Source organism: Neolamprologus brichardi, chromosome 9, assembly GCF_056152115.1.
Source record: "Neolamprologus brichardi isolate AB-2024 chromosome 9, ASM5615211v1, whole genome shotgun sequence".
Classification (NCBI taxonomy): domain Eukaryota; kingdom Metazoa; phylum Chordata; class Actinopteri; order Cichliformes; family Cichlidae; genus Neolamprologus; species Neolamprologus brichardi.
In genome coordinates, this window is record NC_142112.1 from 31,906,726 (window position 1) to 32,050,904 (window position 144,179).

At 39.6% G+C, this 144,179-nt stretch overlaps 1 protein-coding gene across 1 annotated transcript; it reads right to left on the reverse strand.

Moving 5' to 3' along the window:
• Positions 1-1,466: 1,466 nt before the first annotated feature.
• LOC102798269 (cadherin-12-like) lies at positions 1,467-107,981 on the reverse strand. Its single transcript, XM_087846306.1, has 12 exons — positions 107,455-107,981; positions 73,211-73,621; positions 54,451-54,745; positions 50,120-50,239; positions 46,714-46,881; positions 44,131-44,318; positions 26,669-26,922; positions 19,023-19,159; positions 15,549-15,670; positions 8,982-9,099; positions 5,167-5,418; positions 1,467-2,178 (listed from the first exon to the last, which is right to left on the reverse strand). Exons 2-12 carry the CDS (start codon positions 73,454-73,456, stop codon positions 1,667-1,669), a joined length of 2,412 nt encoding a protein of 803 aa, XP_087702432.1. The 5' UTR covers positions 73,457-73,621; positions 107,455-107,981; the 3' UTR covers positions 1,467-1,666.
• Positions 107,982-144,179: the final 36,198 nt, after the last annotated feature.

The window sequence follows — 144,179 nt, forward strand, 5'->3', positions numbered from 1 at the left end:
ACAGGTCTAAAGAATGTAGCATCATAGGCAGTGTAGTCCGTGCTGCAGGGAGAATGGACTGCCATACACGTTATGTGTCTGTGAGCGAGGGAGGGAGAAAAAGGAAAAGTACAGCTGTCATCGAGCAAAAACGGGAGCTGGAAGCATGTAAATATGATAATAACCACTGCAGCCAAGAAGAGTGCCTGACGAGCCCAGCTGTAAGTAAACTATTAAGACTCGACTGTACGCTTTGTTCGTGTTTTCCTCCAAAAAAAGTTCAGTTGGAGCAACCTTTCAACGCCTATCTCTGTCTCTGGCTAGCAAAGTTGACCCAGACAACAAAGTAAAGCTAATTTTCGGCTACGAGCCCGACACGAACCGACTTATTAGCCAGAGGTCCCTTTACTACGGTTCGGAGCCGCGGACCTTCAGTAACAGTAATAAATCACAGCAATAGTACATTCATGTAGTTGTAAACAGCATGATAATATATTAAGTAATCCAAAGTATTCAGAATACGTTACTCTCATTGAGTAACGTAACGGAATACGTTACAGAATACATTTTGGGGCATGTATTCTGTAATCTGTAATGGAATACATTTTAAAAGTAACCTTCCCAACACTGCTATTTATACATAATGACATTTGATGGCTAAGTTAGTTAGCACCTCACAGTATGAATATGCTGGTGCTTAGTGCTGTAACATCACCCACTGATAGCTAGAACCTACTATTTACACATGTATAATATATACAGCTTTACAATTACACCTAATGTACCTACCAAGAGTGCTCTGGTCCATTCATACAACTTCTAAGTTCACCATAAATCAGTGAACTGTCATAAGTAATAAATAGATGGAGAGGGATTCTATCCAAGTGTGGTTTATTTAACAAAACAGTGCTTACATGACTCAACTGCAGTATTTAGCCCTAATTTCTCTCTCTCTTTTTTTTTTTTTACAACTCTAGTACAAGTCTATTCACAGGACCCACCTAATAGAAACATACATTTTCAAGTGGGCCTCGATTAATTACAAAATCCTCAAGTGTCTCCAAAAATAAAAATACAGATTGATGACTGAGAGATAAATAGATAAATACACAAAAATCGAATCAAACTCAATCAGCCAATAAATAAATAGAACAATAAATAACATTCAAAACATCTTTGGCCAAACTTGGGCCACCTCATTGTCCCCACAGAGTTACATTGGTGTTGGTAGATGCTTCTGCCAGTCGGAGCACAGTGCTGACTGAATTTATCTATGGGGCTCAAAAGAACATCACTGGACATGTGGCATGAAATAGCAAGTGAAAGAACAATTATATTGAGGCACTTTAAAGGATGTTGTTGGAAACGGCAACATTTCCGTGTCTATGCGTGATCCCCGAGAGGAAATAAAATGTAAGACAAGAAACAATATTCAGCCGAAAGGAAATTGAATGACTGCTTAGCTCATCTACTTATGTTATCATATGTTCTTTCTTTTTATTTTTTTGTATTTTTTGAGACAATTTGGGGACTGAGCATGGTGAAGCACCAATGAAATAGAAAACAGCTGAAAAAAAAATCCCCAAAACATTAATAATGGATAACATGGGAAGAAAGTAATGGTGAAACATTTGAGCCAACAAAAAGAATATTGTTACATATTTGCTTTTTGAGTCTGTGAACAACATCAATGTGCGTTCTCTGTGGTTGCTGAGTTCGACTGAGTTTCTGACTGTTCCCCGAAAATCCCCGCCAGTGTCTTAAAGCGGGGCCCCCAGTCAGTGAGGTAATCATAGTCCTCCTCGAGGTCTATTGCGAGGGACTCGATGGAGCTTAGCGACTCAGCTACAGAGCCATCTCCTTCGTAAGCGTATGTCGCTAAGGAGTCGTACGGCGGGGCTGAGTTGTCCGTGTCATGCTCTTTCAGACGCTGGTTGATGAAGTCTCGGATGTCTGCGCTGTCCTGAGAGACAGGCGGCCTGGTACCTCTTTTCATCTCAGGCTTGACATCCCTGCGGTACAGGTTGTCTTTGACAACCTTGGGATTACGAAGCGTCCCCATGTCGAACGCGTGCGTGTCCTCTTCTCCCCCTCCTTCATCATCGTAGTGAATCACATTATCCCGGATGTCCTCTTTGGATGACATAAGGGTTTCCTTCTTCTTCTGCCGTCTCAATCCCACGTAGAGGACTACAATAACTAGGAGAACAAATCGAAATGTTTCCATGTTAGATTTCCCAAAAAAATCAGATTATTTGTGAAAAAAGTTGGAGCCTCTTAGAGGTATAGTTTTAACTATTTACAGCTCAAAATATGTGTTGATCAGAGGTATGAATTTGGATTACACAACAGTAAATGTCATTTTAAACAGAAACCCCTATAGTAAAAAAAAATATGATTTTGGCATGTCTTAATTTTTACTTGGCTCTACATGAGAACAGATACTGCAGCTGAGATCGGCTGTGTGGCAGAGTACCATGCAGAGAAACTGTGGCAACTTAAATATTAAACCCTATACAAAATTTACTCGACTGGATGGACAGAAGGCTATCACCTGAGTCTCCTCCCTTCACCGAGACCAGCTGGTCTTGTGCTTAATCCTACTGAAAATATTTAATAGGATCAAGATTTATACACAGCGTGGCCCAGAGTGTTCTTTTTTTTGAGTATTGTGTTTTTAAAAAATAATATAAAATGCTATTAACATGCGTACACACGAAACAAAGATGATGAGCATGCTAGCAAAGAGGATTAGTGTAGAAATGTGCTCGGCAAAGTGCAGGTAGTATGACTCTAGATGTTTAATCTCATTCCAACATAAGCCATACGTTTTGCCATGCTGTGCCATACCCACGATCAAAAGCAAGTGGTAATATAGAGCACGGGAACAACAGTTATAAGGGTAAAAAAGAAACCCAGGATCCCTGTTATCATTGTCATTTGTTGTCTAGACATCTGACCTGCAAATCAATGCCTTCTTTTGCCTTGCCATCTCAAAAAATAAGATATACTCACTGCAATACATGCTTAGAAAAAAATAGCACAGAGCTGTAAACATTGTTGGAAGTGAAATTGAACCGCTGACAATATACCCAAAGCAACATTTTATTGTTTTTTCACACGAACCATCAGAGATTGCTCGAGGTGCTGCATATTTTAGACACCATAGTACCGCTGTGTTATTTTCAGCACGGTAAATTTCCTACTCTCTCTTCACTCCTGTCAGAGCAATCTGTCTCTCTGTGTCTGTGTCCCCTTCTCAGCCTAGTCATTGAAAGCTGCAGTAAAATGTGTCTTTTTTGCCTCCTCTGGGCTTTTAATATACAGTTGCATCTAAGAGTAAAAGCAATGGGCAGGAAAAAGTGAAATCATTCAAATGAAATATTCCAATAAATACATTCAGACTGAAAAAAGCCCTGACTAGATCGCCTCTTTTCAACCTCTCTGTAGCTCACTTTCTCTCTCCCTTCTTCTACTCTCAAGTCATTTTTATCTTCCTTTAAGTGGTGTGCCAGCTCCCCCCAGTGGCTCATTTGTAGACTTTCACAACAGACGGTTATTACAGGCTTTGTCATTAGATGCAGCCGATCCACAAATCGGTTTGGGAGACATAGCAATGCAGATGAACGCCTGGCTTGTTTAATTTCGACTCCTCGTTTTTTTTTTTTCCCCTCGCAGGACAACTGGGTCATCCTTACAAATGCTGCACAGAAACTAAGTGGCTCTATGGAAATGTTCTCAGTGGGAGTGCTGATTTTCTCTGCCTCTTCCCTTCTCAGGGACAGCATGACAGTTTGGCATCAGCCTTAGCCTTGGGGGTGGGTCGACTTGGAGCTTTGAAGACATTCTTCTCAAATGTAGCGAACACACCGACACAGCTCTACAGCACAGTGCCACAATGTGCTTTTATGTTCAATCACATATAAAACAGTGGAAGTCGGGCTGATATTTCACATGAATACATTCATGAGGGTAATGAAACAGGATTAATGATTAGGCATAGGTGGAATTTAACAGTGGATTCTTCGTGCGCCGTAAATTAGAAGGAGATCGAGAAAAGTAAATACAGCTAAATTCAAAGGGCACGGACTTCCAGTTTAAAGCGAGGTCTTCTTTAACAACCGACCATCCCACGCTTATAATTCAGAAAATGATGCCATAAACCTACATTTACTTCCTCCCAGCTATGCAGATGAGCTCGGGCATTAATAGCAGAGAATTAGGAAGGAGTTTTACAACCATGACCTTGTGGGAAATGTAAAAGCTGTAGCTTCTCAAACAGCCACAGGGCAGCAAGATTGGATTTAGTTTATAGAGCCAAGCGACCCTCCCTCTAGTCTTTAACATCTCATTGAATGACAATATTCACATGGGTTTGATAATTAACTGCAGACACTCCTGGAGAAATGCCAGCCCAACTCTGACGGTCAGCTCAGCATGTTTGGAACCAGGTATTGCCAGACACAAGGGGAAGTATATCTGGAGCACATGCATCAATATTCTTTGATGCACATGTGTCTAGTCTCACAGGGTTTTCTAAAGCATTACAGTTTTATTTGGTTAAATTCAGATCAGAATTTGGCTACTAAAATCGCAGGAATTAAAAAATAAATTCTCAACTTTTCAGAGCCTGCACTAAAGGAATAGTTGTAGAGTGGAAATGTCAATAGTTTGATATTTCATAAAATGTCAGCCCCTGCTTCTTTTTTTTTTCTCCCCTCAGAAGTTAGAGAAGATCAATATTTCTCCAAGTCCTGGCGTCATTATGAGATTGTCAGGCAAACAGTGAAGACTCCGGACTGTCACTGAAAACAGCCAAGAAAGAGTCCAACCCAGGAAAATTGGACGCAATGGTTTTTCATACAGCTTAAACATATGCACACTGCGTGCCCTTGAGCCTCTACAATGATAGGAAGCCATCAGCCTTTGGACGGAGCAGTTTTGCTGGACTGCCTCCAGCTGTTATGAAAAATGATGTTATATTTCCAAAAATGTCAAACTAGTTCACATTTTAATAGAGTTTATAGTACAAAGTATAAATATAGAGCAGACTAGGACCTATCCTCCTGAAATCCCATGAAATATTTTCCACAAAGAAAATGACTACTAACTATAACTGCCATAAATATAGTCATATTTCACACAGTTTGGAGTTTTCAAAGTTTGAGAATAAAATCCGAATCTCACCGAGCAGGATGATGATACATAGAAGTATAGCAATCAGCGCTCCTGTGCTTAGACCCACAGGAAGAAAGATGGCCTCTGCACTGCAAGTTAACAGTGAACCGTCCGATTCACAGCCGCACACACGGATGGTCAATGTGCCCGTGCTGCTTTTAGGTGGGTAGCCATTATCTTCCATAACCACAGGGAGGAAATAGATCTCCTGCAAACGCCTTCGAAAGCCGCTCCGCTTTGTCACGATTCCAGCTGTGTTATCTAAAAAAGACAAGAGCTTTTTTAAAAATGTCATCAAATACACAAAAGAGCTTCAAACACAGTCATTGATTCTTTGACAACATATGTAGTCTTGGATTTAAGAGATCTTATTTTTTTATATATATTTTTTTAATGGAAAGGCCTGAAGTAGTGCAGCAACTGCTTATTCCTTGATCTGTGCAGGCTTGAAAGTTCTGACCAAAGTAAAAGAAAATATTCCTCCAAGTATAACCTCACATCAGTCAGACAATCCTCTGAGCTGAATTACAACTCTCAACGTCCAAGTTTGAGAGATGAAATTTTGCCATGTCTGATAACTCTTTATGTGTGATATCAAATCCTCTCAATTTGCTTCTCTGACTGAGACGAGAAACTTCAATAATTTGCTTCGAGCCACACCCGGAACAGTATTCCTCGAAACACCACAAAGGGTTTTCTATCTAACTGCAGAGAGTTTGTAATTATGTATGTATGTTTTATTTATGATGTTATCTTGTTTTACAGGTAGTAGATATTTTTCTATCATAAATAATTTGGGTCCAGGCTGACTGGAAGCATTTGCAGATCTCTGTCAACACAACTAGGATTTGGGAGAAACCAGGAATGTTAAATATTAACTTTTACGTGTTCGCTGAAGTTGACTTGCTGGCTGCACCAGTGGGGGGGAGGACCCATGGTTTTCACGATACTCTCTCACATCTTCATGTAATAACGTCACATGTGTACAGCTGAGACAAGAACTCAGCTGTACATGTTTTTGTCGAACTAAACTTAAAGCAAAATAGATTAAATTATGATTTAAAATAGGGATGCAACGATACCGATACTGGTATCGGGTATCGGGGCCGATACTGTAAAATGTGTGTGTACTCATACTCGTAAAAGTTAACCGATACCATGAACCGATACTAACTTATTTCATTAATCAGAGGGTGGCTTGTCATTTCTGTTGTAGTTTTTTGGATTGGCCACTAGGGGGACATCCTAGTTAAAGCTAAACAGGCACAGGGTTAGGCGAGTGAGACTGGCGGCTCCAGATAAAAAAGAGAAACTGGAGGCTGCTGTAGCTAGGCTAAACAAAATGTCAGCAGTGTGGACCGGAACAGCCAACTTTAACTCAGGTTTTGGAAAAGCGATGAAAAATGTCAAGAGAAAATCCACGGGCAGTTAAAATAACAGAGGCTCTGACTCATTTTATCACTCTGGATGACCAGCCAATGCCGGTCGTGGAAAACATAGGATTGCACCGTCTTCTCAGCATACTCGAGCTGCGATATGAAATTCCCAACTGCCCATACATCGGGGAGATAATGGTGCCAAAACTTTCTGAAGAGGTAAAGACAAGCAGTGTGTGCGATGTCAGTCCTTGGTTTAACGGCACAGTGGACTGATGATCCACGGGCAGATGAGGAGTTTGTTTGTCAATGCCAAATACTTTTGTTATTTTGTTTGTTTGTTTACAATATGGACACTCTGCAATAATTTAAAAAAGTTTATTTTATTCTCAAACCTAATTTGTATTTATTTTATTCCAAACAGAAGTGTTTATTTATTATTCTGAAAGCTCGAGACAATAGGTATTTTGTTAAATTACAATGTGGACACTCTGCAATAATTTAACAGAAGTGCTTATTTTTCACTTGAAATTTTTTTGTGGTCATTTTTATTAAGATTTAATTTATTATCGGCAGAGAATAAAATAAAACCTGTCTTCCAATTCATTGCATTTGTGTGTGTGTGTGTGTGTGTGTGTGTGTGTGTGTGTGTGTGTGTGTGTGTGTGTGTGTGTGTGTGTGTGGTAGAAGTAACGGTTTTTGTACTTTGTATCGGTAAGTACTCAGATCCAAGTATCGGTATCGTATCGGTTTGAAAAAATTGGTATCGTTGCATCCCTAATTTAAAATATTGTTCTGCTAGTTTTGCATGTATTATCAAATACTCTAAGTATATAATATACAGGCTGACTATACAGTAGCAGTTCAGACAAGTCTCACCATTGACGTGTCTGATTACTACTGAAATGTGATCGCTTTCTTTAAATCATCTGTAACAGTGTTGGTAGCATTTAAATAGAGACGTTGCTACTATGTTGTTAAATGTTACTATTATTTATGAATGAGTACACTTGGAGAAAAGTGCGCATTAGTGAGTGTGCATTAAGAAATGTATTTTCTCAGACAACTGGGAAATTCCTTTAATTTTTTATCTATTTAACTAAATAAATAAATATTGATTTACTTTGTAATGTCAAATCTGATGTATCAGTTGACTTTGTAACCATTTTTTGGAAACTATTGGAACAAAGATTCCGAGAATGAAACTATAAAAAGAAACCACTGCAAGCCAAGCTGTTTTTGAGCTATGTGCAAAATTGTAAACTTCATTTTGATAGTGGCACCTCTGTGTGCAGCACAAGTTTTGTGGTATGAATATTCTTGGCAACAGGGAGCCTGTCGTGAAATGTTTTTATGGTTCTGACTTCATGAACCTTTTGCAGCATGGATAAATAAAGACATAAAAAGAAGATTGAATAAAATAATCTGAATAATTGCAGTGGGGTTACTGCTGCTTTGCTGATTACACTCCTGAAAACACGCAAAGGGAACAACTTGGGATGACAGCCAAAGGTGTAAGAAATTCAACTTGAATAGAGGTCGACAGTGTATACGAGGGAGAGGGAACATGTCAGGTTAAACCTGCCTGCTTCTGTCTGCTACAGCTAGACTGTCTGACCCCTGTCAAGCCAGGTTTGTTCCAGTGACGAAGCCTAGCACTTTCTCTTGACAGGAGGTCAGGCGTTTTAGCACACCTTGCATGTTGCGCACAAGCACGATTTTGTTTGTGCACTCTCTCCCCCTGTCTCACCCAACCTGTCCGCAGAGCCTGTGGTGTTTGCATTTCCTGTCCCTACCTATCAGATCTCACTTTGTATCTGGAGAGTGTGCTTCTGAGGCTTCTGGCAGTCAGGAAGCTGCAAGACACTGTGTCCAAAAGGTAAAACTGGATCAGAGGTTCGGACCAGTGCTTGTCAAGGATGGTGAATGCATTCGTTTCCCTGGCCTCATCCTGCCATGTCCCACTTTTCACTTTTCATTACCCGTCTTTCTGGTTAGACTTCAAAGGCCTCAACCGGTGCAGACTGCAGAGCTTCGCATGTGATATGTGGCCTTATCATAATACAGTGTCTGACTGGATGTTTTTGGGTTATTTTTAGCACTGAGACATGCCACTCAAACCTTTCAATGAAAAGATGATCTTTTCTCTGTGCTTTTGGGTTTTGTTTGCAGACAGGTTATTTGCAGGCAGCGACTGAAGAGTAATATGTCACTTGAATGCACAACCCAAGGTGATTTCTATGTCACTACCCCAGTATATTTCAGTATCATCATTACTTTCACTGTCACTTTAAAGTGTTTCAAGTGCAATTTCAATTTATCTCTGAAAAAGGTCATCTGCTTTCTAAGATTATTACCTGTTTGTCAGTATTTCATAAACTGTTCAAGCAGGAGACACGTTTCAAACTGTATTCATTGGTCAGGTTTGTCAAAACGGAGAATACGTACTTCCAAAGTCTCGGATGGTAAAATTCCTGTTTTTCAGATCTTCTTTTGGCGATCTGAAGGAGAACTGTTGTCCAGCGCTTGGTAAGTCCTGGTCTTTTGCACTGAAAGATTGTATCACCTGCAAAAAATAAAAATAAAAAAATGAATGCCACAGGTTGACAATAAAACTATTCAAATCAACTTTTTTTCCTTTGCCATTTATGTGTATTAAACATTGGGGTTTTTTAAGAGGCTTGCTCTTCTCCTGCCTGTTGGTTAGTGGAAGACTGGCAAACCACACACAGAAAATAGACTGAATTTGAACAGCACTTCAGCAAACTGGATCACTTACATGTGAAATAGAGTTTACTAATAGAACACCATGACAGCCACTATCCCCTCTGCACTTTCCTGTTAGACGTAGACTGCTGATTCAGCCACCTCTGTAGCAGGCGGCTGACTGCTTTCTACTTTCTTTTGTTCCCCAAACATTTCAGAGATATGTCTGGAAATGGCTATGCTGCCAATCAAGCTGTGCAATCAAGCTGCTCTTCACTTACTGGATTTAACCTGCGGGAGACCCAGTGCCCTGGTGCTGGCTCCCCCACCTGCAGGAGCCACGACTCAGCCCCACTGCCCTGCTACATCACCCTGGCTGTGTTGTGTCTGAGGTTTTCCCTTCTCAGTATTTAAATGAAATTCCCTCCAGGGGAGTAAACTTGACACTAGGTGTGATGAGCACTCTGTTGAGGTCCTCGCTGCAGATGTACAGTTTGCACTATTGAACCCCTTCAACCAAATTAGCTTTTTTATGAATAAATGAAGCTACAAACAGACCCATCTTTTTTCAATAAATATAGGCAATTTTGTCTAATGGCCATCAAAAGACTGGGAAATCGTGTTTTGCATTGTATTCTAAAGGAAAATGACTTAAACTATATCACATAAAACCTTCAACTTTGAATGCTGTAGGTGTACTGTGATTGGTCCAGAAATACGGGCAGGTTGTCTAATGAACTGCAAGAAGAGAACCCAAATGCAAACTCCAAAACAGACTACATAACAAAAGATGGGCCTTTTATTGTGGCTGATTCAAAGTCCACCAGAAAAATGTAAAACTGAATCCAAAGTAGGCAGAGAACACAGTGTAAGTTTAAACAGACACTGCAAGAAAGAGTGAAGGGAAGCCATGAAAGTCATGGGCTGTGTCCCAATTCAGGGTCTGCACACTTGAAGTAGGCATTTTAAGTGTGATTACGTCACCGCCACGCGACGACGGCTGTCCCAATTCGAAGTGTACTTCAAATGCATACTCCAAATGCGCCGTCAATTTCCCCAAATATCAAGCGTTGTCTGGTGCACGCTTCGTGGTCCCATATATCCCACAATTCATAGCGCGGCGGTGGGTGTGGAAAATTTTGCCGCAAAATACGGCAGAAGGGAGTGGCCAAGAGTGAACTGTCAAAAGTAAGTACTGAATACGATCTCACTTATTTATGTGTGAATGTTTAATAACGAAGAACATTAAAACATTGCCGACATGTGGCCAACAGCAAAGTTATGTGACATTAGTGATGTTTGTGCTTTCAGCGTTAACACATATATATATATATATATATATATAATCTGACAATACTATAATATTGGCCATATTATACTTACATTACCACAGTGAGATGACTTTAGTCTCATGAACAACATCAGCTAATTGTTATTTGACTGTTCAGTACAGAAATGAAGCCCAACAATCATGTTTTACAGTCCTGTGGTCTCAGCCTCAGATACTCAACTAATCAAAGTGATGTCATGAGAAAAATGAATGACCAACAAAACATTTTTTTCTCCTTCATTTATGTCACACAATGCTGTATGAGACGTTTCTCGCGGTTAGTATCATGGTTGCTAGGCAACCTGAACAGCGAGACGAAGGCTAGACCGTCCCATTTCATAATCCTCTCACTTCCGCACTTCTTGTACTTATAGTTCGCACCGTACGTAGTACGCGTAGTGCGGATACTTCAAGCTTGCAGAGTCTGAATTGGGACACAGCCATGGTCATGGAAGTGAAGACAGCTGGGGCAATCAAGACACAGGTGTAGACAATCAAGAAAATGAGACAGGGGAGGAAGTAAAACTAAGCACAGCCACAGCCAAAGTAAAACAAGAACTAAATCCACAGATAACTGCTACACTGAACAAAAGCAACATTAAGGAAAATGAGCGCGAATAGAAGACAACAGAAACATTAACTGGAGCATGAATACAATATGAACGAACACCTAAAAATGCTGATGTGCAAAAAGTTCAGTTATGCAAGAGCGAAAAACAAAAGCAAACTGAGAACGCAGACTCAACAAAACCATAGACATATACACGCACGCTTTGAGCTCCCTACTCTCTGCAGAGAGGTCAGGTGGAAAAACAGGGAAAGCTAAGCCTATATGCGACAGAGGAAATATAAAAAATCTGCTGCTGGACATCCAACACAAAGCACAGTAATGTGGTACATGTAGAGAGAAAATTAAGAAGTTGAAACAGGATTACAAGAAAATATCAAACGTAAAAGGTGACTTTGCATTACCAACCATTGGCCAGGTATTACATCATTCCAGATTTCACTATTAGAGATGCAAGAGCAAATGGGGGGGAGGCTAGGAAGGTATGTCGTTCCCAGGAGACCTCCCTTGTGGATACTTATCCCCAAGTAAAGGATGAAAGAGGCTACGGTCTTTTAGCATCAATTGAATTTTTAAATGAATAAAACCTTAGTAAAATAGCCTGAATTAAATGTTGGCAAGTGTACCTCCATCAGCTTTGGCTACACAAAATCTCGCTCTTACTCAAAATGTGTTTTAGTGCACCATTATCCCTCTTCTTTACCTCTCAAGGACAACAGTATGTGCTACAGTAAATCCATGTCATGCAGTATTAACTGACAATTAGCTTCACTGCTGAAACATCAGTACCACGTATCACCAATTTAAAACAGCATTTATTATATTTTTCACAAACAGAAAATTAATTATAATCTGTCAAGTGCAAATCCACCTTACCTCGCTCTCAAAAATGCTTCCCCTCTCCTCTTGATCACAAGTGGAGCTGTTGCTGCAGTAACCGCTTATTACCGGGCTCTATTATATATATTTTAATGGTTTTAAGTGTATCCTGCTTCTGCACTTTTGCACACAGCGACATGAGGGTGTCAACTAAATGCTGTAAATGCAAATGTAATTGTTCCAGCGAATCAGTGTGATTCATTAGGTCACTGTTTTAATATAGCATTATCAAAAACAAAGCAAATATAACAGAAGAAACTGTAGCACCGCTAATATGTAGGAAGTCATTTCTTTTATATTCCCTTTATGGTTGCTTTTCTCATTTCACACTTGACCAGTTGACTCTGAGTACAGTAAATTATGGGATGTGGAAACGACCTGCTGTCTAACTTTGCCACAACCCTGATCTTCTTTATATGCAAAACTCAATTGAAGGTTTCAGGCCACTCGCCTCCCTGCTTTTTCCACACTCTTACATAAAAACAATCAGTTACTTTTCCTGCTTGCTTGGTTTCATCCAAGTTACCAATCATTTTGAATTGGATGTTGTGCAGCAGCATGAGACACTCTGAAACAAGCTGTTTTTACATGTTTTTAGCGGTGTGAGTGCAGACAAGGGGAACATATGACGGATTTTACAAGAGAGGCTCTGCGGTTCTTTTTTTTAAAAAATCTTCCAGCTGTGCTGTGCAAAACACCTGGAGGGATCATGCTGTGGAAGAAAAAGCATGTTCCGGATTTGAGGAAAAAGAAGCTCCAGAGAAATAGAAGTGCCAATTCAGGGTCACTGGAGCCTTTCCCAACTGTCATAGGGCGAGAGGCAAGGTACGCCGCGGACAGGTCGCCAATCTATCACAGGGCTGACAGAGAGACGAGGATAACCATTCGGAACTATGTTCGAATTAAAATCACAAATTAACCTAACATGCATGTGTTTGGACTGTGTCGGGAAGTTAGAGGACGCAGAGGGAACCCATTCAAACATGGCGAGAACATGCAAAGTCCACACAGAAAGGCTCCGAGGTGGATTCAAACTCAGTGAAGCAGTAATACTATACACCACGATACCATGCCACCCACGGAGATGTGATGTCGTGTTTTATATACAGGACACTTCTTGCATGATGTGACCAGTTCACCTGAATATATGAAAGCCTTGATATTACTTTAACTTGTTTACTTTCTTTACCTCCCTAATACATTTGCACATGTATAACAGGTCTATATAGAAAAATAATAAATAAATAAATAAAAATCTTAATCTTGTTAAATAAAGGAATTACAAAAGAAAGAAAACCCCAAAACACACCGAGCAAAATAAAAAGCTGATTCTATCGGTTCATCTGAAGCAGAATCAAAGCAGTCATATAATTGAACATAATGACCTCCTAATCCTTAAAGCTAGGGGCACAACCTCAGGAAAGAGAAACTATGCTCAGGGCACCAGATAGCCACTCATATCTGCACATTTATACACTCTCCTTAAACCTCCCATAAGGCACCCGCAAGTCCACGGCTGCTAGCCTGAAAATCTTTAAAGGACGCATTGTACACCTCATTATTTAGAATGTGGATCAAAATATTCCGATGTGTGTCTCTTAATGAATCATTTGATCATTCACAACTGGCCCAATGGATTATTAGACTTCACTGATCTTTAGTTACTGCCTAGGATTCATTCAGTGTATGAATGAACTATGAATATGTGTATGTGTATATATATATATATATATATATATATATATATATATATATATATATATATATTATATATATTTAATAGCAGGAAATTAACTATGCATATAATTCTTTTCTTTCGCTCCTTTTCCCCGTATTTTCCAAGTAACCTATATTTCACAACATCGTAATAAAACTGGAAATTCTGTTTCTGCTGATGCCACCCCAATATTTTTAGTGCCCCCCATATGGTTAGGCCTATAAAAAATTGTGGAGACGCCCCTGCAACAGATCCGTTGGGTAAAGAATAATTTATTGTCCACTGTCAATATTTTATTATTCTCTTTTTACTTTTTATTAAACACAGGTCATTTTAATCCCACTTTATAATCTGTTATACTGTGCTATTTATATTACTGTTCCATTTTTCTTTCATTTATAGTTTTTGTAAATTATATCAATTTATTAGTCATTTTAAAAATGTATACATTGTTTATTTTTGCATTTTAATTTAACTCTTTTGTTTTTGTAATATTGCCAAAATGGTTACAGTGTATCTTACTGAATTATATACCACTGGAGAAGTTTGTTGTATGTTGTGTTTAACTTGGATTTTAGCCGTTGTCATAAAGGACTTTCCCAACTTTGGGGGCAAATAAAGTATACATTGTGTTTTCTTCGTACAATATTCATGTGAAATCTTTTTAGATTAAAAAAAAAAAGTTTGCTGCCCACACAAGGCCTTACACATCATTGAACACGCTATGTGTATCTGTGCTCACATTATGCTGTGAAGTGTAAATTGCATATTGGTCTAGAACCGCCTTCCGATTAGGTGTGATTAGATGAATGACATGCTCACAGGTACATGCTTTAAACTCTAAAGACAAAAACTTTAAGACAAACTTTTTCCATGAGGAGATAAATGATAAAACATCCTTCTACTATCAAATACTGTTCATCATCCTGCACAGTGAAGCCATGAGCGAAACGCGCTTTTGAGTGGAGGTTAACTTCAAATGAGAAACCATTCACGTTAAATTTAGGAGAAAAATAACAATTGTGTGTTTTAAATCAGTCTGGCAAGCAAGAAACATGACAAATCCACATGCCAAGGAAGACACTGATCTCTTCAAATGAAGGGCATGGGCGTTTTGATTGCAACAGACCTGACAACCGGCAAAACATCCTTAATGTGATGAGATGTCTACGGTGATTTGATAGACTGCCAAAGACGCTGTTCCCTCACAACGCTAACTGCATATAGATGCTAGTTAATGGGCTAATTTACAGGCACAGGTGGTTTACAATCCACACAGGCAAATTCTCCGCTGCATCTCAAATATATTATCCGAAATGTGCTCGAGGTTGTTGATATGCAAAGCGCCGCTTTGCTTTATGAACTGAATCCAACTCTATGACTCAGTCAGTTCGAGATGTTGATTCATACTCCGTACTACTCTGTAAGTGTTCTCGGAAAAATCCCCTGAAATAAAAGCTTTTATTCAAGTGACCTTGAGTAAGATGCAGTAGCTGGTTAGATATCAATGTGAGAGCGAAATGTGTAGCGTTCCAAAAAGCAAAAACTTCCTCTAAAAAGTCTGAAATTATTTCTGCCAAAGTTGAAACAGGGACACTTTGTCACTATTCATAAAGAAGTATCCTTCATACTCAATTTGACATGTTTAGATAATTGTCAGTAAATGCTGTAAAACCATATCTACCTCTATAGGGGAACACATATTCCAACAAGCAGCTGTTATCTCGCTATAAATTAACACAATTTAATGAGTTCTGCCTAATTCCTTCAGCACCTGTCAGACAAAAGCAGGGATGTGAGCAGCTGTAAACATACCTGTCCTGCTTTAGCATTTTCACACACAAAGGTCTCATAAGGACTGGCGAGCTCAGGGGGGAACTCGTTGATGTCCAGCACTTGGACAGTGATGGCTACTCGACTGGTCAGAACTGGACTGTCTGCAGAGAGAAGCAACAAATAATTACATGAATACAGAAACAGAGACATTTTGGGTGTTTTGTTCACAGCACTGACATCATGTGGATAAATTAAGTACTACCATCTTATTACAAGCCAGAGCTTGAAGGTTTATCACTGTTGCAGTAGCACGGTCAAGTAGAGGCTTTCATGCTTGAGTCTCCTTGAACAGATGTTATAGCTGCTTAGCCACTGCAAGTGTTTAAATTCTGGAAAACGTCTTATGTGCGTGGAACACAGTGATGCATAAATGCTGTTTTATGATGCTTTTGACGGACGCTGAGAAGGAAAATAAAATAAATACATGCACTAAATTCATCCCATGTGTTGCTTCTAAAGCACACCTCATATTATTGTATACGGCCCTTTCGAGAGGACATTTTTTATTACAAGCCTTTTTTAAAGGTTTTGTTATAGGTTTGAACCATAAGATGTGCATCCCATTCTAATTAGAGTGTGAAAGCCCCTTCGAGTGGGAATAGCTTGAATCCACAGTTGTTTGTTAGAGTGTTTCCTCACAGAGGGGATACAATGGGGAAATGTTCTCTTTGTGTGAGAGCCCAGTTAAGGTAAACTTTATGGATTTGTTGTGGGAATAGGCTTTGGTGCACATTGGGAGGCTTAGCGTGTTCTCGTTTGTATGAGTGCCAGTGCATAGGTTGGTAGGTTTGTATGTTGCTGGGTGGTTGAGAAAAAAAAGTGCAAGGGCGGGGGGATTGGAGAAGCAGCCACGGCTCAGTTAGCAACCTGTCTCTGACCTTGATGGAAAAAGCAATCTTCCCACCGAGGTAAAAATGACACTGATCATGGGATTTGCTGCTTTGCACTGACTGAACTAACACTGATGCTCAGTTGGCAAAAAGAGGCACCATCGCTCGCTTGTGATCGAGAACTCTGTTTATAAAAGTGGGGACAACTTAAAATATTTCCATATCAATAAATTCTATATTTCTATACAGTCTCAGTGGTTCGAGCTAGTTAAGTTTACAATTTTCCCTCTCATCTAATTTTAAAAACTCATCTCCATAACTGTTGTTATTATGAGTGATATATCATTCAGCCCACTAGATGGAGCAATGGTACAGTGGTTATATTTGAATCTGACTTGCAGCAGCAATTTAGCCCAAACATATGCTCCATTTATTTACTGATTTCTGTATAGTTGTACAATGCTTGAGTGATTTGCCCTGAAGTTACCAGTTTATACTGTTTCTCTAATGCACATTTTGTGTTTTGATTTCTCATTTTAATTTAAAAAAAATACTTTATTATTGCAAGCAATCAACCACAGATCTATAAAATGCACTGCAGAACACTAATAAAAAGAAATCATTCTGAGTATCTGTCTGCTAAAAGTGTAACTGCAGATAACACAAGTAACAAAACTGTGTTGACTGTCATTTTTTTTAAAAAAAGAAAAAAAAAGAAGAAAGATAGTAAGTGTGCTTCCTAATTGCCCCATGTCATGGTTATTACAGCATTGAATATATCTCTCCCTTGCCTTAAAATTACCAATGAGTTTAAATGCCAAAACACAACCAGTTAATCTAGCCCTGGCTCTTATTTAGCACGCCTTCTGTTCAGCTCAGTGTCTCAGGGGAACAGCACGCACTGCTCTCATTTTGCTGCATGACTGCAGTGTCTACAGACGACCAGACGGATCGCCAAGGTCTCCGAACTAAAGAGTCTCCAGCTCAGGTGTTGTGACCAGGTGTTTATCGCCGACGAACGAAAGCACAAATGCCATCCAGCAACTCTGTCGATACTGCTGGATGCTTACCGCCAAGTGATTGTAACGGGAATAAAAGGTGTGGGCTGATAAATGTTAAAAAGCATTAGAGGCAAGAACACGCGGTAGATACCGAGGCAGGTCAAATACAGAGGTCTGCAATAATTTACTGTTTATTGAAAACTGCTGTGCAATGCTAAATAGGGCTGCTACAGACTGTAGATAAGTTAGAACAATTATTTTTTTCTATGTGTGTGCGTGACCTCTCCTCAACAACTGGATTTTTTTGTATGGGCACTGAAGGCATCTTTGCTTTAGTATTTATTGTTGTTATCCATGGTTTAAGACCTGAATAACAGACAGCAAACAGGCCAGCGATGACAATAGTATCCAGAACAGTGGAGCCATAACAGCCATCCAATACCCAGAACACAAAGTACTGCCAAATCTAACTCAAGGTCAAACACAGATTTGAACTCGAGCTGGGACACAAACTCTGGGGTGCTGGTTTTATCTCTGTTCTTGCTGCACCAGTCCAACTATTATTTTTAAACACTGGCTCTGGAAGTCTTGTTTATTTCTTTTTTTTGTTATTGTCAGTGAGTAACATTGTCTGTGGATGAACATTGGTCCTCTGAGAGGGGTGGGCAGAGGTCTGGATCAGAGCCCGACTTGTAGCGAGGTGATAAGAAAGGAGTGAGGCGCAGGTGGGTGAGGATAAAATGAGCAGAACTACTCCCTGCTTCCTGCATCTAGTATGACACACACTGAACATGCAACTGCCTATTAAAACTTCCATCTCGCTTCTCTTCCTCTTCATCTGTGCTGTTTCCTCTCAGTCTACCTCATCCTGCAATTTCTTGGCACTTATGCACAAAAGCCACACAAAGAACGGCGCACACACATTGAAAACAAAATTAGCATGTCACTTCCATGACCTTGAGGGGAAGTGACTAATATCAGTTTCCAAGGCGACAATGACTCAAGTTTTAACAGCCCATATTTCACAGTCTGTCCTAATGAATATACAGCATGTGTAATTTTGATTGAGCACCAGCCTGCCTCTGGGATAATGACTTTGACGGTTCTTAGCAGATTTGATGACTTGATGACGATGGATTTGCTTATTTATCCAGAAATTTGCTCCACTTCCTTCATAAAAACATAATTAGCTTGATGACATGTCTTAAAGCCACAGCTCCACATTAGTTCCGTCCTTTTCCGAGCTTGGCTCGCAACATGCTGCGATGCCGCTGCGTCGGCGGACTGTTAAACTGTGGAAGGTTCACGTTTTATTGCGGCGTAAGTAAAAGTTGACTCTGGCAAGACAAGCTCTCTTCCAATGCCAGTGTCATCAAACGTGCTAAAAGAGGCAGTTAAAAATGAAAACAGAGTTAAGGCAAGTATGCTAGAGGAGACAATGTCCTGAAGACACATTCCTCTGGGAGAGCTATCATAGTTTATAGATACCTATAAACCTTTCCAGCAAAATGGGATTGAGTATTGACTTGAGTAAAAGCGCATTAAATCCTTCACGCAGATTAAGGTGGGGGAAGGACAATGACACCTGCGTGAATCATAACTGATCTCATTGTCATACTTACTGAGTTTTGTTGCTACGATGGAGATATTGTGTTGGGCGATGTTTTCTCTGTCGAGAAGTTCGTTCGTGGAAATCGTTCCCTCCACTGGATCAATGTCAAAGTAGCTGTCCAAGTCGGTCTTCCAGTCAATGGAATATCTGAAAGAAAACGTTAGTTTAAAGACATCCATTTTCAGCACAAACGAGCAAATTAAACCATAGCGATTTTCCTTCTAGCTTCATGTATATGAGTTAGGTGTAATGTAATGTTGGCGTAGCCTTCATTACTCATTCTGAATGGTCATTTCCAGGAAATGTGCTGAGGATTGCATATACATTCCAATCTGGTAATGGGGCACACGTACTTTGGCCATGCTGAGCTAACGGTTTTCTTGGGAACATAAATGAATTTTGGGCACAGTTGAAACCGTATCAATCTCTCATGCTCAATGAACAACAAAGGCATAAAGTGTTGGTTCGATGTCTGAGAACAGAAGGCATGATGTCCTCTCTGTGAAATGCATCTTTGGTCTTACTGAGTTGCTCTGAATGCAAACTATGAAACACAAAAGAGATCTGAGAGCAGACCGCATGGCAGTGACAGCGCCATTCATCACTCCATGCTATTTGATCTTAAAAGGCTATTTTTCATTAATAATTTTGTGATCGTCAATGGCGTTCCAGCAGGAATAAATAGCTTGTCTTTTTTCATTCTCATTCACAATTAGGTCAGTTGAGATGTAATGGGAATCTGGTGCCTTACTCGTGGTCATTTCCACAGGGCTGATGGTTAATTTTTCATGGGAGTGAGTCTGCATTCACTACATACAGAAAAGGCTGTCTTTGCCACTATTCTGGTAAAAAACATTTTCGTTCCATGCCAAACTATTTGATCTTAAAAAGCTCTTTCTCATGAATATTTACAATGCTTGTTTTCCACACTACAGAGCCTCAAACTGGACTTGACTCAGTCATTAAGAGAAACAGGCCTGGCTCACATTTACACCCTCAAGTCTTTTACTGTAATCAGGTTGATAACAACACCACTTGAGTAATATTTTCTATGAGCTTGGGTTCCATTAAATTTTCAGTTTAGTTTTGGGTCAGTCGACATTTTCCCTTTAACTCTGCATTGCATGCAGCCTTGAAGCGAACATGATCGTGTCAAAATAGTTTAGTGTGAGTCTCTTTGATAAATATTACAGCCAAACTCCCATCAAAAGTTTAAAAGATCAGTAGGTGTAATTTTTCCTCTGGGCAAAACATTTATTTTTTTGTTTTTTGTGGGGAGAGGGTATCATTGTTGTCAACCTGCTGGTCAAGCACGTTTTGCTTTCACCGTGGCCCATGCGGTTGGTATTACAAGATATCGCATGTTCATTAACAAACACCGCTGGTATTCAGTTCAACGACACAATACGTATCAACACATCAGTCACAGTTTCTAAAAGTGCATTACAAAGATGAAAAAAAACATTCATTCTGTATTCATGTGGGACAAAAAGCATGAAAAAAATAGTTTGACTTGTAATTGTCCTAATCTCTGAGTTATCTTTCAATAGAATAGAGCTCATCAACAGCTAGGAATAAGAAATCACAGCTATAAAGAGTCTATTTAAGATCAACTCAGTGCAGACAGCTGTAGATATGAAAATTAATTATGGCGTTATCTCCTTCTTTGAATAGCGATGATGTTAATTCACTTCAGTGCACATTGCACACAGTGCACAAGGTGATTTAAGGGAAAAAGGAAGGCATGTTTCAGTTTATTTTCTACAGTCGTTGGTTTTTAGACTTTATGGTTTTACTGTGGTAGCATTTTAAAGTCCATGACCAATGTGGCTCTTCAAAGTCTTGTGATCTGTGTTACTGCCTTTTTTAGGCAGAGGCCTTTCCATCTTTAAGTTTTGAAAACTAACACAAGCTGTAGGAAGCTCTATAGAATCAGCCAACAATGCACTATTCATGATGCCCTTTTTGTCCCTGCAGCTAGAGATAGCTTGACACTATACTGCTAAATAGTGATATTGGTCGAGTCTAAATGTCTAAAAGCATTATTCCCTATGCATGATGAGTCACTGGGTCCGTTGTTTTGAAGTGAAGAATGCATGGCTCTCTAAAGGCACACAAATGAACAATGTCAGCTGTGGTATTGATGAATATTTAAAGTGCTGGAGACAAAGTGGAGATCCACAGAATAGAGGGCATTAGTTTTTTGTTGTACAAATCTTTGCTTCTTCTCTTCTTTTGTTTTCCCTGGGATGAAATATTCATAATAAAACAACTACTGTCCATGCAACATGTTTTTTTTCCCCCATTTTTTGCGTAACACTCTGGTAATTCATCTCCAAAATCCATTACTATAAAGCAATCCACCTGAATAAGAGCAGCTAATATGTTTTAAAAAGCGAAAGGGTTCTCATACATTTTTAAGAATGCACTCTTTTGTCTTTGCAAAGGACAGTCTATTGTTATCCACCGCTGAGGTTTAATGGTAGAAAATGGGGCAGCATGAGTAAGTGTGCGTTCTATGTATGTGTGTGCGTGCAGTGGCGGGTGCATATCGAGGCAGAGAGATTGAGAAAGAAAAGGAACGTCTTGCCTTGATTATAAATCAGAAGATGAGTGAGGCATGTCAGATCTATAAAACTGAGCAGTAATGTTAAAATGTCTCACCTGATAATTACCCAGGAGAGAGCAGCAGCGTCTTATAAAGGACCCTTCAGCTTTCATAAACTAGGTGGTTGATTTCAGAGTTCAACAAAAAACTATTAAAGAGGGAATTAAAACCTGAGTAATTAATTCTAATAATATAAATTAGCAAAGGGAATGAATTTCCATTTGTTTTTAGTACCCTTGTAAGGTTACATGGATATATTATGCTATGGTTTACACTTTTCTTTAATCTAACACATTCTTAGATCTGTTACTTCTGAGCAGTATTTAATGCAAACATGTCATCTGCATTGTCCAAACCGGAGGTCTTTTTTTTGTATAACCAAGATAGTACGTGGGACAAAATATAGGTAAAAAAAAGTTTATTTTACAGGTTGATTCATCAAATTATGTTATGACAGCTAGACAAAGAACCTCTTTAAATATTTAATTTATCTACAATCTCTGTCCTCAGGTCCAGCGTGTTACTCCACAAAACCAAATTAATACTATTACATAGTTACATTTTATATTTTATTTTCTATCAATTGAACGACAGTCACCTGAAGGTGTTGTATACTGTGAGGTAAAGATCCAACGTCAATACATATCCAATGCAGATTTACTACAAGCTACAACACTGAAGTGATGATACTGTTTGCATTCATGTAGAATCCACAAGCATGTATGTGAACCTTGTTTTACTGAAAACGTGTTTTGTTCAAAATGTCTTGAAAACACTTTATCAGCAATACTAAACTGATACAACAAAAGGGATTAGATTTGAGAAGGTAAAACGTAATTCACTGTACAATCTGGGTTTTGATTGCATGATACAGTAAGTATTTCCTTCACTGTTAAAAAAAAAGATACATGCAATCTTAAATGTTTATATAGAAGTCTATGGGAAAACAACCTGCATCCGACAAAAATAAAGCAAAAGAAAAGAAACAAACAAAACAAAAAAAGATATGAAATCTGTTTTGTAAAATCAATTTTGTAAATTCTGCAGATTTTTAAGGTCCACTCTTTGTCACCTGCAGTTTTAAAAGTGATTGGTGAAAATGTTCATCCTGTTCCTTCTTAACTGGACTTAAACAGTATGAAAGGTGTCCAGTAACAAGTCCAGTGTCTTAGTTGTTGCTAGAACTGCAATCTTCTGGACAGAGACCTCTGATGTTGTGCTTAGAATCTGGTGAAGTCTCTCTCCCAGTTTGGGGGTTACAGCTTCTGATGTAGCTATTACCACTGGGATCACTTTGGACTTTACCTTTCACATGTGTTCCTACTGTCTGCTCTATCAACCACAAGCTGATGCTTTGGCAGTCTGGTGGGTTTTCCAATGCTCTTCTGAGCATTGCAAAACGGTCACGGTCACGTGCTGACTTATATACCTAATCGGCTTGGTTGCTATAATGCCTGATAGGAGTTTGTGTTCTGTGGAGAGGCAGGTAATTGGCTGTTACCTGCCTTGTGGGGATCCTTCATGATCAGGATTGTTCTGCCTTGTCTGGATGAATACCTGCTTTTAGCAGCCCCTCATTTGTGCTGCCAGGCAATCATGGATAGCCAAATCCTCATAAGAACAAAGGGCAAATATATCTTCCAATTTAACTTTTTTTATGATTTGTATGTCGACTACGGGGGCCATAAATGAACAGGCTGGATCTCAGGAGGAGATAGCTTTTTCATAGGCAGGGCTTTTGCCGGTTCCCAGTACTGTCCAGTTCTTCATTCCAGAAATTGGATGTCTGTCTTTGTGAAGTTGACTGGTTCTTGCTCTGGGAGGTTGCTGAGGTGTGCTCTTAGGTCCAATAGCCACTTGGAGTTTGTGTTGTGTGACAACTCTTTTTCCCACATATTCTTCAAAATTGTTCCGTTTCAGCTCCGGATCGTTTTCAGTTGGTTTGATACCTTGTGTTTGGCCATAATCTTTAACCTCAGCTCGTTAGATGCATTGGTCACTGCATTGCTTTCTTCTGTCAGGGCAGGCTTATTATGTCCATACTGCTCGCTATTGTTCCCAGTGTGCTATCGCCTCTCAATGTCCAGCTTTGTAGTGTTCTTTCAATGATGTTATTACACAGAGTTAATAGGTGCTTCTTGTTCAAGGTGGATGTTGGGTTTCAACTCATCCACAGTTCTCACATGCATTGCATGTAATCGCTCTCATTACTATACTTCATATATACTTTATATGTAATGTTTGATTATATACTGATTTATTCCCAAATTGTCTGCCTTTGTTGGCATAATTACATAGGTCCCTGCTGCTTTATCCCTATTCGTTATCTGCAAAACAAATTAAACATAACAACAGGTACCTCTAATGTTCAGCTTGAGAGGCAGGCTTTAATACATTCAGTTTAGTTTAATGAGTCATTACAAACTATTAAAAACTAAAGTCACTAATTTTTGTTTTGAAAGTACACAGAATATTTAAATAAACTTAATGACACCACTTACAAAGTTCAAATAGTCTGCTTATGTTGTATAACATTACCGGCAAGTGCAGACCTGCTAACAGATCATCCTAGCAGGATTTTACATGGCAGTGTCAAATGTTCTACATAGACTGATTGGGCTTTAGACTGACGAGTAAACCTGACAAAACTCTCGAGATTAAAGCTATGATGACACTGATGAATGAAGACTGGAAACACAGATGAATAGAGATCTAAAACCTTCAATCACCGGCTGCAGAATGACAGTACTTCCCTATTTAACACTTTTATTCTCAAGAGAATACCAAGGGCAATTTGGCTCAATAGCCTGAGCTCTTGAAGATGGATGCACATTTAGATCCTACCATACTTTACTCAAGTATTTAGTACAAATTATAGTCTGAATAATGTCAACCAATGAGTTTCTTTTAATGGCAGGAATTTCTGAATCACGGGAAACACTGTAATGTAGCTGTGTTGTCAAGGTTCTCCATAAAACCATCATGACGATGCTATTAATCCAAGCAAATTTAGTATAATTAAGTTGGCACAAAATGCATAGCATCTTGACAAGTCTGTTAATCTTAGTAATTAAGAAAAGAAGTAAGTGTTGTTCATTCAGCATCATATTCGGTCAGTGGCATATCTGATTACATGAAAAACTGATTTTCAAGTGCAGTTTGTCTCTGAACATTCCTACAAAACAAAAGAGAAATATTTCGAATTATATACAGTGCTGTGCAACATTCTTCAGGCACATTTTTTATTATTTTATATATAAGTGTCTGGACTTCTTTAAAATTTCTTGAAGATGTTTCACCTCTCAACCTCTTATCTGAGAAGCTTCTTCAGTTGGTGGAGAGTCCCAGTTTTTTAAGTCCTGTTGGGAGTGTCCCTAAGAGGATCCTGGACCCCCTATTGTTCCTCTGCCTAATCACACAAGCAAAGGTGTGAAAACAGGTGTGGGTCACAATCAGCCAAAGTTTTGGGTGAACCTGTTGTGAGACCTTGCCCCACCCTATCATGTGACTTACTGAGAACAAATGACCTAAGATGTGAGTGGGCGTTAAGGTGTCTGGGAAGGGATCTCAAAACTGGATTATAGATGGCAGACAGTTGGTGTCTTAAGCCACCGCCTCTGTTCGAAGATGGTCATTCACAGTGGGCATAGATGGCTTTTTCACTCCTCTTTCAAACCCTCTGTCTTCTCTGTCCAAGAAGTGGACATTGGCATTCTCAAAAAAAAGTGACCTTTGTCCTTTAGATGCAGGTGTACAGCTCCAGATGCTCTTCTTTCCAAGCTCCTTAAACTACGATGACCTGGATGACTGAGAAGCCTCACAGATATGCTTCTTATATGGTAAATGGCCTGCATTTGTATAGCGCTTTTCTAGTCCCTAAGGACCCCAAAGCGCTTCACACTACATTCAGTCATTCACCCATTCACACACACATTCACACACTGGCGATAGCAAGCTACATTGTAGCCACAGCTGCCCTGGGGCGCACTGACAGAGGCGAGGCTGCCGGACACTGGCGCCACCGGGCCCTCTGACCACCACCAGTAGGCAAACATGGGGTTAGTATCTTGCCCAAGGATATTTGGCAAGTAGCCAGGAGACAGCCACCGACCTTCTGAGTAGTGGCTGACCTGCTCTGCCACCTGAACTACAGCCACCCCAGAGAGGCTGGGGTGGCCTTATAGTTTATTAAACTGTGAATAAGTATAAAAACACACCTAATTCATGTCTTCACACAACTTAACATAGAAACTATTTTAAATGGTATCTTTTGGTACCTTGTTACAACAGTTGTCACAAAAACACAGTTTGTTCTCCTTTCTTTAGTTGGCATGTGGTTAAAATTGATAGAATTATGAATGCAGAAAAGTCCAGCCAGATTTTAGTGGATCATGCAATACCATCTGGAAAGCATCTAACTGGCAACAGCGTCATTTTTTCCAGCACAACAGTGATCCCATATTCGAAAAATATAAAATAATTTGTGGCTTTGCCTCTTCAAAGTCCAGACCTCATCATGGCAGACAACATCCAGAGAATTGTATTGTATGCCCTTTAACAAGACTGGAGAACTATGCCTGAAAACTGCTTACAGAAATTACAAGAAACCTTGCTTAAGAGAGTTCAGGCTGTACTGGAGTTACTTATACCATCTGGTTACACCAAATATTAACCTTTTGAATTATACTCTCATGTTTTAATAAGTCAGTGCAGAAAAATTTCCCATTTTTCTGCAGAATATAAAGAAATGAGAGGTTACTCAAGACTTTTGTGTAGTACTGTGGAGATATATGTTTTTGATTTAAATACAACCGCTTCCTGGGGCATTAAAAACAAAGGTTTTCCAGACAATTTCCACTGTGTGCAAAATATTTGTGGCAGTTTAACTTGAAAGAAACCTGAGACTGGCTTACCCTTTGATAAATCACATCACTTTTCCCACTACTGAGATATAACAAAACTGATAAAACTGAACTGTGATTAAACATCATGTGCAGAAATATATGTCTACAGGATCTACTTTTTAATCCTGAAGAGTTTAACTTTACCTGACTGGGCTGCTGCTGGCATCCAAATCCTGTGCAGTCACTGCTCCGATGATGGTCCCCGCAGGTGTGTCCTCATACACATCCATCACATAGGAGGGCTTATTGAACACCGGAGGCTCATCCACATCCAAAACGTTAATCTTCACTGTTGCTGTGTCTTTGAAGGCCCCAGAGCTCTGAAATCTTGGATCCAGGTGAGCGTTGGAAGCATCTACCTTAAAGGTATATGCCTTCTTTGTTTCATAGTCCAGAGGCTGAGTGAGGGGGAAAAAAAGAAGCAATATTTACCTCCAACTTGTTTGCAAATCATAATTGTGTCATGTGTTCGCACTTCTGATCTAATGCACTTTTGGTGTAGTGTTCATCATATACGTGCTAAGAGCTCTTGAGGAAAATGCTGCAACTCGATATCAGCATCGCTGTTGACAGCAGTTTCCTCTCACTTCATTTTTGTTATATTATCATTTTCAAGCATGAATAACTGCTATCAAATGTCAACATCAGTCTTCACATTCAATAAAAAAACAGCATTACGTGTTATTTCCTGTATTTATTCAGTTGGGCAAAACACATTCAAGCGGCATTGTTCACACCTGCCTGCAAAGAAAAGCTGAAAAATGCTTGTGAAAAAAGCAACAACTGATATGATATGAAGGATAATGATTGTGTGTATGCTTGTTGTTTACATGACAGGTCAATTGGCAGTTAATAGTACAGTAGCACCAAGTTCATGAGACATATTGCAGGTCCTGACCAGGTCAACGTTTCCCCCCCTCAGGGTGATAAAGTCAAGCAGCACTTATTTGGTTCAGCAGGACTTCACCCCACATACAAGAGTTCTCAAACAATAGCTTCAGAGTTCATATGTTCTTCCTACTTGAGCGTCTGACATATCAGCTCAGGGTCAATTAGTGAAAAGCGAGGTGTGGAATGAGCGGCCACGGCATGTCTGCGAATGAGGTGTACACATCCGACAGCAGTGACACCCGTGTTCGTGCTTCTGCCTGTCTCCTGCCCTCTCATGTGTGACCAACCGTACTTGGCGAGCTTGCAGTCGGTCACGCTCTACTGGCCGGGAGTCACATGAGAGACATTCCTTTCTGTGTATTTCAAATTGACTAACATGTAACCACCTATGGCAGCAATGCTATCTCCCTGCCTCAGGTCTTTGGCTTCTCTGGCCTGCTGTTTCAGAAGACACCAAGTGAAAACAGCTGGTAATAGGGCTGCAAAATGTTCTTATGTGAAGAGACAGAGGCTGTGAGGGAGTAGGTACGCTGGAGGATGCCTAAAATTGAGGATTTATTTATTTTTTTGCCATGCAAAATGAATATGACTAAATCATCTGTCCAAATTAAATGCACATGAATTAGCGATGTAATTAGAGTCCAACCACTAGAAATAATCAGAGGCTGTGCAGTCATGATTTCACAGCGATAACAGATGCTCCTCAAGCCCTCTGTCTCTCTTCCATCTCCACGGCTTCATAGTCTTGCACTTACAGCAGGTGTCCATAAAAAGAAAAAAAAAAGAAAAAAGCGAGCGAGAGCGCTATGTGAAGGCAAGCCAATCTGAAAGCAATCATTGACCATCAACCACCGTGATTGGTTTGATTACAGTGCACCAGATGCAACTGGCTAGGCACAGCTATACGATTCTTTAACAGGAAATACACTCTGTCCCTTTCAATCACTCTCAAGAGGTGACAACATCAAGGGAAGACCAAGCTCCCTGAAGCAACAGTCTGGTGTAAAAACTGAATTAATTGTGGGTGTCAGTCAAATTCTGATCGCCGCAATCAAGCGAGAAGAGTTTCCCCAAAGTTACACCGACACCTGCAAAGTAGTCTAAAATGTACAACAGTCAGTGTTTACTGAGCTTCCTGCTGTGAATTCCTGGAAACCTGCATCAAAAGGAATTCTCTGTGCTTTTGTTTCCTAAAAAGTATGTTTGAGAGAACTGAAATAACTGCTCCAATAAGATATTTAAAACAGCTCTCATTACCTGGATTTATTTGATTCAAACCCCGCATAAACAAAGCAAAATGAATAACATGCTAATAATAGGCCCTCTGGCATAGTACATCATACTGTGCCTGGACCGGCATCTGTAGACAGCCATGCATAGTTCAACAGTAATACTTGCACAGGTGGAGAAGGAGGAGGGAAGGCGGTGGTGGGGTTGTGGACAGCAGGAGGTGTACGCCCGGCCTCATTAGCCAGAATCTCACTGGGGATAGGGAGAAGCTCTGCTTTCCATCTCAACATGCTGCATCACTACAATTAGGATACAGGCCCAAAATCTCACCCTTTATAACTGTCTAATTTTCTTGTAATCCGCAGCTAGCCGAGGACAGTCTTGTGGGATGCGATGAGGAAATGCTCCTTTCACACACCGACTTTGCCACAGTTTTGACACAAATCTCCTAGCAAGCGCAGCTGGTGTCTTGGAGCTCCAGCTGACAAATGACTTTGCATAAATAATGCCTGAAAACAGTTGAGCATGAGCAATGCTATTTAATTGCATGTGGATTCAGGCATTTTAAATGTGACTGTTTTAATAAGGCACTCTTAAACTGCAGCAACACTTAGCCAATTTTGTCAGTCTCAAAAAGTTACCTATATCTTAAAACTGCTGGTTGGCTTATTCGTCATTACTACATATTTGTCACATATGAGTTATGATTCACATATTCTTGTTTCTTCTTTGCTTCTGCAGTTATACTCTCTGCATTTGCATATTTGCAAATGTTTTAACATTTCTCACAAGCCACTAACTACAAGGTGCTCTGAAATCAATGCATTCACATTCACCCTCCCATTCACAACAGCTTTGTTTGACAAAAATTCCTGCTTATTAAGATGTCCCAGGTTTTTTGCCAACAAATTAATAGTATGGTGCATTTCTTTGAAAGATGTGTGTCTTTTCTTAATTATGAAACACTCACCTTTGTTAGCTGAAACAGCCAATGTGGCAACTAGAAAGTGTTTTAAATGCAGTGTTGGGAAGGTTATTTTTAAAATGTATTCCATTACAGAATACAGAATACATGCCCCAAAATGTATTCTCATATTCTCAATGAGAGTAACGTATTCTGAATACTTTGGATTACTTAATATATTATCATGCTGTTTACAACTACATGAATGTGATTTATTACTGTTACTGAAGGTCTGCGGCTCCGAAACGTAGTAAAGGGACCTCTGGCTAATACGGTGGGTTCTGTGTCGGCTCGTAGCCGAAAAATAGCTTTACTTTGTTGTCTGGGTCACTTTGCTAGCGAGAGACAGAGAGAGGCGTTGAAAGGCTGCTCCAAGGAACTTATTGTTTTTGGAGGAAAACACGACCACGGTGTACAGTCGAGTCTTAATAGCTTACTTACAACTGGGCTCGTCAGGCACTCTTCTTGGCTGCAGTGGTTATTATTATATTTACATGCTTCCAGCTCCCGTTTTTGCTCGATGACAGCTCGTACTTTTCCTTTTTCTCCCTCCCTCGCTCACAGACACATAACGGGTATGGCAGTCCATTCTCCCTGCAGCACGGACTACACTGCCTATGATGCTACATTCTTTAGAGCTATACCTGTAGCATTCTGCCTATTAGCTTAGCACAACAACAACAAAAAGGCCTCTCTCACCCAGGAAACACGCAGAGAGAGAGCGTCACCCTGTAACCATGGCAACCGTAACGCTGCCACCTGGAACAACAGAACGTAGCTGTCAAACAAAACCCAAACAGTCCTGACCCGTCACAATATGAAACAGGGAAGTACCGCCGTGTAACCCATTTATTTCAACAAAGTAACTGTATTCTAAATACCACCTTTTTAAACGGTAACTGTAACGGAATACAGTTACTCATATTTTGTATTTTAAATACGTAACGGCGGTACATGTATTCCATTACTCCCCAACACTGTTTAAATGTCATAAAAATATTCCTGCCCTGAATCATTTTATGCAACATTTATCACATTTATAACATTTCGCTCATTATGAAACTTAATTAAGTTCATTTGACATGTTTATTCACTGTGTAGCAATTCAACAGAGTGAAATCCAAACCTTTTAATACCCTCCCCATCATATTGTTTTAGGCTTACCAAACACTGCCAATAATATTTGATTGCACAAAGACCCCCCAGGATATTTTCTTCTACAGTATCAAAATAAAGAGCAGAGCTCTCAAATTCTACATCAGCATTTGAAAACCAAAAACACACAACAAACACCCGGGGATAATAAAGCACGTATTAGTGCTTTATTATGGCTTTATTATTTTTTTCTTTTTATGGAGTACTACGGCAGAGGATCGAAAGGTTTTGATATCGAGTCTCCTATTAAATGAAAAGAGATGACAACACAGGGGCAAAGTGCAGTTCATTTACTTCGCAAATGGAAGCGGGAGATTAGCATGGACAAACCATCGAGCGAATTCCACAGTGCAAACAGTAATGTTCAGAGCTTCACGGCCTTTTAAATATGTCTGAGACACATGATGGTCCAAGTATGTCTGGGATAGCTGTGGTTAAATTGGAATAAAATGGGACCAGGAGGGGGTAATGAGAAACTCTGAGTTAATGAGAAGACGTACTAATGTGTCAACGCTTGACTTGGGGAGAATCAAATCAGACCTGCAGGCCATAGGGGAAATTTCCCAAGAAGGAAAAAAAAACGGCCATTCATTCTGTGCCTGCATGTATCATTTTAGGTTTTTTTCTTCCTCTCCTTCGAAGATGACCTACTTATGAAGCCAGCTCTGTATTGCTAAGTATTACCCACATCCCCACATGTATATTGTCCATAAACAAGTCGCATACCATTCAATTACATGTTTAAAGTGTCTCATTATTGCTTCAGTTGTTATGCACCTTTTTATGGGTGACTGCAGACGCAACAAGGAAGCGTATCAACGGCGGAATTTGTAAGGAGGACAAACCAAGTTCCTCTCATGTCAGTGCTGCTGCTCTTCAACATCACAACAGAACATACTTGAAATTCTAGACATGGCGCGGCGCCCTTTGATATGTAAATGTGCACCTTCATTGCACTGGCAGTGATACTGAATGGAGGAACTTTATTTATTTTTTCCTTGCCAATTGAACCTGTTATGTTCCAAGGGAATTTGCTAATTCAGAGCTGGGGACTAATCACAGCATCATAGTCTCACAGGTACAGTATTATCCTTCACACACGTTAAAAAGTCCTTACATCGACAGATTCCCATGTGTGAATACAGAACAATGGATGAGCTCGTTGACGATTTATACTGAGATATTATAAGGGCAAGTCCAAAAAAAAAAAGTAATTTATGTCTCACTTGCGCCTTCGCAGCTTTCCCTCTTAACAGCATAAAGTGTTAGTTGCAGCTGTTGTTGTTTTTTTGTTTTGTCTTGGGTTTTTTTTTTACCTTGGTGGTTATTTTAGGGATGTGAAAGGCAGGATGATATGCATATTTAATAAGTTCACCGTTTGTTTGTGCATTCACTTCAGTATACTGTAACAATAGCAGAGTTCAATACTCTTCTTCAACTTCAGCTATGCTCACCTACTAACAGGGGGGATGGTTTTCTGCCAATAGCAGGGACTGTATCTAGTCTTTCCCACTGACGAATCATTATCACAGCACAGCAAGCCATTAGAGGGCTGATTTTATTTGTTTGTGCTCAATGCCTGCGTTACCTGAAGAGGGCCGAAGATTAAATGGGTGAAAAATCCAACAGTGTTGGTTAATCTGTGATATGCAGAGCGGCTTTAAATCCGTTTAACCACAGCATTATATATTTACAACACTGCTTATGAATCACCAACCCCTCCAACCCCCTCGAGAGCAAATCAAAGTTAAGCCAAACATGCCCAGAATATTACACATTTCTAATAGCAGCCGCGTGAGCCAACATATTTCTCTGAATAGCAAAAGTGCGTGTTGTCTGGATGCTTATTTCTTGTGAGATCAATACCTTCCGAGCCTACATGACAAGCCACTCCAATAAGCTAAACACATTATTTGTTGGATACAAAGTCGCTTCGGATTCCACTGAGATTGTGAGATGAGCAGTTATGAGGCTTGGTTTGTCACCGGTTTAGTAGGGCTGTCTAAAATGAATGACACCTTCGTGAAGTCACCGCAGTCATTGACTGACAGTTCGGGGAAATTCGGCCATGCAGACGAATACTTAAGCCCTGGGGCCACAATTGTGCTATCAGCAGTCAACTGACCACAGAGCACAAAGAGCTTATCATCAGTAGAGAAAAGCTTACATGCCCCAGAGAGCCATTTCATGTCCCTGTGAATACCAGGGGGTCCTAACACTGCGGAGAAGAGCTGCTCACTTTATTGTGCTGCCATCAGTCACATCGGTTTGTGTCCTTGGCTGCCTCGAAGCATCTCCATCCCCCCAGTGTTCACAACAGTGGAGTGCCATGTGAGAGCCTTGCCAGCAGCTCTGTCCACACTGCAGTTGAGTAGAGTGACTGTGAAAGACTCGCGCTGCCACTCTTAATAGGACAGGGTTAGCCATGAGATGAGCCCCGAGACACTAGTTTAATCTATAACACCCACGCCTCCCCAGGCCACCGGAGAGAGAAGGCACTTCATCGACTCCTAGCACCACCTCAGCCACCTCTTTGTCACTCTCTCTCCTCTTTTTCTCTTGTTGTACGTATTTGCTCACAGACGGCACATGCAAACACCGACATGCACACACATTGCTCCCTGCTTGGCGTCTCGGCAAGGTGTTATTCATGTGTCGGACACCTGAATCTCCCGCTGTGCTGACATATTGTTTCCTGCTTCCCCCATCTCTGGACTCCTTTTACACCAGGCCTAAAATAACTCATTTCACCTCCTACTGGAACAATCGGCACGTTAATCAATAGATGAGTTTCAACTCTTGTCTTTGAGCAGGACTAGGTAGTATCATGCCACTCCATGGTCTCTGTTTTTTGGGGGATTCATTTTGGCGTGTGTGTTTGTTTGTTTTTGTTTTTTATTTGTTTGTTTGTTTGTTGGGGGGGTACTGTTATTATCCTTTACAAATATATAGGTTATGAGCATTCTATGTTTCAGATGGTTTTACAATACAAGAGCATGTTATTTCAAGACATTTGAATGAATGTGCCTTTGTCTAATCAATCTTCTTTGTTCTTTTGCATTCAACCAATATTCTTCACAGTTTCTTGGTCCTTCAAGCAGCTTGTTCATTGTGTTTGTCGTTTGACCTTTTTTTTAAGCTAGTATCTCAGCGAGATTGAAAGGCGCTAACAGCATTCATGCTCTGAAATGATTACTGTTCAAACAGCACAGTAATGACATGTCTGATGAAGAAATTAGACTGCAGTCACTTTATGGCTTCAGTAAAATTAAGTCCTTAATTGATGGCAGGAAGGCTGAAAAAAAAAGACTTCTTCTCTCAGTACAGTCAATTGACTATGGGGAAGTCTAAATATGGACATTTTGAGCGAAGGCAAACCAAGCAATCAGTCGAATTTGTTTTGCTCCCTATTGGTGGCACACTCTTTACTTAAATGCCATGCAACACTATAACATTAATCACTTGAACATGCTGTTCTTTGGGAGAAGAAAAAAAATGTCACCTTATGCAAGCTGGATGACTCATTGGCTGACTTTGACTGCTGCTTTATTAACTCAAAGTCTTGAAAGACATTCTTTCTATTTACATTTAAATACATTAAATAATCCAGCTTGTATGCTACCATAGCGTCTATAAGCAAGAGTGATGGAGTCTTGAATCTTATAGACGTCTTGTATGAAGCATTATCTCAGTTAAAACTTTTCAGATATGGTCTGAAATTTGCTTGTGACAGCATCATACATTGATGCAGATTTGTCAGCCGCAGAAAAGTGCTCTTTGATTTGGTAAGTTTGGACGCCAGTGGACTTACTTTCATTTTCAAGAAACCAGTCTGAGATCATTTGAGCTTACTTACAATGTGGCCATAAAGGTACAGACACAGTCAACAACAACAACCAGGTGTAGAGTTTAAATCATGCTGAGTTGGTACTAAATGGTTCAAAGTGTGCAAACATTGCATCAACACCACCAGCAGCCTGTTGATTGCAATATGGATCCCTATTTTCATGTTTTTTGCACCAAATTCTGACCCTACATTTGACTGTCAGAGAAGACATTTTTTCAGTCCTCCGTACCATCCAGTTTTGGTGAGTTGTGGCAAATTGAAGGCTCAGTTTCCTGTAATTAGCTGACAGGAGTTGTACCTGGTGTAGGCTTCAGCTGTTCCATTCAATCTGCTTTGTGTTTTCAAGATGCTGTTCTGCAAATCTCGGTTGTAACAAGTGGTTATTTGATTATTAGCTCCAGGCAGTTTGTCCAGTCTCCACTGACCTCTGGAATTAGAAAATGATTATTACCCTGAGAACTCCCACCCACTGAATGTTTTGAGTCTTTCAGATTCTCTGTAAACTGAAAGATTTTTGAATGGGAATGCCTGTCTGATACCAAAAACCACGGCACATTCCCCTTTATTCCCTATCCCTATATCCCTGTTTCTCAGTTTGAACCTCAGCAGGTCATATTGACGATGTCTACATGGCTAAATTTACTGAATTGTGGCGATGTGGTTGGTAACACAGTGGCTGGTGAGTATATGCTAAGTTTGAAACCTTCAAGCCATTTTTTTCTTTGTCAGATGTTTCAGCACCAAGGACAGAGTGAGAAATGACACCTATGTTCACTGACTCTGTAAAACTATGTTATTTCTTTTATAGTAAGCACTAAACTTATTTCTATGTCAAGTGTACTTTTGCTATTGCTGCATGTATGTTTCTATAAATGTGGCACAATGCAGCACAGAATTTAAGCACAAATGTCTACAGCGCGGACGCTACATTTTCTGTGTATTTAGTTTGTTTGAAAATAGGTATTCTTAAGAAGTTTACGCTTTGTGCTGTTTATAAGCTTTCACTTTTTCTGTGCATTTTTAATGCAATGATCTTCCAACACCGCCTTGACAACCAACTTAAATATACTAACAATAATCTAACAATCCTAACCGACGACTTCAAAATCCATGGCAACTGATTTTTAATAGACTGGACCTTTAAAGCTGAGGTCAAATCTCTATACAATATGTCTTTCATTAATCCATTCTCACCCTCGTGTTGGTAAAGCTTCAGCGCAAAGGTGTTAGCCTTGCCACAGAGAATAATTGGAGTTCAACATCTTGTAGCATCAAACCTCTGATTAATAAACTTACTCCACTCTTGCTAAGAAATAGCCAGACCATGAACATAAACTATAGAAAACCTTGACAACCTCTGCAATCAAAAACAATGCCAGACATGACGCCATTGTAACAAAATGTCCAACAGCAGCTCAAAAACACTGTAATATCCAAAGAACCATATCATATTTGTCTTATCTAATGCTGTGTTAAATTTATTTATTTTATTTTATTTTGTCTGAACTGCCAGGCACTGGAGATGAAACATAGCCATTTGGCTAACTCTGGCATATTAATATAGACTGTCCCTTTTAAATAAAAATATTTAAATTCAAATGTATTTAAAAAAGGAAATTTGCCAGTAGGATGCCCAGATACATGTAGGTGTAAGGCAAGATGGACTGGCATGGAAATGCTGTTATCATCTGAGGTTACAGGAATGCTGGCTGAGCTGTCCAGATTTTCCCTAGCGTATGTTCTAGATATATTCTTTTACCAACCCCAGTTGTTTATAAATACTCGTGGTTAAGCTATAGATACAGCAGCTTGCAACTGAAGTCGTCTGTACTTCTCTACAATGGTTTATGGACCACTGTCGCTCTCTGTGGTAATGGATTTGGAAGTGGTGCCAGAGGTTTGCAGCAAATGCTCTTTATTCAATGCACTGTGGCCGCTGGGGGCATTCAGTTTTTACAGGGAGGAGATAGTCCTGTATTAAAATAGATTCCCTGAATGTGAGCCAGCAAATATTAAGCCACACAAGCTGTCATTAAACAATGCTGTTCCTTTAGGCCTCACACATTTCAATTACACATATCTGCCATCTTTTTTTTTCCCTCCCAGGAGAAGGCAAATAAACAGGCAAATGGACAAACAGCATTCAATCTGACTGAAAACTATTCTAGCGTCGTAACCCAAGGTTATCATGCAAGATCTCTCAATATGTGGGTGTGCGAGTCTTCCCCATATACCTATAGTGGTATTTGAACAAACTGTGTGCCACTGCATGCTTTTCCATGTACAGTATGTCCCTCTGTATGCACACATTTGTCAGTACGTCTCCTTGGGAATTCATTGGTGGATTTACCTATTGTCTCCCATAATCTTATGTTTTGCAGATGGGATGTACAAATTCCCCCTATGCCACTGTGCCTCTTTTTACCTCTCTCCCTGTATTGGTAGACTGGGAAACAGATGATCATCCTTTGAACCCAACACTCAGCCTGATCCTCTTATCATAGCCAACCTTCCTGAGTCTTTAATTTGAGGTCTGCCAAACTCTGCTCTGTGCACAATGTGTCTCTTGTCTCTATCCCACTGCTTTAAATGTGTGTGAGAGGAAGGGAAGTAAAAAAAAAAAAGACAAAAAAGACAGAGAGGGAGGGGGAAAGGTAGAGTGAGGGGTGATCTGTGCACATTTGCACACCTGTCTCTAGGGATAGTCTATCAACCTGAAAAAAGACAAGTCCGTAGGCAGGTCAGTATTCTGGGGAACACGGTGAACAACTCTTAAAGGCTTCATCTCCGGCTACCTGCTTCCCACACCTTTCCAAGGCAATACTCATTCTTCCTCTTTTCTCTTTCTCACTCCTGCTAATATCGTAATCCCAGATGGGAAGAAGCATGTGTTGTTTGGCAAATTACCCTGTGGGGGGTCTGGTCAGTTAGAGGGACTCAGAATGCCTCCCTTCAATGCTGGCTTTGTACAGAACCATGCTACTGTAGGGGATACATAACAATGCTGCATTGTTGTTATGGCAGCATATCAAACATGGGAAGTAAAACAATAGCAGGAAAGATGCATCCCTGCCATCCATCGAGGCCATGCCTGATGTAAACAAATAACTGTCTTCATTTACATTATAATTGCCTCCTGTTTCATTCTGTTTTTCCATTACTGTCAATGAGAAGGTCACGATATAATGATCTACAGCTATGACTATATCCACTATTCGCTTTCAGTGTACAGACGCGTGCCTACGATCTGCACACACTGGTTTGCACATGTTCGTGCACACATGTATAAAGCATACTGAGGGAGCTCTTACACTAAGCAGTGAATCAATTACTCACTCAGCTGCATATTTTTGGAGGATCAAAGGATCACACACCTTTGTGTAGTCGTGTGCTGGGGCATGTACTAAAAACGTACCAGTTAACGAATACCTCGGTCTGATAGATCAGAAAAACAAATGCAGATTAGCATTCCCCCAAAGAAAATTTTAGACACTTACATCAGAAAAAGCCTGAAAGGCACAAAATACAGATAGAATTGGCTGCACCTTTTTTTTTCAAATACTTCTGCAATCAGATGAAATAAATGCTCCGTCCCTGAATAAAATGAGAGACAAAAACGGATCTGTTGTAACTCCTTAGCAGTGGGGGTTTTTTTAGAGAAGAAAGCAAGTTTTAATGTGAAACCCACTTCTTTAACTTCTAGAAGTGATTTTTCATGTGAAGCTGTAACACTGTGAAGGAAGACTTTTTTTATACGCAATTACACACGACCAAAAATAATTACGACATAAGAAAAATTAAAGGACATCAAATGAAATTAAAATTAAATGTTGCTGCTAAATAAGTATTTAAAAAGAAACAAAAAAACAGAAAAAGTTGTGGCTTATCGATTACATTTGTTCCAACACATTTAAATGTTTTCTATAAAAGTGTGCTAAGCATAATCTTTAGTCACTGACATTTATATTGTCTTCTTTTCCACGATGCTGACATTTTCTGGCTTTTTCATCATGCAAATGTAGCTCTCCTTTGCACTTTTTCCCCCCCTTTTCTCTTGAATCTCAGTACCACTGATAGAAAATGCCATTTAAACTCACCACAGGGGTCTGCTGCATCCTGCTAAAGTGAAATGCGCAAAAGAATACGAAGGTATCAGTGTAACAATAGACTTGTGTGAGCAAGTCAGCTGCTAAGTGATTGAGAGCTGATATTTCTGCATGTCTCTTTGTCCATGCGTTAGAGAGAAAGCGAGAATGCATGAAAAACTTTATATGAGTGCATCTGTGTAGTTTATTGTGTGGGTAATTTTAACTTTAACACCTTCACATTATTTGTTCTCTATTGTTACATGACACTTTCTGAGATAGTGAGCCAAACATTTGCCAGCTGTTCCAGCGATACTGGCATGATGGCAAAATTGTGGAAGCGTGAGCATTTCTGTTATTGTGTTATGGCTCCAAGTGGCAATGAAAGGTATGAGTTTGTGTACTGCTGAAAACAACATATTGCACAGTATTAGTTAGGCCTCTAATGCTTGATGCTTTCATAAAACAAAACAGAGTGGAGAGGCAAACAAATCAACATCAGGAAGCCCGTGTTTCTGTGTACATGGGCACTTTGACCTTGATTTTGATTAATATGGCCCGATGAAGGCAAAAAATCAATCCAGTGGTAATTAAAGTTATATAAAATTCTATTAGTGCACTTTTTTGTGATGCATACCATCATTGTAAAAGGTGTACCTTTTAAGAGATGGCCGGTGAAACCTTAATGAGACTGCAATGTGACTCTTCTCTGCCCATGCAGCACTCACCCACCCACTGCAATTGACTTGAAGGCTTTCAATGTCCAAAGAGAAATATCATCCTTTTGCTGTGGGTGTAAGAGCGACATTATGTCTATTTATGCGTGTTTAAACACAAAGATTTTTCAAGTTGTTAACCAGATTTACCACAAAGAAAGGGTAACAACAGAACAGAGCATGGCATAAATGATTTTAATGAGGATATTCTGACTTGAAGAAATTTAGAGGTTTGCTTTTTTGTGTCACAGCTCTTTGTCTAAATCTAAAATTGGATTTTTCTCTCTACAGATAACACAGAATGGCTGAAAAAGCAAAGAATCAAGGTGCTGGAATGACCGAGACAAAGTCCAGAACTCAACCTGATTGAAACACTTTACTGGGACCTTGCTTTTGGTTCCTTGCTGGAACCACAATTCCTCCACAAAGATGCAACGAGACTGATAAAGTCCTAGAAAAAAAATGATTGCTTCAAGTTATTGCCGCTAAAGGTGGTTCTACAAGCTGTTGAATCATGGGGTGTACTCAGGCGTTAAAGTGGACCAGCACAATCCGGTACAGCGTTCCTGCACCTTGAATTAATGAACATTTAAATCTGATAGACAGGTTAATGCATATTATTGCTGAATGAGTTCATTTTTGTGTCCTGCAGCCTGTGTCCTGTAGCTGGCTGTGGCTTTCAGTAATGGCACGAAGACACTTAGTCAGCAATGAGAAAATAATGAAAAGACCTGGTCACACTTTTTTTTCTTCTCATCTTTGTGATGTAAGTAAAGTAAGTAAGTAAAACTCACAAAGTGCTTCACAGAAGCTAAAACCTAACAATAAAAATCAACCAAAAGCAAGTTTAAAAAGATGAGTTTTTAGCTGTTTTTTAAAAGCGACCACTGAGTCCACAGATCTCAGGTTTAAAGGGAGAGAGTTCCACAATCTGGGGGCCACAGTTCCAAAAGCTTTGTCGCCTTTTGTTTTCAGCCTCGTGTGTTGGACAGCAAGCAAGCCCTGGTCACATGACCTCAGGGACCTGCTGGGAATGTATGGATGTCAAAGTTCACTTATATATGTTGGTGCTTGTCCATGCAGAGCCCTGAAAGTTAAGGTCAAAACCTTAAACTGGATTCTGAATTTAACGGGGAGCCAGTGCAGCTGAATGTATTTAAGGCGCAGATGTAAATACACTCGATCACTATACAGCATCTAGCTAACACCACAGAAGTGGAATGAAAGTAAATGAGGTAAATTGTTTTAAGTAATTTCAAATGTAACTTTTCAACCTGTTTTAAAATGACAAAACAACACAAAAATGTTTCTGCACAGTTCTGCTTATTTTTTCAAAGAGTTTTAAAATCAGACACTGGACAATTGATGTATACTAATTTTGTGTTATTCAAATCCAAAACATAGCAATGGATATTGGAGTAGCAGCACAGGTCACATTTTTTTGGTGGTCTTGAGCAACACTTCTGATGGTCTTTCAAAGTTTCCCTTTGGACATTGGCTGCTTCTTCATTTGCTTTCAGAACTTCTACCTGACTGTTTACAGAGGAATGTTTATTTTGGTTTCTTAAGCTGCTTACCACTTATATTCAAGTATAAAAGAGGCACCTCACTGGATAAACCAGTGTTGTCTCTATACATAACAAGCAACTTTGTAATGACTTAAATTAAATCATGCCAAATTCGTAGCTTGCTGCCTGTTACAAAAACAAATAATTTTTTTAAACTTGGATTTATGACACATTCTGTCATAGCTTTGCATTTCAGCCAGTGGTATTATGGATCTAGGAAAAACGAATGGAACTACAAACGTAGGTTTTAATTTACCATGTAATGCAATGTGGAAAGCATCTGGTTGGCAACACCTTGATTTTTTCAGCATGGCAGTGATTCTAAACACACTGCCAATTCAGTCGAACTATACCTGGACAGAAAAACCCACAAAGGTAAGCTTTTGGTTATGGATTGGCCAACACAGAGCCCGTATTTCAACATCAATGTAGCAGTGAGAGATCATCATGACCAACATCCAAAGAAAAGCTTTGAATGTCCTTCAAAAACTACTTACTAGTCCATGACAAGAAAACTTCAGGTTCAGACTGTCTTAAAAAGCAAAAAGCAAAATTACATAATTTCCTTCATTAGGGATTAAGAAAGTATTCTGATTCTGATTCAAAGCTGGTCATGGGAAATACTGACTTTCATACCACAGAGTATCAGGGCCACATTAAGGAAAAAAATATATATATTATTAATCATTTTGAGAATAAAGTCAAAATTCTATTTCAGGAAAAAAGTTGAAATGTAAAGATTCCTGTTGTGGTTTTAAGAAAAAAAAAACCCACAGCTGTTTTGCTCTATACAAAATGCCTTCTGCAGTGAAATCAATTACACTTACAGTTACAAGGAAATTATCCCTCTTTTAGCACATAAATACTATGTGGTGATAATTATAAGGACGTTGAAAAAACGGTGCAGAAATCTGCATCTGCTCAGAACAAAAAAAGCCCACAAACTCTGAGTTGGCCAGATTTGTGCAAAGCAAAATGGACAAATGCAAGGGAACAATGGTTACACTCTTCTGCAATAAAGAGAATTTATGTTGTATCACACAACACGACAGTGCCAAGGCATTTTGCATTTTTTTTCTTAATGTGGCCTTAACACTCCTTTGTACTTTCAAGCTAATCAGACTTGTACAAACTCTGTTTTCCTCTAACATAGTGTGTCTCCATGTATGCACATTTCAATAAATCACTGAACTTATTCCCCATTTCCATTCCCAATAGGTGGCTGAAGACTTTTGCACAGCACTGACTATACATATTTAAATGTAATAATGGATTGCATAATCAGTCTTAATATAGCTTCATTTTTAGCAGATTAGAAGTGATTGCGCTGGCTGGACCATTCTATTTCTCTCTCTAATTTTAGTCTGTGGCTGTAATGGCCTTTTTTCACCTCTTGCAGTTCGAGGCCCCCCTCGAAAATGTGATGACAGATCTCAGTGGGTTTATCCTAGGAGTAATACATTTCACTAATATCACTATGTGCCACTTACCATTTTGTGAAGTGTTATCGTGGCCACTCTAATGCTGTGTGCGGTGAAAGAAGTTGGTATTAAATGAGATACTTTTGCTCTGTGGTTCAAAACAGCCAGCAACCAAGACCTCTCACTGTGGGTCACAATGCACTCGATGTATTAATCCATTTAGCAGAAAGAACATATGGCATACTAAATGAGCCTTGACGTGCTGAGTGAATGCTTTATATAGCACAGGCGCTCAGAGAGAGTTATGCCATGTCTCTGTGCTGTGCTTTAAGGCATGGACAGCAAGGACTCAAGCAGAGAGCAACATCTCACAACTGAGAGATCACAGGTGTGGCCCTTGCATCTGCCTAGTCCAGCATTATACAACATAACATAAAGAGGGACTACCTGAACACTTTCACTTACTTGAATATTGTTGCTATGGCCTAAAAATGCTACAAAAAACCTTTTGCAGTGCTCAAAACTCATAATCACACTACTAAACATATTACCCATGTGCAGTGTTGGGGAGTAACGGAATACATGTACCGCCGTTACGTATTTAAAATACAAAATATGAGTAACTGTATTCCGTTACAGTTACCGTTTAAAAAGGTGGTATTTAGAATACAGTTACTTTGTTGAAATAAATGGATTACACGGCGGTACTTCCCTGTTTCATATTGTGGCGGGTCAGGACTGTTTGGGTTTTGTTTGACAGCTACGTTCTGTTGTTCCAGGCGGCAGTGTTGCGGTTGCCATGGTTACAGGGTGACGCTCTCTCTCTGCGTGTTTCCTGGGTGAGAGAGGCCTTTTTGTTGTTGTTGTGCTAAGCTAATAGGCAGAATGCTACAGGTATAGCTCTAAAGAATGTAGCATCATAAGCAGTGTAGTCCGTGCTGCAGTGAGAATGGACTGCCATACCCGTTATGTGTCTGTGAGCGAGGGAGGGAGAAAAAGGAAAAGTACGAGCTGTCATCGAGCAAAAACGGGAGCTGGAAGCATGTAAATATAATAATAACCACTGCAGCCAAGAAGAGTGCCTGACGAGCCCAGTTGTAAGTAAGCTATTAAGACTCGACTGTACACCGTGTTCGTGTTTTCCTCCAAAAACAATAAGTTCTGTTGGAGCAGCCTTTCAACGCCTCTCTTTGTCTCTCGCTAGCAAAGTTGACCCAGACAACAAAGTAAAGCTAGTTTTCGGCTACGAGCCACACGAACCCGCCGTATTAGCCAGAGGTCCCTTTACTACGGTTCGGAGCCGCAGACCTTCAGTAACAGTAATAAATCACAGCAATAGTACGTTCATGTAGTTGTAAACAACATGATAATATATTAAGTAATCCAAAGTATTCAGAATACGTTACTCTCATTGAGTAACGTAACGGAATACGTTACAGAATACATTTTGGGGCATGTATTCTGTAATCTGTAATGGAATACATTTTAAAAATAACCTTCCCAACACTGCCCATGTGGACATCCTGGGTGTAAAGATAACAAAAAACAATGCGTGATGGCAGTACGTAAATATGCTCAGGTTACTGCAACAGCCTGACCCGTAGAGATTGACACAGTCCGGTCTTTTCCCATTTCTGGTAACTCAACACTTCCAGCAAATGCGTGTGTTAATGTCATCAATAAAACACGCAACCGTTATTTGAAACAATTTGCATTTCTGAGAAGCTACCTTTCGGAGAATGATGATCCCCTCCTGGTTGTGTTCATTGGTAGTGATATCAAACATGGCGCCTCCATCACCCGGCACGATTGTGTACTCCACTTCTGCATTTTTTCCGATGTCCAGGTCATGGGCTTTGATTCTCCCAACAGCAGAGCCCACTGTAGACGATTCAGGAACTCTCAAGTGAAAGAAACCTGCCAACAACAACAACACAAAAGTATGTTTATATAAATCAGACACGACTCATTTGTTATCATCTGTTGTCATCAAATGGAAATGTAGAGCTCCTTACATCCTCTGTGCTTTAAGTATTCTCTCACCGAGCCAAGGATGTCTTAATCACCCACAGGCAAAGCAACTGATACTCTCTGTGTCTGAAGTCAGGCCTGTAGCTATAGGCATGATATTATTCAATTTTGACGTGTTTGGACATCAAGGCTGCTCGGCTCCTTGAAATTGGTTGGCTCAACCTGTAAGACCAACATACACAAGAGTCCAGGGGCTTTGATACTACCAACAGCAGACATTTCTGCCGAGGATTTGGGAAGAGATCTATAAGCAAACAAACAGCAGGTTGATTGATTATCACTTACACCAGGTGGTGGATAGAAATTTATCTTTTTTTTTCATTCTAAATTTCCCTACTCTGGCTGAGAAGGATATCAGTTTGAACTAACAGTTTCTGCTGCTGCCAGAGAAATGAAAACTTTACTGTTGCATTAAAAATCGAGAGCCTACACCTAGTGACTTCAAGGAGGTGGTGTGGGCGATTCAGTAGCACACTGAAAGTGGACCCGGAACCTCTAAGGGTAATTACACCACTGATTTTGTCCTTGCAATCTATATAAGTTTAAGAAATCTCAGAATGATGCGATATCAGAAGGCACTGCAATATTATTCATGATGACTGGATTAGCAAGCGCTTCTAATCAGAGTCCAGCGGCTGAACCTGACCGCTGCACCAGCTTCACTGCTTTGCCATTTTAATAAGCAAATTCCAATCAGACTGAATCAATACTTTAACAAAAAAAAAAAGCAGCAAAGACCAGTTACACGTTTTTTATTTGCTCAGCCTTTATTTGACAAATAAAATCTTGCTTGAACTTGAGGATTAGAAAGGATCAATAAAGAGAACTAAATGTGCAGAAGAAATTGTGTGATTGTGCTTCTGATAACTTTGTTTCTCAAAAATAAATATGCTAAAACAAAACCACAAACTGTCCAATACCACAAGAAAATGATAGCGTACTATCTTAGGACTCATTTGTTATTCCTCAATTTTACTATGGATCATAGCTTTTTCCTTCATATTGATCCAAGGATTGAGAGAGGAAAGCTGCAGCATGTGTGAATCCAGGAGCTGCGATTAAATATAATCAATAAATAATCAAATACTCCCAAGAACATCCTGTCATTTCAAAGTCTTTTCAGGTTTGTGTCCTTTCAAGGATAGAACAAGAACATTTTGTAAACCCCAGAGTGAAAGAAAACCAAGTTATAAATTATTAGATGGTAACAAACAGCTGTTATGTGGCACTGTCATTGGGTTAACAAGCTTCTAGGATTTAATTCAGCTAAGCCAGATGCAGGTACTATACACCGCTATTAGTAATGGCATCTGCTGGCTTTTCATCACAGAGGTTTAGGGGATTGACAGTTCCCAAACACATAATCTATAATAACAAGCAACGGAAAGACAGATGTGTGGTGGGTTCATACGGCAATATATTACTGAATCAGAAAGAAGTTCTTCTACGCATGACCACCGCACATTATTTAAACCTGCAAGCCCCATATAAATGGAAAAAAGAAGAAGACAAAGGCAGGATTTGGGACAGGGCAGAGGAGCCACCATACTTGGCCCGAACCTCTGTGCTGTGACAGCATTATGGAAATATCATCTTTTCCTTGCAGCCAAAGGAGCTTGACCGTCTGACTGCATCTATTTACATTCAGAGGAGGCCATTCAGTGTCACCTGAAATACCGAAAAAGTCTGCATCAATACAGAGCAGTATTTGTGCTTTCCTGTCATACAGTTTGCTGGCTTGGAATAGAAAACATTGTGCAGAGAGTTTAATATTTATGCTTAGTATATGCAGAGAAGCTTTCACAGATCAATGATTTTACAGAATTGGGGATTTTTTTCCCCCCTGCATGGCTTCTTACATGACCTGGTGAACGCTACAATTGAATTAATCTGTTTAGCAGCTTATATAAAATACTGAGTAAAATACTGAGTTTAAATACACTGGCTCAATCCCTGATGCATCAGCGACATGCTCAAATCTGATCCAAATATAGAAGGATGCCCCATGAGCGAAATAAAACCAACCCCGGTTTATTTGCCAGGAGTAGTAGCAGTAGATGCAATCATGCAAAATAAACAGGCCATCGCTTACGACAGTGCATAATGACAAATAATGAAAAGCAATTACAAAGAGTAGATATGATGAATACCCCCTGCCCCGTTGTAATTGCACAGTGTTTATTTCATTATCAAAAAAATGTGCGAACCTGTATCAGGTCATCTCCATCATCATTGCTCTACATAACAGCCGAAGACGTTGTTTTCTGCAAAGTGCACTCACTTTTAGAGAACCTGGGCGGGTTGTCGTTGACATCGCTGAGGGTGATGTTGATGGTGGTGGTCCCAGCCAGTCCCCCCAGCTGGCCCCCCATGTCCTTGGCCTGGATTAATACCTGGTACTGTTCCTTCACCTCTCTGTCCATATTGGGCAAGGCTGTCTTTATAACCCCTGGTGTACAGCAAGATTGATGAGAAATACAGATAATAAAGAAGAGATATAGCGGAGAAGGAAGAGCAGATAGTGAGAGACAGAGATGGAGAGATAGAGAGACAAAGGGAAAAAGAGTGGTGAACATAAAATTCTCAGAAAAAAACAGTTGATGCCAGATCTGCAATTTACTTCAAAAAACACAATATATTTCCACCTAAGCAGCTGACTCCCGCGTAAGAAGCTGCATATGTGCTCAGACCAAGGCTGAAATAGAGGTCATCTTACAAACTGGAAACACTTGACATTCAATAGGGAGCTCTGGTGAAGCCATATAATGATTCACTTGAGGATCAGAGACCCTGAGATCAGAGAGCGTTTGTACTGCAGATTAATAGCTAGGTCAGTGGGAGGTTGGCAGGCTAAAAAGAGGCAACCAGCATAGGTGGGTCCACATTTTCTCCTTTTCTCATTCTACTCAATATGGTGAGGATGTCCCATTTGATCCGCAAACATCTAACATGCATGAATCCAAAATCAAAGACTATAGTTATTTTTTTTTAACTTCTGTCATCTTTTTCTTTTGGGAAGAAGGAGAGTGTCTCTCTCTGTGACATGCATGGCGATTTATGTATATTGTTGTCCTCCTGCCTTTGCTCACCTTTTACCTCCCAGTGTTTGTTCCCCTTGTTTATGTGCGTTTGTAGATAGCTGCAGACCCAGCAGGGCAAACATTTGCTTTAACAGTTTGATTTTTTTCCAGCTTGAGTTTGAAATACAGTCACAGTAGGTGCTCTGTAAAGCTCTGGGATGAGCAGCATAATCAGCAACAGATTCCACCATATCTGGCTGTGTGATATGTATGAACCTATTTTCATATGCTTTGAACAGTTCCAGATAGCAAGCCAGCAGCGGCCTACTACCAGCAAGTACTGGCAGTATGAAAGTACAGTATTCTTTATTTTTTTATTTAGATTTTTTTTTTTTAGATTCAGAGCCATCATCTGCCATGCTCCCCCTGCTGCCACTCCACAACCTTTTTAGTGCCATTTCCTTCACATGAGACCAAAGCGCACATATAAATAAGATGGAAACAACCAACACTGTTAATGTCTCACCACCAGAGATAGATAGATACTGGTTAAAATTACCTACCTCTATCTGCACACAACACTGGCTAGCCAGCATCTATCTGCCTGAGATTCAGTAACAAAGTAATGACATTCACCATATTCAAGGTGAATGTGTGATGTTAAAGCAGTTTGGTTTTAGTGTAGCACATCCTATAGTCCAATTTTAAACCTTCAAATAAATAATTCAGATTCTCAGGTCTTATTGCCCCGAGGTTAATTCTGAGGCCTGTTTTTCCCGACTGTTAAATTCTCACACATGCTCACACATTTGATAAAAAACCAAATTCTCTTGGGACAATGCAAATCACATAAAGCCATATTTTTTTCACAGTGGAAGACAGAAAACATAAATGTTTAAACTGGACATTTTACCGTTTCATTAAAATATTTGTTCATTTTGAATTTGATTGCAGCAACATATCTGAAAAAAATTGGGTCAGGTAGCGTCCTGACTTAGTGCATTTAAAACAAACTTTGGCCAAGAGAAGAAGGTAGTGTTTCCCGATTATCTTCACTTAAGGCTTCTTCTTTGCGTGCTAGAGCTTTAACCTGCATTTTTGGATATCACGGTGAACTGTGTGAACACAGACAGTTATTTCATGAGCCTATTAAGTGTTCATGAGCCTATTAAGTGATTTTCATAACACAATCATGACTATTTTAAATGCTATATCTATGCTACAAATGTTCCACAATTTGTAGATGCAGTTTTTTTTACAGATTGGTGAACGTCTGCTGATCTTAAATTCTTAGATACTCTGCTTCTCTAAGAAGCTCTTTTATACCCTGTCATGTTACTGACCTGTTGCCAATTACCGTATTTCCCTTGACTACAAAGCGCACCTGAATATTAGCCGCACAAGCTAAAATCAGGGGAAAATCCTGTTTTGTACATACATTAGCCGCACCTGACTAAAAGCCGCAGGTGTTTCAATGTTGACTTATCATATGTAAGAGAATATGCACAAAGGGAATTGTCAGGAAAGAGATGGCTGTTTGGAGACACACCCCTTTTATTAATATTTTGAAAAACAAGTTATGGGTACATATTTGCATAACTTTTTAGGTATATGTACAAGTACCGGTAAATACAAGTACGAAACATGTACTGTGCTTCATAAACGAGTAACAAATGTAGTACATAACAATAACTTACAGCACACCAGAAAAATAGATTCGGACTACCTTTTAGGCTCAGGTGCAGTGACACGGCTTTAACAAGAAGAAAAGTCAGTCATTCACCACCATCTTTCTCTTCTTCCTGCGCACTAAAACCACCAAAGTCCTTTTCTCCAGTGTCTGAAACGAACAGGCTCAGGATAGCTTCGTCATCCACTTTCCGCTTCTCTCCTTCGTTGTCACTTTCAAAACCAAACAAATCCTTGTTGTCAGTGTCGGAGTCGAACACCCTCTGAAGGGCCGTGGCGGTGTCTCCATCATGCAGCAGTCCAGCCCTTCGAAATCCGTTGGTGATCATGGATGTTTTCACACTTTTCCACGCTGTCAGAATCCACTGGTGGAGTTGGGCATAACTTGCTTTTCGCAAGTTTATCGCCGCTCGTCATCCACGGCTCCCGCTGAACGCGTAGCGCTACTTTGAAGTTTGTTTTTCGCGCTACTTCGTACGGCACTACGTTGCCTGGCGGACGGACATGTGACCAACATACCACTCTTGAACCCCGATCCTTCCGCCAGGCAACGTAGTGCCGGAGAACAACGGAACAAAAAAAACAAATCGTCTTACGATATCACAAAAATCATGGACAATCCTTAGAAAAGCCGCACCTGACTAAAAGTTCAAAGCTTGTGCAAAAAGTAGCGGCTTATAACCCGACAATTACGGTAATACAAACTTAATTCAAAAGGTTCCTCTGGCTGTTTGTTTTTAGTACCACTTAGTTTTCAGCCAGTTTTTTAGTCGTGTTACTGCCATTAAATTCAAAATGAGACAATATTTTTTAATGAAATGATAAAATGTTTCAGTTTAACATTTGATATGCTTTATATGTACTGTTGTGAATAAAATATAGGTTTCTGAGATTTGCAAAACATTGCATTATAATTTTGTTTAAATTCTAAATCTGTTCACAGCACAAAACAAAAAAACAAAAACACAAGTACTTTACCTGTTTTGGGATCAACAGAGAAATAGGGTTGCCCGTGGAGGATGCTATACACCACTCTGGCACTGTTTCCATAGGTAGGGTCATCTGCATCGGTGGCTGTTACTTGCGTCACATATGTCCCTGCAGACAGGAGTCAGAAGACATATTGACTCGATCTAATCGCTTTCTTCATTAGACCGAGATCCAAACTCTTTGAACCTCATCAGTTTGCTAAACAATCTCACCTGACACTAATGAATGGTGAATCTCTGCCGAGAAAGCCTCAGCTAATGCGCAACATTCAGAGCCCCTGATGGAGTGCAATGAGCAATGAGGAGGAGTGCAGAGGAGAAATAATGTGCTGGGAAGTTGTTCAATTTTCTTGTTGTGTGTGTTGATTTGTGCATCGCTAAAAAAGTAGCTGTTCTTTAACAATAGAGCAGCAGTTTTATGTTTTTGGTTATTTTTTTTCCCCCTTAAAACTCTTATGTGACTATTCATTATACAGTGTAACCATTAAGAAAACAAAGGGGCATGGCAAGAATAGTATTAAGATGGCAGTCTTCCAGACTCCTTCAGTAACAGGGACAGAATAATTACTTGTTGGATGTTTTGCTCATCCCTTTTAACTAGCTGGCAGTGAAAACACTATTTCACTAACACAATCCTGATTAAATGCATTGGAATTAAACTGGTTTAATAAAAAGTTTCTAGTGTGAGGAGACAATAAGTGATGCCTTGACAGCATGACTGTCTGACAACTCCACAACTCATTTCTGGGGGTTCTCGTGCAGATGGACCAATTGTTTAGGAGGACTTGCAGATAGGTTGACATTGATGCTTCACTCGCAGCGCACATACGTCCACGTCTCAACCGCATGCCTACATCTGGATAGCTGTGCACAATCGGATACTTAGTATGATCAAGAGAGGCTGACCACAGGGATTGTATAGTTGCTTGGAATTCTGCTAAGATTTTAGCTCCCTATAAAGAACTTGATGTATACTAAATAGGCTTTTCAGTCTGAGGAGATGGTAACAATGGAATTAAACATGGTGTGAGGGATTAGTGTTTCAGTCCTCCACATGTGCCTGATTAGTCATACCTGAGAAGGACTGCATCATGTTACAACACGGTATACAATAGATGAGATAATACACTTAACACCTTTTCTGTTCATCCAAGGAGAGGAAATCCGCTTCAGTAAGAGCTCAGATGCAGAGAGAGTTTGAGAGACTTTAAGCACATCATACGCCTACGCAGCAGGCACCAACCTAGGTGCAGGGCTATAAACAAGTCAAATAAATTCTACTCATATTATTATTATTATGGAAATTCAAATGCATAAGTAGGAACACGATGAAAGAAGTGACTTCAAAGGTCACTGCTGGTAACATTTTGCAAAAAGGAAATATATTATATTTATCTAACCTTAAATATTCAATTCGTCTCAGTCAGTATTCGAAAAAATGACGATGATGTGTTTCAGTAGAATGTAGAGGAAGTCAAATGACACTGAAATGAAATTTGAAGTAAAAAAAAGAAGAGAATGAATACAGTGAGCATCAGTCAAGAACTCTGGTGCATGGAAAAGCAGTATATAAGGCAAGAACGGATTTTAACGAGCTTGAAAGTCAATGGTTGGTATCGCCACCTTTAATCTTCAACACAGCCTGAACTTTCTCAGGCAAACTTTCTTGTCCTTTCTTTAAGTAGTCTTCAGGAATAGTTCTCCAGGCTTCTTGAAGGACATTCAAGCCTGACTAGTGTCTTCAAAGAAACACACACAGCTCTTCCTTGTATGTTGGCTGCCTTTTGTTATGTCCTCTGTTAAGTTAAAGTTCAGTAATGTTGAGGTCTGAGCTCTGGTAAGCACTGTGTCTTCTATACAGATATGCTTTCGCTGCATTTACAATGCTTTTGTAAGTCAGTCATGCTGGAAAAAATAAAGCTATTTCCAGTCAGAGACTTTCCAGATGATATTGAATAGTGGATCAAAATCTGATAGTAGTTTTCTATGTTTGTAACTTAATCAATTTTGACCAGGTCCCCAATACTGCTAGCTGAAGTGCAGCTCCAAACCATGTCAGGGCCTGCAAATGGCTGCAGACACACACTCTTGTACCTGACTCTGTACATATGGATGACAACTGGAACCAAAAATTTCAAATTTAGATTCGTCACTCCATTAGACCTATTTTTGTCCACTTCATCAGTGATTTGGCATACCTCAGCCTCCTCATTTACCTCAACAGCATCCATTCCACTGAGACTTTTTCTGAAGAGACTTTGCAGATGCATCAGCTTAAGCGTCAGATGTGTCTCTCAGGTCTTTCGTCAGGTCTTTGCTGGATTTTGACCTCATTAAGGGCATAACTTTCAGATACTGTTCATCTTACGCAGATTGATTTTTTTTAGGTATAACAATTTTGTTCTCCTCTTGTCTAGTTTCTTCAGATTTTTTAAGGACACACTGCCCAGATATGCCTAGTTTTTAGCTCTTTAGAAATCATCTCGTTGGTGCAATTGGGATTTTTCAGAAATTGAACTAATGAAGCTGGAACAAATTATGAGTTTTTGAGACAGGCTGCAAGTAACATATTGGCTAAAGATACAATTTAAAATTGGTTCTTTGCTACATTTTCATATATATGTAGATACAAACGTGATTCATCCCTTGGGCTAGGTGCTTTGGTCTGGCTCCTTGGGAGTAAAATATAAAGAAATTAGAGGTGACTTTTGCACAGTAAGGTACAGTCGTTTCAGCACATTAACTTTTTTCTAAAAACTTCATGGATAAGCTAATAGCTAACAAAGGATTATTACCACGAGGGCAAATAGATTACTTGACTCTATCTGCCATTACAGTGTTTATGCTCAGCATCTTTTAGCTTTTATTTTGCCCTGCTAACAAAGACAACAAGAGAGATGTAGCAGTTAATGAGCCCATTGATCACCCAAGTCTTGCTGCTATAAATATTGATAATGACTTCATTTGGTTTAATGCTAATCCAATGGTTGCAGCTCAGTATAGGCATCCTTGTGGGTTGTTGTTTACACTGGCCGCTGCGGCTGAATTCACACAGTTGAATTCTCAACAAAGACATTTCTGGTAGTAATGTCCCTCTGTATAAATTGGTACCAATTTGGTTTCACCATTACTTTTTAATGGGACCTGGAATAACAGTTCCATCACCCAAACACACAACTAAACCTTTATACGGACTAGATATTATTAAAAATATATATACATATACATATTCTTCAATGTAGAAATAGGATACTCTTATTATTTTTACACAGAATATTATACATTTAGATATTGCCTTCTCCTAAAACAGCAATCAGCCACATATTGGTTAAGCTTATTCACATTGCCATTATCAGTTAAATGGGCAGTCCAATAAATGGGCACTAAGGTCATTTTAGTTATAACACCACAGGGAGTATTACTCAAGCTGTAAAAACAGTTGGAATATGTGTTCTATGGATCTTGAGGGAGCTCTGCAAAGTCTAAAAAAATGACTATGATGATACCATCAGGGGTGCTTCACCAATCATTTTGCATATGATATCATCAGGGGTGTTTCCGCTTAAGACTTTCCACTTATAGCAGGAAGCTCGTGTTACAAACAGGGTGGGGGATGGGGTTGTTGCAGATGTAATCACTGATTTAATTCACAAATGAACTGTACTATCCAGTCGCTTGATGGAAAGTGAAGTTTTCTCTAATGCTTTAGAATGAAAGTCACAGTATAAATCATCAGCGCTTGTTTGACTTTCTTTTCTTTGGACCTCAGAAGCCCAAAAACTAGCTATTTGTAAGCAAAGCCATTAATCCAGTGTGTGGGTGCTGTTTAAATTTCATATCTGTACACTGTTTCCATGGTCACAACATGTTTTTCTTTTGATAAACTTAAAAGTCTCTTTCTTATTCTACAATGCAGCCTGTGATTTGGGAGTGTTCACTGGGGTTATGCTGCGTTGTTCCTGTTTTTCCTACCAATTCTCCAAAGAGTGCTGATTTTGAAGTTTTGAGGGTTTTATTGCACTTCACATCAAGAGGAGCCTTTTTTCCCCGTGAATTACCTTGATCTGTTCTCCCTGGGGATAACGTTGAAAGACAAAGCAGCGCAATTCACTCGGGGCACACCAAGAATAAATGGTCCTCTGAAATGTCAAAATCTGTTGGGGGGAAGCAGTCTTACCCTGTGGTTGTAAAGATGCGCCTGGAAGAGAACTTTATGTGTTTCCAAAGTGGAAAAAAGAAAGTTTTCAATGCTGAGAATTGCGGTGTGCCGATGATGATACTGATCCAAGTATTTAAAAGTAACTCTGAATGATTACTTACCTACTGGTGACATCTCGGGAACACTGGCTGTATATGGTCCTTCCAGGAACTTGGGCTCATTGTCGTTGATATCTTGGACCTTGATTACAAATTCTGATTCAGGTTCCAGGGGCCTATTGGTGTTGATGTCAACAGCCTGGGCGCGCAGGGTGTAGTAAGGCTTCTCCTCCCTATCAAGACTTCTTAAGGCATGGATGTCCCCCGTTGTTTGGTCAATTGTGAAAATGGAGCCAGCCCCTTCTCCTGAGAGAGTGTACTTCACTGCACTGTCCCCCTTATCGAGGTCAGTGTGTAGCTGCAAGACAAAGCAGAAAAAAAAGACAGGTTGAGTGCAAACATTGGCACAGATAATGATTCATTGAATGCGCCGGGGAAGGGCTGTCAAGGAAGACTATTTCACAAAGACAGCCAAGGAAACTGACTGCGCATCAAAGAGCAAATTCATTTCTCTGCACAGATCTGCAAAACACTAAGTCATGAGAAAAATAAAATGATCGTGCTTTCAGAACATTTCACAGATTAATGAGGCTAAGTCGCTCATAAATAATGTATTCTCTCAGTGCAATTACGCTGCAGTGATAACTCTTCAACATCGTGGATCAATTCCTAATCATGAATGACGAAAAAATTTTCTCTTATATAAAACAGGAGATGTAAGGGTTTCTTTTTCAGTTTTTTTTTTTTCCAAGTAGCAAAGTTCAAACTATAAATCCTTGAAGTAAATACTTGTTTTCAACCTTCACCTTAAAGGTCTTGTAACCAGAGGACTCAGCACAGTTTCACAGTATCACAGCTCCAGCAAGAGTACCTCTTTGTATATAAACCCAGGACAGTGGCAGCTCTCTTTGTACAAGACAAACAAGTTCTGGGCTGGTGTTCGAAAGCCTATTGACACAGTTATGTTTTCCTCACTGCAGCGCTCATTCATACAATTCAAAGCCTTTTAAATATTTAAAGGCTGTAATGCAATGTGATCATCACCATATATGATTATGGATTTTTGCTTGCTAAGGTATGGAATTTCCATAGCCGGCTAACTACTTGTGGCTTGGGGCAAAAAATATTTTTCATTTTTATTCTATCAAAAAAGGGATCTGAATGGAGGTTGCTACATTTCCAGTTGCTTTTAAACCTGTGAACTGATTCCTGTAATCACCTTCTTACAATGGCGCTACCTAACACGTGGATAGATCCACACTCTAACACTCACGTTTCCCTCGATGAAAGTAGCCTCTCTTCAGCCTGTAAATATTAACCTTTTTGCACACAGATAATTCCAGTGAATTTCCATGGCAATGCCCGGCATAGAGCCGAGAGTAAATGTGGGATGAGGCCATGAATTCTTTGTAGATTATGGTTCAAAACAACCCAAGACACATAGACATGTGCACAAACACACTAGAAGTAATTTGAGATTCAGAGCAAATTCCCAAGCTCACGCAAGCATAGCCTGGCATTATAATGTTATCACCCGTGGTGCATTATTTATTTCTACAGAAATGAATGAAAATCATAGTTAGTACATGACCCCTATTAGATGGCAGCAAAACCACATAATATTTTCTGCAATGACCAACAAAAAAAAAGCAAAAAGTATTATTATTGTCTAATTTACATAAAGTAATAATGATAAAAGTATGATCCTCAGGCACAAACTAGATATTGTAACAACAAAATGTGTTTGCATTTATCCTTAGTTAGTAATATAAGGTGATTTTAACTTATGACTGGCATGTACTGTAACATCGTAACAGTATATATCATGATGTAGCAGAATGTGGGCCACAACTAATGTTTTCACAGTACCTTTTTACTTGGTTTCCTATATGCAGATGTGTTGTGCTTATATTATACCCTTATGTACTACTGTTAATTTAAAACTACCATCTTATGTCAATTTAACCACTAACTGACATACGAGTTAAAGCAAAAGATGGTAACGTTTATTGGCTGAAGGCCCTCTTGCTGAGGGACATGTTGGTCTTATAATGAAGAGAAACTAGTGGATCAAGTGTCTCCACATGGAGAGAATTCAGTCATTGAAAGAAAGGGATGTCGTAACGTGCCTGTCATAAAGTATTAAAACTAAATAGAATAAAATGAAAACTTGTTGCAAGCGCTGACAATGAAACAATAGTGTCAGTATTTGCAACTGAAAACTTCTTTCCAATCACGCTTGAATGGTTGAGCAGTTTCATTTATCCCAGAGGGTCTCTTAATTTTAATGATAATTAATTGTGATTTTTCATGTGTCTCAAATTAACATTGTAAAAGGCTTTGGGGTATTTCTTTTATTGCTATCCGCCCACAGGGCAGCACTGTAAGTGTACAGAAAAACTCACTTTTAAAACTTTAACAATGCATCTTAATTTCATTTGAGGATGAGCGCCTGCACTCAACCCAGTGGGCAATGACACGGGGTTGCAGGTGGAAACTTCTAGTTTGGAAGATATGTTGATAAGGAAGGAGCCTCGCTTTGGGAACTACAGGGTAACCCTAATCACTTTGCAGGGAAGACAGATAAAGCAACCACACAGAATTAAAAAATAAAAAAAATAAATGTTGAACTGGCCAGGCAACAGACTGGTGACCTGTCCTGGGTGTTCCCTACCTGGGAAAGCTTCCAGTCCCCAGTGATCTTGAACTGGTTAACAGGATGGTTGGATGGATGGAATGATAGACGGTAACTGGAAGATGTTGTGGATGAAGTCAATAGAACTTAATGTGCAAAGTGCCAAGTAATTAGCAGCTTAAAAAGAAAAGCACACTCACACACTTACACACACACCTATGCCATCAGAAACCAGGAATAGTTTTGCTTAATGTTACAATGCTTTGCTGCTAAATGGAGTAACATGAGCTCATTTGGGAGCTTTAAAGAAAGGCATTGTCCACCAGAACATGTGAAGGGTGTGGAGGTGAATGTCAGTGGGACATCTCAATATATTCCTCATAGCAACATTCCAGAGGACTGCAAAGACCCGAGGAGTTCTGGGTTTGATGAAAATACCGTATTAAACACCACATTAAAGAAAACACTGTGATTACAAAATATAGCATATGATTCAGTGACTCCATTTGTCATTTTCTCCATTGCTGGGTGCCATTGTGCCTCTGTGCCATTTGTCAATCTCAGGCTTGCTGCAGTTTTACTTTTGCCTGTGTATGTGTATGAGTGCAAGGGCTGGGTGATGCATAATATATAATTTATTGTATTGACTGCCAGTGTATGTCAATTATTTCACCAGGTTTCTCAAGTCCAAAATTAATTAATTAATTAAAATCATTACTGTTTTTTTGTGTCTGATTTCTTGCTTCCTTTCTTTTTGCATCTGACCTAAAACATTTAAGAGGAATATTCTTATTTTTTATCTATAATCATCTATTTTACTTTTTACTGTGCTGTTTGGCTATAGGCTGCTGTGCCATTATGCCTGGCTGATGTCCTGCTTATAGCTTCTGTGAGATTTGTTTCATGTACGCTTGAATTTTGTTTGTTTCCTGCTAGCATGTGTGCAGGCTTGTGCAGCATGTGCGTCATGGTTTTGGCCCATCTGTTCAGCTTTTTCAGATATCCAATTGACATTTATTTATTGCAGCAGAGAAGTTGATGAAATAGTTTGAGTTGTTATGATTTCATTGATATCATTTTGAGTCATGCCATGTCTCAAAAATGTAAAATGGGAATCAGTAATTATAAAACATCAAGAAAAGACAGAAGGGTTTTGGTTTCAGTGGCTATGAAAAAAGATGGCTTTAATGTGGTTTACTTTTTCTCTATTCGGATTATTGATTTGTAAAACGTAGAATCCATGTGGGAAAATCCGTGATGGTTTTGCTTAAGGATGCAAAGGCAATAGGTGCAGATGCACCTATGCACCTAGATGCAATAGGCTTTCTGATATGTTTTCTGTCTTTATAAAGTATAATTGGGCTGTTTTATTTTCCTTTGTTTATATTCTACTTTGGTTTAAGCCATTGTGCTCTTACTTTGGCTATTGTGCTTGGCTGTGCATTTCATCATTTAGTAAACCTGCCATGATGTTGCTGGCTGCGGTTCCCTGCTTCTTGTCTCCGCTGTTGTAGGATGCATCAGGCTCTTGTAAAATCAGCTGGGCAGAGAGCTTCCTCTCTAATTAAACTGTCTTCATCACAAAATCTGGGCAGCACTTTTTGGAGCAGTAATGATTACAGTTATTTACCATTTTCTGATGCTATATGTAACACAGTACCATGTCTGCGGGTTAAACTACATTCAGATACCCTAGGGACTAGGGTATAAACACAGTCCTTTATGGATATACGCACTCTTATGTGGAGAATTGTATTTTGTTGAGCCAAATGAAAGGCAGCCATTTCTTGGGGATCTTTTGACTGACAGCAGTATGGTTTAAGTGTTGTTGCCCTCAGGTGCTCCCCAGAAATTTGTGCTTCAGAGTTTGCTGGTCTTTAATAAAACACTGTGTATTCTAGTACCGGGTGTTTTAGTTGGACAGTAACAAAGCATCAAGACGAGTACAAGATGAATAAGGGTTTTGTGTAACTATGGTTCATGCATCTTTCACCTTCTGTCCTGTTTTGTATTCTTGTAAACATTCAAAATCTATTCAAACGGTTTATGAAATCTCTTGTACTACAGCGGATTTCCAACTGTGGGAAGGTGAAATTAAGTTAATAGTGAACAGCGAGGGCTTGAAATACATATTTCAAAATTGGGGAGGGAATTCTTCACTTAAATGTTTTTCGTACACACTGTGAGCTTAACTAAAGATTTTATTGCCCTATCCTTGGTAGAGATTGTGTTTTGACTGTGCTTTTCCTTAAACTACATGATTGCTGTAACATCTGCTCTGTTTATATTTGCTTTGGGAGTTTTATATTATTCCATGGCCATGTCTCCATGGCATTCTGCATTCTTTCACTTTTCCTATAACTATCACCACATCAGCCCTGTGTATATTAGAAATCGAACAACTCATTTCACCATTATAAGTTCAAACCAAGGGTATAATCTCAGGCAGCTAGTCTGAAACTTGTTTTAGGACTGCTTAGGAAAAGGAAGAGGCCATCATCAAACTGCTGGGAGCATGAAATTATCCAAGCTGTCTTGTTAAGCTGCAGCATTAACAGTTCCTTTCACTGGAACTAAGGGGTCGAGCCCAACTCCTGCAAAAACAACCCGACACAGTAATCTCCCTTTTACCAAAACTATACTTGGCACATTGGAGTCAGACACGCACTATTTTCCTGGCATCGCCAAACCGAGACCACTGACATCAGATAGCCAGTGATATGGTATATCAGAGAACGCTGCTCTAGAGTCAAGTGGCACCATGCTTTACACCACTGTACCTGACGCTTTTTGTTAGTGTTGGTGATGCATGTGACGTACATTCACGACTGTTCCCAATCACTTCAACTTTATAATAACACCAATAACAGTTGACACAGGTGGCATCCTATTACAATACCACAGTGGAATTCACTGAGCTCCTGGGAGTGATCCATTCTTTCGAAAATGTTTTTAGAAGCACTCTGCATGCCTAAGTCCTTTATATTACCTGTGCCCATGAAGGTGACTGAAACACCTGGATGCAATGATCTGACGTACGAGTGAATGCTAGGGCTGGGTATCGTCACTGATTTCTAGAACTGATTCGATTCACAAGATCCCAATTTGATTCAATTTTGATTCAGACAGTCAGAAATATCATAATTCTGATCATTCATTAGTGTATGAATGATCAGACATATTCAGATTTTTATATCCATGTATAAAAACAAAGTTGACACTTGTGAGACTTCATCAGAGGTGTTAGCATCACAGCAGATGCCTTCGTGTTAAAGCAACTGAGGATCAAACACGGAAAACCATGAAGAAGATTTTGCTGGCCTGGCTTTTTATGGCAGATAACCAACTTAAACATGTTCCACAGGAAATCAAAAACAGAAGAAAACCATGAATCAACATATGAACATTACCTGATGCTGCTGAAGCGAAGCAGGGCAAGGTTACCGATATTTTGTTGGAGACACAGCTAAGCGTTTTGCAATTTGGCATCATTTGTTAAAGTTTAAATGTCTTTGGTATTGAACAGCAGGAATGAGGCTTTCTTGTTGGAGGTCATTTTTGGGGGGAAAAAACAGCTCCCGAAGGCACGGTACACAGCGGTAGACTGGCGCATAATCAGCACGAAAGCACAATAAGCAAGAGAATAATGCAAAAAATAGAGATTTTTGATGGTAAACTGGTCTCTAAGTACACTGACAGAGCTGTGCAGGAATAAAAGCAAAAATAAGAGGGAATTCATAGCAAAGTTTTTCAAACGTGAAGCGTAGTGTTGATCTTCTTTTGCTGCTGGTTCAGTGAGTTTTGTTTGGAGACTGTCGAAACCTGCAGCTTCAGAATCTGAGATGTCGGCTTTCAGGATTGTGGTGTTACTGAAAAATACATTTATATTTAAAAATCAATTCAGGTTTTAATGAATCGATATGGCATTATTCAAACTAAAATCGATTTGATTTTTTAAACCCACCCCTAGTGAATACCTAGTGAATATCTGTACTTCCTACTAGAGGTGGGCTTATCAATCCAAATATCAATACCAACTCTAGTATTGGTATCGGATCGGTACTAGCACGATTGGATTGATACTTTGCTTTTATCCATTAAGTTCAGTATGTAGCCCACTGAACTGTGTTAATTATTTCTTTGCAAAAATGAACCTCAAACATACACTATAAAAAATGTCTGAACGTTTTTGTGCGCTTTAGAGACAGAAATATTTACATCCCAGGTCAACAAAAACCCAGTCTCAGAACACATGAAAAGCTGAACTTGTTGTGTTAACTAATTATTGTGGAAAGTAACAATCACAGTGATATAGTGGTGATTAAAACTGTGCAGAATTTGCAAACTGGGAATTTATCTCATGAGTCATGGCACCTACTCTCCCCCAATTAGCTGACTGAATAACTTAAAATAATTTGTACTGATATCGGCAATCCTGGCCCTGTATTTACTTGGCATTGGATCATACCAAAATTTGTAGCGTGGCACAGCAATGTTTTTGTTGAAATGTCCAGGCAAGTATATACATGTTAAATGACAAGATACCTGTTCAAATAGCATCAATTAACAGACAACTTTAGTTCTTTTTAAATTTCTTTATGATAATTCTTCATAATTAAACAATAAGAGCAAGTAGTCTGATGTCCTGTAATCATTATGAAGCTATAATCTGAAATACAATAACACATTAAGTATCGGTATCGGATCAGTATCGTTGATAGCGCCGTGAATTTGACTTGGTATCGGTTCGGAAAGGAACTCCGTGGTATCTCACAAGACTACTTCCTACTCTTTACATTTTCAAAACAGGTTCTTAACTTTTGCTTTAATGCACTTGAGGGGAGTTATTTTATGTCGCTGCTGGTCTTCAAACCGATTTGAGCCTAAACAGTAACATATGACAGGAAGTCGCATAAAAAGAGATGACGTGTGCCAAATTAAGGGGCTAAAAGCGGGTTGGCGTTTTTATTTATTTTTTGCCACAACACTGGAACGACTAGCCCTACTGAAGAGGAGCTAGCATAAAAGGAGTGACCTTTTTTAAGTGTCAGGTAATTTCAAATGCAATGTTTCTGTCAGCTCAACAAACGTCAGCAAAGACAAACTGTTTATATGCGGTTTGTCGCACATTGCGTTGCTAGCTAAAGCCGCTGTATTTCACAGGGGGAGAAAAGAAAGCGCTAACTTCACTCAGAGATGGAGAAAGATAAGAAAAACAGGACAGGAGCGGAAGAAGATATATATTTAAAGGTAAGAACTGCTCTGTGGTATCTGATAAACTGGAAAATTAAAACTTACATGTAAGTCCTCATGTTTTTAAATCGGATATTGGGTCTGTACATGTGATAGTATGTTTTCTTTTTTTTCATATTGTGGAACATGCTGTAAATCAAACTAGACTATTTAAAGGTTGCATGAAAATCCTGTGCATAGTGAAGGTTAGTTAGGTTAGTTTGTTGTACTGTGATGGATTTAAAGTAAAGAACAGCGGCTGTGGTTTCATAGTCAGAGTTACAACAAGTGTAGCAGAGATTCATATGGATTTTTGCAGATGATGCTTAGATTCACTGACTGAATTCCACCGTCATACCAACTTAAACTGTCTGGAAAAAATACAGCATAAACAGTGTACTGTCAGTGAGGATGGAAATCGGCCAAGACAACTCATGAAACATCCGCTGACATCTTGCTGAATTCAGTTGTGTGCAGAGAGAAGCAGGTCAGCTGATCACAACCTGTACATTAACAAAATCTACTGGAGCTCTCAGTAGAAATTACTGTGAGAGCCTTTTCCCCATGCTGAGCCACTACAGCAAATTTTTTTGGACTTAAGTTTTTCCATTCCCATCTCCTGATATTATTTTATCATTATGTTAATACAGCACACGGTTCAGTTAGCTTTGCACAAAAATAGAAATGTCCCCCAAAGAGCAACTTTTTACTTTCTTACTTTGATTACATTTGAGAGCTTGTACATTTTTACTTTTGTTTGAGTAAAGAAATTGAATCAGTAGTTGGACGTTCACTGGAGTGGTTTTTAGCACTAGTATCTGCACTTCTTCTTGTACCTCTAAGTATAGTGTCTGTATTTTTGCCACCTCTGCTGACAGGAAACATACAGGGTCGCACTCAGCACAAACACCTGTGTTCAGTCATCTGCAGTCTAATACAGGTTCTGCAACAAGCAATGTAAATATGATAATGAATTTTAAAATAAGTGTTTTGATCACACGTGAATCGCACATTGTGATTGCAGTTACATAACTTTATCTGCCACAGTTCCAGTGAACAAAACAGGGAGCACTCGAAGTCTGTAGTCAGTAGTGCTGAGCCAACATCTTCACACCACCGTCTCTTACAGTGCACTGTCTCAGATTGCTTAAGGTTGTTTAGTTGTTTGCGATAGCTTCCATGTACTCTACTTTGTGATGTGATGGTGTTTAATCAATATACTAATGACTCAATAGGCTGCCCTATCATCAGTCAACACAGCACTACTGTGGGCGCATTCATATTTTTGTGTACTATTGAGCAAATAATCACATTGTATTTATGAGAGTTTATATTTAATTGTCATTTAACTAAGAAGAGAGTGGGGGAAAAACATGCCTCTTCTGGGTATTGGCATAAAAAGAATATTTTTCACATTTGTAGTTTATTCAATACAAGTACCCAAGAGAGGAACCTGCACATTGATTCAGAGCTGCAGAATTGGAGATGAAAAAGAAATGCAAATGCAAAATGAACAGGCACGTTGCCCCATTAATTATAAGTGAAACTTGACTGATATTAATTAAAAATTCCATTGCACTAACAATGGTAATCAATTATGTAAAGAAAGTCCATTAATAAGAAGGGCTATAAATGCTTTGTTTAAGCTATAAAACACCCACAAGACAAGAGACACGATCGTATCCATAACCTTTTTAACAATGGCTTTTTAAAAATAGAGACGGGGAAATTCCTTCCATTGTTGTAGCACGGTTACAAGTTACAGTTTTCAGTAATGCCATTATTTCATTTGCACACATTAAGTAAATTAACTTGTGGAGAATGAGTGAATACGAGCTGGCTTGTGATGATATCCTTCCTCTCCATTTTTCATGTTAAGCACAATTAGTAAAACTCTCTGCTCAAGGTATCAGGTGACACGGCAGCTATAAAAAGAAACTGCTCGTGTGTGGAGCTGAAATGAGATTCCTGTTGCCATCCGAGCTCACACTGTCACTGCACTTACATTTCATTTGTTTACATTTCATTTTTTTTCCTTTAGTGTTCACAGATTGTCAGACAAATGTTTCAGTGATCACGAAGCAGTTCAGATTTTGTTGGCATAGCTTTTAAAGGGGAAAAAAAAAAGATCAGATTTAGGGTTAAACCTTTAATTTCCACAGTATTGAAGAAATGATGAGCAGCCAATGCGCCAGCAATGCTTTGAAAACAAATATGGCTAAGGCAACTACTCATCTATTAATCATCAGGGCAAAATACTAATATTGACTCAGACTGCTCAACTACTAGCAGAAATGATGGGAAACTGTAGCTCATCTTACCGGCTGTAAAATAGTCACATATTTAGAATTTGCCTTGCAGTAAATTCTTGACTGTGCAAGAGGTCGGTGATCCCTGTTCCTTTTAGGATTTGCAGTGCATGGTTCCTCATTGGCAATGCAGTAAACCCTGCATATTGATTAATTTGAGTGATTTCGGAGAACGTAACCAACCTCTGTAGAAAATGCTGTAATTGGATTTCTGCAACCAGGATTATGTGGAGCTCCTCTAAGGAATGCATATCACAGCCACAACCCTTTGCTGATAGCGAGCCAACATTGTTCCCTGAATGGTCCAGCAATCCCGTACCACTGAGTGCATTTACAAAACTGTAAACAAGTCTGAAAAGAGTTAGAACGTACTTGCTCTTCTTGCCTTTAAATGCAGTTAAATGTCTCAGCGGATTATTCACATTTCGTGGTATACAAGCGAAACATGCTTCCTGACTGGTATCACAAAGCTCTTCTTTGCATATTTATTATACTTTATATTTATTAAATAAATTGATTCTAATTCATATTTAATTGTGGATTATGCTCTGAGCAAGACCAGGGCATATTCTATATGTCACCTGTCAGAATTTATACTGTGCACTGTTAATGAGAGTAAAACATTCCACTGCTCTTATGCACCCCTGTTCCATTGCTGCGTGGTATTCATTAGATAAGGTCTGAAACCACCATTCAGTTCAGCCATTCAACCACTGTCCTAGCAACTCAGGAGTATGATGACAGTATGGCAGTCTGTTGGCATTGGGGTACGTTGCAGGTGGCTTGAAGTTCGTGTATTGTCAGGGCGCATGATGACTCCTGCTTGCATTGTAAGTTTTTGCAGGTAATTTGCAGCGGATGGAAGGAAAACACTATGCCAAATCCTGCAAGCTTATTATAGCCGATCGATACTGGCCTCCGAGCTATTTCTTTGCTGCTGACAACTCAGAGCTCCCTGTCTGGTTTGTGTCATACCTCAGTCAGGTAATGGGGACGAAAAGCTAACAAAAAAAGATATTCATATAGGAGACTATACTGGTAGATACGCAATCTTAGAAAACACGTGTGAGGAAGGGAGAGAGCGAAAGCAAGAGGCGATAACAGAGAGACAGATATTGTCGTGGGTGTGCGGCAGCAGCAGTCAGAACTGAGACAACTGCGTTTATCATTTGTAAATGGGTCAATTGTAAATTGTTTTTGATGTAAATGTTTCCTAGGCCAAGAATCTGAGGAACTCGTGCTGAGATTACTGGTTGTATACAAGGCTACCTTTTGCAAATAACATTATGCAGTACTGATTTTTTTCTTCTTCTTCTTTTTAAATAAAACATTGATATATATGATTCTGTTGATCCCAGAAAACAGGGTTAAGGCTGCATTCCATTTCCTCATATCACACATGATTAAACGATATATTGATGTGTGATATGACACGCACAATGCAATTTTCTGCCTACAGTGCCAACGATACTGCCCATCAGTGTCATTGTAAACATAGCAAATGTGGACTATGGTATAAAGTGATACTGATTGGGGCATTAGTGCACCATTTGGATATATGGCCCAAGCAATTCAGGGGAAAAAGCCCATTACCCATGAGGACAAAATATGTGAAATATATATTACTTTGGCAGGACAGATGAATGGCATCATTAGCTTTTATTTCAGCTGTTCTTTTCAGAAATCCCCGCAACATTCATCACTAACGTACATTACAATTGTAAATGCTCTCAACCTCTTAATATGTTGTAACGAGCAGCTGACTCACCGACACACTCCACGCATACTCTTCAGGAGAGCAATCTTTTCAAATTATGCAGAATGTGACAGTGAATTAAAAAGGTGGCGAACTTGAATTCAGAGGTGAATTCAGAGACGGGTATTCTTGAAAGACTCTTCAAATTGTAGCTTTCCTTAGCTGTTGATCACTGGCTACCAGTCTTCATAGCTTCATGAAAAACAGTGTTATGAAGGCTGAGATTTTTGGAGTTGAAGTTAATTATCCGCTCGCTTGCCTCGTAGTCAATCAAAGTATTTTATCCCAAGTATTTTTACAGCAGTGGCTGTCATCATCAAATGATGTAAACAGGTTTGCTGCTTTTATATGGCCGTCTTCAGGTTTTAGCTTTATAGCTTAATTCCCTAGCATTTAAAACAAACTGTATTTAACAGCGTGGAACATACTATCGCAGGGTAAGGCTTGTAAATTACGTATGGTCAGCTGATGGAATCGCTCTCTTTGTTGAGCCTGGTGCATAAGTCTTGCTGAAAAGGTTTTTATGTCCTTCTTATAGGTCCTCATTGAAAGATTAAATTGCAGGCTTCACATCAGTAATAAATCTCAGCCAGGTGTGGGGTGGTACTGGGAGGAAGAGCCATCAATAAAAAGAAGGATGGTCATTCCTTGTCAGGCAGGAAACAAACAAGTTGTGGGAGAAACAGCTCTGCCCTTTCTAGAAAAAGAGGCTTATTGACTTATATGTAAATAAGTGACCTTTTGTCTGTGTGTGAAAAGCAGGGCATTGGGGCATGTCCTGCATGTCTTTGCATGCACTGCATATATTTTTTTCTTCCCTTGTATAGGTTGTTAATGTGACTCTTTAAATTGATTGGCTTTCTCTTTAACCGTCAGTGCCGTTACGGGTTAAATGATTGCTTTGTGCCACCGTGTTGCTGCGTTTTTTTTAAATTTTATTTTTTAATGAAAGCAATTCCCTGTCTGCTTTTTCTTGCCAAGTGTATAATTTGTTGAGTATCTTTTGAGACTGTCATTCCATTGTTGTCATTTTCTCATGACTTGCATAAAGAGAAAATAGTGGATTCCCTATCATGTCTATTTTTTTGTTAAATTCAGGCCTGCACTGGTTTTCATCTTCAGTACAAGTGGTTAATTATCTCTTAGAATAAATACATGGTAAAAAAAAAAACTTGCATGCGAATCAAGTTTGCAAAAGCATCCACTGTCACAAGCTTTATACTGTCATTTTACAGTGCACTGCTTGATTTTTAAAACAACAACAAAAAAACAATTCAGGCGTACAGTTCAGATGTATTTGACAACATGAAAACATTTCTTATCTGGGACCAGTACTCAGTTACAATTCTTAGATAATGTTGCACTGAAAAAACTGAAAACAAAGTTTTTAATTTAGTAAAAATCTCTCTTTACCTTCCTCTAATTGTATATAAGCATATTGTCTTGAGCATCCATATGCAATGCAATATAAAGTACTCACAATATGCATGACTTTATATAAAATTGGAGCATCAAGTTAGAAAAATCCCAGCAGTCTGGTTGGCAAAAATAAGAGATACATTGGGTTTTGATTACATCTCTACTGTTAAGTATTAATTTGTCATTCAAAAGACAAGTGCTGTTTAAGTGTATTCTGAGTTGCCATATTATTAAAAATCTTAGGGAATTGCTTCCAACATCTATAGCCATCAAGTTTAAACAGAGAGTGACATGATGTCAGAGGAAAAATCTCGAAAATAGCTCCCGAACCCATTGGAGAGTTTAATCGAGAGTGAGAGGAAGCAGTTTGACTTGATATGCAGCCGCGCTGTTAATAGTTTTTTACGTCAGATAATCACTGCTTGGCACACGAAAGGCCTCAGCATTTTCTTATTGAGGGTACAGAGGGTTGTTATATTAACCCCCAAGAGCCCTCCGGGCTTCGTTGCTAAACTGCAATAATGATGCTGTCAACATGAGTCTTAAAATTTTCTTCACGTATATTCTTGAGTTAAGTGCATGGTTAGGTGTCGTTAGGATTTTATTGATGGTTGCATTGAACGGGGTGCAGCTTATTGACATTAGCAGTAAATTTATCACTATGCAAATGCACATTTAGCGTTGCGTTTATTAGTGATCGTGCCTTTCTATCGGTTATAGTTTAGCGATAGAGATCAATTAATTAATTTATTATTTGCTACATTGGGTCAGCACATGGAGTTCCCCTCCAGCTCATGTTTTAATTGCACTGGACTGAAACATCGAAACAGCCAACGCATCAGATTTAGGAAAAAATTTGCAATGTGTGCCAAATATTCTACAGCAGTTATATCAAGTTGTCAGCAAGAAGATGACGTGGCCACCACAGCTGGTGTTGTAACTGTCCCTCTGTTAGTGACAAGCTCTACCTGCTGGTGCAACTTTAAGTAACCGTCTCTGCAAACGTATTGCCGGTGCAGCGTTTTACTTTAAATTTGAGGGAATGAAACCACATTGATGATGCAGTCTCATTAGTAGACAATTACACTGTGGAAAACTTAATTTAAATTTAGGTGCCTAACCATTCAGTGAATGAAAAGTGCTGTGAAAATACTAATAGAACAGCACAGAAACAATGTTGTTCAAACAAACGCTGACACAATACTTTATGTGCTATCGTTATAAACAGCAGAGAAATATATTTGTTTTACTTTTATGTTTATTTATGGCATTAAAGCTTGTTTCTTCACATTGCTGAGAACAACCTCACCATAAAAGTGAACAACGAGCATGAAACGTTAATGGGGTTTAAAACCTTTAAAATATCCTTGGCAGACTATGTTTCCTTTATTTACACTACAAATCAAATCTGGTATTAACATGCCCTTTTTTTACTTTTTCAAATGTAAATGGGATTCACTCTAAGTGCATCTTTAATAGAAAAAAGTCCATAAAGCATTGTGATTGTATGTAGAAAAGTAAAAAAAAATGCAAGAACTCCGAGCATTTGTTAATATAAGCAGTTGGGACTAGTAGTAGTAGTGCTAAAGACCTTGCTGAATCCTGTGACCTCACTTACACCTCTGGGAGAAATCGGGGTAATTAAGTAAGTAGTGGAGGTGAACCTGCAGTTGTGACTGTAGCGTTTCTAACATTCCTCTCACGTTTAGTGTCTCCTACCTTAAGTCCCCGAGCATGTAGCTGTTAGTGTTAGAGTGTATAAAATCCTATCTAAATATTAAGATATATGATGTGTATGAAAACGGTGTGAATATTGTAGCTCTGTGGTTCTTTTTTGTCACACACATTTATACAGTTTGTATTTTTAAATTTAGATGGCATATATTAAACGGTATATAAGCCGGAGTGTAGATTCATTTTCTTTATTTTGTACTCATCTGATAATAACAGAACAAGTGAAAATGCAGACATGGCATATCTTTCTGCTTGTGGTGCAGAAGAAAAGAAATGTTGCTTTGCTTGCACTCATTAATCCAAAATAGATCAGGCAGCATTTGATGTTTTTTTTTCTTTCATGTGTTTTTCTTCTGCCCTTTACAGACAACCTAGTCTCACAAATCTACATAAGTCTGTCTCCCAGAACCTTGTTATTTATTTTTAGTATTATATCATGTTTAAAAGACCTTCTCATCAGTTACTCTAGCTAAACCTTATGTAAGCCACTAAGACAGGCCTAAGGTAGATTAAATCAAGCAAACTAAAGCTGGACCAGTGAATCATCTTTTTATATCAGTTATATCAGGTAACTGTATCCATCCGTCTTCTTCTGTGTATCCGAGTCACAGGGGGCTGGAGCCCATCCCAGCTACCACAGATCGCCAGTCTGTCACAGCTAACACATGGAGGGAGACACTTACAGTCAAATACGCACCTATGGCATATTTAGAACCACCTAAACCCAATAACTGGACTACGGGCAGAAGCCAGAGTACCCAGAGGGAACCTTGCAAACATCTGAACTCCACACAGAAAGGGCCCGGCCAGATGTCAGGACCTTCTTGCTGTAAAGTAACGATACTAATCACCATGCATATGCTGCCCCAGGTAGAAGTACAGAAATGCCCAGTTAGGTTTGTTGCATCATTATTAAATGGATTTGCAACTAGGAAAAATAAATACATTTACCAATATAATGGAAGAAGCAGGATATTCTAAGATACCCAAAATGATTTGGTTATTTATGTCTGTCAGATGCTTTGAAACATGAGTTATTTTAGTGGGAATAGTCAAGCAGTAAACCAGGTGGAATTGCATGTTATCCAGTTATGTTTGTGCCGATTGCATTGGCGCTGATATGGGTTTGGTGAAGTCTAAAACTGAGGTGGGCGTGTTCTGACAATTTGACGTACAGCAAGGCAGATGTAAGCGCAACTAAATGGTATCCCGCTGTGCTTTAACATCTTCCTTCTCCACAAACAGCTGGTGTGTTCAGGCAAAGGCACTAGTTAATAGGCAAACTTACTGATCCATAACACCAGTACTGGCAATGTACTCCATCATCTGTGGTTGTCCCCATTCCTCGTCCGATACGCGTCTGCATTCTGTGCTGTCAGAAATACACCTTGTTTGCAATGTGACTCGTGTTTTGTTTTGTTTTTTTATTTATTTATTGACCAGCACTAATTAGTAGTGATTTGGCTGTCAAAATTACAGTTGGCAGTGATGCATTTAATGCTCTCGAAATAGATTTTGATTATTGCTAACAGGGTCAGGATTTATTAGTGTTTGTCATTCGTCTCACACAGGCATGGATGCAAGTCGTCCTCCTCCTGCTGTCAGAAGTACCTTTTTCTGAGCTTCCTCTGCGAGCGCTGTTCCTACAGTCAGATCGTGCCATTTAAACTTTAAAAGAAAAGATTGTCTGCATTAATCATCTCCTTTATAAATTGGGGTGCGGCATGTAAAATTCTGAAATCTGCCTTGCTATGTACAGAGAATAGGTTCAGGCTTCAGGGTGCATACAAGTGGACCCCATAAACTAAGAAATGAATACTTCAGTGACCACAAAACTGGGATTTTTTCCCCCCCTTATTAGTCCATTGTTGATAAATCTCTTATGGCAGCATTTTTAACAATCACCTACTAAAGTATAGCGATTGCTGTATTCAGAATTCAGTTCAGCTCCTGGTTCCTTTTCATGTTCCATTCTCCTCTTTGCTTTCCCCATATATCTCTGCTGCAGCGATCAAATAAAGGCAAAACAATAAAAATAATAATAAAAACACAAAAAGTAATGAATAATAACAGCACTGTGTACGTTATATACCTAAATAAATGCCGGGTAACATACTCACAAACCATGTCTCATTAAAATACCCTTTTTGAGCTATAGGTGTGCATTTGGATAAACTAGTCACATGTACACTACTTGTGTTTTCTATATTACTTAGCATGTGTTAAAAAAAAATCCCCCAAACGGCTTCAGCTGCTTCACTAAACATTTTCCTCTTGGGTTCTGTTGCCTCTCTTTAGAGGCTGTTGTCAGATAATTACTACTTCAATTGGTCCAGAAGGACACTTCTGCCACAGAGGATAAAACAAAAGTGTCTCGAGCTCCAATTCACTGCAGGTCACTGGCTGGAAACCATGAGTACACTCTAAAGTGAAAACATTACCACATTAGATATTGATGTAATATAGAACACGTGTTCATTGCAGACTTATGGTCAATTATGGTCCATTAATGTGCCCTGTAAACAAAGCTGCTTCCTACATCTTTATCTCTTAGTATGCTCTCTGTTTGAACATTTCTCACATTACCGTTCAATATGATATCACAGACGTGTGTGTAAATGGTAACCCACTCCAGCGTTCCCCGTGCCATTTAACAGTGTACAATAAAAAGGTTAAGATTCAAAGGGAAATCCTCTCCCTTAAGATTTTCCCGACAAAGGTCCGAGGATCTCCAAATGCTTTTTATATGTTGAAGAATCAGTCAATTATTTTGAAGAAGAGCAGCCGCCCAGGATTAAGTGATTTAGGAGTGCAGTAGACAGCTGCTTCCCTGTCCCTGCTTTAGCCTCAGAGACGTCCACAAACAGCGTGGCTTGTCAGGGCTGATTGCAGTGGCACTGAGGCAGATAAGTCAGTCTTACTATTATCCTATGTAAGCTGGGAGTGCCAAATTACAACTTTAGCCTTAAACCCCCACAGAGTTTGCTTACGAATGTCTTAAGCCAGAACAGTGAATAAGAAATCCTGTGCTAAAAAGCGGGGACGGCCAAGGTTTGAGGTGACACAAGAAGATGCGAGTTTTATGGGATGTATGTGTATATATCTCCGTCTGGATCAGGCTGTTGGGTCTCTGCTGTCTTTTTATTGCTGTCAGCATCTTCCGTGGCTCATAACTATGATGTTCTGACAGCTTTACAAGGACTGTAATTTAAATTTATTTCGACCACACCATCAAACCTTTCACCACTTCAGTGTCATGTGTGGCTCGTCTAACATAGAAACCTTGTGGCACAGCTCCATTATTAGGTCTGGATTTTTTACTTGCGTGATGCTGGTCACATCATAAAACACTAAGAAATGGGAGCAGATTTACAAGCCTTAGGAGCATTATTAGATTAAAGAGGTAAAGTTCTTGGGGATGAATGAAAATCGGCGACTTCCAGTATTTGCTGTTACTTGCATAAGTACATGGTATTAAAATAGTCAATAATTAATTACATCATCAAGGAATAAAATATTTCCCATCTGAAATACTGGTAGTTTTAGGGTAGTTTTATAGTTACTCTAAAGTTGAGGGTTTTTTTTTCCAGTTCCCTTCCTCCCATTTTATCTTCCTCATGTTCTATCGCTCCCTCCATTTACTCCCAATTCAATTTCTCCTAGGCTCCTTACTATGTGATTTATGACTTCTGCTGCACCATAAATAACAGTAAAAAAAAATATATATTTTTTTTTTACCTTGCCCACGTACTGCGGATCTGACCCCATGTACTCCTCCAGTACAAAGAACTGGTTCCACACCCAGCCCCTTTTGACCCGCTGAAATCCAGCTGCCCCATTCCTCATTGGGCCCACCAAGCTCCTGGCGTGCTCCCTTCCCGTCCTGCTCCGTCCCAGTGGTGGTAAAGGTGGACGTAAATAAGAGACCGAACCCTCGTCGACAAGAATCCACAGGAACAGCAGCAGGCAGTTCCTTGTTAGCATTGGCGATCTGTGCGGTTCAGGTCCCCAAGTTAAAGTCCAGTGACGAGAACTGAGCCACAGTGAAACAATCTGCGATGGCGTGTATGGGAAATGGGTGAGTTGTGAGACTCTGCAGCTCTCCCGGGTCTGTCAGGATCCCTCTTAGAGAGTTGTGGAGCTCATCACCTGAAGGAAAGAAAACAAATGTTTAGTCAAAAAGATGTCCTTATCCTCCACAGCTGCACCAAACTGTAATAATACAGCATTAGTATTTTTTCTTTTAAATTCTGATTAGAGACAGTCCAGGAATGTCTTACAGCACTTGTGATTATCACAGGTGGATATGAAGTGCTGTTATCCTGCTATTCATAAATGTCAGTGAATCGGTAGTACAGCGTAGCCTTTATTCTTCCCCCAACCTCCATGCTTTACCTTTTAACTGCACAGTGATAAATGAGACTACTTTGATTCTCAAGCATAAAAATAATTGTTGTAATTATTTGCCTGGTGATAGATTACCTCTACACCAGACGGTTCTTATTGATGCATGCACTAATTATCTAGACTACTCATCTCTTTAGTGAAAACTGAGACTTTATTCCTGCTGTCAAACCACTGTGTCACTGTGCTGTGGACCTGTCACTGCCATGATTTCCCACAGAAGTTCAAAGTTATGCATTATTTAATGACGCTTTAATGAGAGGTTGCTGATTAGCTTTATGTTTTGCCTCACAAACCTTGTCTTAGTATGAAACCCACTGAAACTTGAAAGTTGAACTCTTTACTGAAAAAAAAAAAACCTGACAAACGTTGCACGCAGCCATCTGAAAATAAAACGTGATACATTGGCAGTTCATATATCAAATTGACATGTGTATTGTGTAAAATGTCAACATGCTCTCAGTGATTTCTTTAGGATACGTTGCTTTCTTTCAGACATCGCTCTTATGTGGAGTGCATTTTGACAACTAGTGGCCACAGGAGATTGAACCTATTCCTGTAGCGTGTCATTTGACAGACATGTATTGTACAAAAGTGGCACCTCATGCAGGAGATATTCATTATATATATATATTACCACTCAAAGACATCTAATGTTAGATTTCATTAGAACTTACAGTATATCCAAGAGGTTTTGTTTGCATAAAACTCATTAGAAGTTCATTTGATCTGATTTTGCATCAATGAGTGAAGGAAGAATGTAGAAACAGTTAAAACAATAATGGTTGTGTTGTGGTCTTACTTGTGCTATAGCTCCAGATGTAAAGTATGAACAAACCTAAACTGCTTGGTAAACATAAGGAATTAAGTTGCTTAAATATTTATATTCATAAATTATGTTAATGAAAATGCACAGACTGTGTGGTGAAGAAAAGTAATTCCTAATTTTGCCTGCCTTTCTTAGAAAAGTCTTAGACTTTTTTTCAGTACAGTAAACATCTTGAACTATTACAAATTGTTTTGACCTGTACATCGGTGCATTGGAGAATTATTTTACATGTATGTGAAATCATTAATATAAAGTACCTTGCTGATCACACGCCCTCTCTCTCTCCCAAAAGTAAGTTACCACGTCCCACAGTGTTGAGAGCATAATCTGGTGACTTTAACAGGGCAAACTGGTGCGTAACGAGACTTAATGCTGATACATGGACACTTGTATTGATTAAACAGAGGAAACTAGAAATAAAATCCTGCCTCTAATTCAAGCCAGCTTCGAATAAAACCTTTCTTGGTGCAATTCAGGTAAATAATGGCCCTGCAGTATTTGCAGAAATATGGCGTGCCGATTTTAGATAATATTGAAACGACTCCACAGTGCATTTTTAATAGTTTTTCTGACCGCTCAGCCCCTGTGGGATACTTTAGAGTGTTGATCAAACACACATATCCACCAGTCTTAAATAAACAAATGAGAATGGAACACAAAAACATGACCGTTTGTGTGTGTCTAGAGATTATAGAGTGAAACAGGATTGCAAAAGTACATAATTTAGAAAGCCCATTTTTGTCTGCGTATAGACAGACATAAAAAATATACACTTTCAAACTAATTTACTTGCAATTATGGATGTCAGGTGAGTCTTTTTTTAAATTATTATTAATAAAAGGACTGAAATGGTATTGTAATTGAACAATCACTCATTAGACCATTGCACAGAAGAGAATGAAATATTACACAAGGAGCCTAATTTGTTAAGCTCATTCATTATTGAGCACAAGTACCGAGTGTTGCTGTTCACACCTTGTTTGCAATCTTGACTACCATATCAACACTCACGCATTCAACTCTGGCCTTGTTACAAGACACTTAATTGTGCTGAAAACAAGAGAAGGCAACCACAAATGGTTGGAATGAAGAATGGAGCTAATGGTTTCCACACCTGGTTTATTATTCCTCTTTCCCTCCTAATGCACTTATAAGCTGTACAGTAATGGAAGACAGCGTGCCTCTAATTTCATAACTGGAGCCCTCATTGACATCATTGTCTTTGATTAATTATACTGACTTGGAACATCGGCTTCAGAAGAAGATTACTTCAACAAGGTTATGCGGTGCAACTGGATCCATTTATTCTCTCTGTCACGACAGTATCTTAAAAGTCAAAACTGATCTGCAAAGTTCTCTGCGCAAAATTGGCAGGAACTGTCTTGACATGGGTCAGACATGCCTCTCCCGCAGGTCACCCCTCATTTAGCATCGACATAATGGAAAATGACTGTTCTCATAATTCCTGGAAAATCACGATCCTCTGCCACTGTACGGTCCTGGGAGGGCTCGATGCATATTTTATGAGATAAGTTAATTAGCATATGTCTGGCTTCGGTTGTGAGCCTTGACCCAGGTGTCTACTTCAGATAACACAACGCAGTAGGCTGACAGTGTTCTCGCACATCACCTTCAATAATCAAACAACATATGGCTGGCCGATCTGCTGGTGCAGATTACCACCCACAAGAAACTCCCACAGAAAGTTATTAGTCGTCAAGGCTGCTATAAACATGACAAACGAATAAGTAGGCATTGACTTTCGGAAAAGAGGGGAGAAATGAGTCATCTGGATCAAGTTGTTGTTTTGCAAACACATTAATGTCTTGGTAGACAAGTGGGCAGAGATATTTGTTTTCGTCCTTCTTTAAAAACTGCAGCGTCTTGCAGTGGCGACCAGCAGAGAATTTGTACTTGGAATAATAAGGTTAGGGATTTAGCTGCGTTTGATATACAAAGGAATTGATCTTGATTTCATATTTTAATTAGAGTGCTACCTGTGTACGATACTCACAGGTAGCACACAAGGCCACCTTATGAAAGAGGAAGGCTTAACCAGTAACACAATTGCTACAAAGCATTTGTGCACATCTTTTCTTACACTCTACATTGTTATTTTCTCTATTAATATCTTTTTTTGGCAGGCACAGTATTCTCCATGTGACTCTGCAAATAACAAGTAATACTACACTATATATAATTTTACGTTTTTAGAATTTAGTACTGCATGCTGTCCTCAGACGTACCCGTATGAGAGGTTTTACCATCCTGTCCAACCCTGACAGCAGCATTTAGATTTCCCGAATGTACAACTACCGAATGAGATTTCACTAACCTTGTGTAAATGTTGATGAGGTAATCATCTCTGTATAAGTCGATACATGAGGTTATCGACTTATACAGAGAAGAATAAATACTCCACTGATTATAGAGCAACAGCATGCACATTTCACTGTAGACAGAAGCATCAAGTAGTGCAGCCTAAGCAGAACAGTGCAAGAATGTAATACATAATTTATTGTCTTATGGCATCTTTTTTCGTAAATCTTCTTAAAGATTTTTGCATTTAAAGGAGTGATTTTGAGTTTATGGATAGAAGGTCACAGACTGTGATGGACACATGTTCTGCCAGTCCAGGAATGACCTGGGTCCTTATCCCTAGTGCTACAATTTATACTCTACAAATTGAATTCTGTGCATAGGAGTAATGAATCATTCTTGGCAACGGGAGTGCCAGGGCATCTCAGAAAGCTTATCGAACTCTGGTTTCAACATATTCTAGACTGGCTTCCTGTAGCTCTGCAAAGCTCCAAGGCTTTCACCAAAGATTTCTCTTGTGGGGACTCAAGCAAACTAAAACAAGTAAACATTTTTTCCCCTCTTTAACTGTTGTGTTAAGGGTAACTTTCTAAACTGAACTGAAAATCCTTTTGTAAATACTGGACATTGGACCATATTTAGATTTTATGTTGAATGCCATGTCTGGTCTTCCTTTTAGACCAGACATGGTTGTTCTGCAATAATAACAGTGTGCAATACAAATACACTTCTTCTTCTTTTTTATTACTAAGTTATTATACTGTATTGTGTTGTTTGTGTTGCGTTGTGATGTGTCATATCGTGTCGTGTTGTGTTATATGTAGTGCCGACGTAGGACTATAGTACATACTGTACTATGTATGACTGTGCAATGACAATAAAGAGTTATCTTATCTTATCTAATAATCTCAAGAGTTATATTCAAGTAATTTGCAGTCAGTTTGTTTTACTTATTCATATATTGTTATACTGACATTTTTTTATGAACCTGATTCACATTCCTTAGTTCTTTTAATTCCTCAGTGTGTACCAAGAATAACCTTTTTAAATGCTGTTTCATGAGAGATAATTTGTCCTTTGAATATAGGTGTTTCCACACAGTGCTGACTCACTCACTTCTGCACTATTGTTAGGCTTTTCACTCAATTCCCTGAGAGCACCTACATATACATCTAGATAAGTCTCCCTCTGTCTGTGCTTATATTTGACAAACTATCAGCTGGCGATATTAAAAGATATAATGGTATTAGGATCTATATGTGCATTATATGTGCATTAAAGCAGCGATCCCCAACCTTTTTTGCGCCACGGACAAGTTTAAGCCTGACAATATTTTCACGGACCGGCCTTTAAGGTGTCGTGGAAAAATACAACAAAATAAAACTAGTACCGCTACTGAAAAATAGAGTTATTCATAACACACGTGAAAAGACCCAGGAAAACAGAGTTAACGATAAAAACGATAACAAAATAACGCTGAAAACTGATAAAAACCCTGAAAACCACACATCTCACACCTGAGCCTCAACTCTCGCGGCCTGGTACCAAACGACTCACGGACCGGTCCGAGGCCCGGGGTTGGGGACTGCTGCATTAAAGAATCTGTAACATACAAGGAGTTTTGTTTCGAAGTTTTAATAGGAAACGACTTACAGTTCTATCACTGTAGTGTTCAAGGCAGAAACCTCATGTCAAGTACAGCTCTGACTGAGGAGGAAATATTTGCACTAAAGCTGAGGACATGTGAGGGGAAAAAAGTGTCAGGGAAATAACTGGAAGAATCTTTTTTTGTAGAGCTAAGGCAGAAGAAGACAGTAATATCATTGAAACCCTTGAGGGAACGAGTGGGAGGAGAGAGGTGTAGGTGGAAGCAATGTAATGAAAATGGGAGTAACAACACAGCTGGCCAGTCAAGGTAAATTATCGAGGAACACCTCATGCGTAGGTTATAGCACAACCAAAGTAATGAATAGTGAACAAAAGGGCTCAGTTAGTTACTCAGATAAATGTACTTATTTACCGTACAGTTGGCTTGGCCTAAAATACAGTCCTTTATTCATGTGTAAAATAACACAGCTAATGTTGGAAATGGAAACATTCTTCACTTTCCTTCATTGGAGGGCGTCAGCATGTAAGCTCTATAACATAAATGTACAAGCAGCACGAAATGTTGTTCCCTGAACAATGAAAACATTATTATGATGTGATAAGTCATCTTCCTTACTTTACCGCGTGTTACTCCTGGAAAAATGTTAAAATTTTGTTGTCGATATGAAATACTGTGGGCATAACGGGAATATGATGAATTTTATTTTCCCATAGGTAGCCCGTGGCATCCTGTCTGCAATAAATTCATGTCCACATCCATCAAAGTTTGAGTCATCAAAAAGGTTGCGTACATATTTTGTTTACAATCATAAAACGTATTGAAAAGTTTTCACAAAAGTTTGGCACTTACACTTTAGTCTTGTAGGGAAGTGTTTCTCCAGTTGGCATGCACCCTCAATATGTGTCTTATTTGGGTATCAACAACTGGAAAAGCATTCAAAAAACTACCGTGCCAACAAATAGATTCAGCAGCAAATAACCCCATTGATTTAAAAGAGGTGATACTACTGTTAAATGCCAGTATGCATTTTTAAACTAAACTGTTAAATTGGACTGTTGAAGAAGAACTCCATCCTTTAAGTTTATTACAACTTCAAGACAGTAGCCCAAAACACATTCTTTTAATAGTGACAAATGGCAACTATGCTTGTTGCCAAGACTGTTTCTGTGATGGATGTGCTTTGATGTTTGTTAAAGTGCTACATCGACAAAACCAGAAAGTCATCATTACAAAGAGTGCAGGGGTTTTGATAGTCCAGAGAAGCTGCTTAGGAAGTATACTTTTACTGCTTTCCTTGCTTCACATATCTAAACATCTCATTGTGTATGTATCACAACAAGGACAGGGAGTTCAACAGCCTAAAATGACACATTTTGTACTGTACCGCATTGTTCACCTTGACTCTTTGTCATTTGCACGCCGGTAGCTAAGTATTGCTTTGTGTGCACCGATTTCTGTCAGTCTTCCCTTTGAAAGGGAAAAATAAAGTTATAGATGCTTCAGGTAATTATTTTAAAATCTTCTTATGTAATTAACTTTGATGTCTTGTCAAATTATTGTAACTTTGCAAGCTGGTGTCTCAGATGCTCTACTCTAAGACTATTCTACAACCAAGAGAGTGAGACGTCTTCTCTCAGGCATTTCAAGAGATGAATTCACCCATTAAAATGTTTAATCATATCAATAATTTAAGCTCATCACCTTAATAGTTTGGAACAAGGGCCTTTACTATTTGGATGAAGTAGTTTGTGAAGTAAAAGGTGTTCCAACGAAATAAAAGGCTGGTATTTCAGTGTGTCTGATACACAATTAGTAGTAGTACCTGATCAGACGAGGAGTCAGCAGATTGCTACTTTGAAAGGACTTGGAATATTGATCTAGGGGTGCATGGATTTGGCAACATGCAGTGTTTTTATAATGAAAACACTGACAAGTGATTGCCAAAAAGCAGAGTTTTATAATAAAGTCAAACAATACGGGCAGGAAATGCAAGAACAGCTTATTTTACGCCTTTGATTTGAAATGTCTGTCACCCCATCACTTCACTTTGACACAAAATGTCAGTTCTCACATTGCCTTTGTTGAATTAGAGACGAAAGACTTCACTTCAGTCACACCTCGATTGTCTGATTTAAAATTTAACGTGTTGGTGTACAAAAAAAACAAACAAAAAACCCCCAAATACTCAAACTATTTTTGATTACACTTAATATATTTAGACTTAATACATAAATATATGTATATTTTTACTCAGACTTTTAATACCCAGGTACATCAAAGAATCACAGTAACAGATATATTTCCCCTATATCCTGATAAACCAGTCCTCAGCTATCTTTTATCACTTTTTTTGACATCTGAGGTTTTGACAGATACAAATATTCAGAGTCAGGAGACATGCCTGATCTTATTCTGGAGCAGTGAAAGACAAGCAGCTACTAAGATGAAATGAAACATCCCTGTTGCCCCAAGGCAGCCATGGTGCACCAATGGTACACAGGCAACTGTCGTCATTCCGGCAGACAGTTCTCAGGGATGCCAGACAACAACAACTTTTTGACCTTGTGATTTGAGCTGCTTGAAAACAGCACTTAATGAGGGATTCCCAGCTCTGTCTTGTGGCATTCGGTATCATTTAGCTTTTTGCATTTTTTTTTTAACATAACTGGATATCTTAGAGGATCTATTTAAAGTAAGCAGGTAGAATGTCACTATCTTGATGTAGAGTAGAAGTCAGAAGCATGACTGCAGCAGTGGTCCTCAGAGTTTCTCACTTTAACCCTTTAAAACCGGTCAGAGCGGGCACGCTCCGTTTTGCGCAACTACTTTTAAATCCTTGTAGAACTGCAACCACGTAAGCTAGCGCAATATTTGTTTTTGCATATGAAACCGGAGGAGTTGTACTTACATCTTATGCCATCAGCTTGTCCTCGGTCACAGTTTCCTTCCACATATAGCTTTGCAAAAACTGCATAAAAAGCACTTGCAGCAACAAAAACATAATATTCCAGAAACACGCTTTGCCGATCCGATCAGCTGTTCCTAACACTTCCTACATTGAAATAGACGTCAGCGCGAACTATCGCATGTCCGCCATTACCTGCCCTAAACCGGAAGTGACGTCATTTTCGCGGAAATGTAGTTTTTTACCATCAAGGCCTCATGAGCCTATACTGGTGTTTTTAAAAGTTATGTTTGACTTTATGACTTTCTGTGTCGTTTCTGGGATGCTTAGGACTCAAATTGCACTGCTGGAAATAGTTTATTTTGATGCATATGCTGCTTTTTTGCAAATTTGCACTATAATATTTATTTTCGTTTTTCCTGCAGTATATAAAAATTGGTGTATTTCAAAAATAAAATTATGAAGACAGTCAAAATAAATTTCCTGTGGTGGGAAACTATTTTGTGCAACTTTTTTGTATTTACAGTTTTGAGGGATAAGCCTCTTAAATTTCTCTAACTAGAAATATATGTTAAAAAAACAAAAACGATTTTCAATTTTCTTGTAGTTTATTGCACTTTCTTGCAATTTATGTAATTTCTATGCACTTAATGCAGACATATTATTAAAATTTGGCCTATAATGGTTGTATTGATGTATAGCAACTTGAAATGCTCCCAAAAATGGCTCCACAGCATGTAAAAATATAATATAAGCTCTGGCGGACTTGGTTCTATGGTAGGTCTTAAAGGGTTAAACTGCATGCATTCTGTGACAGTACCTCTGTATGGGCCTCTGTCTCTAAGAAATAATCACAATTCAATGGATGATTGTGTTTATGCCAAAAGAAAATGACTTCCAGAAATATATTTAGGAGCAGATTTTTTTTTATATTTCTTTTAAGTAGTGAAGCTATTGATCCGATGACCATTAAAGTGCAAGACTGGACCAGTATACACACACACACTCACACACTAGCTGAGGAGTAGCTTAAAACAAAATTTGAATCATTAGGATGATTTATGCCTTGTGGAGTTTGAGACTTGATGGAGCTCTGTAGTGAATACACTTTGTGCAGGACACTGTTGCACTAGTCAAGGTCCAATTTTGTACCTGGGAATAAAAAATCTCCATGAACTTTTGACTCCAGCTGTCTGTGTAACACTTGACGAGCCATCTATGGTAAGCAGTGGTTAAGTTATACATGCAATTGTTTGTGGCTATCTGGTCCTCTTTGTTTCATACTGATCCCAGTTAGCTGCTTGCAATGTAGAAACTACAATTTGTGTTGATTACCTTCCATTGTGGATATTGATGAACCATGAAATTTCAGCAGCAGTGCTCATAATTCAGTAATGGATGTGCACTGGTGAATGCATATTTGGGATATTGTGGTGTCGATTACAAATTAACCATAGCAAGTGCACGACAACCAAAAGCTAAAGATTTATGCTAAACTGTGTCCAAAGCTGTGGATACCTGATACTTTGGAGATTATTCCAGTCATAAATCTGTCACCTCCTTATCAGTTCAGAGACAGACAGGGGAAAACTGACGATGTGCTCGCTGGGGTGTTTTTGGAATCCTTGATTACGTCGGTTTCCATGGCTTTCCATTGTATTGTAAGAAAGGTAGACTAGATTACAAACTAAGACATCTTTTCACAAGTTTAGTTTTGTTCATTTAGGAACTCTTCATACCACCGAGTACTCTGTGAGACAGAATAACACCTTGAATATAATCCAGTTATTATGAAAAATAAATTAGCTATGTGTCCTACTGAACGAAGGTTGCCTCTCTGTTAGAAACTGAACTTTTCCCCCCTGAAGATATGGAAGGCTTAGCTGTAGAGACAAAACTGGCCTGAGGCAATAAAAAAAAAAAAAAAAAGCTCCACACTGACTCAGCTCTCCCCAGCGTGAACATGTCTGGATCCCCTGCCAACAAAATCTATGATGCAACAGATATCGCTCAAATGAAAGGTTATGATTAAAAAGGAAAAATGTATAAAACTTCAGACAGGCACCCAGGATCGGAATTCTGTATTTTCTTTCTAAAGTTTAGACGCTATGGATAATCTGTGACATGCTGCACACATACAGAAAAGAAAAACTGGCTCTAAAGGTGGAACAGCTCAGAAGTGATTCCTGGTTCATGCTGTTTTAGTCAAAGCTACTGCTGTTCTCTGATCTGAACTCAATGAATGTACATTAAAATAAAAGGTGTGACTGTGAGGACCTGTCAGTGCTCAGCTTGAGCACAGACCCAGAAGCCAAATTGGCAGTAGGAGGAATCTTGCTTTACCTCCCTACTGAAGTGTACGCAGTAGAAGCTCAGATAGTGCTTCAGCCCCTGCTGCTTCAGTTCGAGCTATGGAAAGAAATGGTCGAAGGCCGAATTTTGAACTCTGTTGCTGCCTTACAGTGTGTGCCATTAAATTCTTCTGAAGGCAGCACCAACTATCGACAGACAAGGTTAGAGAAGGCAAGTCAGATTATAACAAGACTGATAGCGCCAGAGAAGTGGTCAAGTACCGGTTCTCCTTAAGGTGAGAGAAGAAAATTAAGTTTCGAGTTGCAGAAACCATATGTACCATATGTACAAACCATATGTAATCTAAACTCATGAAAAGAAAAAAAACCCCATAATTGTCATGAAGAACACTGGTAATTTAATGTAAATGCGTTCGCAGAAAGGCATATTTTAATTTCTATGCTACAAAAGTTTAAAGTTAATTGAGGATAAAAACATGTCTAAAACATCATTTTATGAACTTCAAAAAAACGATTTATGCCAGATATAGAATGCTAACTGAAATGCCAAGAAGCAGAGTACACGCGGGTGTCAAATAATGCCATTATTTTCTGTTTCTGCTTCCAGAAACTGCATTGCAGGTGTGCATTGATCTCCTATAGTCTCACTACACACAAGAGTGTCTGTTGAAAGATTAACAGTACAGTCAGCTGGCATTAAAGTATAAAATAAATTCATCCAGCTGTTTGAGTCAACTGTATGAATTTTACCTTTTGAGTCCCAAAGCCCAAGAAATCCACCACCCAAACACATTCTTATCAGCTATAACAGGGGATTGTGTAGTTTTACTAAATTACTATTAGATTACTCTATTACCTCGATACTAATTGTAATTCCATACATGTTTTTACAAAAGACAACAATTAACCAAACTAATGCTGTTCAACATTGCAAGCATTTTGGAAAATAATTGAATTGATAGAGTTTAAGAGAAGATTATTTATAGATTTCTGGTTTCTTCACTTGTATTTATATATTTATTGTGACATTAAATTTTTATACTGTGAAACCATCCGAATTTCAAGAACTACAGCGAAAAGAACATTTTTGGTCAAACTGTCCGTTCCTAGTATACACTTAAACATTAAACTTCCAGTGAGGCAGATAGCCCTTCCTAGATTTACCTTACAAATTGGAAATCTTTTAGTGAGGCAGCAAATACACCACATTAAAGTCAGTCATGGGATCAACTCATTAATGACACTCAGGAACAACCTTTTAGCATTGCAAAGGTGTTACGTTTGGTCTGTTAAGCATTATTTAGTTCTTTGTTGACTTGAATTACCCACCTTGGGACATTTCACTCCTCGCGTAAGCTGAGAGGAGTTTTAAGGGATTATAAGGGATTCTAGGTATAGACTTTTTTTTTACCCCTGTAGACGGCACCTATCTTATAATTAAATACTGGTTCGGCAACATGTAAAAAGAATGTCTAACCAGTGGAAGTTCTTTTTGCTATGTTCACTTGGCCATAATATAATTTTTGTTCATAAAATCGAATTCTGACAGCTGAATTATTTCCAGATGGTTGTTTTTACTTTGGTTTCACACGTTTAATTGGTGGGACAAGCAGAGAATCGTCAAAATATGCATTGTTTCTAATGTATTTAAGTATCCAAATGCAATAATATTTGAAGGCCTATGGGGCACTACGGCTTTAGCGCTTAATTCCTCGCTCCTTATCTTTGCTGTTGCTCAACTTTGGCTACTTCAGGATACGCCAACTTAAAGCCCTGATTTAGCCAACTTAGTGATGATTACTGAGTATTGTCTAGCTGAGCCAGAAAAGTTAATTACTGTTGCATTCATCAGATTAGAGCATTTTGTTTTAATTAAAGCATTTGTTGTCTTTGTCAGTTGGTATGTACGGTGAATGAAGGTATGTTGCCTTTTTAGTGACCTTCATCAGCAATTTGCACATCTGAAACTTAAAAACGAAGCAAGCGATGTGCTGCAAGTTGGCCTCTTTAATCACAGCTGAACAGCTTTTGCCTATTATAGCTGTTGTCTTCTTCTAATTACCCTGATCTAATAAGTGCATTTGCTTGCTGTGACAGACACGTATCCCAAACTGTTATGACTGTCATTATCCGGCCGCAGCATTTTTCAGCCAACGCACTTCCCATTTTTGCTTAATTAGACATTGCTAAATGTTAACAGATAAAGCTTGGGCGAGCAAGTCAGCCTGCGTTCAGATTTACACCCGAGCAGAGCAGATGGCAATAAATTAGAAATGAGCGAGAGGGAGAGAAAGAAAGGGGAAAAAAGAAAGAGAGAGAGAAATGAGTCTAAACAGTTTCTGAAATCCCGTTTGATGGTAGCAGAGAACGAACCAGCCTTTGCTCGCTTTTGTGGTATTTTTGAAGGTGTTTCTGTAGATTCTAATCAACAGTTTTGGAGCTGATATTATGAGCAGTTCCGCCTCTTCCCACCCTCCCTCCCCCTGTTTATTTTGTTTTTCATGATATTGTGGTTATGTACTTAAAAGCATAGCTATTATGGAGGCCTCCTTTAATGTTGTTGTTGATTCAACAGTCAGATCAAAAGCATTTTACCTAATAAGTGTCTTCGCATCAACCGCAGCGTCTCTCTTATGCTCATCATGTTGATGCAGGGGATGAATCATATTTCTCACACAGTGAGAAAAGTGTGTGAGGTTGAAGTGGGGGGAAAAAGTCCATACTAAGTCAAACTTTGAAGTACTTACAAATGTATGAATTGCAAGCTTGTGCATATTGTCACATGCTGAATCTTTAATCGGACTCTCCACCTCTGCAGTCGACTGAATGCTAATGGCGTCTGACACTTCACTGAAACATCTGCTGTGCAACAAGTAAGTCTTGGACATGAAATTTAAAAAGTCCCAACTTCTGTTTGTCACACGCAGTTAATAATTCAGGCGGCCTGGAGTAACAGTTGGCCTGTTGCCATCCTGGGCTGCAAAATAAACTTCTCTCAACTTGAGAAGTAAGTAGAAAATAAGTTCCCTGAATAAATTTCCTCCAACTTGTGTTCAATTGTGTTTCCTGCCTTTTGTTTACATTTTCCCTTCCACAGTAATGACTACAGTCATCGGGGAATTCTCACCCAAAGAATGCCTTATTATTTGATTATTTGAGACAGCTCTAAAAAGTGCGTGTGTGTGTGCGCTCGGCGATGCTTAATTAAGTGGCTCTGATGCTGCGGAGCCGTCACTTTTGCAATCGGAGGACGGGGGAGAACTGAAAACAAATTAAGCCCTTTTGGTATGCACTATTGACAAACAATGTGGTGCTCATGAATATGAAAATCAGCACTTGTGTGGTGTGTGGCAAATTCATCTCATGACTGAATTTCTCGTGTCTTTAAGTTTTATTTTACAATTATATAGTTATTTATGCAATGTTTGGAGATTATGCATGTTGAAGAAATAATGACTTGTCTTCAGCTTTTACTGCTTTGCATTACCATTAGTCCATTTTATAAAGTACACATGGCAAAAGCATAAAGTTCACATAATCTTTAGCGCACTTGATAAACAGTGGTAGTGACACATGATTTGGCTCATCTCCATTAAACCACTGCCATCTTTTCCTTATGGTAGTAAGTTCGGCTTGGCTTTCATTGTTTAACCCCGATGAATTAATTATGAGGATTACATTGTACATCTTTTCATACAGATTACCACAAGTATTTAACTTTACGATTTTATTCAAAATACAACCACATTAGTCTCTCTTTCAGAACAAGATTCATCACTGTGGTTTTTTTCTATTACCATAGTAATCTAAATGCAAATTTTAACTGCCCCTTTTTCCACCAGAATGATGCTTCTGGCACAGCATGTGCACTAGAATTGAGATGTGGTTTTTCCCTTCCCATTCTACCTTTGTTACACATAAATTTTACTTTCAGCAAATAGAGATTGCTTATCAGGTTGACATATTGTAAAAGATGTCACTAATTGAACCAAAATAAAGCTTTTTGGTTAGATGCTGACACACTTTTGCATGTACTTTCAGGAAAAGCGATAAAAGTAGCAAGGAAATGTGCAAGGATGCCTAAATAGCGGAATATGATACTGAACTAAATGATGACATGGAGCAGTCAGTAGGTGAGGAATGGATGGAGGTTGTCTTTGGTGATGCAGATAATTTTGAATCTAATCAAATTATAATTTGGGGACTGCATTTTTTAGCGGATATGCTGCATTTATCATTTGGACTTAGATGGAAGCTTTTCAGAGGTTTGCCTACTTTGATTGCACATGGAATGAGGAAACAAACACGCAGTGTGGTGGCACAGACATCCCGGATACACAGATATGGATTGGTGGCAGTGAAAATCTTCATCATTCCTGCCTTCCTTCTTGTGCCATCATCAATTTTCCCTGCATGGATATGGTCCTGAGTGACACCTGGGAAGTTGCTTTCCCCTATCTCCCCTCTTCTGCAGCACGGTAAATACTTCCACAGCGTAGGAGCTGAACGTGCCTGTCCTTCTGTAACTTTAAACCCACATGTTTGAGGTCTGATACCAATAATCTACCTCTGCACGCTGCTGCTTTGGCATTGCCACTCAATTGTACTCTACTGACGTGGTCAGGGATACTCATGGCCTTTTCCTATCGTTTTTGTTTCATTAGAAGCTGTGGAATATCGGAGTCCATATCATTCATTTCTTCACTCAATTTCTGTTTGAGTTTATCTAAAATGAAACACATCTGCCTCTCACAATTCGAAATTACAAAACTAATCTGCAAGAAGAAAATGCTCTCCAGTCCCTTCTATTTATTTTTCTTTCTCATATCATTCTTGCAGGATTTTTCCTGCATACCAAAAGAAAAGTTTGTTTGTTCAGAAAAGAAATAAAACAATTGGCCTGATGTTTGGGGAAAAAAAAGGAGCTGTACTTATTTAGGACGAACCTGGAAGAAAAACATAAAAATTAAATAAAAGGTTTACACTCTGTGGGTAATGAAATCCCGCAGTCGTCTACTCCCCTGTTGCAGATTTAAAGGCTTAGGATGTTTAAATGAGACAGGGAATTTTATTCTCTTGACAATCTTTCCTGTTAACAAGCAGAGTTTCAGAAAACTGAGTTCAGTGGAAGCCTTTTTGGTTTTGTTGTGAAATTCTAAACAATTTTAATCTCCTCAAAGCTGTCAAAAATGGGGAATTTCTAATACAACGGGAACATTTCCTGAAACAAACCCCACAAAACTAAAAATGAGAATCAAAGAACTGAGTACTGCTGACACTGTGGGTGCCATCAGTGCTTGTTGAAGTGCCTGTTGAGAGGCTGGTGAGTGCAAGAAGGCTCTCCAGATGAGGTTAATTATACACTTTTATAGTGTTTGCTGACAAATTGTTTTGTCTGTGTATTAATGTTCTAATGTTTCAGTTAAAATGTTGTTATTTTTCACTAGCTTAGAAAGAGGCAACACAATCAAGGATCAGACAAATGCACAGGAACAAAAACCTGTGCAAAAAATACCGCTAGGTAATTAATGTACGCCCACTCCTACACCGATAGAAGTGGAATCATTTTTTTAAATTAAAAATGCTAAATTGTAGAAAATATTTGTGTTTTTTTGTGTATTTGGGAATTGCATTTTTACATCTGACACTTCTTCCAGTGATTTTGTGACACAGACTGGTTTACTTTATTCTTGAATGGGCACAGTGATATGATTATAGAAATTCCATATCTTAATCGTTTTTGTTTTAAATTTGGGGTGGGTGTGGGGGGCACTGTTTCCTCAAAAGGGATTACTCAAATTTATTTCAGTATGCTTTCATCAACTGCACTCATTGCGTCACAGCTTTGCTGGTTTGAGTTGAGGTTAAAAAACACAGCATGAGCCACCAAACGGTAAATGAGGGGAGGAGGTGGGGCAAAACATGAAATTACTTAAAACAACCATAACACATTAGTCCTTAAGCTTGGCTACTGCTAAAACGCCAAGTTTTCTGACATGCAATCTGAATGCAGTATAAGTAATTTTAACACATTATGTAACTTTGACTTTTAACTAAACACAGATGTTGCGTTATACTTTTATTGAGACTTTGGCAGGTTTAAATTATGCAGAAATAGCTCGTCTATTCTGTTTTTGTATTTATTTTTAACCCACATGTCAACTCAGCTTTTAAACCGGCTGCTAGTTTTTATTTGAGGAGATACAGTAGTCTTGTTTTTCCTGTCCTTCAGCATTCTGTCCTGCTGATTCCCCTTTTTTCCTCCATCCCAGTATCATGATGGATAGAAGCAGAGCCACACAGCTTGTATTGTTCTGGGTAGATCTGAAACCAGATGAACAGTCCGCAAGATTGCTAAATACAGCATACAGTACAGCATTAGCACTAAACGCATAGTTAATAATTGATTTTGAACATTTTATAATGATCATCAAATACCTGCACTCACTTCTTTCTTGCAGTCAACTCTATATGAATCTTGGGTTTTGTGACCTCCCAAAACAACATGTACAAACACTGACTGAAACAATAGCTCTTAAAAGTTAGCAATTAGAGTATAATGAGAAGATGCTATCGCAGAGAGGTTGTTTTTTAAATTATTTATACGCTCAAATGGATTCAGTAGTTTACAGCTAATAGATAAACACCGGCATGAGGTCACATATATGATTATTATTACTACCACAGAAGTACCACAGAAATTCTGCACAACTCTATAGAAAACCCAGTTGAATATGTAAGTAGAAAACCCTTTTTTTTTTTTTTTGCATGCCCCATCTAATGAATTTGAAATACCAGCATGTATTATCAAATAAGCAATAATTATTCAAGATATGACCTTTGTGACAACAAGGAGTAATGAAAATGATGTCCCAACTAAATGAGCACAGGAAAGAGCACGCACCAAAGTGAACAGTCTCTTCACATTTGGACAGATTTAAATATGTGGCCAAACCGCAGGTTTTTCTATTGTTGGCCTACATGTGTTGAAACAAGTGATAACGAAGATGCAGTGTGACTGCAGGGAGTCCGCTACTGTTCTGGCACACTGAGCAGCACATTAACATTTAGATTTATTATGCAGAAGCGTTGTATACATAGGTTCAATGTGTCTCTTAATCAGCCCGTGTGAGAGAAGGACTAAGCTATTGATTGGTGTTTCATGGATCGAACACTTGACATTTTATTTTGGGACTATCAGGACAACCTCCAAGATAAGGAAAAGAGAAGTGATCCTGACCGCATATCCCCATTTAAATGTTCTGAGGTGGTTGCTGTCATTTGAGATCAATGTGGATGCACACCTATTCTTCTTGAGTCATTTAGTTGGACCTGCGATCACAAGACAGAGGTGGAGGATATTGCATGTAGTTTTAAAGTTAAATGGCTCGTACTAAACCTGGTATTTCCTGCCCTGTCTGACCCTAATTACTTGGAAGCATTGCCTAAAACATAAAAAAGAAAAAGGTTCTTTAAAGCAGGGGCATGTACGCCACATCTGTTCCTTGGTCGGGAAAAGGTCTGGCATTATGAGCATTAATGAACTGTTAAATTAAAATCATCATCAAAAGCCAATTTCACATGGCGAGCAGGCCGGTTTTATGTAGCTCACCCCTAGTGACCGGTGAACATTGAATTTCTGAACCCAACCTTGACAGTAAATGCAGCCTGGAGCTTGTTATTTATATTATTTATGTTAGCTTAGTAAATTATAGTGTTATTCTTGGAGCAATAGTTTCTGTTGTGCGAGCGACTGGACCTGTGCACAGACTGCTGCATCATTAAAAAAAACATATCAGGAGTCTGATTTGTTGTCCTTTCTTCATGAGCAGTGCCTGTTGTGTATCTGCTGATGTAATTGACACTTTCTTTGTTGTCTTTCTCTTCCTGACACATAGAAGAGTAGCCTGCATCACTGCAACAGACTCCTCATACCACACAGTTGGGGATGTTAACTAATGTCAGTTTGTTTGGGGCTCCTGGGCAACTTCTATTGAAGAATCCTGGTTTAAGTGTTGTGAAACAATAACATTTTCAGAACTGTAAGACAAGTGGAAGAAGAGAGAAGCTGGTTTCATTTGCATGCAAAAGACAAAGTGTAGTCACTCGCGTTTTCCCAGTTGTAGACAGCAAAACTGATTTAAATGAGCTTCATCCTTTTCTGAATCATTAATCGATGAAAAGCATGATTAAAACATGCTGTTCTTAAATGTAAGGTGACACATCTAACTTAGATTCATTAGATAGCTTATATAATCTATGTAGCTCATATAGATGTAAGCCCTTTAAGAGAAACATTTAAAATGGAAAAGTAGAAAATCAGAAGAGTAGAATGGAAGAATATCATATCAGTAACACAGCCAGGTTTATTTCTCCTTTATTGGAGTTATGTCCTTGAAATGAAACCTTGACGAAAAAAAATAAAACTCTGCACCTAATTTCATTAACCGTTAGGTTTTGCCAAGTCAGTGAACCTAAAATGATGCAGTTGAACTTTCTGGTCTCCACTATCTGTCACGGGTGGGCAGGTGTGGGAGTGAATCAACCTTAGACCAGGTTACTATTCTGTGGCCTCCAGTCAACCTCCACTCCTCCACAGCTTGCTCTATTTTATCCTCGGTTTTAATGGCTCTTTTATTTTCTCGCGCGTGGTGCACATTTTCTGCTCAACCATGCTGCAAAATAAAACTAGAAAGGGAGAGACAAAGGCAAATATTTTTGTCATGGTGTTCTGGGTTATTAGATACAGCATCACATTAAGCTGAGTCTCATTATCAGGGTAAAGATAAACACAAAGAACATTTGGGTTGGAAGTCGCTGATGTATAGTTATGATAATGTCATCGGTTTATGCTAATGGGCTTCTGTGTTTTTCATGTGTGTCCATGTAGCCAAATGGTCATATATATGTATATTAAAGTGTGCGAGTCCGTAACTGAGTGCAGAGTATCTCACTGTTAATGCAAGAAGACCCAGAAGAACTGAGCAGTAAACATTTCTTTAGGCTTTTCATTGACTTGCAAGTGTTAGAAACCCAGTAGACCAATCGCATCATCCCAAACTAATGGTCCATTATGCACATTTCACACGCTTGAAATTTGGTGTAATAATTATCTAATTAATTAATGAAGATCAAAGAAATGCAAGTAAAAGAGAATGAGTTCAGGGTTTTGCCTTAGGCGGCCCCTCGGTGACCACACTATGTGATATAAATGATACGCCTCACGGAATCTCATCTTCCTCCCCTTTAGCAATTTGCACTGCAAGCTATTGATGTTTGCAGCATTGCAGGGTGATATTACTGTGCCGGCAAAAAAGGTCCACTTTAACCCGTAATACCTTTTTGTGCAAATAGAAGAGGGAACAGTTTTGTGAGTCAGTGACTTTGAGGTGGTTGTTTGGTGGGATTATCTTTTTGAAACTGTTGTGATCTCATTTATTTGGCATTTCCCCTGCCTGCTGTCGTCTGCCGCTGATTACTGAGAAACAATATGAGACACAAAGCTGTCAAAGAGCATTAGGACAGGCAAGGATGATAGGCTTTCAGTTAAAACAGAGGTTGTTTTTTAGGGGTTTTTTTGTATACACAGCACACTTCCAGCTCAGCGGAACTTCACGGCATATAAGCCTGCGCTTGTCTGAAATTGAAAACAGATTTTTATAACTAAATAAAAAAAAAAGCTGCTACGTGCATCTTTATTTGACTGATAATCTGTTCCTTTGAGAGTTTTTCTCAGTTTTTTTCCCTCACAGTTTGACTTCCATGTCGCTCCCCTGTCCTGAAATTCCTTTTCAAGCTGTCAAGTTCTCATCTCAAAGCACAGAGAATGTAATGGACCCTCAGCTGAGCCTCACTATTATAATAGAGTGGCCTGACCTCACAGGCATTCAGAAAGCTACTTAAGCCCCAGTGTTTTTCAGCACTTAATTAAAGTGACACGAGCCTCATTCCAACAGTGTGCAATCAAAGCATTCTTGAAGGTATGACAGTCTTTATTTCATTGAAGTGGACTGCTCATACTCAGTTTCAATGCAGATGAATGACATTTCAAAGGCAGCAGTAGCGTGTCTTGTATGAAATGGTAGAATTACACAGGGACTAAACAAAAATGTAAACTTCAGAGTCAATCTGAGTGCACGCTATTAAAAATGAATTGGCACTGGGATTCCGTTTGTAGTGTTTATCGATTAATATTTATGGATTCTGAATGCTGTCAAAGAAGCCCCATCAGCATTTGTAATCAAGCATCACAGTTCAACATTATTAGCCTCAAGCAGTGCTGGCATAATCACTCAGCCAGGTAATATTAAAAGGTGGGCACTTTCAGGGCCTCAAGTGACATAACTGCCTTAATCAAACAGTTATCACGCAAGAGGCCAGAGGGAGAGGGAATAATGAGAAAGCAATATCCTAGATTAAGAATTAGTCTTTTCTGTAATGGCCCTGTCTCACTGGGTCAATGGTGCATAATGGTATGGCATACAAAACTGGAGAAGAAGATCTGAGGTTGCTGCACTTGAGTTTCATGGCTCACACTGATGGGAAGAGAACGGGAACATTTTTCCCCGCAACAAACCAAGTCGAAATAAATAAATAAATAAAGAGTACAGGACTCTGGCTTTTCCTGCTCATAAACAACGCAGATAGGTTTGCCTGATAATCTGTCTGTGTTACTTTGGCTACGTTCACACTGCAGACGAAAGCGCATCAAATCCGATTTTTTTGACCCTATGCGACCCATATCCGATCATGGTGTGACAGTGTGAACGGCACAAATCTGATATTTTCAAATCCGATCTGGCTCACTTTCGTATGTGGTACTGAATCCGATACATATCCGATGTTTCAGAAAGCGACTGCTGTGTGAACGGTCATGTCGCATTAAATCTGTCTTTTACGTCACTGACGCAAGACAGACGCCAATTATCAGCGCCGGAGAAGACATCGCGAACGCTTCCTGGCCATCCGGTGAAACTGTTGGGAAGACAACGTTGGAGAAACGTGAACATTTTATTTGAACTGCATAATCTGCAGATTCTGACAGAAATCTGCAGCTATCCTTTGAAGCATCGCTCCTCTAAAACAGCAATAAGGATAATTATTAGGTTATTTACATTATTATGTAAATAACAAAATAACTTAAAGCAAAAATTGGGAAACGTGAAGTCTGAAGTCTTTATATTAAGGGCCATCAGTCAAACAATACTGTTTGCTCTGGGTCTAAACAGAGCGCGTTGTGTGTGACGTCTTCTTTTGCGCATGCGGGCCGCTTTGAGCGTTCACACTAGAGCGCGTTTGCTGTCGCATTTTATTTGTAGTGTGAACGAGCAGATAAAAAAATCGAATTTGATCAAAAAATCAGAATTGAGCATTAAGACCTGCAGTGTGAACGTAGCCTTTGTTTCCTCTGTTTTGAAGGCTCTTCATGTCCTTCATGGCATTTGTGTGCATCTATGTTTGTTGTTAAATTTGGACGTTAAGGCTAATTGCCAGCAGTTACTCCTCTATTTAAAAGCAGCAATATTGACTGTTTAATTGCTGCAAAAAGTGTATTTGTTGACTTCAGAAAAAGAAATATCTCTGTGCTGGTTTATTTTATAAAGGACTCTTTCAGTATTTAAAATGGTATAATATCTTTTGTCTGTTAAGCAACAGCGCTGGACATAAAATTCCCTTTGGGAGGAACTTTCCCACTTGCTTTCCTTCTATTGTACTTTATTCTTTGCGAGCTGTATTGAAATATTGAAAAGATGGAGTCTAATGCTGACAATAGCTATAAAAGGTTTATGAATAACTTCACATACCCCATTTCATCTCCTCTACATTATTCTGTTCCAGTTAGCAAGTAAACTTCGGGAAGATAAGGTGTTGGCATGTGCTGAAACTGGAGCAGGTTAATATGAATTCCTTTTAAAAACAGAAAAAAACCTTTTGCCAGAAAATACAAATTATTCATCCATCATCCATTGAACTGAAGTGAATATAAAACTATTCTATACATAGGTGTTTCAAAGCCATCTCTTACTGTAAGCTGTATACCAGGTATGATGTTATGCAACAGGAAGAAGATATTTTTGCTCTTTGCTGGCTGTCGGCTGCAATACACTCAACCTCTACTTCTTCGTCTGTAAAGCTAAATACAAATATATATATAGATAAGCTGCAATGTTTACATGTTTATAATCTTTTATTTTAATCACACGTAGCCGATTTCACTGCTTCAGCATGAACAAGAAGTATTTTCTTATTTGGTTATAAATGACTAGAAATTGCATCCATAAAATTCTAAAAACAACAGTAAAAGCGGGAGAAAAAATTAATCTCCATGTGGATTTTTTTTTTCTTCTGTAGAGGAGAAAATTAAGTGTTGATGAGCAGCTACTGTGAGGCATCGTCTGTATAATCTGACAGCACTATGCGGCTCCTTTTTTTCCCCCAGCTGCTTCAACCATCAAATCATTATTTTCCCAGAGTAACTGTTAATTATGTAATCCCTGTTCGTGTGATAAGATAAGAGATCAGCCATGTGTTTCTTGAATGAGTCACATGTACCAGTTATTTGCCTTTTTTTTTCTTTCTTTCTTTCACAGTTATCGTGCGTAACGTGTAGAGACATAATCATCACCCGTCACCCAAAAACATCTGCAGGATGTTTTAATTATGTTTCTTTGAGGTGGAAAGTAAATGGCTCTCTGTAGAGTGAAATAAATGGATTAAATTTTTGTGCGCAATGTGGCAACACCGGTTTATACTCGGATTACATGGGATTTTATTGTTTTTTTTCTTTGACCAAATCCAAGTTTACAGCACATATTTTGTTATCTTAACCAGGTCGCAAACCTTGTCGTATTAGCTTTAAGTCAAAACACGGTGCACCATGCAGTCCTGAGTACTTGTACTGTGTGTACTTTGACTCTTATTCAATGATGCAATCAAAGTGCCACATGACAAAGTGCATTAGTAGTCACAGAAAATTAATGAAAATAAGTGCACTGGTCTACAAGTGGGGTCCACATGTCGGGTTAATGTGCAATACTCCAAAAACAACAGAGACTGCACTATTGTTGCACGATACAAAAACATTTTGGGGAATAATTCTCACCCTAACTCTTAAAATCACACAGTCTATAACAGATCATCTCAGCCAGTAAGAAATAGTTCTCTTGAGTCATGACACTAACATAAGCTGTTGTGTTTTTTTTTAGTTTTTTCTTGGATGCAAGCACACACGGGTGTTGCCAGTCACTTGGATATTGGCAGCAGTCGTTAATGACACTGACAGAGAACCAAAAATTTAGTTAAATCTTCAATGTCAAATTTCTAGTTGAATTATAACATATTTCAGTTGATTTAATTCTTTAATTAAAGACGTTACTCAAGGCTTCAGATGTTCGTTTAGATACAGTCAATATCCTTAACTGCTTTTCCAACTTTGTGAGCCTGGAGTGTATACACTCTCCCAGCTGACTAATGGCGAAAGGTGTGCTGCACCTCAGAGTCCATCACAGGGCTAACACGGAGAGACAGACAATGACCAGTTAACCTGACAAACATGTTTTTGAGCTGAGTAAGGAAAGTGGATCACCCAGAGGAGACCCATGCAGGCAGAAGGAGCACAGGGAGAAGGTCCCAGGTTAAAACCTAGGTCCTTTTTTACTGTGAGGCTGCAGTGGTAATGGATAGCGCTATATAAACAAAAATATAGCGGGTGCTTTGTTGTCCTAGTTGGCCCAGTTACTTGTGCAATGCATGTGGCTTTGATAAAGAATACAAATTGTATTTAAAAATGTATGAAGGGACTTTTTTTTTTTTAATTTAAAAAGAAAAGCCGCGCCGTGTGTGTAGCTTAGATTTGCCTTTCATAAATTATATTTTGTAAACACTTTGGGACCTTTTGTTACTGCAGGTTATTTGATCAAACATGTAACCAATTTTAAGTTACTAAAACATAGCCAGAGTGATTTATAGCTCTATATAACAAAGATGATAGATCTGTCAGTCTGGTGAATTGTGCAGACTACCAGAAATGGGGTTCACAGAGGCCTTGCTTAGAGAAGGGTGACTGAGCACATTCTTGTTTATCTTCTACACAATGAAGTCTTGCTCATCAGGAAAACTCAGCAGGCTAGGCCACAGCTGTCAAAGACAGTGGCACCAAGCCTTTGGGGTTTTGTTTTGAATTTTGCTTTGTGTGACTCATTGTTCTGCTCTGCAGAAGTAAAGTACAGCAGAACCTGTGGAAGTTTAGGGCACTTCCACTTTGAGGGTAGTTAGAATTAGAAAAAGCCACCCATGCTATTTAAACAACGACCACTGATAACCTGCTGTAATAGCACTTTCGTATAGATTCAGGTAATTACTTGTGTCCGTAAGTTTTATTTACATCGGACAGAGCAGTAAACCACAAAATAATGTCCTTACAGTTAGGGCTGCCACAAACGATTATTTATTTTTGCGATTAGTCGACTAATCAGATCATGCATCCATTGGACGTAAAACGTACAGCTTACTTCACAAGCAGCATCTGCTCTTATATAGCTATCATTAGCTTACAGCTTTAAGTGTTTAAGATATGTGCTAACTAAAAATAAAGACAAGATGATAGTTTATTAAATTTTAATGAAATTTGCAGATTGTTTCAGTGAAGTTTAATAAACTTCTTGCTATCTAAAATATAACGCACACCGGAGTATATTCTCGAGCATCTCACACTTCTGATAATCAGTTGTCTGCTTGACGTTTGTTCAGCTGTGTAAAAACTATAACTTTAATCTCAGCCAAACTGATTTACTCAGAAACAAATAAAATACTAAAAAAAAAAGCCAAACAATAACATTTTCAAGTTATCTAAGTGACTTATATATATTTAACCTGAGTAGTGAAAGACGGCGGTGGGTTTGAAAACGATTTGCCGGGAGTCCGGTGTTCTCACGGCTCTAGTGAGCCTAGCCCCCGGCTAGCTATCGAGCTAGTGGGTAACAGACGTCTCTGAAAACGTCGGAGCGCTTTTGAAAATATGTGGTGTCTTGATAAACTGAAATTTGAGATTTATACAGTTACATTCTCGCCTGAAAATATGCTAAACATTTATTTTGTGACCCAGAAAGAATAATAAGAGTAATATTAAAACTAACTAGCTGCCGCCATTGTTGTAAACTGAGCTGGGCTGCGCTATGAATTCTGGGACACAGCTACTTCTTCTTTGGGGTTTAACAGCAGCTGGCATCCTTGTACATGCAGTGCTGCCATCTTCTGTTTCAGTCTGTTATTACACTCTTAAATCCTACTACTTATTCCTGCGTCTTTTGGGATCTTATGACGCGTCGACTATTAAATCAGTCGTTAATCGTCGACGTAATCGTGACTAGTCGACTAATTGTGGCAGCCCTACTTACAGTGTAAGTAGATTTTGCAACTAAACTGCAAGGTAGTGTGTTTATTCAGCATTAAGCACCCCTGTGATATTGTAGCCACGACGTTTTGCATGGGCCTGACACTAGTTTTGACCAGCCAGATCAAGGCAACCTGTCTTGAACCGGCTGTTGCACTGACAATTGTATTTGACTGTTAAAATCCACACTCGGTATTCAGATCCTCTCATTTTCAGATACAGTTCTCTTTTCTTTGAAGCACACAAGAAGCATATTTCCGTCCCCGGTTGAAAGGCCGCCTTTGTGTAATAGGTAATATTTCAGTAGTGCTTTTTATTTATTTTCTTTTTTTTTTTTCTTCTAGTGTACTCAACACACTTTCAGAAAAAAATACATCCCGTAAACACAAAGAAACTGTCTTGTTCCTCTGCCCATTTCACCGTGTTCAATGGGTTATTTCCAGATGAGACATTGTGACATAAACCTGTCAAATTCTTTTGGCATAATATATTGATTGTAGAGAGGGACTTTCCATGCTAATCTCAAGTATTCCAATCAGCACTTTTGATGTAGGTCACCTCAGTGTCACACTGCTTTTAACTTCCAAGTTTAGCATGAAATTACTTTGAAAGCTTTTCAACTTTAACAATGACTCACACTTCTTGTTAACATTTTTAAGTACTGAATACAACTAGTACTTTTTCTTTTTCTATTTCTATTCTATTACAATCTTTTTTGATTTGAATTGTTGTGCTCCTTTTTGGACATTATTAGAAATCTTTCAAGGGAATAAAAAGAAGGCATAGTTAGTTACACAGAGATTATCTTTGAATTGGTAACTAACTTGAGAAACTGTTGGTTTTAATAGCTGGTGATTTGTGCCTGTTCGTATAGTGGCATTAACAGTTTATAAACACCGGGACATATCAGGGCACACTCTTTTACAAAAAAATTCTTTGTCACGTCTTTGAAACCCGTGGCCTCTATTTACAGGTAAACACAATGCATTAACCCTCGTGAATCTTCATCCCTCACATCCTCTCCCCGCATACACTGTGTCCTATTCATCACAGGTGCTTGCACACACCAAAGAAAAGTACCGTCATGCTGACCTTGAGGAAGTCTCGCTCATAAGAAGACTAACCCAGGCCAAGATCTAGGGTCTGTCAGGATGATTTCTTATTCTATTTAATGGAAGAAGTGCAACGCTTTATCACTCCCCAAGTTCACGGTTTATATAAGGCATAAGAGCCAAACCTGTTTGAAATGGCAAGCTGTTAAGTCAAAAACCCTGTATACAAAAAAGACATGTCCTTAAGAGTCACAGTGATTTAAGTGTGTTGGGAATGAATGGGTAATTCCAGATTGGATTGGTGCTCTTCTCAATAGTAAACTAAAAAGCAGACGACAATGTTTGCCTATCTCAGTGACCTTTTTCACAGAGGCATTTACTGGAAGATAAGCACGAACGGATACAAAAGAAACAGTTTCTTTGTCCTCAAGACGTCATCAAAGACGACACTTCGGAGTCTTAATTCTTTTCCTCCAAAGGTTTTTGATTTGGCTGAAATCTCATAGTAGGCTAATTTGAACAACAGTTCCTAAATTACAGTGTCGTCAGTTGTTTAATATGAAAGTTTACTAACTTACTTTTTTCTGCAGTTAATTAATCACAGATTGCCTAAAATGCATGTTTTTGGTCCCATTCAAAAAGCCAACTTTTGCTAACATCAGCATCTTTATGTGCTGCACAAAACTCTAGAAAGCGTGTCTTTAATTCCAAAACCCACCAGTTTTAATTAATCCATAAAAAACAACAACAAAAACTCTACAAAGTTTCATGTCATGTTTCTGCAGACACCGAGTGGAACCTCCATCAGCAATGGTTGACAGGACTAACAGCCTGACTCCAGGATGTACCAATACTGTGATAACATGAATGAGTGATAATTCAAGTGATTTTCGTGGTTAGCGCCCATATCAAACAGCAGCCTGCCACTGTGCTAGCTCAGCCCCTGTTCTACTTCAGTAAGTTATGATGTAATTTCCCTTTCTACCACAATAATGATAAGAGGAGGAGATACCAGCGGGAGCAACTTCCATGGGTAATTTCATCAAATCACCTTGAACACCTACACCAGCCGTTTTATGCACACAGGACTGGAATTACACCTCAGACATTATAAATCATACAGCTGTGTTTATATGCCCTTTTTGTTCTTTTAGTTTGTGGCTCACCTGTAGTTTGGAAGATCTTAGAAGTATCTATACAATATTCTCCAGTGTCAAAGACTTATGAAACATGAATTTGATGCTGTGATAGTGTTGCTGGACATGGGAAACGGAGTATAAAACACTTCGGCTTCACCAGCTGCATTACTGAAGTCTACTTTTCGGATGATTAGCTTCTTCAAGTGTTTTAAGCTAAATGTATTTGCTGAGGGTACTTCATGGAAAAGTAGTGTTTGCTGCACTTGGATATTGTCATTGACGGAGCTAATTTCATTTTAATTACATACGAAAGAGTTCTGATTAATAAAGTAACAATTTTATGTGGCATGTAGTAGAAGAATGAATGAATTAATTGCAAAGTTTTCTTGAAAACTGGAAAAGGAGGCATTGCCGATAATATATACCAGACAACAACACATTCATCTCCTTAAATCAAAATTAAGCTTGTATTTAGCATTAATAAGATTGACCATGTAGCCTCATTATATACTATACTAAGTAATGACGAATATATTTTTGAGCTAAATGTGTATGACTGATAAAATGGTGATGCTAATTGAATGCAAAGTGGCAATTAAAAATAACCCAACATACCATCAGGTTTTTGTATTGTTTTAAATCAGCCTTTTTACAAGTTGTGACCAAAACCGCAACCAAATGAATAAAATAAATAAAGCAATACATAAATGAATGTTAATGCCCCTAGTTGCCAACTTTGGTGGTAGCCTGTGAAAACCCTGCCATTTTAAAATCTATGCTAATCAAATCTCATCACTCTTGTTATTTTTTTGCTAATGCTCAGCTTAGTAGTGTTTAAATGCGATGCAGTCATTCAGTTTTCCACTGCTTCAGGTGCACCACCAGACTGTATTCTTTCTCTCCATATCCTCTTACAGCCGGGTTCGTAATGGTTGCAGATGGCTAGGAGGTCCCTCGACTTCCTCGGCTCATCTCTTATGCTTTCATTACCTCAGCTTTGAGCACTCCATCTTTGGCACTATTTAAGCTAAAGCCAATGGCTTGACTTGGCTTGGGATCACGGGCCTTTAAAATACTAATGCCTGCTTCAGGATGTTCTGTAGGGGAAAAGTCCCACACTTTGTAAGAGCCCTCTATGGCGTGTGTGCCTTGCAACTCTGTGTCACGTTTTATTTTTTGTCTGGCCTGGGGATGTCACTGTATTTGTATCTCAGTGCTCATCTTATCATCACCGACGGATTAAGTGACGGATTGCCAACATAGAAACGATTCCCGGTGTTTTCTGAAGAGCCGAACTCAAATGAAAATAAGCTCGTGATAATTTTATTGACCCCTTAAAGCCGAGGGGTTGCAGTCATCTGCGAGATTTAATCAGTTCACCAGAATAGAGTATTCCATATCTGCCTTCCTCTTTCCTGCAGGACTTCCACAGCCCTGTTCAGCCCCTATAATGAAAGGCCCCCCAGCACCCTCTCTAAAAATCATTACAATCTCCCTCTACCTCTAGGGTCAGTAAACTAATAGTCATTCACCTGTGTGACAGGAAATCTTTCCCACGTCCCCCCCTGGGGCGAGCGAGGTTGTGTTTAAGGTTACAAAGTCGAGTCCAGCCAGAGATGACTGTTTATTGTTTGGACGACTCCTGGTGATTAAATGTTTGTCAGATCGAAAGTATTTCATCACAAATGCAGAGGACGGAGATTACATATATAACCTGCTAATTGCCTGTCTGACCACGACTGAAAACAATGCAACCCGTTATTCAGTGCTCTTCGAATATGGAGACACAACAAAGAACAACTTTTATAAATGGTGGCGTAAAAGCGTTGGCACAAAAACACCCTCAATCATCTGCTTGTACTTGTGCCTGTGCTTTGCCTCTGGTGATTTTTATAACCCCAACTGTTTCTGCCCACTGTTGGCGGAGAATCTGTGGTGGATTTCTCAAAGGGATGGCACAAATACATTCAAAGACGCAAAGGCCTAGGGGCCTCTTTGGGATATTTAAAGACTTTGCACTGCAATGTTAAAATCATTTATGAAAGAAAGCTCATAAAGCAATCGAACAAAAGGAGAGACAATGACGTGACCCCACTTTCCTTGAAATATCTTCAAAGGGAATACTTAAAAATTAGAGGCATTTAGGTGAAACTCTTAAAGGATGTGGGAAAGCAGCTTAATAATGTCAATGAAGGAATAAAAAACTGTTGTCATTTTTCCTTGATGCTTCCAACTGTGGCCATTCTAAGATAAGCCACAGCAGTGCTCAGATATGAGTAATAATCAATGCTGAAACTCGGCACACTTGAGTCTCGGAGGACCTGCCTCACCTTTTATCTCACACAGAACACCACACTGAGCTCGCTGTTTTGTATTTTCGTAGGGCAAAACAGTTGTGTCCTCTATAAATTGTATCGTCAGGTAACTGCATCCTTCCTCCTTCTGTTTTCACCATTGCTTCAGACAACAAGCGTATACCACAGGGAAGGTTATATTCGTTTTCCTTCCAGAAGGAGAAAAGAATATATATTAAAGAAGAAACACCAGCATCAGACGTCTGCAGAAACTGTGAGGTTTTTACCTCCGCTGGGTATTAATACCACAGAGAGGAAGAAACGACACGTCTCAAAAACTGACAAACGAGCAGAGACAAATCTATATAAATAATTACTAAGTAGAGTGAAGAGGAGTTGCCCATCATTCAGAGCAGAAGCGTGCGCAATATCTCCTAGAGATTGAGAGTCATCCATCACTGCAAGACTTTAATTTGAGATGTTTAGGACTCTTGCTGATGAGAGCCTGGTCTTAGAGGTCTGCAGGGTTCTTAGTTGAGAGCGGCTTGCGGGAGGGGGTGTGGGCGGATGAGGGCAAGAAATCACTGCCTTACACAAAGCGCATTTATGCAAGTACAATACTGACTGCAGACAGAACAACCGAATCCACTGTCTGATTAGCATTCAGATGCCTTAATCGATGGAGGCAAGTTTCTGACAGATGGCTTATTACATCTTAGGGTGCTACAGAAATGAACACAGACACTTTAGTCGTCACACACATACACACACTCGGACACACCTCATTTAGAGTGGAATGATGTCAAAATGAGTCCGTTGAGTGAGGGCGGAGATTGAAGAGCCCAAGGTAAAGAGAGTCTGGGGACTCCAAATAATCTCAAGTATTGATTCTGTTTAAGCCCAAGGCTCTTGATGGACACTTACTTCAAAATGCAGTGATAGGTAGCATATCTGTATGACTGATCACCGTAGTTCTGCTTACGGTAAAGGCTGCAGACTCGCCATAAATAACAGCTCAGCCCTAATCAAACAGAGCAGTGGATCCTAACGTATGATGACAGCTTTGTAGACCTAATGCTGTAATTTACCACAAAGCACTCAGGGTTGCCATTAAATTTACATGGACACAGTGCAGAGAAAGGCATCAGGAGCTGCTTGGCTTTACATTTTCCTGGGCTCACGGTCTCATACGGACAGCTAACAAATTAAAGGAAAAACCTGAAGGACTGACCCTTAGAGTGAGTAGTTAGAGGTATTTTGCTGGTGTGGTTTGGATCCACTTTATCTCTTTAGAGTTAGCAAATCAATACAAAGCTGTTCTGAGTTGGTCACCTTTGTTCTGTACTGAAACATGTCTACCCTGATGTGAGCAGTCAGGACTCAGAGCACCAGGAGGAAGATGCTCTTATTCACAGAGAATGAAAAGTCAGTGAAAGGTTTGGGTTGTGGCTCTTACGCTACCCTCCTCATAGACACCAGATCTCAGCAGTACTAAACACCTGTGCAATATTTAGACCACTCAGTGCACTTAATGCAGACGATAACAAATGTCGTCATCGTGGTCAAAAGTTGCTGTCCCATGCTTCCTTTCGAGTTACAAAGACTTGGTGAATAAAACAAATCAGAGTGAGGCTTACTAAGTCACTTGATGTCCTTTCATTTGTCACCCATCTATCAGGGCATTTAGGATACTAATCATATGCATTATTCTGGACATTCCACGTTTACATTTACAACAAATAGAACAAAGTGCTAATATCTTTTTTCATAGTGCCTTGAGCTAAATTAATTCTAAATCCCAAGAAGTAATCAAGCATAATTGTCAGTTGTTGTGATTAGAAGAGGTCGTTAAAAAACAAGACATGCTCATCATAATTTTGTTGGTCATTGAGACCTGATTGAATCCATGTAAAAAGAAGGCAGTGTGGGGATCTGAAATCTGCAAGGATGCCGCTTATTCCCGTTGCAGACAAATTTCACTTATGTAGGGCAATGCTGAAAATCTAAAACAAAATATGCAAACCTGACATAGTTTCATTCTTAAAAAAAAAGTCGTTCATTTATTTCCTATAGATTGCCTGTCGTTTGGAAATTGTTTCCTTCCACCTCACGCTGTCTCCAAAGTGGCTAAAATAATTGTCCTAATATGCGCCTGAGTCAGCAGATATCACTGTCATCACTTAATATACCATAAGTATACTGCATGCCTCTTCATTTATCCCCTCTAATGCAGTTATAATACCTGAGTGGTTGGTGGCTGCATGCCCTGAATGCTCATTTTCTGCACAGTAGCCTCTGTGTACTCAGAGGGTCCAGCTCCTCTTTTTCCTCTGGAAGTGGACTCCTTGGAGCGTAATTTGATTATTCCAAAGCAGGTGTTTTCAGCTGAATGCTGATAAGAAGACTCAGCTCCTCTGACACTAAAGTGAGTTACATTAGACGTGCTTAAAGTAGAGGAAGGCAAGAGACTTTTTTCTTTTAATCTAATCTGTAAGTAAAGATGGGATTGACTTTGAAAAGCTGTGCTTGAATTCTAAAGGTATCGCTTTAGACTGAAATGATGTTACACAGAGAGATTGGGAAGTTTGTGATCTTAATTATTGCTGCTGCAATAAAAATGACGCACATTGCTTCAGAAGTCCGGTAAGTCCATTGTGTCTGTGTCCGTCCACTGCATGATCTCGTCTGAGAAATGCAAATTTGATGCAATTACAAATCACAGTGGTATTGCCGATGTAACGGTCAGATGTATATATTTAATGCAAATGTCTCAGCATTGCTGAAGGGTACATTTCCATATTTTGTGGCCTAAGATTTGCCTTCTAGCTCATCCAAATAAGCATCTGTTATGCGAAATGGGGGCAAGGTTGCATCTGCGATCCCATGTTTCTCAGCAAATCAGATTCTGTCAAGCCTATCTGATATCCTCTTAGATTGTTCTCCTTAATCCCTTTCCACACCACGAGAATGGCCTTACCAACTAATAATGTTGCAGATATGCACTAATCAAACAAAAAGAATAATCTCAAGCTTGTAATTGAGCCTTCAGACCTTGTCTGCTTTTACTCTCAGCTAAAAACGTTGATATTAGTGCTAATTTGAAGCTATTAATTTAAATATTTTACCATAGTTTTATTTTTTAGGAAGGAAAACATGGTCATGTTCATGTTTTTTCATAAGGAAAACTTGCCAAAGCCACTTGACACACTTGTGTTAATCAGTGTTGAGCACCCTCCAGTACACAGAGTTGAAAACCTTCACAGTCTTTTGTATGTAGACGAGCTGAAATAACGGAGACCTACAAACGGGGTTAGCACACTCAGAGTGAAGCGTTCCCTGACATGTGTCTAATTGACACTCACCGAATTCTCATTTAATTCTGGGAGACGTGACAGAGAGTGCAAGAGGCAGACAACTAAATGTCTGCCGTCTTAAACGGCATTACAACACTGTCAAGGGCACTGCCGATCCAAATTTCATCCCACTTAACCAGCTTTTGCAAACAAGAGTCTCAACTGTGTGTCTCAAAGAAACGGCGACAGTGACTTAATCGAATAAAGCGCCGTCTATTCTGTGAAGCTCTGTCAACAAGCTGTAAAACGAGTCCCAACTAAAGCAAGTAGCTGCAGAGTTGCTGGAAATCAGTTTGAATTAGATGGAGGCGAAAACTAGGATGTGAAATGCATAGAGGCAGAGTGGAAAATATCTCAAGGAGAAGATGCACTTACCTTTAGTGGTAACTTTAGAGCGGAGTCGTAGCCAGCTTAATCCAAATTCTCACTGAATCAAACTGTCCTCCCACCTTTATGCAAGAGCAAGCTCTATCCTTCTCCTCCTTTTAATTCCCTCTCTCACCCTGCCTTCCTCCTTGGTGCCTTTCTTTCATTATCCCGCTCTCTGTGTACACTTTGAGCCCACGCTGGATCAGAACAGATGCTTATGAGTGAACGCGCTACGCGAGGCACTGAGACAGCAGCTTTGGAATAGCTGGAGAATTACACAGGAGCTGTAGCAAAGCCGAGTGTGTCCGTACCGTTACAAGGTGACGACTGAGGGAGGGCGAACGAGCCAGTGAGCAGTGAAGTGAGAGAAGAAGCTAGTGTGCGTGTGTCGGAGAGTGAGAGAGGAAGTGTGTGGAGGAGTGAGAGAGCGAGGGAAAGAGACAGGGAGAGCGTTTGTGAGCGCTGCTGGCTTCAGTGGCGAGCAACGGTCGTGATTGCATTGGTGCAAGAGAGTAGAGCAACACCTCTCTTCAAAACCCTTTCCCCTCCCCATCAGGTCCCCTGAGTACCGGGGATCTTCATCATCAAGCAGATTAAACCGACTAGTAAGCACCCCACCCCCAAAACTCCCAATGACACACACACACAGAGGCAATGGTGCGTGCTGTGGTCCCTGGGGATATTCTAATCAGAAAGACGGTTGGAGATGCTTCCTTTGTCCAGAGCTCATGTGGATGTTGAGCATTTAAAGTTCAACTGAAATTAGATGACTTATTTGTATTTGCGAACAGAAGTGAGTTAATCATTTCTTTAAAAAGAAGATTCACGTAGATCTGTGTGCGTTTGGTTTTCTGAAGTTGTTGGGACTGTTGGGCAGTGCTTTGAAGAGTATAGTGTTGGGTGGGGTCATTATCCTGGACTGAGTGGCAGCTGAACCAGCCAGATGGAGGTGTAGTGTAAATAAACTCACAAGCTAAAACTGAAATTTGCCAAATCACCAAAACTGCATTTGATGATTCGTTTTAAGAGGTGAAAAGAAAGTCTTCATTATTATTGTTTTTGCACATGAAATCTAACGTTGTTCATACATAGCAATGATGTAGCCTTCTGCAAATCCATCAAGCTGGTTTTTGCAGTGTATGGAAAAATTTAATTTAAATTTAATTTAATTTATTTAGGACAGTGCATGTTAATGAACATAAATGTAAAAAAGATTACATGAATGTAAACATACCAGATTATAGCCAAGGGCTAATTTCCATCTGTTGTCCTTAAACATGGGCCCCGGGAACAATTTCTATTTTTTTAATTTATTCCATATTTGAAAAGCATCCTTTCTTACAGCAGTAAAAAAAATTAATTATGTAATTACAAATAAATACCTTTAAAAAAGTGAAATGGTACATAAATAAATTAAATACAGTATGAAAATCAAATGTTAAATCTCTCTATATAAAACAAGCATGTCAAAATCAGGAAGTTGAGTAAAAACTGCCACTATTAGATGGCATTAAGTGGCTCAGTATATCACTGTAAAGTATAGTAGACCTTGTAGTTCAGTAAAGTGTTGCAATGAAATAAAAACTACAAAATTAAAGCAATGAGTTGACAGAACTATTGGGCTCTATTAACTAAATTCGTTTTTCTTTTCTTTGCACCACCAGACCCTGATCATATATGACTAGTAAATGCAATACCATGGCAACATGTTAAGCTTTGTAGAACAAAGCACCATTGTGGAGGTCTCCATTTTCATGTCTGAGCTAGTAGGCTACCCCCAGAGCTTGTACTGGGTAAGCTAATCAGTATAAGTTTATACTATGAAGTTGTGAAATATGTCTTTATGTGGATGCCAGCTTTCAAAAAAATGCAATAACATACAGTGGTACAGGGAATGCCCGCAGTGAAAATAAGGTGAGGGAATCCAGTCAGAAAAGGAGGTATCAGCTGGTTACTGCTAATAGCCATAAACACTCAAAGAGAAAAAGCTAATAAAGAAACCCAACATCTCCCGCTTCTATTCCCAACAGATATCGCCAAAGAAAAAGAATTACATCATCTAAACATCAAAACTTCACAGATGCCTCTGAAGTATAGCAGTTGTCACTGCCGGTGACCTAAATTCTCTTATTTTCATGTGTGCATGATTTTAATGCACTTATGCTTGGCTTTCTTGGCCGCGCGGAGCGCAGATGTCATCTTGCCTCTCTCAGGCATATTGAAGAGCAACGGCTCACTTTAACCTTTAAAGTTAGACCGAGATATGGTGGGAGAATCAAAGGTGACACACATCACTCTATGGAAAAAGGTTATTGAGGCATTAGCATTTAGTGCTCTCAATATTTCATTTTGAATGTCTTAAAGAGAGACAGGACCCGTGGTAAAACTATATTTCCTTTTCTGTCCATTTCATTGCATTTTTTTTTATTACAAACTCTAAAAGTCTGTGCTTTTAATTTCAGAAAAACAAAGATTTTTCAGCATATACAAATACCTTCTGAAAATACAGGATTAAGATCGCCCCCTTTAAGATACCCACGGGTAGAATCAATTCTAAGTCACATTAAAACAAAACATATCTCAACTTAGACACATTGATGGTTTTTCATATAATGTGTCACCTGTCTGTAGTTTAGCCTTTTTTAGAGAAAGTAATTGCCTTCAAAGTGCAAAACAGTGCTTTACATCAAGACTCCCCTATTAACTGTAATTAGTCAGTCATCCTGTTTCAATTTCATTTCATTGTTTTTATACAATAGGTGGCAATATCAAACTAGGCAGAAGAAACTAAAAAAAAAAAAAAAAATAGTAATAATAAATGACAACAAAGTCTTTGTCTTCCTTTTTGCCATAGTTTGTATTACTTCCTGAATGGAGACAACAGTCACAGAAAAAAATGTCTTTCTAAAAGGCTAAAGGCTGTGTTTGAATATAGTTATGTAGTATTTTTGCACTCAGCACTCCTGGCTGACAACCCTGCTCCCAGATCAACTCTGTCCAGATGGCATGGCATGGCCCTAGAGAACTCCATTTTTAATCCTCTTGGCACAAGCTTTGCAAAGCAAGAGGCTGAACGGATGCTTGGAGTCAGGCGTCAATCAGGGCATTTCAGACTGCTGTGTGGGACACAAAAGTGTCCCACAGAAGCATGCATAAGACAGAGGAAGAGATAAATCCACTGGTAAAAAAAAAAAAGTAACTGAATGTGATGATACATTCTTACTGGATAGACGTTTAATATATTATGATGAATGAGGTTAAGGTTTCAACATTCCATTATGCTGTAGATATACAAGAAAGACGATACAAACACTGATTTAATGTTGTTAAATAGGAATTTTATTTCTCTAGATTTTCTTATTGTTTCACATGAGTAGATACATGTTTATGTATATGACTTAAATATACCTAAAGGGGAAGAAGAGGATAAAGTTCAGAAAAAATATACAAGCGATGTAAAAATTGAAACATTAAAAAGAATTCAATGACCAATTTAAAGAAAACATCTCTCATAGAAGTTAGAACTTCTTTTGACAAGGTTTGGGCTATTTAGACCACAACAATTTAACAGAAAAGCAGTTTGCAGTACTGCTATGGCAACTGAACATTTTTAAAGATTCAAAGAAGATGTGGAAGAAAGCCCCGCCTTGCATTCAACACAAATAAAGACGTAGTTCTATTTAGAAAAGAAGATTTTAATAGTGAAATTTGGTTCCTTTGTGAACCAAATGGAAACCAAAACCAGACATGAACTTGTGCCATTCAGATAAAGTTACATTTGTAAAGCTCCTATAAATGGCAAAATGTGCTTAAAAAACATTTAGTTTGATGCTCAGGGATTGATAAGTTATTATATTGATTTATTCTTTACAAATATTAAATGATGGTGTAGCTATAGTGGACATGAGATTTATTCATGAACTTTTCTTTGGCCACCAGGTCTGATGTTTCATATTATAATGTTTTTATTTAAAAGCACATAGATTAACAATGTGGTGTATAAACAAAGGCAGGGTGATATTTCAGATATTTTCAGTAATCTTTTTCTTTTTCTTTTAGAAATTTGTCCATATTACTTACAAAATATTTAGATTCATTTGTACTTTATTTTCCTGGAGCATGACTAGGATGAAGAGGGTCACATAGAGAGGGATTTGTTGCAGGACAACAAGGACCCAGGTGTAGTTGTTATTAGAGGCTAAGCTAATGGAAACACCAGTCTGCTTCTTGCCGGATCATGAAGCCGAAGAAGAGGCGAGCCTGTCCTGAGGGAGGTCTAGCCCAGAAGTGGGCATCTGGAGCCTTTGTCTGCCTCCCCCACTCTGACTCACTGTGTTTACTAGTAGGAGAGAGACAGGCTTTATCCTCAACACAGCCCATGTGTAGATACGGATTTCTGTAGTGCATCAATAAAACTAAACCTAAATAACCAGTTTTTAATTTAGCTGTGATTGTGTTCTGTGTAGAAAGAATACTTGATCCAGGCTCCATCTTTGCTCACAGGCTGTGACATTCTCCCTTACAAAGAAACAATGATTAGTTAGTTTAATATATATTCCAGTGAGAAGCTATTTATGACAATGATGCAGTATACCTTATAATATAGGTTTTATTAAGAAAACATTTCATACCTAGACAGGGCAGTCTTCATTCTAGTGAACCAATTTGAAAGCATTTTCATCTCTTTGCCTTTTGGAGTTGCATTTGGTTCTGAGATCCACATCCACAGCGTTAAATCACAGCGGGATAATCTTTCATTAAAGCTCTTCATATAAAGCAGGCTCTTCACAATCAACACCAGAAGGAGAGTGGGGGGAATTTTTAAGGAAAACTCAAATACTGAATACTGATCACAGTAGCAATGCTGCATTGATCTGAACGGAGACCTAATTAAAACAGCCGCGTGTTTCAGAAAGTTGCTTGAACAGAGTGAGCCAGAGTCTGACAATGCCCCTGCAATACAGGTTGCCATTAACAACAATCAGTGCAGCCACTAGGAATGAGGCATCTAATCAGTTTCTCAAAGCTCTAATGCCAACTTAATGAAAGAGATTAAAAACGCTTATTTGAGTGAGGCCGGCACGTGTTTCCCTGATGTTTTTCCTCCTCTAGAAGATAAAAGGTAATAATAGAAGACAAATTATTATGGACCGGGATTTAATACACTGGAACTGGAACTCGTTTCCTAGAAGAATAGTACGAGTTGTATGAGAGAAAAACCCATAAATTTTGATTTGGAGTCGCATCAGTCTTTGTCTGCAAAACACAGATATTACAGATATTGCCCTGCAAATAAAACCGGGTCACATTTTACTAGGTGGGAGTGAAAACTGTCTGAAAGTTTGGGTGATTTGACAATTTGATCAGCAATCTTGGCAAGTAATCAGCTCTGGCAGACACAAGCCCACTCCTGTCAGTGCCACAGGCTGCTGCAGAATGAGCCCATATTACTTGTCTGCTGCAAAAGCTGCGGGATATGTTGTCAGGCAAGCGTTTGGCAAAGGTTTGAACTAAGAGTGGGAAGGAAGAAACACATTAAATACTGTGGAGAGATGAGGCGGGCAGTATATAGGCTCCAGCCTGCAGAGGTGGAGGTATATTGAGCGAGTGAACGAGGATGATTTGAACAGCCGGCAGGGCTGTGGTGCAGAAACTGCCTCAACTCACTGCAGGCTCTGAATTGTGCTCTGCAGCGACCGTATATTACGTTTCCATGCTGTCCACCTGAATGCAGCCCGCAGCCTCATGCTTAAGCCTATTGAGAGCATTTAAGTATTTCTCCCAGACTACATAATTGTACTTCAAGCTTAGTGCTGTGAAAAGAATTCTATGTTGTTTTCGCATTTAAAGAGAAGTGATATACTTAAACATCTCTCAGTAAGCTTGCACTGCGATGTCATGCTTTGCATTTGTAAGTCAGTGCTGTGTAGATGACACAGTTCCTCTGATGCGGTCTGCGTGTCTGGCCTGTTGCAATGGGGAAAAGTACTGAGGTCTGTCCTATTAATGGTCACAAGCCAACTTGGATGTTATGATGAAAACGAGAGACATGTAATCTCCGAGGGAAGAACGGTGCCAGGGAAACGGCTTTCCTGGATTTTAGATCCCTTCATCCCGGCTCTCTCCCACTGCCGTCACAGAGTTATTATTCCCTGAATTCCCACTGTGTGGCCAATCAACAGATGTGTTTAAACTGAATTTGTCATCTCTCCCAACAAGCCCCTTTTCCCCTTAACTGGTGATATTGTATTTTCTAACAAATCACAGCTAATTCACTGTGATTGCCAAAGTATTGTGAATTGCAAATAGGGTACTCGTGTATCTGACAGAAATTATTTGACCTGCATCGAGTGGATGATTTTGCCGTAGGCGATTTAAAACTGGTGTTGTTAGGAGAGAAATTAAAGGTAGCACTTTAAATTAAGTATGACCATTGTTTTCAGTTGTAAGTTTAATATTATAATTATATTCAAAAAATTAAAATGCTGTATGATCTGTATTCCACTGTGCATGGCCCCTCCTGGCTAGGGTTGATTGTAATGATAAAATGTTAGTCATATTTAACACAATGTCGACATTTCTTTTGCTCCTGGTGGTCTATTAAATAAATGTTTAAAAGTCTGTAAAGCAAATTTGACGTTTAGCCTGTCAGGTTGTGAAACCATCTGGAAATACTAACTGAATTAGCATGTTTGTCTAACATGGAGCTAGTTTCAAGAGATAAAGGAAAGGTACAAATTAGGGCTGCACGATTTTGCATAAAATGAGAATCACGATTTTTTTTGCTTAGAATTGAGATCACGATTCTCTCACGATTTTCTTTTCTAATATAAATATTTATTGCACTTATTAACTGCACATCAACTTCGTAACAGTTGAGACTGAACATAAAAACAATAAACATAAAAACAACAAATGTCTCACATTTTGTCATTGCTGCAAAATGTTGTACTGCTTGAAATTCCATCTCCACCGTTGCTCGACACTGCGTGTATAGAGCAGGTAGTGCAACAATAGAAAAATAGTTGCGGGACGGCACTGTGTAACATTTGTCTAGGGTGTTGATCATTTTCCTAAATCCCTCGTTTTGCACAGTGTTGATGGAGCCATATCTTTGGTCAGGTGATAAGTGATAGCCTCCGTAATTTCTTTGTGCCTGCGGGAGTTCGACGGGTATAGGGGAGCGCTGTATAAGGTTCCCGTTATTGATGTTTGGGTGGTTGACCGGGACGGATTTTCTCCTGTCACTTTCTCGTCATCCCTGACGTGCTCTCCGTAGTTTTTTCCCTGCCAATTTTAGCAGCCAGCTTCTGTATCACGTGGTATAAGGCTCCGCCCATTTGTTGAGCAGGAAGGGTGAGCGCCTGTTTTCATGCAGATTACGTCCCGGATCAAAATGCGGTACAATCGTCGTCTTTTTTTTTTTTTTTTTTTTTTATCGTTGTCATTTGGAATTGAGATCGCGATTTTCTAACGATTAATCGTGCAGCCCTAGTACAAATATTAGTAACTCTTTTGTTTATGGTTGTTATGGTTTTCCACCAAAATGACTATTTACCTGAAAAGTTAAAAAAAAAAAAAGGCTCTACTGCTTTATGTTTACCCGAGAGATTCACAGTGCAGATCAATTATTATAATACTGTTCCCTGTTGTTTTGTTTAAACAGGCTTCTTTTCTAGTAAGCACAAGAGGAACTTTAAAAAGTATAGTCGAGTAAATCAAATGAATTGAAAATATTATATGTAGTTCAATTTTCTTTGCTGGCACTTAAGTATTTTTTCTTTCTTGAAATTATTGGATCACTTAAAGAAAACATTAATATAGGAAGAGGAGGAGGGAGATACGCTGCAAAGTTTCTCAAATGACCAAAGATGCTACAACTACATGTGCCTTTCCGTCTAATAGGCCATCAGTGCGCCACTTATTTATTCATTACAAAAAAAAGAGCAAATAAAAAATAAAACATAGAAAATAATGAGCCCCTGCAAGTGATTCTCGAGCAGCTCGGATATTATGAACATACAAGGTAGCTGTGTGGCAGTTACCATACAGAGCCTAATTTGTCACTGAAGATGATGATTCCAGCAATTCTGTTTCAAAATTGGGTCAATAAATTGCTGTCAGTCTAATTCACTTGGCACTGTGTCATTAAAGCCAGAATGATTCTGTTACAGCTCTGCTGCATCCACCACACTTGGCAAGCGGGGCTTAAATTAATATTTAGTTGGACTGGTTTGGCTGAACACACACAGACACACACACATAGGGCAGATAAAGAGAGCAGGAGCTAGATTATTTAAAAATGATGGTGCAAATACAAGCAAATGACTTCCTTCTCCTTCAGGAACTCTTCTCGCCATGAATAATAAAGGACCCTAAAATTCTGGGAATAAATACATAAACTTCATAAACTTGTATCACCTGCTGTATTTCATTAGTGCAACTCGTAAACACACCAGATTGTCTGCAGCTAGTTGTTTTAGCGACTGAATCTGCCAGCTGCTGCTGTGCTTTGTATTGAGCCGCTTCTTGTGGCCATAAAATTGTGTTAAAATTGTCCTAAAATGATTTTTTTTTCTTTTAAAAATGTATCAAATAACACAGAATAGTAGGTTCTGCTTTAAAATAGTCAATTGGCCAATTGGATGCTAGAGTTATAGTTTAGAGGTCAGCATTTTATTTATTTATTTATTTGGTAGATTCAAAGAAAGGATATTTCTTGGTTATATAATGTACATAAGAAAAAATAGTTACAAATGATGGGTGCTTGCTATAAATGCCACCACATTTCTTTCTGTAATCTCTACCAGAGGCTCTGCTGGGACTTACTGTTGCCTCTGAATGTGTAAGCTAATGGCAGACTGTCATTTGATATGGACTTTGGATAATTCATAGTTCATAGTGCTTTTCTTCTCTGACGCACATTTGTGCATCATAGCAAGGAGGAAAGAAGCTTTGGATAGTGGAATCAGGCTGTTTCAGGCAATACAGTGTGTGATCTCCTTATATGCAAGGGCATTTTTAATTTTCTCTTTGTACCAAAGGAAATCAAGTTTTTAGATGTTGTGCAGTTTATGTGTCGTTGGAAGCGGAAATCACAAAACAGTCTTCACCAATGTCAACAGGCGTGTATAGGACAAATACCGCCATTCTTGCATGAATGCTATTAGAGACTTGGAGATTTTAATCTGCATGCATTTTCTCATTTAGACAAATCCAAAATACACACATGCACACTACATCTGAAGTAGACAAAATAAATTGGTTCTGCTGTGAATACTTGCAGTCTCTGCTGGGAGCTTATTATGTGGCACTGCACAACAACTTGAGTGGTTAAAGATCGGTTGTCATCTTTACAGTATTTCGACACGTACTTCTTTCTGACCTGTCATGAACAGGTCCAGCCTGCATGGTAAGGGGTCCAGTCATTATTGGACTTAACTTATGGTGAGCACAGCTACATGATCAAATAGCTTCTTTCAACAGGAGCAGGCAAAGAGTAGTTTTGGCAGCCTTAGGCCTCAAGCTGTTCAACCTTACGCTCACTAATTGCTTTCTGTCAGGAAGGCCAGAATCTGTCAGCTCAACAGTGTTCAAAGCTCAGGGAGGAACTCTGCTAATGAACAAATATAGGAAAAGAGAAAGAAGTGAATAACATGGTAAATGGTAAATGGACTGGTTCTTATATAGCGCTTTTCTACTCTTTCTGAGCACTCAAAGCGCTGTACACAACTTTTACATTCACCCATTCACACCCATTCGCACAAGCACATTTTTCTAAGTGCTTTCTAAGGTAACATTCACACACACATTCATACTCCGATGGATGCATCGGAGAGCAATTTGGGGTTAGTATCTTGCCCAAGGATATTTGGCATGCAGACTAGGGGAAGCCAGGGATCGAACCACCAACCTTCCGATCAGTAGATGACCTGCTCTACCACCTGAGCTACACCTCCCCAACATATGGGGAGGTGAAAAGAAGTGGTGTCAAAAATGAATAGATTTTTTATTAATAAACTTTGGATTGGGGAGCTGCAAAACATTATTTGTAATATTTTCACTCATCAGTTATAGACTAGAAGAAAGTTCTCCGTGCAACTGATCTTTTTTTTTTTTCATGATCCATCAATAGATTTGTTTTCCCATGGTCACTGACAGAACTATTTTCTTTGAAACGCCAGACAAAAGTGAAAACGGTTTTATATGGTAGTGCACTTAAAAAACAATCTGTTATTCATACATTCACAGCATTTTTATAAAAGCAAATTAGTGCCTGTGAATGACACATTAACTGTATACATTATATTACAATATAAGTTATTCTTATTTACATGTACAATTTACATTAAACAGTATTTTATAAATGTACATATATTAAACACTACATCTAATACAACTTCAGTGGTGCTTATATTGCAAGATGTGTGCAGTAGGAAAAAGAGCGGGTAGTAGTGAGTAGTGATGGGATTTCCAGCTCGGTTTAGAGATCCGGCTCTTTCGGCTCGGCTCACTAAAAAGAGCCGGCTCTTTTGGCTCTGAACCAGCTGTTCAGGTTGTTTTATTGCTTTAATTAATTTATTATTAACAATAATATAAAATTATACACAAAAGGAATTACTAATGTAAAAGTGGTTTTATTTATATATGTTTATATATAAATATATGCGGTGGCCCCAAGAGACGATGCACGTACAAACTCCAAAACACATTTCTAGCTTTAACTGAACTTCCAAAACAGCTACCTAGATCACTTAAATTACACAATTGAAAGCATATGTGTATGGTTTGTGTATTTATACACAAGCACTCATATATATTCAAATAATTAAAAAAAATGTTCATTTACCTGTTACTACCACACACCAAATCCGGTCGTTGGTACTTGCTGACTTGTGTAGCCACTAGGTAGCAAAAGCTCAACACACTAGCATCCTGGAGCATTTCTGTTGTGTTTTCTACGTGTTTTGGGGTTTGTACATCTTTTGTCTGTAGGGGCCACCGTAAATATACTTTTATTTATTCACTCCACATAAAATGTAATAAATAAATCATATAATACAAGAACCAACTAGTCACAGTTCATGTCTGTGAAAGTTCTCAGTCATCCAGGTCATCGTAGTCAAAGGAGCTTGCAAAGAAAAGCGTCTGAACTTCTTTAAGTTACTTGAAGACGTTTCACGTCTCATCCGAGAAGCTTCTTCAGTTCTAAGGTCAAATGGTGGAGAGTCCCAGATATAAACCTAGTGGGAGTGTCCCCCCACAGAGGGACAAAAGGACCCCCTGATGATCCTCTAATCGCCTGAGCCAAGGTGTGAAACTGGGTGTGGGTCCCAATCAGCCAGGGTTTCGGGTAAGCTCATTGTGAAACCTGGCCCCACCTTATCATGCGAATTCCTGAGGTCAGATGGCCCAGGATGTGAGTGGGCGTTAAGGCGTCTGGGAAGGGATCTCAAAACTGGATTATAGATGGCAGAGAGTTGGTGTCGTAAACCACCGCCTCTGTTCAAATATGGTCGCTCACAGTGGACATAGATGGCTTCTTTCACTCCTCTTTCAAACCATCTGTCCTCTCTGTCCAAAATGTGAACATTGGCATCCTCGAAAGAGTGTCCTTTATCCTTAAGATGCAGATGGACAGCTGAGTCTTGTCCTGTGGAGGTGGCTCTTCTGTGTTGTGCCATGCGCTTGTGAAGTGGCTGTTTGGTCTCTCCAATGTAGAGGTCTGGGCATTCCTCGCTGCACTGTACAGCATACACCACATTGTTAAGTCTGTGTTTTGGAGTTTTGTCTTTCGGGTGAACCAGTTTTTGTCTGAGCGTGTTGCTGGGTCTGAAATGCACCGGGATGTCATGCTTGGAGAAAACTCCAAAAACTCTCCTGAGGAGAGAACTCAGGAGAGTTTTTTCGCCATATACCCCCATCGCCCGCTTCACCCCACCCTGCGAGCAGGCGAGGGAATCGGCCCGGACCATCGGCGCCCATGCCCCGGCCCAGCGACGGGGAAGTGTCCACTCCAGCGGAAGCCCGGGAGCTGGCCTGATGGCCACCCATATGGCAAGCAGCGGTGGTTCAGCAGAAGTGGAAGTGAGCCGGGGCTCAGAGGCAGCTGGGCAGACGGCCGGCACGCAGGACAACAGGCAACCCTCAGGCAGGACCCCCGCGCACCTCGACCTCCATCTCCAGCTTGGCAGGTTCCGCTGGCGCGCCAGCCTCCGGCTCACCCCGAGCCGCGCGCTGTCCACCCTTACAGTGATCACCCGGTTGCTGTAACAGTAGCCTACATTCAACGGCTGCAGCCCTCCTGCTGCCAGCTGTACACATCAACACCAAAAACAACAACAGCACAAGCAGCGCACAGGTTTACAAGCCGGTGAGGCATGATTGTAGATGCAGTGAAGGTGAGTCCATCTCATCTGCAGCAGCATCGCAGACCACGGCCCGCCACAATAATGAAGCATTTTTTATTTAATTATAAATAAATGATTTCTCCTAATTATATCCTGGGTTTTAAGTAATTAATAATACAAAAGGAAAAATCACAAAAAACACTTAAGGTCATGAAAATTAATTGCGATTTAGCAATTCAATGAGGCATCCACCTTAGTTATTGAAAAGTATCGGTATTGGTATCGGCGATACTGGCCCGTATTTACTTGGTATTGGATTGATACCAAAATATGCAGTATCGCACACCACTATACTATACCTTTCTAATGTGACGTTGTTGTCCCTGGCTCTCTTTCTCTCTCTTTCCCTCCTGCTCTGTTCCTGTGCTACTGCGAGTGTAACTACCGCCCCTCCCCCCTCTTCCCAGCGCAAAGCACAAGGCTCGCATGCGGAGTGAAGCGGGAAAAAAAGTGCGAGAGAAAGGGTGAACAAAAGAAAGAAAAAAAAAAAACCAAAAACCCACGGCTTGGGATAAGGAGCCGGTGTTCTGTCCTACCTGACAAACCATCCTACCCGTTTTTTTCTACGCATGCGCACAACACAAAATTCAGTGGCGAACCATCCTACCTATGTGAATATAAGCTACTAACATACTCTGATGGGTCCAATTAAATGCAAGCATACTTTCACAGCTAAAATTAAGTGGCGAACCATCCTACCTCTGTGAATATGAGCTAGAAGCATAATTTTACAGCTAGAATTCAGTGGCAAATCATCTTACCTTTGTTAATAACAGCTAGATGCATACTCTGACGGGTAAAATTACGTGCCAAACCATGCTACCTTTGTGAATGTGACCTACAAGCATACTTTAACATCTAAAATAAAGTGGCAAACCGTCCTGGCTTTATAATTATGAGCTACAAGCATACTCTGATGGGCAAAGTTAAGTGGCAAACCGTCATACCTACTTACATTTGTGCTGGAATTACTCTGTGACAGCAGAAATGTGCATAAACTACTTACGGTAGGACGTTTTGCCAAAGTAGGATTGCTCGCATCGTTCACGTCAAAGATCCGGCTCTAAGAGCCATTTTGTTTGCGACCGATACATCACTAGTAGTGAGAATGGGGGGGGCTTATTTGTTTAAAAACATATTAACAAATTTAAAGAGAGGTTAATGTAGCAATACAAAACTTATTATAATGACTTATTCAGTTGTCTGTTCATTACAAAGTACAACTGGGGTATTGATCTTTCTCTCTTTCCCTTTGTAAAAAATGAACATGATGCTAGATGTTTCTGTTCTGATGTACTAGAGGGGAACAAAGCATCCTCTGCCCCTTTGAACTTCAGAGCATTTCACTTAGTGTTTTCATTTATTTTTTAAGTCATATCTACTGTTGTTCAGGATTCGCTCATAACTTTTGAGTATATATTTCATAGCTAATTGTGTTATTTCTACCATCACATCTACAGCATGTAATGTTGAATTTCTAAGGTTTTTTTTTTTTAAACAAGCAGCAAATTGAGTCATGTATACCTTATTTAAGCAAGCAGACAGCAAGAGCAATCAATAATAAATTAAATTATTTAGAGAAAAGAGAAATTCAAGGTGAGTGTTCTAACATTCCTTTTTTTCCCTTTAACTGAAAGGTAGTTCTTTAGAATCTGTAGCCATTTGTACCTGAACACATTCTGTTTTTTTAACATAAGCTTGTCTGGAGGAGTGTATGACTGAACTGGATTGGTGCTGAGATTTGTAATAAGAAAGCGGGAAATGCTGTGGTTATACAGGCTGTCCACTTACTCAGATATCTGCCGAGGAAGAAGAATTGCTTTGTGAGTCATTCATCCTTACTGGCCTTCGATCACCTACGCCTTCCATAGTAGCTGGGAACAAATGCACTGTGCCTCTCGCAGCGTATAGCAGAGGAGGGCCTTTGAAAAGAATAAAGAGGGTCAGTTTGTGCTGCTTTGACGGTTTCCCCCATATTGCACTCAGTCTTACCATCTTGGTCTTCAGCTGGTTTCCACACAGAGACGATAAAAAGGAAACGGTCCTCGAAGAAGAAACATCCCATTCAATTTTAAATAATAAAATCACAAAATCTATTATTTATGCCCCAAATGTCCAGCTTGGGATATCAAATGCACTTTTGAAGTCTGTAAGGGTGTATCTTTTCACCTTGTTTGAAGTTGGTCCCACCAATATGAAAGGAGGTGGGTGTATACAGAGAATATCAAGCCGAGTACGTGTTTACTTATTTATCTGCTTCATGCATTTGCTCTTTTAGGACTCGGTTCACAGGAAGTGCAGGATGGACATCTGAGCATTTTGGGTAAGGATATTTCATAAACTGCAATAAATGTTGTGCGCCAGCGGTAACTTCTTCCTCTTTGAAGACAATTCAGAACTCCTTTGGGAGTTAAAATATTACTTTTTTCACCCTATTGAAATTGGATTGGCAGCTGGTTTCAAATTTATATTACTAAAGGAATGGTGACCAACGCTCAAAAATATTGTCCACACTCCAATGAGACCAGATTGAGAATTCCTCAGTTCCAAACATCCAAAGGCATTTACTGTAGGAATCCTAGTTTTATTGGCTTTCTCCACTGACCTGTGTTTTGATTGACAAGTTGACTCCTAATATTTAAAAAATCAACAAAATTAGTGATGACTCACCTTTATTTTTTTTGCATAATATTGTCTTTAGTTCCAATAGTTGTTAAATATGTGCAAAATGTCCACATTTTCAAATCTTTAATTATACCATCACTTTAGGCATGGTGTATAAATCCTGCAAGTGAAACTTTAATGCATGTAATTGCAGAAAGTTCTGATACTAACCCCATATAAATCTGACATGTCTATATTGTAGCTGTGCTTTGCTTTTTTATTTTTTTTCCCCCAGTAAAAAATAAGTCTAAAGACAAAGAAAGCAAGCAAGGTTTCGAATGTACTGGCAGGACAAATGTAGTGTTTTGTTCTGCTAAATCATTCAGCAATGATACAATTCATGTATTTAAGGCGCTGCTGGTTTTAGTGAATTTTTTATTATATGCTAGTGTAATTTACTAACCACAGAGGTTGTTCGTAGTTCATTAATTACCTGAGGTCCCCACATAATGAAGGCCTCAAGAGAACAGGGCTCAAGGCGTACTCCCATTGATGTATTTTGGTGATATATACACACTTGCATACACTCAAAGAGATGAATGCAAATATACACGTTAAGAATAAAAATATGCTGGTTGTGGCCCTTTTCTGTGTGCATGTGCTATTTTTAAAAAAGCAAGGATGAGGCGGACAAAAAAGGTGCCTGCATGCTCTTTCTGCAACTCAGGTGCTGAAGAGGGGAAACAGATGATGTCCTGCTTTTTTCTGACTTAAACTTTGGTTTTGTTTTCTGCAGATATCTGATAAGCAGACCTATGAATTCTGTTTTGTGTGTTGTCAGAAGAGAGACAGAAGACTTTCTGATCATCTGTTGTAGAACAACATGTCAGTGTGCAATAACTGGTTCACAGTAAATATTAGAAGTTCCTTACATGGTCTAAAAACATGAACCTTGCGTTTCTGTTAGCTGTCACAGTTGTGGAAATCACCTAGTGTTGTGTGAATCACCATGTTTTGGTTGACCTCGCTTAAACAAACTGATGAAAGCGAATAAAAACGGTTTAAAAATTAAATTTCTATTTCTAATTTCTATTAAAAATAACCCCACACAAGGTAAACAAATTCTTAAGATGTTCAGGTTCAACAGAAACTTCCAATTACCCTTTGCAACCCACTACTTGTGTAATAGGACATTGGTTTTTGCTAAGAAAATGTTCTTTTTTAAACTCCAGATGTCCTGAAACAGTTTGTTAAGAGTTTCTGAAATGAGTATTTTCCTACTCTTTCCATTCTTTCAGGTGGTAAATCCCAATTCCACTGCCTATTACTCATGCTGGAATAGGTATGTGTTCTTCACTGCGGAGGGATTGAATCGACTGCTTTCAGGGTGAATCAGTAATGCGGAAATGAAAGAAAAGCAAAAAGCTGCAAATTAAACTCCTTGCTTCCTCTGGCAGGTTCTTTTCAAGAGGAGCTGACAGGGCTTGACTCGAGAGCTGATCTTACTCAAGGAGGTGATAATTAAATAATGGAGGCCCACGTCTAACAAATTCCACAGTATGGATTTGGGATTTCTCAGCAGTTTCACCTTCCCTACTGTGCCACACAATCAATATTTGATCAAGGTCCTAGTCATGAGAGTCTAAGCATCCCCATTTTTTACTTTTAATTCCCTACCCAGTTGCGTAATTCCCTTAAACTGGGATGGCTGCTTTTGCCAATATTTGATTTTTCTAAGTGTGCAGCCACAGTCAGCGTCCTTTGAACTGTATTAATTTCAGACAACAGTAGTTTCTTCCGAGTTTGAATTAGCCAATAGCAATTAAAGTCTGTAAATGCGTTTGAGGAACGTGCTCACACACGTCATGTGAAAGAGAATGTTGAATATGCAAGTTTACAGAGCATATTGCAGCTGTTCAAATAATAATAGAAAGCTACCTTATTCACAAGACTTCTCCAAACTCTGCACAATTAATTTGACAGAGATTTACAGCTCATGCAACCCCGAAGGGATTTGTGTGTCCTCCCTGGATCAGACCGTGGATCTTAGCTCCTGTGGATGTGTAAACTACTACACCATCAAGTCGATTGATGTTCAACTGAAATTATATATACAGTCTTAAACAGCGCTGAAGCGCACATTACAAACTTTTTACAAGTATAAGTGAATTCACATTCGTGAAATAATAAGTACATTCGCATAACCAAATTTACAGTAGCGCTAATGGATAAAGCAAAATAGATGATCATCTTGTGAACATTTAAGTGACTTAGAGTTATTTTCAGGAGACACAATTGTAATATTTGGGGGGATAATCTAAATTGCCACTAGGTGTGAATGTGCGAATGAATGTGAGTGCGAATGGTTGTCTGTCCCTGTGTGTTAGCCCTGCGACAGACTGGCGACCTGTCCAGGGTGTACCCCGCCTCTCGCCCTATGACAGCTGGGATAGGCTCCAGCGCCCCCCGTGACCCTGAAAGGGATAAGCGGAAGCGAATGAATGGATGGATGGATGGATGGATGGGGGGAAAAGTTTCTGCTGTTTCATAAACTGGAACTACTTCACTTGTGTTTTTCCCTCCCAAGTTTCTCTGCTTTATGGCAGGAAACGTGGGTACGGGGAAATCACAGAGGACTGGTTATATTCCCTTTTCGACAAGCACTTTGATGACACTTTGAATGGGCAATAATTAAAATCTTATTTGCATAATGTTCCCCAAAAACTTTATGGACAGCAAATTTAATTAAACTACCATACTTAAGAACCATGACCTTGAGGCAACCAAGAAAAGGAGATGTTACGTTCCCCTTTCAAAGGTATGCTAATTATACCATTTGAAAACATTTTACACTCTTTCGTCAATTTTTCAGCACACAGCCTATAGTTCTCTAGTGGGCACATAAAATATCAGTATGGTCCTTTAAGTCTGAACTAGTAAGCAGGACAATTAGAAACCTCTCTGCAGTAAATATTAAGCGGATAGTGTGCATTTGACTAGAAATGAGGGATTAACTACTTAAAATGTTCTGCTTGATCCCTCGACTGGACTTCAAAGTGAAGTTATATTGGAAGAAGAGCGTTTGAGAACATGGGCCGTTATCTGCGGCCCTGTCGTGCTGCTGACACTCAGAAGTCAGAGTGTTTCCAAGAAAGTTTGAATCCCGTGGGGACGCGCTCTGATGACGCACAATGAACTAATGGAGCTCATGACTCATCAGAGTATTTAATAATGTAGTAGTTCTTTAATTTTACTGAATTTACTTCATCCTGTGATGTGTCAAAGTCAAGTAGAGAGTGACGGTTTGCTGGGCTCTTCTTCCCTGAGGTTGGCCAAAAAAGTAAAAAAAACAAGTTGGTACTTTTTTAACTTCTATGTTGGTCAACAAAACATATTAATTTTATAATAATGGGTCTAAAATGTGTGATATGCCTACGTTTTTTATTATTTCATATTTTTAACACTTCGGTTAAGTTTGAGCACCATAACTACCTTTTTAGCTTTAGGAAAACATCAGGGTTTAAGGAATGAATATATTTCAGTAACTTTTGTTTTAGTCTTATAATTGTGTGATGAGAGTGACGCCTGTATGTATTCATGGAGGTATGTCAGGCTATTTTCCTGTCTTTGAATAGCAGTGGCTTTTCAGCTATTCCTCTTTTCCTCTGTGGTCGGCTTACAACTGGGTATATGGAAGAATGCTATTGATGTAGCATAATTGCTGTTGGCGCAGTTTCAGAGGCCGCTGGCTGCCTTACACAGTGCTTATGATTGCTTCTTTCTTGGCCAAATACTCATCACATAGTAGTGATACTTTGGTTCATGTTTCCTCTTTTTTTCCCTGATTATTTTACTGAATCACAAATTATTGCATTGTGACTGTGCCAGTTCTTAATGATAGATGTTTCAAAGTTGTACGGTTTGATTTCTAGTAAAACTGGAAAGTATGAACTTGTGCCAAATACCTTTGGAAGTTAATACAAAAGACCCGACGACTGAGGAAAGCAGCATCCTTTCAATTAATACCGAGAGCACACAAATTATAATTGCTTTTATAAGCTGAACAGCAACAATTGTCTGATTGAATTCCATTATTCAAATTTTAATTTTACTTTTCAAGTATTTCACTTGATACGAAATGGTTAAATTCATGTCAGTGATTTGTCTGACTGGGTCCTATTTTATATCCAAGCCCCGGCTTTTTTGCCGGTAGCACAGGATTAAATTAGTCTAAAAAAGTTACAAATATTTTCATGCTTCAGAAACACACTTTCTTAACTATGCTGATAAATAATATGCATAGTTTCCTAAATAGAATCAGCAACACTAGTGAAGCGAACTCTTGTTTAATTCTTTGTGCTGGTCTCCTAAGTTTTGTCCTCTAGGTCTCGGTACTCATTTCAAACAAATCAGCCAATTATTCTCTGGCTGATGATGTCACCATTGATGTCTGTGTGAGGGTTTCAAATCCAATATTTCTTTCCCATAAGTGTATGACCTTAATGATTTCTCATTCAACTAAGAATTCCCCTGCTAGACGTGTTGCTTCTTACAATGTACTGAACTTTGTCGATCCATGCAGTGTACTATCCTTGGGCAAGGTTTACTGTATGATGACCTGACCCTCTTGAGGAGGTGAGCCCAGGCTCTGCAGTTCAGTAGAACTTATGTATGTAACTGCGTTATATATAGCATGTAGTATATGGTGTTATCACTCGAGGGACTGCAATGTTATCTCAATGATGTCTGGCTCAGTGAAAAGCAGTGTGTTAAAGAATTAGTGAATCTGTAATTCATGTGAGAGGATACGTTCAACAACTGCTTCAGTTAAACCACAAAATGTATGAAATTGTTAAGCTCATAGTGCTGCACAACAGCACTTATCAAAAGCATTTGTGTAGGTGAAAGAGAGAGAGAGCGACTGAGAGAGATGACATGCTGATATAAACTGAAGCATACTCAGGCACAAATTGTTAAGTGCAGTGTGAGTGCAGGTAGATTTGGGGAGAGGGGGGCAACTCCAGTCAGGCACACTAGAGGGTAACTGTACTTACATGAGTGCACCCTAAAATACTCTGCCTGCACAGCAAATCCAGCATGTCCAAATTAACACTGTCAGATTTGATTTCAACACTATTAAAGTGTCTATATGGGTCCACACCAGAGAGTGTTAATTTAACTCTTTTTGGAGAGTTGGTACGTTAACTCTGATTTAGTGTTAAACACCAAATCTGTCTGGAGTTGATAATTTAACACTTACTAATGCTAACTAGGTGTTAAGAGTTTATATATTAACTCTCAAAGAGTATTTTAGTTTAACTACGTAAGAGTTATCTTCTAATTAATTCTAAAAAGTGGGAATTTTACTGTTCTGAACTTCTAGAAATTTCTCTTGGAAATAAACATTTACTAAAAAGACGCAATGGTTTTTGAAAAACATTTATTCTGAACTGTGCACCACAATTTCAAAACATTTTCTGAAAGATGTAACAGTGTACATGTTCTCATTTTCATTAGAATTTTGTTTATCAAAAGATCTGACATAGGTGCAGCATTCTCATCACTTATTTCAATAAATACAAAATACAATATACATGTCCTTCATTTATCACTTTGTGGAACTTCAACGCACTTCTGCTCTCCCCCTGTTGAGGAGTACTTGGTGAGGGCTAGTTCTTTTAGGTTCAGCAGCTAACAAGATGGTGTATCGGTCAGGATACAGGAAGGAGAACAACAGACTTCCACTTTGCTGGATTGTCACCGCCAGCTGTTTTATTGCCACCTAGATGCTCAGTGTTGCCAGCAGTCTGTAGTAACAAACAAGTTGCCATGAGTATATAAATATATACAGCAAAGCTTCACTAAGATAAACACAAAGAATTAAATGAAATAAACCAACACGTCCATCTGAATATACACATAACACAACATATATGATTTGAACTATGCCAATCTTACATCTCTTGCTTCAAACACAGAAAGGACACAATAAACACAGTGAGAATGTCATACATAGCCGAAACATCCACTCTAACTGTAAACAAAGGGACTTTGGCGCCATCGTGTGGCCGAATAAAATTACTACATAATGGCGGCGGCCAGCGGCACATGCCTTTAGTCGCGAGATGAAAAATGCGGTGCTACAACGCGGTAGAATGTAACTAAAGCCGCGGCCAACATCAGAATCGGAAAATAAACATATTTAAGGAAACTTACTTCCAGTCATGAACTTAACACTCGGAGCATCACCGTGAAGGATGGCAACCAGGAACACAGCTTACGAGGTAAACAGAACTAACACGGAAAAACAATCTCCCCTTCCCGAGTAGCATCACGTTACACCTACGTCATTTCCTACGACTCCACCCCACACAATATTGCAGAACATAGACATAAATCCCAGAGCCTTTTATACAGCCGCCCCCAAATGTGGTTACACATTTGCTCCCCAAAAAAAGGCTCCCTAATCAGTTCCAGGAGGCGACTTGCTATTCTTCTCAGTATCGCTGTCTTCCGATGGCACGGCAGGTAAAACTACTAACCGAGCAACTGGTCTGGTGTAAACACGTCCATTAACGTTCACATCAGCAGATCTGACAAGTCCATCATCACTACGATGAATCTTGATCACATGGCCTATTGGCCACAAGGCTCGAGGCAGCTGCGGATCTGCAACCATAACAACTGCCTTTTTCAGAAGTTCAGGAGGAGTTGACTGCCACTTCTGCCTCGCCTGTAAGCCAGGCAGGTATTCCTTGATGAATCTTGCCCAGAACTGATCAGCAAGAATCTGTGAATGCCTCCAACGTCGCCGACTGAGGTTCTCTGTCTCTGAGTAGACCACCTGGGGTAGTGATCCATCAGGCCGCCCCATGAGGAGACTATTGGGTGTCACAGGGTCCACATCGGCTACGTCAGTGGAAACGTAGCCTAAGGGCTTTGCGTTAAGGATCAATTCCACCTCCAGCAGAACTGTACGGAGTACCTCCTCGTGAAGAGGTTGGGAACCCACACAGGTGCGTAGAGCTGTCTTCACTGAACGGATTTCTCTCTCCCATACACCTCCGAAATGTGGGGCTGCCGGGGGGTTGAACTGGAATCTGATCATCTGACGGGCGAGCCTCCCCTGCAATGTCTCTGACATGTTGGCAAAGGCTTCTCTGAGTTCTCGTTCTCCCCCTTTGAAATTGGTCCCACAGTCAGACCATAACTCTGCCGGTGTCCCTCTTCTGGCTATGAATCGCCTCAGGGCCATTAGGAACGCATCCGCGTCTAAGCTACTTAGGAGATCCAGATGTACCGCCCTCGTCGTCATACACTTGAAAATGATTCCCCAGCGTTTCTCGTGACGTCTTCCTACCTTCACAAACATAGGCCCAAAACAGTCAACACCGGTTGAGTAAAAGGCTGGTTTGTACAGTCTAAGCCGAGCAGCAGGAAGGTCAGCCATCTTGGGAACAGAGGGTTTTGCCCTCCAACGCTGACACTCAGGACAGGTTCGCTGGTGCTTGCGAATTGCCTCTCTTCCACGCAGTATCCAGTAAGACCTCCGCAGCTCCGCGAAGACCCGTTCGGGGCCTGGATGATGCAGATCAACATCATATTTCTGGATAAGCAGACGTGTGAAAGGGTGTGAAGGATCCAGGACAATCGGATGCAATATAGGTCCGCCAAGACCTTCTAGGCGTCGCAACCGACCCCCTACTCTGATGAGGCCCGCTGAGGTATCCAGTTCAGGTGCCAGGGTAAGCAAGCGGCTTCTGGATGAGACAGGTTTCCTTTCTGAAAGCAATCTGCACTCCTCGGGAAATGACTCCTGTTGAGCCTGCTGAAGGATGGCCTGTTCAGCATTCTGATAGTCCTCGGCACTAGATGGCGCAGTCGAGAGTCCCTGACCACAAAGCTCTTTGACAGTAACATCCAAGAGCTCCTGCCAAGCCTTGCACGCCATTCCATCCTGACAGGTAGGTGTGGAGGTGATAGAGGTTCCACAGAAGACTGTCTTCCGAAGCTCAAGGTCGTCATTACTGGGCTCGGAGCTCGGGTTCTCTGGCCATGTGTCAGGACTGTTGAGCAGAAAGGGGGGTCCATTCGACCACCGATTAGGCACTTTGAGCTCGGCCAGGGCCTTCCCTCTCGTCAGGTCATCCGCTGGATTACTCTCTGAGTCTATGTAGCGCCAGGTACAGTGTTCCGTCAACTCCTGTATCTCAGCTACCCTGGCTCCTACAAAAACCTTGTAGCGGCAGGACTGTGAGCTCAACCAGGTAAGAACAGTGGTCGAATCAGACCACAGGACTGTTCTTTCAATCGCTGAGGTGAGTTCCCTTTTCAGGGTACTGGCCAGCTGCGCTGCCAGCAAAGCTCCGCAGAGCTCGAGGCGGGGAATAGAGAGAGCTCGTTTGGGGGCTACCCGGGAGCGAGCTAGGATGAAGGTGAGGTGAACTTGCCCATCCTGTTCTACAGTCCTCATATAGGACACCGCTCCATAAGCTTTCTCAGAAGCATCCCCAAAAATGTGCACCTCACGGATGGCCCCCTTTGAGTTAGCACTGGCAGGAACATAGGCACGTGGGAAGGTAAGGTGAGGTAAAAACTGAAGCTCCACCTCCCAGTCAGACCAAGCTTGCAGGAGGGTGGAGGGGAGATTCGAGTCATCCCAACCATGCTTCTTATCCCATAGCTGCCTGAGGAGGAGCTTGGCCCGAGTGGTGAAGGGTAACAGATAGCCCAAAGGGTCGTACTGTGAGGCTAGGACTCTATAGATGTTTCTGAGGGTTGGCATCTCATAGGACACGGGCCTGTGCTTATAACCCAAGGAGTCGGTATTCCAGTCCCAGCTGAGCCCGAGCGTGGTCTCTAGCGGGTTGGATTTGTCCTCGGCTAGCCACAGATCCAGACTCTGTGATCTAGCTTCTGGAGGCAAATGGCTCAGGACACTTGGATCATTACAAGCCCACTGACGTAGCTCGAAGCCAGCTGATTTCAGCAACTCTCTTAGCCGATCCACCAGACCTCTAGCTTCTTCTGGTGAGCCAACACTCTGTAGGCAGTTGTCTACGTAGAAACACCTCTCGATGGAGAATCTCAGGCTGTCGTCAGGCTGTGTGTGCTCCATCACATGACGCTGCAGGGCAGATGTGGCGCAGCAGGGGCTTGAAGTTGTCCCAAATGGCAGGACCTGCCACTCGAAGATTTTAGGGGGTTCATTCACCTTTAAGTCCCTCCAAAGGAACTTCAACAGAGGCCGGTCTTCAGGGAGGAGCAGTACCTGATGGAACATCCCTTTGATGTCTCCACTCACAGCTATGGGGTGTTCACGAAACCTGACCAGCACCCCCAGCAGGGAAGCTCCAAGAGTAGGGCCAGGCAACAGGAACTGGTTCAGGGACTGTCCAAGGTATTTATGGGAACAGTTAAACACCAGGCGATTCTTCCCGTTATGACTGACAAGATGATGCGGTATGTACCAGTTCTCCTTGGGCGAAGTCTCATGCGTAACTTCCTTCACAGCTCCTGATTGGATCAGCTTCTGCATTTCTGCCCTGTAGGCATCAGCCCGACTGGGATCCTTTAGCAGGCGCCTTTCTGTGCTTCGAAGCATGGGCATGACTGATTCCTTTGGGGCATTCAGTGGCGGCATCTGTGGGTGACGGAGTAGAGGTGTAGCATACCTGAAGACTCCATCGACCATCCTGCGAGTTGTTCTTGCCTCAAGCAGGGCCACAGCCTGCTGATCCTGTTTTGACCGAGTGACCTCTTTCTCGGATCGGTAAGGCACCACGTCCACCTGCCAGAGCCGCTCCACATGCTTGAGCAACTCGTCTGATTGGGCGGATGTATACAGGGATAGGACAGGCTGGGTCTGCCGCCCCATGAAAAGACTTGGCCCTTGAAGGGTCCAGCCAAGCCGGGTGTGGACTGCTGCTGGGCCTCCAGGTGGGCCGAGGCGGACTGGTTCTATGGGGGTGATCAGGTGTGGCTGGTCTGAACCAATGAGGAGCAGAGGCTTGGCTTCCTTCAGGGCAGGGACCGGGATCCCATGCAGGTATTTGTACTTCCTTCTCAGCTGGTCAATAGGATAGGTATGGTGAGCTAAGTTGAGGCGATCAGCTGTAAACGCTCCATCAATCTTGTAGTAGGATCCAGGGTTGGTAGCAGCAGAGACGCTGAAGGATACGGTATGTCCATGAAGCATCTGAATATCTTGGCGGACGGTTCGTAATGGCAGGTCCTCCGGGATGCCTGCCAGACCAAGAGTCTTTGCAGCAGCAGGGAGCAGCATGGTCCTCTCTGAACCATCATCAAGTATAGCAAAGGTGTCTAGAGTCCGCTCTCCATGGCTCAAAAGCACAGGTACAATCTTCAGCATGACACGATTGCCAGCCCCATGGCGATCAAGGTAGAGTGAGCCCGAAGCTGAACTGGTTAGGCAGCTTTCCTCCTTTTCAGCCATGCCAGCGTTGTTTCCTTCTGTCCTGGCATTTACCTCGTGAAGAGCCAGCAGATGTTTACCCTGGCAGCGGCTGCAGGGTTTCTTTAGCGTGCACTGAGCAGCTAAATGAGTTCGGGCACAGCGCCAGCATCGCTTGTTGACCTGTATCCAGTCCTTTATTTCCTCTTTGGAGAGCTTGGCTACATCATCACATTGGCTAAAATAGTGTTCTGTGCTCTCACAATAGGCACAGTAGGCTTTGCTCTTGACCTTCCCTCTAGCTCGACTCTCCTTCACTGGTGGAAACGTGTGTTCTGATGGCCCCTTTAGGTTATGTAGGACTGTCACGGTTTGTCGGCCTGGACGGGCCTCGGCCTTTACACTGGTCCTTTCTCTACTGCTTCTTACACCTGCTTGGCCGTCAAATCCTTGACACCAGGACTCCTGACGAAGCCATGCAGATAGGTCATACAGAGTGTAGGTGCTCCCGGGCTGCTTAAACTGGTGTCGACGAAAATCAGCCCTCTGTTCAGCAGGAAGCTTACTTATTAGTCGGGCAACGTGGGACCCACAGTTCAACTCCACTTCTCCTTCCGGTCCTAATGTTTGTAACAGCCCAACTAGTGACTGCACCTGAAGGGAGAACCTTTGGAAGGCTACTGTGTCACCTCGCCTTATTTCAGGACCATCCAGGACACTTGCTATCTTTCTCAAGGCGAGCTGATGAGGTTGTCCAAATTTGTCGTGGAGGGCTGCCATGGTGTCAGTATAAGGCTTGGGTGAGTTCAGGTAAGCATCGGCGATAAGTCGAGCTTCATCTAGTTTGAGGTGGTCCACAAGTATCTGATACTTGAAGAGCTCAGTAGCATTAGGAGGGAGTAGGTTCTCTAAAGCCATGCGGAGCCTAGCAAACTCAGAGGGATCAGAATGAATGAACCTTGGAATGGTTGGTGTGGGCCCCCTGTACACTAGCTCAGCCGAAAGAGGAGCAGATGGGTTATTGCAGTGCCCACTGGTTACTCCAGTGACAAGAGAGGGGGAACTGGCTGGAGCAGGCTTGGTTGGGAGAAAACCTGTCTTACTTGGTGCCCAGCAGGGGGGTGGCACAGAGGGTTGTGGAGGCGCATGAAACGTGTTTCCATCTTTAGCCACAGGGTCCTGATATGGGGTGCAGCGATGACTTGGCAGCGAAGGCTCACCAGCGAAATATGCTGTGCGGGGTAGAGGGTGGTACTGTACACCATCATCGGAGTATTGTTCATCAACCTTCATTTGGGAGAATCCTGTGTGCAACTCTTCCACCGGTTCAGGCCATGGTGGTGGGTCGGGCCACACCTCCTCATCCTCCTCCTGTGGCATTGTCTCAGGGGTTGTGTATATCTCTCCTGAACCGCGCTTGGGGGGATGATTGGTGCTATGCTGTGAGGCAGTCAGCTGGGCCATATCCTTCCTCAGCAGGTGAGCCACTTCAATCAGCTCTCTGAGGTCACTCTTTGCTTCCTTCAGTTCTCTGAGGCCCTCCTGTAAAACTTGCTGTGATTGGAGTAGCTGCTCTCTTTCGGCCTGCAAGGCTCTGAATTCTGTATGAAATGTGTGTATTGAAGACCCTGGCCAATTGGAAGGTGCAAATTCAGGTGAGTGGCTTCTATTAAGGTCCACATCCTGTTCACTTCTTCCCAGTGGAGGGGGTGTGTTGTAATAGGCCACATCCCTGTCGCTGTAGAGGGGTGGCGTATGACTATACTGAGGCTGAACTCTCGCGCTTCTTGTGTGAGGCTGTGGGGTATCCCACTGCAGCATTTCCCTAAAGGGGTGGCCTGTATAGTTAACATCAAAGTCCTCAAACCGGCTTGGTCGACGTGTATGGCGTTTAGGCCTTACATCAGGACATGTCGCTCCATCTGGCTCCATCTTGATAACTGCATCCGGCTCGAAGGACCAATGTTGAGGAGTACTTGGTGAGGGCTAGTTCTTTTAGGTTCAGCAGCTAACAAGATGGTGTATCGGTCAGGATACAGGAAGGAGAACAACAGACTTCCACTTTGCTGGATTGTCACCGCCAGCTGTTTTATTGCCACCTAGATGCTCAGTGTTGCCAGCAGTCTGTAGTAACAAACAAGTTGCCATGAGTATATAAATATATACAGCAAAGCTTCACTAAGATAAACACAAAGAATTAAATGAAATAAACCAACACGTCCATCTGAATATACACATAACACAACATATATGATTTGAACTATGCCAATCTTACATCTCTTGCTTCAAACACAGAAAGGACACAATAAACACAGTGAGAATGTCATACATAGCCGAAACATCCACTCTAACTGTAAACAAAGGGACTTTGGCGCCATCGTGTGGCCGAATAAAATTACTACATAATGGCGGCGGCCAGCGGCACATGCCTTTAGTCGCGAGATGAAAAATGCGGTGCTACAACGCGGTAGAATGTAACTAAAGCCGCGGCCAACATCAGAATCGGAAAATAAACATATTTAAGGAAACTTACTTCCAGTCATGAACTTAACACTCGGAGCATCACCGTGAAGGATGGCAACCAGGAACACAGCTTACGAGGTAAACAGAACTAACACGGAAAAACAATCTCCCCTTCCCGAGTAGCATCACGTTACACCTACGTCATTTCCTACGACTCCACCCCACACAATATTGCAGAACATAGACATAAATCCCAGAGCCTTTTATACACCCCCATATTCCATCTTCACAAGCATATCCTATGTGGCGATTGAATAAAAATTAGTTGACACTAATTAATGGCACAAATAATCCAGTAATCAATTGCAGCACAGTAAAAAAAAAAAAGGAATCATTTTTGAGCCATTACTTGTGTAAAATATTTTCCCAAAAGACAAGGACACAGGCAACAGGTAATACTGAACTAAATGTAAAACCTCAACCTTTTCCATTTTTACCTAAACCGTGTGCACAAAACTCTGGAGGGATCTAAACGTAGAACCCAGTCAGGACGTCTGCTAATGCTGTTTGCTTGTTTTTTTTTATTTTATGGGAGATCATTTTCAGGCTTCAAGTAGCACCATTATACCAACATTTCACATTCTAGACATTGTTTTAAGTGTATTTGACCAAAAATTTGACTGAAAATTCACATGCAAGCTTTTTTTCAAGGCTGTGGTATTTGCACGCAAACAATACCTTTCAGCTAGCTTAAACAGAATATTATGCTATCAGCGAGCAACATGGCTAATGCCTTTCACGCAGCTTTGTCTCAACTCCAAAGAGCCACAGAAGTAAAAGCTAATAATAATAATTGAAACAATCTTTGAAAAAATGACTTACCAAGCATGGCAAACAACTCAAATATGTAGAGCAAAATGTTCTGAAACGGTTTCACTTCAGCTTCGATTGGAGCCGTGCTGGGGGCGGAGTCTGTGAATTTACTCTATTGGTTTCATAGCCCCTGTAGGAGTTAAGAGGTCAAGAGTTAATTTTTCCATTGTAACACCTCCAGATTTGACATAGAAACACTCATTTTTAACACTCGATTTTAACTACTATCATTTTATACCTCAGAGTTACATTAAAAAAATGTGACTCTACTTAGAGTAAAATTAACTCTACTTTTGCAAGAAGACCACTAACACCAAAACATTTAACACTTTTGAATTTGCTGTGTGGGTTACACGAGGTGTGATCAGAAAGTTCAGGAGTGGGTCTATAAAAATCTAAGCCCTTACTCTATTTTAAATTTGACTGATTTCCTATTCAGCATTAAGCATCTTCTGCAATTCTAGATTGTTTTCAGCGCTGGTGAAATTTTTACACTCTGTACAAGTTCCATTTTTCCCCTTTGCACTTGTGCCAGTCCAGTGGATCCTTGATCTCCTCCAGTGTGAAACATTGATGTTCCAACCTCATCTTTATCGTCGTGTTCAGACCACATAGCGGGGAGGCAAATCACCAGGTAGTGAGAAAAGATGGTGTTCCTGTGGCTATAACTATGTTTTCAAGGAGTTCTGAGCTAGCAGGAAATGGCGCTCTTGCATGCACCATACAGTAGTTCAGACAGTTTTTGCTGAATAGTGTCCTTCAAACATGTTTAGGAAGTTTGTGTTGATGGTCTGAACTACAGGGGTGAGTTAATGTCCATAAGAGAAGCTAAGTCAAGTTTGAAATAGTTGTGAAACTGCAGATCATAGTGCACATTATTACAATGTGTTCAATAGTTGATGTTGTTGACGTTTGAAGATGTTTAAAATCATAATCCACAGAAATAGAGCCACGCTCACTTCAGTTTGGTAAGGTTGTCTTTGAGTGCCTGTTGATGCTAAAGACATTCCTTCTTTGAACAACAAAAACAAGCAACATATTTCATCTCAATCCGAAGGCAACCCCAAGCAATTCAACAAACAATGTGGTGTCATAGGTCATGGGTGTTTGACCAGACTTGAAGTGAGCTGAAAGAAAGCACAGCACCGAGGTATAACACGTAAAACATGTTATACCTCTTCAACAAAGACAGTTTAATTCCATTCATACCTGCAGTGTTTGCTCAGGAGCAAGTAGTATTGACTTGGTCCCAGAAGAATGAAAAAGGGTCTCCAAATATTGATACCATCAATTTTCAGAATTGTTGCACTGTGGAAAATATTACTGTTATCCCTGCTGCTAAGTCAGCTGTGGTAAGCATACATCAATGACACATTTTTATTGCAAATATGCTCACCCTGCATGGTAATAAATAGATAAATAAATACATTTTAGATTTTGTTCTTTCCTATTTTGGAAAGGGAAATAAGAAAACAATAAAGTGTCTCCAGAATGCTGCTGTTTCAAACCACTTGACTGACTTATGATATATGGCGTTACAGATATATCTCTAGCTTTTTTATTATTTTTTTATTTTACTAAGTAAAACTACTAGGATAATGAAAAGGCTTTTCTTAATAGCAGTTGTTCGTCCCCTTGATGAGCGTGTTGCTTTATTGGGAAAGAATAGATAAACAACATTTATAATAATAGAGTACAGTAGAAATGCTCATAAACCCCTGATAAATTTTTAGTTTCTGTGATGTATTTGTGATGAATTTTTCAGAACTTTATTGTTGTTTTATTTTAAATATCTTTGTACAATTCAGTTTACAAACTCATTTTTAAAATCTTTAAACATGAACACCCTTAAACTAAAATTTTGCTGATGCACGTTTTAATTTTATTTAAGTATTTAGTTTTTGTGTAGCATCAAGTGCAAGCTGGCTACTTGACAGTATTCTGTGCACCTCACAGATTGGTATTTGTTAGGTTTTTATAATTTCCTGTGCCTGGGTCAAAGCAGTAATTCAAGCCTCAAAGCATAACGCTGCTACCACCAGGCTTAATCATGGGTATGGTATGCAGTGTTGTCTTTACACCAAACATACGTTTTATAATAATTGCCAAAAACGTTGAATTTTACTCTCATGTGACTGCATCTGCTTTTTGTGAGACTAATGGAGGATTTTCATCTTATGAAGGCGTGCTTCAATGCCTCCCTATTGTCCACATATGATGAATATGGAAGGTTGTGTTCACATATTTATACACAGTCTTTGCCAGGAATCAGTCAAGCTCCTTTAGTGTTTCTTGGTGGCCTTGCTGATCAGTTTTCTTTCCATAATTTTTTGAGGGAAATCCAGTTCTTGGTAATGTCAGTTTTTCCCTTAATCTTTCAGTTTGTTTTTACATTTGACTTGTATATAGGTTATAGTCCACTTTAAAGGAGAGAAACCGTTCAGCAAATATGTTATATTAGTCTCATTTCTTTACATCACAAAAACCTTGCATGATAACTGGCAGTGTTGGGAAGGTTACTTTTAAAATGTATTCCATTACAGAATACAGAATTCATGCCCTAAAATGTATTCTGTAACGTATTCCGTTACGTTACTCAATGAGAGTAACGTATTCTGAATACTTTGGATTACTTAATATATTATTATGCTGTTTACAACTACATGAATGTACTATTGCTGTGATTTATTACTTTTACTGAAGGTCCGCGGCTCCGAACCGTAGTAAAGGGACCTCTGACTAATACGGTGGGTTCCGTGTTGGGCTCGTAGCCGAAACTAGCTTTACTTTGTTGTCTGGGTCAACTTTGCTAGCGAGAGACAGAGAGAGGCGTTGAAAGGCTGCTCCAACGGAACTTATTGTTTTTGGAGGAAAACACGAACACGGTGTACAGTCGAGTTTTAACAGCTTACTTACAGCTGGGCTCGTCAGGCTCTCTTCTTGGCTGCAGTGGTTATTATTATATTTACATGCTTCCAGCTCGTACTTTTCCTTTTTCTCCCTCCCTCGCTCACAGACACATAACGTGTATGGCAGTCCATTCTCCCTGCAGCACGGACTACACTGCCTATGATGCTACATTCTTTAGAGCTATACCTGTAGCATTCTGCCTATTAGCTTAGCACAACAACAACAAAAAGGCCTCTCTCACCCAGGAAACACGCAGAGAGAGAGCGTCACCCTGTAACCATGGCAACCGTAACGCTGCCGCCTGGAACAACAGAACGTAGCTGTCAAACAAACCCAAACAGTCCTGACCCGCCACAATATGAAACAGGGAAGTACCGCCGTGTAATCCATTTATTTCAACAAAGTAACTGTATTCTAAATACCACCTTTTTAAACGGTAACTGTAACGGAATACAGTTATTCATATTTTGTATTTTAAATACGTAACGGCGGTACATGTATTCCGTTACTCCCCAACACTGATAACTGGAGTGTGTAGAATTTTTATAACCACTATATGGACAATTTTCTTATTGTACTGGTTAATGCAAAAGCCACTTAACAGCTATTTTCTCACAGCTGACACTTGTGGCAGTATTGTTATCCAGTTTCTTGGAAATGTCGGAACAAAATGCACCTTTCTAGTTGTCTGAGTTTGTTTACAACCACCTGTCTCAGATCCACTTTCTTACTTCGCCGAAGTGACTGGACGAAAGAGTAAACACTCCACAATTGAATTAACTTCTGAGAAGTTCACAGAACATGCCGTTTAAATGATATAATATATCTATGCCCTGTGTGTTTTACTGGCTCAATTCAAGCATGACTGCAAATGAATCAAGTGTGGCTGTGAAAAATGAACTCTCTATCAGAGCTTCAGGAAATCTATGGCGCATTGAAAGCAGCATTTAATCAACTATCAAATGATAAAATTGCTTTTCAGCTGGTTTTTGAGGGCGATTGATCTCTTTAAAGATTGATCAGCATTTTTTAGGATAGACTCTGAAAATATTTGACAATAGAGTCAACACAATTAAAATGAATATATAATTTGATAGTAAAACCATGTGTTCTATTCTCAGTGTGCAGCTTTGTTCTCCATATGCTAAGTGTAGTGCAGGAGTCTTTGTAATTGGGGACTGTCTTCAAAGAAAACATAAATCTGCCTGCTGTCGTTGCCAAATGTGTTTGACAAATTATAGTGCTGGCTGATGGCAAAGCTAGTAGCTGTTTTCTCAATTGCCTGTGGTAAATTTCATCTGAAATTATAATTACTTCAAGGTACCTCTTGAGTCAGCTTGAGCAACATTCGCTGGATAAAGAACATTACTAAAGTTCCTTCTAGACTTTAAGAAGTTACACAAGTGTATATTTTCAGTGAATGCTGTTATGAAACTCTCATACTTTTTGTTGGACTGAAATTGCATTTTCCTGAAACATCAGCATTATCTTTTAGTGTTGATAACCATCCTTAATATTAATAGATGGCATTGAATTTTGAACATAATTTTTTTTTACATTCTTGAATAAAAGCCTTGAGGGGGGTAACAGTGAGTATCTTACTAAAATACCTAACCTCCAAGGACATAACTATTCCAAAGGACGCATTTTTTAAGGTTTTAATTATACTTGCACTAGATGACTATAGTTATGTTACATTTTATTGAGCTCTTGGCAAGGTTAAACTGCCTCAGGTCAAGGACTAGTTCAAATGTACACATCCAAGTGCAAGTCTTTCCTGTTAACATTCATATCTAGGGACCAAATTAGAAAGTGGAACCAAGAAAGAACATAGTATTAATATTAAGGTACTATTAAAAAACACATTTCTGCTGTGATCATCATTTCACTTGTAGTGGTGCAACTAAGAATGGGCCTTTCTCGCGTCTGTGAAAATGGTCGTGTTTCAAAGAAACAGAGACTTGTAACTCAGAACAAAAGCTTTGACTACAAATGCAGAGATAAAGGCGCTGTCTAATGCAGTTCTTTACAGTAGACCTCACTGTTGGAGATCTATTTTCAGTAATTAGAGCCATAAAGGAAGTGAAATCTCATCTCGGTTAGGCGATCAGATTGGGCACATCTAAGGCTGCTTTAGATCTTCTATGCAGCTTCTTTAGACAAAGGACTTTGGTAATTAACTCAGGGAGCTCCAATGGCTTTGGCTGATTCACTGGTGCTAGGCTTACACAAGGACAATAGCTGGAATGATAACTCGGCCCCAATTCTTTAGCTATGTTTTACGGCACCTAAAAAAACAGAATTGTGACAGGCTTTTATTACACCCATCGTCTAAGCAGAATTTTATTATGTGCATTTTTAAGACTGCTCAGTCAATAACACGAGTAACTGTAAGAAGTGTGTTATTTGTATTTATTTTAATTGCAGCCCAATTTATGAGATGAGAAAAGTTTTTATTTCAAAGAATAAAATTTTATTTCCCAAAGAATCCATTGTGTATTTTAATAGTGGTTTGACTTGCTCTGGCTTTCCGGGCACAGCTCTTTCTCCTCTTATCCCCTGCAAATATATTACTGCAGCATGTTGAAGTTTTCAGACATTCATAATTGAGTAGTGTATGATGAATAGCACAAGGGTGTTCCATTTCAGGCTTGGAAAACAGTGGAAGGATCTGCAATGAGCCAATACTTTGTCCCAGCTATCAAGCTCCATGTATCTCAATATAGAATACAATTTGCTACAGTTAGTGTGTGGAAATGAATATGAATTTTATAGCAACATGGCTTTCTTATCATTGTAAATGCTAGTTGCATTTTCCTGAAACCTCACTGTTATCAAAACATTAATGAATGTTTTATTTTTTTGTGCATTAGAGATGCTGAATAATTTATTATTTACAGTCACTGGCTACTTTAATAGGCACACCTGTTCAACTGTTTATGCACACATCTGATTAGCAACTCAACAGATTATAGTAAGTAGATATGGTCAAGATGACCTGCTGAAGTATTTTATCTGACTTTTCTGCTCATATTATGAAAAAAATGTAGAAATGCTCATTTTGCTAGTCAGTTTAATAGTAGGTAGTTTAACGGGCACTTAAAACTATTTTACATGTGATGGCTTTGCTGTCCACTTCATCAACAGAGCCATCTGTAGAACTGTCCTACTCATGATGAAAACTGGACGTGTATTCTTGGTTGATGCTGAAATGCTTTCCAAAGTTACTTCTACCTTTAACCAGTTAGCCGTCTTTTAGACCTCATCATAGCAACCTTTTTAAAAACATTTTCTATGTTTTTTTTAAAGGATGACTTTCTGAGCATAGTATATTATTCTCTTCTCTTCAGTTGGGAGGTTGTTTTTTTTTTCCACTGCAACTCCTTCTGAAGAAAAATCATTTGGACCAGTTTGGCCAATATTCAGTTTACCATTTTTAACCCTCTCAGGCTCAAATTAAGTTTTTGTTGCTAATGCACAAAAGAATACCTGCAGTGGTACTTCTGAGTAAAAAAAACTCAGAAAATATGTATGTGGGGTAATCAGGTTGTTAGCTTTTAACTGTTGCAAATCTGCAACGCCTGCCTTGAGAGGGTTAAGTAAGACTTGTAAGAATTTGTTTTTAAACAGTGACATGACTTTAAGTTCTTTCAACATAAATGAGAAATATCTTTCTGGCTTCTACTCTCGCCACAGTACAGAAACTGTGTTATTCAAGATCATAAATGATGTCAAATCCAACACAGATCAGAACAAGGACTCAGTTTTAGTGCTACTTAACTGCAGCCTTCATCCGACCGCTCCATTCTTTTAAACAGACTTCACAATTTGATTGTCCTTTTTTAATGATTTTAATATTGCTAATAAAGAGATATTTGTAAAATCTTTCCCTCAAGGTTTAATTTCAGATCCAACACTTTTTCAATTTCATATTCTACCCCTACGAAATGTCATCAGGAGAGCATTAATTCTTGTAGTTATGGTGATGACACCCAGCTTTACACGGCTATCGAGGACTTATGGTTTCAAATAAGAATCACAGAGAGCTTATGAGCGGCAGAAAACAAAACTGGCTCAACCACAACGACATAGAAGTTTTAATTCTTAGTTACTGAAGCCCAGACAGAGAATCTGTCATGTACAATTACTGGCAATGAATTCTTCCAAAACAGTAAAAAATAAATTAAAAAAAATCTGTCATCTTTGACCTGGAGCCTAGTTTTGAGCAGTGTATAAAAAGTGTAACTAAGACTGATTTTTATTACCTTAAGAATACTGTCAGGGTATGAGAGTTTCTCTCTCAAGCCAATGCAGAAATATCATTACACACTGTAATATTCTACTTTCTAGCCTCGCTAAAAACAAGCAAAAAAAAGAAAGAAAAAAAGCCAGAACGAGAGAGCACATACAAGACCAGTTCTGGAGTTTCTGCATTGGCTTCCTGTCGGCTTCCAAATTGAATTTACGACTTTTTTTTTTCTTTTTTTTTTACTAAGTCTTTTAGTTGTCCCTGTATGTCACAACTGCTTTCATATTATAAGCCTATTAGAACACTCATGTCTCCAGGTCATGGTTTTTTAATTGTCCTTGAAGTCAGAAATAAAACACACAGCTGACACAGCTGTCTGTTACTATATTTGTGCTTTGTTATCTTATGTATTTATGAATTTATCCATTGTATGTTTTAAAAAAGCGCTATTACAAATACATTTTGATTGAGTGAGTCTGAATATTACAGAAAATAGTTGAGGTTTGCATATTTTGATAATGTAAATGTATTGGTTCCTTTCTCAAAATGTAAAGGAAGGAAGGAATTCACAGTACTACTGGTGTCCTGTTAATCTTTCTGAAACCACTGAAATGTCCAGTTGTTTTTGTGGGTAAACTCTCTACTTGAAAACCACAATGAAGACAATTGCTTTTTACTGAAAAATACAAGATTTATTTGTGGTCATTTTTGTAGAATACTCCACAGAACAGAGGATATTAGCATGACTGGGCAGCAACAACTTGTAAGTGTAACCTATATGGTCTAACCTATAATGAAGGAATTTAAA

What these genes read in the sequence shown, in the direction of transcription:
- LOC102798269 (XM_087846306.1), bottom strand. Translation starts at nt 73,456, where the DNA reads ATGCTAACAAGGAACTGCCTGCTGCTGTTCCTGTGGATTCTTGTCGAC. An exon ending in CATCGTAGCAACAAAACTCA is followed by an intron (nt 15,671 to 19,022) that starts GTAAGTATGACA and finishes TTCTCTCTGCAG; the next exon opens with ACAGTCCAGTTCTGACCAGT. An exon ending in ATGTATCATCATCCTGCTCG is followed by an intron (nt 2,179 to 5,166) that starts GTGAGATTCGGA and finishes TTGTTCTCCTAG; the next exon opens with TTATTGTAGTCCTCTACGTG.